This window comes from Sceloporus occidentalis, unplaced genomic scaffold, assembly GCF_023333645.1.
Source record: "Sceloporus occidentalis isolate IW3139 unplaced genomic scaffold, rSceOcc1.0.p SCAF_17, whole genome shotgun sequence".
Lineage (NCBI taxonomy): Eukaryota > Metazoa > Chordata > Lepidosauria > Squamata > Phrynosomatidae > Sceloporus > Sceloporus occidentalis.
In genome coordinates, this window is record NW_028316997.1 from 2851478 (window position 1) to 2995656 (window position 144179).

At 39.6% G+C, this 144179-nt stretch overlaps 1 protein-coding gene and 1 pseudogene across 2 annotated transcripts; both read right to left on the reverse strand.

Moving 5' to 3' along the window:
• Positions 1-7379: 7379 nt before the first annotated feature.
• Positions 7380-8812, reverse strand: LOC149302744 (uncharacterized; annotated as a pseudogene).
• Positions 8813-31895: 23083 nt separating this feature from the next.
• LOC149302745 (ubiquitin carboxyl-terminal hydrolase 15) lies at positions 31896-88689 on the reverse strand. Of its 2 annotated transcripts, XM_089481992.1 has the most exons (22): positions 88601-88689; positions 83453-83580; positions 58420-58550; positions 55941-56067; positions 54875-55020; positions 54508-54566; positions 48443-48526; positions 45593-45737; positions 44737-44910; positions 44375-44533; positions 43137-43361; positions 42575-42658; positions 42393-42487; positions 41906-42097; positions 41635-41750; positions 37873-38148; positions 37123-37193; positions 36351-36466; positions 35292-35441; positions 34859-34962; positions 32676-32764; positions 31896-32075 (listed from the first exon to the last, which is right to left on the reverse strand). In XM_089481992.1, the coding sequence occupies exons 1-22, from the start codon at positions 88687-88689 to the stop codon at positions 31896-31898; spliced, it is 2940 nt and encodes a 979-aa protein (XP_089338118.1). The 2 variants fall into 2 exon arrangements, with proteins under 2 accessions (XP_089338118.1, XP_089338119.1); XM_089481993.1 differs by lacking the exon at positions 48443-48526.
• Between the last annotated feature and the right edge of the window lie 55490 nt (positions 88690-144179).

Consider the following 144179-nt stretch of genomic DNA (forward strand, 5'->3'; position numbering starts at 1 on the left):
GTGCAAAGGAAAACACAAATGAAAAGAAGACACTTCACTGACTTTCTTTTAAGGTGCAGAACTAAAAAGTCAATAGGAAAAAAAACAAAAGGCAGCCTGGTGTCTTGGACTTGTTCCTGGAAATAATGATGTCATATTCAAGTTGCCTTCCTTCTGCTAGCTTTGAAAAAAAAATTAGCAAGTGCCAAGATTTGCTTCAGAAAACATGTCCCTCAAAACTGTTTATATCAAACAAGGACGAGAGTGAAAAAAAATCAGAATTTTCTAATTTTCTGAAAATATTAAACCAAATGTGTCACTAATCTACAGTTTGCTATTTGGTGTGTAGTAAATAAAACCTAAGCAATGGATTTTAGTATATTAGTAATATTTGTTTTAAAACATACCTTATGGGTATACCATGGGTGCAGCCATCGTAACCTTCTCTGCAGCATAGCTAATTATTACTCCCCATTTGTTAAGTTACTTTAGCTCTGGTGCAACATACCTCCCAACATTTAAAGTTGCTAAAGGGGGGGGGCACCTTTGTATTAGGGGGTATGGTTGGGTGTGTGGCTGAGCAAAACCTTTTGATGTGAGGTTGTGACCTATAGGTAGTTATTTATGTAACCAAGTAAGGGGTTTTGGGATGAACACATGTTCTGCTGTTTCTATGCACATTATTGTGACTTTTTGGGCTGTAGAGCACTGTGATACATACATACCCATCAAACATTCTAATATAATATAAAAGAGGTACAGGAGGACTTAGGGCCAAAAGAGGGACTGTCCTTCCTAAAGATGGAGGTGTGGTGGAATACAATTACTTCTCACCACCTTTATGAGGGGATTGATGGGACTCAGGATGGTGTTGCGATATAAGAAGATCAAACAGTTGCTAAGGGCCTTTATTGGCTTAAGGGCCTCTTAGAGGATGGAAGGAAGACACCCGCACCAAGAGGCACAGATTTATGCTAAAGATATATTGCTACAATGTATTTATCACTAACACAAATTTTAGGTTCTGTTTGTTGCATTCATTAATAAAGGGTTTTGGCCCCTTAACTCTAGCATCGTGGAGGGGAAAATTAGTCAGATCAAGCTGTAGGAGTAACGAATTATGAGAACTTGTGTAACTGAATATTATCTGTAAACTCTCTGGCGTTTTTCTGTTTGATACATAGGGTTATATGTTAGCATCGTTCATTTTGTAACAATCAAGTTAGTACTTTACTGTTCGCCTCCCTTGTGTTATTCTTGTATGTATTGAAACACATATAATGTAAGAAAGGAGATACAGCTTGACATTAGTATAGGCACAGTACAAATGCAAAACAGCAATAGTGAATAACGGTCAAATTGACATAATGGGTACAGATTAATTCAATTTAAAATAGCTAATTGTTCAATATAATGGTTTAATACTATGTAATATGCTTGCAAGTATGATAGTATTAATATTAAGGCTTGGTGGCTCAGTACCTGAAAAATATGTATTGTCTTTAGTATTCAAAATAACCCAAGTATTCAGCAAGTGTACCTCCCATGAGTAGAAACATGCTTTAGGATGATTTATTGCACCGCTAAGGTTCATTTTCCAATTCGTCACCGATGTACTTGGTAATTCCATGTAGCATTACAAGATGACATTTTTCTTTCAATACTAGCAAGAATTATTGTTGTCTTGTATTATTTAATTGTTCGTATTGCAGTCATTTAGTTTTCTGTAAGACGTAATGTTTCAAATGTCAAATGACTTCACTGCAAAACAATTTTCCAATCTGAAATATATAGCCTGATACTGTAATTAGTTGAATTCTGTTTGACCACACTGAATTATCTTTAATAAAATTGTACCAGAGCACATGGAATCTCCGACATCTTAACTGAAGTAATTTTAGAATTTTCTAAAATAAAACATTACAGAAGAGTGCGAGTTACGGTATTAAAGACGCAAGACACTACTCTCAAAATCTATTATTGGAAATACATTTATCTGTTATAATTGAATACCAATTTTTGTATAGACTAGAAAACTTGAAATAAACATCAGAGATATATTTTATCTCAATAAATAGAATCTAGTCCTCTAAGTTAAAATTATATTTTATATAACATGAAAAAAAGGGTTTACTACTAACCCTCTAGATCGTAAACTCATTCCTCTAGATTGTAAGGACCCTTCTCACCTGTTGTTTCTGTATGTCATCTTGTTATGTTATATACTAATTATTATGTCCTGTCAACCCTTTGTACAGCACTGTGGAATCTGCTTTTGCTATATAAAAACAATAAATAATAATAACTACTGTGAGTTAGAACTACTAGTGTAATAATGAGAACATTAGAGTGTATATGAATATTTTCAAAATACCTTAATACACAACTATATATATGTATATATATATATATATATATATATATATATATATATATATATATATACATACAGTATCTTACAAAAATGAATACACCCCTCACATTTTTGTAAATATTTTATTATATCTTTTCATGTGACAACACTGAAGAAATGACACTCTGCTACAGTGTAAAGTAGTGAGTGTACAGCCTGTATAACAGTGTACATTTTCTGTCCCCTCAAAATAACTCAACACACAGCCATTAATGTCTAAACCTTAGCAACAAAGGTGAGTACACCCCTAAGTGGAAATGTCCATATTGGGCCCAATTAGCCATTTCCCTCTCTGGTGTCATGTGACTCGATTAGTGTTACAAGGTCTCAGGTGTGAATGGTGAACAGGTGTGTTAAATTTGGTGTTATCGCTCTCACACTCATACTGGTCACTGGAAGTTCAACATGGCACCTCATGGCAATGAACTCTCTGATGATCTGAAAAAAAGATTTGTTGCTCTACATAAAGATGGCCTAGGCTATAAGAAGATTGCCAAGACCCTGAAACTGAGCTGCAGCATGGTAGGCAAGACCATACAGGGGTTTCACAGTACAGGTTCCACTCAGAACAGGCCTGGCCATGGTTGACCAAAGAAGTTGAGTGCACGTGCTCAGCGTCATATCCAAAGGTTGTCTTGTATATATATATATATTTTTATTTTATTTTATATAAACGTAATCAATGTATTTGTCCCTTACAAGAAGGAAATTTAGAGGAACTGTAGTAGCATAGGCGGTATTGCATTTGTTCCAGAGAGAGTAGCATATGTTATACCATAGGTAGAAATGAATCCAGGAAATCCAGTGAACAATACTGTACATACAATGATAAGCAAAAGTCGTTAAAATAAGAACATTACTATTTTATGTATGTAATAATACATAATAATTAGATAAGATTTTTTTGTGTGAAAATATTATTTTAAACACTCCTACAAAGGAGAAACACAACAATACTTTGACTTTAAGGAATTTAAGATATGAAAGGCTTCTGATAACTTTAAATAGAAATGGAATTTACCAAAAATAACTTTTATCCCTGTCGGTTTTTCCAATAATGTACCATCTGGCAAGAGATAAAACATGGCCATCTACTGACAGCTCCCTCAGGTTATCACTTATTTCAACACATCTATTCAGGGAGCTTTCAAGTTACCATTCCATTGCTTCTTGTTAACCCCTTCATGATCAGGGGTTTCTCCACCCTAGGGGCTGAAGCTCTTTTTGCAATTAGTAAAATGTTATATTATATATAATGCATTTCACTAATGGCAAAAAAGCTGCAGGTTATTTATCTACTGACTGATGTTGCTGAACATATGTCACGTGTTTTTTTCAACAGAGATATCTAACATAAGGAAGAAATCCAAAGTAAAATTGCAAAGATTTGGCTTTTAAATATTATTTATATTATAATCATTAAGTATGAATAATATGTAAAAGCCAAATCTTTGCAATTACTTAGGATTTCTTCTTCACGTTAGGTACCCTGACAAAAAAACAAAAAACACTTGACATATGTTCAGCAACATCACCTGGTAGATTAATAACCTGCATGTTTTTTTCCCCTTTATTTTAAAAGGGAATGCAATGCTCCCTTACATACTGCACAATCTATGTTAATTTGAAACTTTTGGGTTGGGGCATTCTAATAGAATGGGTAAAAGTTTGCTGGGGACAACTTTAATTTTTTTTTAACAATCTTCACTTTTATTCAGTTAAGAGTAGGCAGGTAATATAAAAAAGAATTAAAATTGCAGTCAGATATATTTGGAGGAGGAAGAACAGCATAGTTTAAAACTAGGGGTCAGAGGATTAGGTATAATTTATGGAAGTTGTACTTCACATGAGAGTGTGAGAGATAAGTGAACAACCTTCCAGCAGATGTGGCAGAGATTAACACAATGAGATATTTGAAAGATGAATGGGAGAACTATAAGACTACTTGTAAAAGACTGGCTTTGCTCTCCTTATTTAGAGCATAGTATTGGCCTTTGAAACATTATACAACATTATAGATTTGTGTCAAAATGTTATTAAAATGTGTAGATTCAGTTATTTTTTTAAAAAATAGGGGTCTTGGGAGCATAATATTTAACCTCTGCTAGCCCCTTAATTGTGAGGACAACCCGTTTTGGGATGTAAAATACTAAATTATCTTATGTCATTTTTCTGAGATTTGTGTAGGCTGAATTTCTACAAGAAGCAAACTTACTTGCCTAATATATTCTGATGCATGTAGGAGGCAGTTAGAATAATGATTTGGCACTTGTAGATTTCGAATTAGTGTGCAAGCCTTAGTTCTAAAATGTACAAAAAAAATCTTAAAGCCAAAGCTGAAATGCTTATAATTGGCTACATGTGTTTTTAAGGTATGTATCATACTGCTATGTAAAAGAGGTATAAATATATTACCTGTATAAAACTTAGATGGAACCGACACTCATTGAATCTGCATGAGCAGAACAATAAATCAGAATAAACCGAAATTATTGTTTAAAAGAAAAAAAAAGATTATTTAAGGCTTATTTTTTGACTCACATGAGTAACAGCACTACTCTGGCTATAACAGATCGTCATATATTTTAACCATACGTCTTGCATAGTTATTCTTCTAACTACAAATGTTGTCTGAACCTTGTGACAAAGCACTAGAGTTTATATCAGTCTTCTGTCCTCGCTGCCCTTTGTCTCTTAAAGGGGTGCAGAGCCAGGTACTTCATATCATTGACATACTGTAAATGGGCTGGTCAGGGAGATCAGAGATCTCACTTGTAATGGAGAAAAAAAGTAAGAATGACAAGAAGAAAACTTCTCCTATTTTGCACCAATGTAGATGTCACAGATGCTCCCAGCATTTCAACGTTTTCCCCAACTTTGCTTCCCCGAACTTTCAAGCTCATTGCTGTTTAATTATTGTTTCTGTGGATGTTACTACTAAAGCAGATAAAAAGGTTTCTTTTGTGAAAGTATCTTTCAATCATTCACTTAGCTCTAGGTGCTAACTTGTAGCTCTCTAGCTGTTGAATTACATCATGGTAATGCATGCCACACTGGGGATTTGGGATTGTACTCCAAGTATGTGTCACATATGCACATGTACCCAGCACTTAATACAGACTGGGCCAATTACCTGAATTACTCATGTTAGGAGCCAGCTACCACTGAACAGGGACATCAGGAACAGAATTGGCCTTTTATGTTTTTTAAATAAATAATCTTAGTATCTGCTAATATACTCTTACATAAATAAAAATTTCTACTAACCATTTATATACTTGAAATGCATTTATGTCATAATTATGTGCTTGTTTATGGGAAGCGACTTGGTGGAGGCACCGCTTATGACCATTTTATACATGATGAGTCTCAAGTATTTGTGACAAAAATTGTTGTAAAACAGGTTCTTTCATGCACACATACACAAAGAATGCATTTACTGTACAATTCAGAATTGCTGCCTTATTCAGCTACTAAATGGCTTCAATAACCAGTCAGTATGAAAATTATTTTCTGCTCTGCTGTTTACCTGAAGAGGAATGACAAGTATCCAAAGAAGCATGTGATGGAGGGGAAAGGCATGTACAGACAACACATGGCACAGAGGAAGCATAATGAATTGGGGAAAAAAAGAAAAAGGAAAAAATAGTAAAACAAGCTTATTCATTACAAGAAAATGGCATTTCTATATTTGTCAAAAAGACTCTACTAATTGCATTGAATTGTAACAGTTATATATAGATTTTACAACAGATCGTAACAGAGAAGCAAAAATGTTGAAAGAGAATTATGGTCATACCTTATACCATCTGAAAATTCTTAGTACTACTGGTAATACTACTGGTAACTGGTAACTATAACAACAATGATTATATATATATATATATATATATATATATATATATATAACATTTTCTCAATCTGCTTCAGATTAAATATAAAACACTGTAAAATCCATCGCCATGCTAATATGGGTGCACAACACCCAGCATCAGTGTGTGTGTATATTAGTATTTGATGTCAGGTACTAGAATGTCATGGATAAGCATGGTTAATGGTGTAAAGGAGGGAAGGGAGATAGTGTGCATATGTATATAAAAAAAAGAAAGATACTTGGCGCTTAACACCACACCAGCTGCAAGTGAATCAATGTGACTTTCCTTTCACACTAAAGAATTGGACAAAAAAAAGTGATGTGATTCATGTGCTTATAAAACAAAAAATACAAAACAGTTTAATAACCTTTGTGTTGCTCATTAAAAAAAAATGAATTTCTCAATGTATGATTAACATAAAAAGAAAAAAATAATACAATAAAGTGTAATAAAGTATCAATATAGTAGCTAATGTTACTTATAAGTGCACTCACATATAAGTGAAAATATTGTAGCTCCTCAAAAGTGACGATGTACTTGGCATCCAAATAGTTGTAGCATTGCAAATGTATATGTTGTAGCATTGCAAAGTTAAAGGGACTTGTGCGTATTCAGTATTGCACTTAGATATGTGGATAATATCTTATGCCAGACATTATGCCAGTCAGTGGCGTAACTACTATGACCCTTTGTTCCTGTCTCCTTGTACCGGTTTATAATAGCTTAGAAAGGGCCCTTTGATTGGGGTATTGGGGTCATGTTACATCACGTGACCCTGTGGTGAACCCGAGGCTACCCACATATTTGTTCGAGCAGCCTGAGAGAAAGTTGCAGGAACGGTGAGAGGTAAGCGGGGGCGGGAGGCAGAGGGTATGCATGTATATGTGTATGTATGTATATATCTGAGCATGGATGTGTACTTGTGTGTGAGCACACATATGTACCTATGTGTGTGAGCATGCATATGTACTTGTGTAGACTGTACTCTAGATTGTAAGCTCGTTTGAGCAGGGCCCTCCTCACCTGTTGTCTCTGTAAGTCAATTTGTTATGTTACATACTACTTGTTATGTCCTGTCTACCCATTGTACAGCGCTACAGAATTTGATAGCGCTATATAAAACAATAAATAGTAATATCCTCCGGCATATATTTTGACAACAGCCTACCCAAATCAGTACCCAGTAACACATTAGTAGGAATGTTATCTGATACCCCCACATCTCTTATACCCTTCCCTGCTCCCCAATCCAAAAATACTCGTGCCATTGGCACTGCATGACGTACTCCCCCAATTCCCCGCACTGTTAAGTTCTTGCCAAGAATAAAGTCCTCAGAGCTCACTAGCTCTGGACGCACAAGAGTCACTTCTGCCCCCGTGTCTCTAAGCCCCACAGTTACCTTGTTTCCCAAAGTGACAGGTTGCATATTCACATTGGGGGTGTTCTCAGCGCTGGAGACAACACCGAAGATGGTGATTCTGAGGGGTGACCCACTCCTGTGGATGGCGTAGGATTTCTTTTCTCCGGGCAAGTAGAGCTAATGTGCCCCACTTTATTACAAATAAAACACCAGCGGATATCCCCACGCGTAGAAGTGACATTAGCTCCCCCTATCCCTGAGGTAGAAGTCGGCGCAGAAGAGGGTATTGTAGACTGGGTGGTGGGAAGCCGTGGTGTAGTGGTCTTCCAGCTGGTTGCTCCCGTAGTAAAACCTCTGCTCCGGTCCGATTGTGCTCGGTTAGCAGTGTGGAAATCCGCCAGCTCACCCGCTTCCAATGCTGTTTTGGGCTACCGGTCCAGCAGCCATTCTTGTACATTGGCTGGGCACAGCTGCAAAAACTGTTCCTTGATGATCAGATCTTCCAAGCTTTCTAAGGTTGTAATCTCCAGCCCTCTAATCCACTGCCGGAATGCCGTCGTCAGGTGTCCCACAACTGCAGTGTAGCTCTCGGTGGAACGCTTTCGCAAAGTCCGGAATTCTTTTCGGTACACCTCAGGGGTAAGGTTGTACCGTCTCTGCAGTGCAGCCTTAATTGCCTCATAGTCCTGGTCAGATTCTGCTGGTAGCTCTGCAAATGCTTCCAGCGCAGGACCTCGGAGACCAGGGGTGAGGTATTTTGCCCACTGGTTCTTTGGTAATTGGTACTGCCTGCAAACCTTTTCAAAACTGCGCAGAAAAACATCCAGATCCCCATCTTTGTCCAAAGTGGGAAAATTCTTTGCACGTGGTTTGGGTGCAGAAGAGTCTCTTGAAACCACACTGATAGGCGAGGCACTTAACCTCTCCAACTCTGCCAGGTTTAGTTCATGCTCTCTTGCCGCCTGGCACTCTGCAGTCTCTCTCTCAGCCTGGCGCTCTGCAGCTTCCCTCTCTCTCTCAGCCTGGCGCTCTGTAGCCTCCTGATATTTAAGGATAAGCTGCAGTCTGAGGTTTGCATCTGCTGAGTCCACGTATTTGAAAACAGTTTGTAGATAAGAGTCCAAGGGATCTCCAGATATTGGCACGTCACCGACATCAGCTGCAGGTATCTCCCGTGTGACCATGCCTCCCTCAGAAGTGTTTGCAGCATCACTTTGCGCTGCTTGTTGCATATCATAGTCCACAAGCGCTTGAATAAGTTCATCCTTTGATTTTCCCCGGATGGGAATACATTGTTCACGGCAACGTTGCTCCAGAGCACTCTTGGACTGTGTTTGGTATTCCTTTTATCACACCGGCCCAAACAAATGATAGCAAAAGAAAAGAAAACAAAGAGGGGGGGGGACTGTTGAGGTGTAAATATACTAAGTATGCACTGAGTTCAGCCTTTGGAAATTGAGAGACAATTTCTTTTTAGTGTCTGGATTAACTAGCAAATCCAGCAACACTGAAATCTGGTACAAGAAAATAACTATCCCACCGCTATGCCACCAATTTGTCACGAACGCACTCTACTCCAAGCGTGCGCGTGACTTGGTTATGGTGGTAAAAGGGTTACAATTCACTGTCTGTACTACACCGGAAATAGTGATAAAAATACAAGCGAAAAGAAGCGGAGACAGGGGGCAGCCCTGCCTCGTCCCATTGTGGATGGGGAAAGAGGCCGTGAGGGCTCCATTCAAGCGTAGACACGCCGAAGGGGATGAGTACAGCGTTAGTATCCAGTGGAGCCAGACCTGCCCGAATCCCATGGTGCGTAGGGTCTGGAACATAAAGTCCCAAGCGACCCTATCGAACGCCTTCTCCGCGTCAGTAGACAAGAGGAGAATTTTCTGGCCGGTCGAGCGAGCCAGGTGAATCGTGTTAAGAGCTCGATAGGTCCCATCTCATCCCTCCCTCCCCATCATGAATCCCGACTGGTCAGGATGGATCAGAGAGCCCAGCACCCCCTGCAGCCTAGTGGCCAGCACTTTTGCGAAGATTTTCAAATCGAAGTTCAATAGGGAGATGGGCCTATAACTTTGGCAGAGCAGCGGATCTTTACCCTCCTTCGGCAGATCAGTGATTGTGGCCATCAGAGAGTGGGGGTGCAGGAGCTCCCCCAGCCGCAAGGCGTTAAGGAGCTTCGTGAAGGGGGCCCCCAACTGCCCCCAAAACGTGCGATAGTAGCGGAGGGGGAGGCCATCCAGTCCCGGCGCCTTCCCCGCCGCCATCGACTTCACCGCCGCCCACACCTCCTCCTCCCCAATCTCCTCCTCCAAGGCTGCGGACTGGTCTGCCGTCAGTTTACAGCGTACGTGCTCCTCCAGGTAAGCGCGTATGAGAGGCATCCGGTTAGCACCCTCGGCATCGACGGGAAGGTTGTATAGTGAACGATAGTATCGAAATTGAAGACACCGCAATAGAGCATTGCTCAGCAAGGCCCAAGTGATAGTATTCCATAAGGATAAGATCTATCCTAGAATAAGTGCGATGTGGGGCGGAATAGCAGGTGTAGTCCCGCTCCCCCGAGTGGAACGCCCGCCAACAGTCAACCAGGCGATATCTCCCCAAGAGCGAGTTAAACTGTTTGATATGGGCCGGAGGGGCCCCAGTGGCACGTGAAGTAGAGTCAATGCGAGGGTCAGGAGTCACATTAAAGTCCCCCCCACCAACAGGATGCCCTCCTTAAAGTCCATTAGCTTACGGAGTATGCGCGACAGGGTAGAGCATTGCCTCTGGTTGGGTAGGTACACGGAAGCGAAAGTGAATACTTGGTCCAGGATCGCGCCCTTGACAAATGTGTATCTACCATCAGGGTCAATCTGGGAAGCGGACACGAGGAAGGGGGTTCGGCGGGAAAAAAGGACCGCCGTCCCACGTGACTTAGAGCCAGAATAGTTACTGCAGTAAATCTGCGGAGGGAAGGGGCTGCCGCCCCGCGAAGCTGGGTCTCTTGTAGGAGAACCACGGAAGGAGCAGGTTTACGAAGGCTCCGGAAAACCCTAGACCTCTTCTCAGGTGAATTAAGGCCTCTAACGTTGAGACTCAAAATCTCAAGGTTTGACTGACGAAAGGCAGGGGGCAGGGGAGGACATGGCGAGAAGTCAGAGAAGGAAAGGAGAGAGAAGTCAAGGGGGGAGGCAGGGGAAAAAGAGAGGAGGAGGGAAGAAGAGAAAGAAAGAGAGAGAGAGAGAAAAGAAAAAGCAGAAAGAAAAAAAAGGGTGGCGTGGGGGGGAGAAGGGGAGGTAGGAAGGGAGTACAATAGGAGAGAGGAGGGAGCACAACACGAGAGGGGGAACACTGAACACAAAAACGTAAATAAGCGCTAATGGTGCGCAACAGCAGTAATCGGTGAGGGCAAAGGCGTTTTAGCCAATCCCTCAATGAACGGGATACTGATCTGTGTGAGGTAAATGGAAGCTCCACTGCAAGTGGCAGCAAGGCAGAAAACTGAAAAGCGTGAAGTAAAAAACTCCGCAGTACTTCGCAGCCATAGCTCACATAGATAGTGGTATGAACCAGAACCATCCGGAACATAACTAAAGAAGCCCAAAACATATCAGCAAACATGTGGACCAAACTCCCCAGAGGCGAAGCGTGTGTGGGAGCAGTACAGATAACAGGTGTCGAACCGTAAGGGGCAAGACTAGCAGGGACCCCAGGATGGGGACCAGGCGGAGACGGAGTCAGGACCGCTTGGAGGGAGGGAAAAAAAAACGAAAACAAAAAAAACAAAAAAAAACCCCAACCCCGTGACTAGGGAGTGATACCGTACAACATGCTAGGGTGGCCCATAAAACCCCACAACTTAGCAACCAACCTGCAGATGTGTATAAATCATATGAGTTACTGTAACATCAGAGCAAATGAAGAAGACGCACATCCACTGGTTATCAAAAACAACCCCGTGACTAGAGAGCGAAATCGCATAACGAGCTAGGGCGGACACAGAATCCCCAACACAGCAACCAATTTGCAGATATGTCTAAATCATAGGAGTTACAGAAACATCAGTGCAAATGACTAGGGCGAACACCCACAGGTAACCAGACAGAAGTAGGTAGATTCAGTAGCCAAACCGCATCGTCAGTTGGGCGAGAGGGGCCCCAGTAACGCAGCTACGGTAAGCTGGTAGGTCAAACGCTGTGAGGAGGGCGGCGCGCGAAAACAGCAGAAGGCCAAGGTGTATAGCGTATGTGTAGTGTATGGCATAAAGAAGGAGAAAAAAACAAAAAAAAAAACAACCAAAAACCCCCCCAAAAAAACAAAAAAAACCCCAAAACCCGCGTTTAGGGAATGATACCGTATAACGTGCTAGGGCGGCCCAGACAACCCCCAACACAGCAGCCAATCCGCAAATGTGCATAAATCTTATGGGTTACAGTAACATCAGAGCAAATGAATAAGACGCACATCCACAGGTAATCAATCAGCGGAAGGTCAAGGTGTTTATGTGTAGTGCAAGGCGTATACAAACCCCCCCCCCCAAAAAAAAAAAAAAAAAAAAAAAGAAAAACCCCACCGTGACTAGAGAGTGAGAACGTACAACGAGCTAGGGTGGCTCATAGAACCCCCAACATGGCAACCAATTCGCAGACATGTATAAATCATAAGGGTTACAGTAACAGCAGAGCAAATGAATAAGACGCACATCCACAGGTAACCAAATATAGCCAGGCATATTCAGCAGCCGCACAGCATCCTCATGTGGGCGAGAGGGGCCCCAGTAACACCGCTACAGTAAGCCGGTAGGGCAGAGAGGAGTAGAGGAGGGCGGCACACGGGAGCAGCGGAAGGTCAAAATGTATAGCAGATGTGCAGTGCATGGTGTATTAAAAAAATAAATAAAACATTTTCATATACAGCCCAAAGCCCCAGGAGTAAACCAGCAATAACGGCGCAGAGCACCTAACGACCCCCGGTGTACAAAGGCATGACATTTGGTTAGTAACGTGCCGAACAATAACAGTTGAGTAGGAGAACAGCAATCAGAACTGCAGTAAAACAGCACGGCATCAGACAGTTAAGTCCGGCAGTGCAATAGTCAGAGGTACATAGTTCAAGTCCTGGGGGGTGCAGGAGTGAACAATGAGCGACCGGAGAACGCAAAAAAAAAAAACAAAAAAAAACAAAATACACCCCCAAGGGTATTGCATAGATACTAGTATGAACAGGTACGTCACGGTTTACTCCTCACGCGCCGTGGGATAACGTCTTCCATCATCCGTGTCTCCTCCCCGTCTCGGTCTGGATCGCCTCCGCGCCGGAACATCACGGGAAGCAGGAACTGAGGAAAGCCCCGCAAGGTTCCAGTCGTCAACGTGTGGAGTAGGTATTCCTAATGCGAGGGTCACCTCTGCTACATCACGGTGTGTCTTCACGTGGAGAGTGGAGCCTTCATGTAGAATAGAGAGCTGGAAGGGGAATCCCCAGCGGTACCGAATGCCCCTTTCCCGGAGCAAAGACGTAAGCGGCCGCAACAGTCGTCGGTTGCGCAAGGTGATCGCGGAAAGATCCTGGAACAGTGCCAATTGTTGGCCTTCGAATGTAAGTGAGCGCAAATGGCGCGCCATATTCATGACTTCTTCCTTCACATTAAAGTCTTGAAAACAACAAATTACGTCTCTGGGTGGATCTGTGGACCTACCGCGGGGCCGCAACGCGCGATGCACTCTGTCCAGTCGTATGGGGGAGTCCAGGTCGCGGCCCAAGACCGTGTTAAAGAGTCGTTGCAGCAACGCCCGGAGGTCTTCATGGCCGTCAGATTCCCGTAGGCCCCTCACCCGCAGGTTGTTGCGCCTACCTCTGTTTTCGAGGTCTTCTACCGATCACCGCAGTTCTGTCGCCAGGCCGGTCAGATGTGAGGTTGTCCGCTGCAGTTCTAACACCTGTTGCGCGGTACGAGTATGCGAATCTTCGAGGTGAGCAGTTCGCCGCTCCACCCCCGGCCACATCCGCGCGGAGGGCCGCTACCTCTTCATGTAAGGTGCGCTTCACCTCCGCGAGCAGGTTGCTGAAATTGGCCTTAGTAGGGAGGGACCGGAACATCTCCTGCAGGGTCTCAGCCGATGGGGCCGCTCCGGCGGGTGACGGTGAATGCGAGGCCTCCTCAGACATCGTGGTGCTGGCCGGTGAGGACACCATGTTGGGCGACGGGGGTTGCGTGTCTAAGACCGCAGGAGTCTGAAAATAGTTGCGGAGCGAGAGCCCCGACGAGCTCGGTCGCGGCTCAGGTGGTTCCTGGCGCTGGGAGGAACTTTTGGTTTGCCCATGTCGTGCCGTATCGTCGGATGGGTGCAGATTGTAGTGAGCAGGCTGCGGAGCTAAGGGTTCAAGTGGCCATCTTCCAGCTAGGCAAGCCACGCCCCTTATTCCCTATCGAACTTTTACCTGGCACGTTACCCCCTCGAGGGCGTACTTATTCATTGTCCTTACCTGAATCCCAAGTTCTAGAAGATTACATCAAGGATAATTTAAAACTGGGGTTCATTCGCAAATCAACCTCCCCTGCTGGAGCAGGATTTTTTTTTGTCGAAAAGAAGGATGGTGGTTTAGGACCGTGCATTCACTATCGCGGTTTGAACAGTATCACTGTTAAGAACAAGTATCCACTCCCACTCATTCCAGAATTGTTTGATCGCTTAAGGGGTTCTACCGTTTTTACCAAGTTGGATCTCCGTGGAGCCTACAATCTACTTCGTATTCGTAAGGGGGATGAGTGGAAGACGGCTTTCAATACTAGGCTGGGGCATTATGAATATACCGTCATGTCATTTGGGTTATGTAACGCCCCCGCGGTGTTCATTAATGACATTTTCCGTGATATATCCTTTCAATTCGTCATAGTTTATCTGGACGATATCCTGATTAATTCTCCTACTCTCCTGACGCATCGTACACATGTCCGGATTGTTCTGCAATGACTTCGTCAAAATAGATTATATGCCAAACTCGAAAAATGCCTGTTTGAAGTTCCTCGCGTCTCTTTTCTGGGGTTCATAATTTCTGCCTCTGGATTTGAGATGGATCCTATGAAACTTTCTGCCATCTCAGAATGGCCCCAACCTCAAGCATTACGCCCTCTTCAGAGATTTTTGGGTTTTGCTAATTATTATAGAAAATGTATTAAAAAAATTTCTAAAATCGTGTCTCCTCTCACCAATATGACCAAAAAATGGTCTGACTGTAAACACTGGTCTGCGGAAGCCCTTCAGGCCTTCACGTTACTAAAAAATACTTTTGCTACTGCTCCGGTATTACGTCACCCTGACGCTACCAAGCCCTTTATTGTTGAGGTAGATGCTTCTGAGGTTGGGGTAGGAGCTGTTCATTCACAGCGCAGGGATTTCAACACTAAACTCCATCCGTGTGCCTATTTTTCCAAGAAATTCTCTACAGCCGAGATGAATTATGACGTGGGAAACCGGGAACTGTTGGGCATTGTTAAAACTCTTCAAGAGTGGAGACATCTTCTAGAAGGGGCAAGGAATCCTATAACTATTTTAACTGACCATAAGAACCTAGAGTATCTTAGCCATGCTAAAAGACTAAATCCTAGGCAAGCCAGATGGTCTCTGTTTCTTTCTAGACTTATGTTCTTTATCTCATACCGTCCAGGGTCCAAGAATGTCAAAGCTGATGCGTTGTCCAGACAGTTTGTCTCTGATTCTGATACTAAGTCAGTGCCCGAACCCATTATTTCCCCATCCCCGATTATCTCTGCGATTTCCACCCACTTACATTCCCCCCTGGTTTCCCGCATCCTTAAGGCTCAGACAGAGATTTCCGTTCATAGTAAATGGCCTATGGATACTCTATTTGTTCATGTATCAGAAAGGGAAAACGTTTTGTCCTGGGCACATGCATCTCTACCTACTGGCCACCCTTGTGCTCGACGTACCATTAAAATTGTGTGTAGGCAGTTTTGGTGGCCTGGTTGCATGGATTATGTTGTCTCCTGTACTGCTTGCGCGGTCGCCAAAAGTTCCCATACTAAGCCGTCCGGTTTACTTCGACCCTGGACGCACTTGGCTATGGACTTTATCGTCGACCTTCCGCTGTCAGAGGGCAATACGGCCATTTGGGTAGTGGTAGATCGGCTTTCTAAAATGGCGCATTTTGTTCTCCTTCCCAAATTACCTTCAGCTCCTGAGTTAGTTCCTGTTTTTGTTGCCAATGTTATCCGTCTGCATGGCATTCCGCTTCAAGTGGTATCTGATCGTGGGGTACAATTTACGGCTTTATTTTGGAAAACCTTCTGTGCCTCCTTGGACATATCTTTAGCTTTTTCCTCCGCTTATCACCCCCAAACTAACGGTATCGCTAAAGAACTAATCAAGCCTTAGAACAGTTTTTACGTTTATTTATTAATGGTCACCAGAACAATTGGACTCAACTCCTGCCTTGGGCAGAATTTGCCAGAAATAACGCCGTTCATGAGTCATCTACAGTTTCTCCTTTCTTTTGTAATTACGGCTATCATCCTTCCTCTCTGCCCACTTCGTTCGGTGACTCCCAGGTTCCTGCTGTCGACCTATATGTGAAACAATTGCCGTTAGTTTGGAACAAGGTTCACCAATCTTTAGATAAAGCAGCCAGTAATTTCAAACGTCACTCTGACCGTCATTGTCGTTTGGGTCCCTCCTTTATGGCAGGTGATAGGGTCTGGCTATCGACCAAAAATATTAAACTTAAAGTCCCATCCATGAAGTTCCCCACTCGGTATATTGGTCCTTTCCGGATTCTTCATAAAATCAATCCTGTCGCTTATGAATTGTTCCTTCCCCCTTCCCTTAGAATACCCCGTGTTTTTCATGTTTCCCTGCTTAAACCCCTTACCTGTAATCGGTTCTCCAAATTTACCCCTCGTCCTTGTTCTGTGATTGTGGATTCTCATACTGAATATGAAGTACAGTCTATCCTAGATTCCAAGAAAGTTAGGAACTCTATCCTTTACCTAGTACATTGGAAGGGTTATGGTCCGGAGGAAAGGTCATGGGTTCGATCCTCGGATTTACATGCTCCTGCTTTGCTTCGCTCCTTTCACGCTAAAAACCCTGATAAACCTGGGGGTAATGTCATGTCCTTGGACGCGTTGGCCGCGGGCGGGGGTCTGCTTGCGGATCACGGGCACCCGATACTTCTCTCTCCGGTCCCGTGGTCATGGAGCGGACTTCCGCTCGCGGTGCACGGGCACCTGAGAGACCGTCACATTTTCTCCGTGCCGGCGGCGGGCAGACCGACCGCCAACACGGGAAAAGAAAGGTCGGTCCCGGGAACTCCTCTACGGGCAGATCTAAGGCTGCCCATCAATGCAGGAGTTCCCAGAAGGGTTCCCTTACCTGACGTCCTGCCTCCGGTCCGTCAGGGGGGGGCGCAGCGATCCTTCTGGCTGTGCCATGGACGTGATGGACGTCTGGAGGTGTGGTCTTGACTCGGCTTGGAGGCGGGGTTTTCTGTCTGGCGCCAAATTTAAAAATCCCTGCTGAGCTTTCTCAGGCACCCTGTTGTGGTCTGCTACCCGTGTTTCTGAGTTTGCTGCTGATATCTGTTTTGGACCCTTGCCTGCCTGACCTCTCTTTTGCCTAGTGATTCTGTACTTTTGCCTGTGCTTCCTGTGTAGCGACCCGGCTTACCTGACTACCTGCTCCTGTGTACTGACCCGGCTTGTCTGATAACCTGCTCCTGTATACCGACCCGGCTTGTCTGATTACCTGCTCCTTTGTACCGACCTGGCCTGTCTGATAACCTGCTCCTGTGTACCGACCCGGCTTGTCTGACTACCAGCTCCTGTACCTGTTTTTCATACTCAGTACTTACCTGCTACCTGTGTTCATGGAGGGTGTCTCACTGTTGGGATCATCTAAGTCCTGGATAACCGTTGTTGGGGCTTCTCCCTATACAGCAGTTTTCTGGGCAGAATAATACCTCTAGTGATACAGACGCGACATAATGTATACAAATGCATCTCCTGCAAAGCAAAGAGTGGGGCAAGGAAACAGTACAAATGCCTAGATGAGATTCTCAATTCTTCTATGCATTTATGATGACAAAAATGTTAATGTTAAGGAGAAACTGAAGTTTGCTTTAAATGTGAAATGGTGTGTGCTGCATAAACATAATGCTTAATACATACTAGGCTCCATTTTCTTGGTTGCGTAGCAAAGTGGTGCTCCTCACACCAAAGGTCTCTGAGGCAATCATTAGTTCACCCTTGGCTGTCAATGAATCTTTAGTCACGACTCTGACAACAGAGACTATGTTCTAGTGACTCAGATATACTGCATCATCTACACCTCTTACAGCTGACAACACTCAGACTTCTTAGAAAGAACAAGCAAACGGCCTCAGTTTCGGAGAAACACAGAAGATTAGAGTGAAGCTTTTAGCTAACGTTTAAAATGGGAGCTTGGATCCAAAATGTGGAGTCATGTGGAGGGGTTGTACCTAAATGTAGTTACTAATCCTTTGTTGCAGCAGAGACTATATTAGCAATTCTTTCTAATTAAATGAATTACACTTGACGCTTAATGGCTATTTTTTCTTCACACAATATAAATCAAGACATTTATAGTATGTTTCTTATTAGGATTGATTTAGAGAATTCGTCAGACTTTATTTTACATATGGCCATGCAGAGGATATGAGCACAGAGAGTCTTCTTCACACACAAATAACTTTGCTAAATTATATTCCTCCTCCTCCCTTCTGCCTTTCTTTAATGCTTGTTCAGTCAAAGCTGTTTAATTAACTCTTTGGTGCTGCGTACAGACACTTGTGTTGTGTAGTCACAATAAAAGCAAACTGTGTTATACTTGGCGAAATGGGACAGCAGTTAAAATGGCTTGATCATTAGAAGGTGCCAACTGCTGGAGCACTTTGGGTCTCCGAGTAAGTTTCTTCTTTCTCCGGACAGAGAAGTGTTTCTTGCCAACCCCCACTACTTTCTCACTTCCCTCACTCATCCGCCAACTAAAGGCTGTCTTGGTGCTAGCCTCACTCCTTAATGAAATTGTTCCCCTAGAAGAGGGAGACCTCCAGGTAGCCTATCCCGTGAAGCTCCCAGGTATAGTAACTATATAAACACATGCATGGAAAGTTATAACCAAATGAATGATATTAATTTCACCATGTAATAATAGTTACTTGATATACAAATATGTCACTTTGTAAAGAAAAGTTAAAATCTACAAATTCCCTTATTTTATACATTCCCTAAATTTCCATTTTGATTTCTGTGCTCTTAAAACAATTCTCAAAATAAAGAACGAGAAACTGATTGCAGTGTGTGGAGCTACAATACCTCTTTCCTACATTTCTGTAATTATAATGAAAACATGATGTGTGTACCTATTCTTTCAGAATTATTTTTACTCAGAGCTTCTCTTTTCCTCAATGCATTCATTTTCCTTTTATCCCAAGGCTCTGAGTTTGTAGATTTTAAATTTTCCAGATGACTGCTACAATGTCACATGCATTTTAAAGAAAAATAAAACACAAATCAGCTGTTTAGGATGTTAATGGACTAAAATACTATCCCATTGCCTGGTTTTAGGAGCCTGGACAACACATTCAGTATCACCAGAAACCAAAGATCCCACCGCAGCTCCAAGGGATTATGAGAATGAGTGTAACAGATTCATGTGACAAGCTTTCTATCACCTTCTTTGAAGTGTTGATGTTAAATTGGGTACAGTTCAGAGATATGTAGATTTATTACAAAGATTAGTCACGGCTGTGGGAAAGAGAAGTGTGACTGCTTCAAAAGGAGGATGCTGTGTAGCTTAAGTTAGACATTCTAAAATGTTTCCATATTCCATATTTTCTGTGTGCATGGCATCGGGGGTTACCTATAGAAATAATTCAGGCGCAAAATTTTAAAAGTGGTCCTATCATCATCACAGCAATCAATCATTCCATTGGTTACTATGGTGATGGGGAAATTTTTCAAATATTGCACCCCTGTTATGTTTTTGGCTAAACACTTTAATAGTACCGTAGCTTGCTACTGGCAGGAACACTTAAGAATCTGAAATTCCTCTACCAGAGGTTTACTTCGATTGGTAGTCAACTACCAAGCTTGCAATCTGAACTGAAATTTGGAAGTGTGCAAAATGGCCTAATAGCTTCAGTGCACTCAGGAAAAGGAGGAGAAAATCTCTTTTTTTGAAACCCTTACTAAGTGAATATATGCATTGATTACTAGACTTGTGCACAGCAATCAAAATCAATTGGACACATTTTTCATTTTGTTTTTTGGAGCATTCATTTATGGACAACAAATTTAATTCCCTGACCTTTTTGTCTAGAGGAAAGTGTTTTTTTGTTTCAAAATGAAATCTTTCTCTCCAATATACTCATGCACACTAAACAATACAAAGTGACCCTACCTTTCAAAACCTCTCTGAAAACCCACCTGTTCAGGGAAGCGTACAGCATTCCTTCCCAGTACTCCCAACCATCATCATAATCAAGCCATCTGAACAGCTTCAGCACATTGTCGGAACCAGATCAACTCATCTCCATCCAAGCAGTCCTCTCCTATTTTCTCATTTCCCCCTCAACCACCGACTAGATTGTAAGCTTGCAAGAGCAGGGCCCTCTTCTCCTTAGCACCAAGTTGTTATTGTATGTGTTATTGTATGTGTTTCTAAATTGTTCGTACTGTAACAGCACTGCGGAATCTGCCGGCGCTTTATAAATAAATGTAATGTAATGTACCTTGTACACATGCTTACCACCCTACGCACTGTCTCACTACCCTATACACATTCATTCTAAACAGTCTCACTGTGACACTACACATGCTACACAATTACAAATTCACAAAATAATATATACATGCATATTATATGATAAAAAAGTCACACAACCTTATGTACATTCATACATTACACAGTGACACTACCCTATGCACATTCATACTACCCTGTACATAATTGCACTACCATATACATGTATATACTAAACAATACAACACAGTGACCCTTCATTATACACATGATTATTACCCTATGCCCAGTCACACTGCCCTATATACATGAAAACTGTGCAAGTTACTTTACCGGCATTCTTTTAATTCTTTATTTTTCTCACCTCACCATTCCTTTCTTTAACTTGGAACCTGGTACATATTTTATGGGATCTTATCCAACAGTCAGTTACCATAGTTGCATTTTACAACTCCAATAACGAGCATTAATTAACTGTTAGATAAGATCACAGAAAATATGGACCAAGTCCCAAGTGATAAAGTTAGGCGATTCTGTTAAGGAGATGAAGGGTGAGGCAAATGAATGAATAGATAACAAATACTGGTATATTAGGCAAAATTAGGCAAAATCGAAGCTCATATGAATCCTAATGCACAAGTCCATTGATTACATGCCATACAACACACTGGAGTCCATACAAACTGAGGACTGTGGATTTTACTAACTTTTGGCACTAGAATGGTAGTTTGAAGAGACATCTGATTGCCATTTGATATCTGCATGCTAACAGGACATTTCAGATCTGCTCTTTACTATCTTATAAATTGTACTATTAAGAGCACGCTGCACAAACAAAATACGTATACACACTTGAATATTGGCGTTACCATTACTGTTATTAGTTGTACTTAAAGTGTAAATGAACACTCGCTAAACTTTAGCACCATGTGCTCACCTTCCTCTTCCCTTCTGCCTCCCTCTTAACATCTAGAAGTCTATGAAGACATCCTCTGTATGTTTCTATCCGTAAGACTGACCTTCATTTCTTTAGTTTTAATGCGCCTTCTTTTGGAGCAGTTACACTTTATTAAAATCTCCAGAACACCAAAATGGCACTTTTTTCCATTGCCAAAAATGGTGAGCCATCTTATTTGTAGGTCATTTATTTACTGAAAACAGATGTTATTGACCATTTAAGTAATAGTGATCCTGAAACCTGGAATGTAAATCTGACCTTGCTACTTGATCAGTTTGTACGGCAGAGAGAGGTAGGAAACACATAAATACCCCACACAGCAATCCCTGTAATAAAAATACAGACGTGTAAAAGTCTAGAAAATGTTTAAAGTAGTGCAGTACATACGAAGATGCTGTAAAAACATTTGACATTAACACTAATGCTATGTTAATATTTACAATAAATTCTGTAAATACAATCTACATGTGTAAGTGCACTGGCAAGAATAGTGAATATATACAGCAGAATATTTATCAGCAGGGGATCAAATATTCATATATACACACAGCGAAGGGAAAAATATTTGATCCCCTGCTGATTTTGCACGTTTGTCCAAAAGACATGATCATGGTAGACAGAATAACAAATAAAATGTATAATAACGCATTTCAAATAAGTTTATAAATTGATTTGCCTTTTACTCGGTGAAACAAGTATTTAGTCATTCAACAGGATATCTCGCTCCCAGCTGTCTTTTATACAGGTAATGAGCTTCTGTGGATTCCAAACTCTCCACCATGGCCGAGACCAAAGAGTTGTCCAAGGATGTCAGGGACAAGATAGTAGACCTACACAAGCCTGGAATGGGCTACAAGACCATCGCCTGGTAAGCTTGGTAAGAAGGTGACAACAGTTGGTGCGATTATTACAAACACAAAATAACTGTCAATCTCCCTCGGTCTGGGGCTCCATGCAAGATCTCACCTCATGGAGTTTCAATGATCATGAGAACGGTGAGGAATCAGCCCAGAACTACACGAGAGGATCTTGTCAATGATCTCAAGGAAGCTGGGACCAAAGTCACCAAGGAAACAATTAGTAACACACTATGCTGTGAAGGACTAAACTACTGCAGCTTCTGCAAGGTCCCCCTGCTCAAGAAAGCACATGTACAGGCTCATCTGAAGTTTGCCAATGAACATCTGAATGATTCAGATAACTGGGTGAAGGTGTTGTGGTCAGAGAAAACTAAAATCAAGCTATTTGGCATCAACCTTGGAAGAGTAGGAATGCTGCCTATGACCCCATGAACACCATCCCCACCGTCAAACATGGAGGTGGAAACATTATGCTCTGGGGTGTTTTTCTGCTAAGGGGACAAGACAAATTCACCGCATCAAAGGGGCGATGGATGGGGACATGTACCATCAAATCTTGGGTGAGAACCTCCTTCCTTCAGCCAGGGCATTGAAAATTGGTCGTGGATGGGTATTCCAGCATGACAATGACCCAAAACACATGGCCAAGGCAACAAAGGAGTGACTCAAGAAGAAGCACATTAAGGTTATGGAGTGGCCTAGCCAGACTCCAGACCTTCATCCCATAGAAAATCTGTGGAGGGAGCTGACGGTTTGAGTTGGAGAGGATCTGCAAAGAGGAGTGGGACAAAATCCCTCCTGAGATGTGTGCAAACCTGGTGGCCAACTACAAAAAACATCTGACCTCTGTGATTGCCAACAAGGCTTTTGCCACCAAGTACTAAGTCATGTTTTGTAAAGGGGTCAAATACTTGCAAATCAATTTATAATTTATTTAAAATGCGTTATTCTGGATTTTTTTGTTGTTATTCTGTTTCTCACTGTTCAAATAAACCTACCATTAAAATTATAGAGTGATCATGTCAGCAGGGGATCAAATATTTTTTTCCTTCACTGCACACACATATACCATACATATACCATATATATATACATTTAATATGAATATTTACATGCAGCACTAGGTACATATGAAATAGAATTTGTATATGTTACATACATTTGAACAATATAGATCACCACCAACAATTAAGCATGGCTGTGATTTCTCTTGTGTGAAACGATCATCTCTTTTTTTGTATGACCTCTAACATCTATTTGATAAAATGCATTGTCCAAGAAATGTTCACCTTTTCATTTACTGTGAAATCACCACCTCAGGTGGATCTAATTTACTCTGAATGGCAATTTCATACCTATTACCATTTCAAGTAGAAAGAAAAGGTAGTCGTTACCTTTTAAAGGGGCGACTTGGAGAAAAACAACTGTACTGTAGAACACCATAGTACACTCCCAACCACCAAAGATTCAAGTTTGGAGGTAAGAATATTTATAATGTTCCTATCAGATAGTAAGAGCTTTCCCGAGGGGATGCACATACACAAAACAATGAGTCCAGCAGTGTTTTAAACAAAGTAACAAAAAGATACGCTGTTTTCTTCTTTCCTTGAATAGTATTCATCATGTCGCAACAATACATAACCTTTCTAAGAAAACAAAATGTATTCTCATAAAAAAATGCAGATTTAAAAGATGGAATTTACTGGACCTGGAGTTTATAACATACTGTATTGTATTTACTGTACATTTCATGAACTATAAAATAGTGCCACCTAGTGGGGAATTAAGAACTTTGAAAATAGTTTTTCTATGCTTATAGTTAGCAGGAAACTGAACATAGAAGGCTATACCTCTCTGAGCACCACATTTCATTTTTGCAGAGCAATCAGGGCTGATTTATTTTTAAAAAACCTAATTGATCCCACTTAATGGTTTTAGGGCTGTCCCTATTAGTTGCATAAGCTTACATTCCCTGCCTGATCACTGATGTTTCTTGTGCCTGCATACAGAAATCTCTTGCCAGGCAGGGCCGGCCCGACAATGGAGCCGAGTGGGGCAACCGCTCCAGGCGGCACTTTTGAAGGGGCGGCACTTTGCCGCCCCAAGCCCCTTTTTTTTTTAAAAAAAAAAAGCGAAAGAGAGAGAAAGGGGCGCCGAGTGGTTTTCGCTTACCAAGCTGTCAGTACCCGCTCGGCGCCCCTCTCTCTCTCCTCTGCGGCGAGTCTTCCTGTTCCGTCTCGGTGCCGGCTTGTAATGCTGAGTGCCGGAAGAAAGGTAAATACAAGGGGGGGGGGGGTGGCAGGGATGGAGGGAGAGGAAGGGTAGATAATGGGGGGGCGGCAGGGACGGAGGGAGAGGAAGGGTAGATAAGAGGGAGGGGCGGCATTTTAAAATTCGCCCCAGGCGGCATTTTGCCTTGGGCCGGCCCTGTTGATGATTTAGTTTTATTTGAATTACTTTTTACTTTTCAGGTTTATTTGTATTAAGGTTTCCTATTTCGGTAGAAAAGATGTTATTTATAAATATATCTTTACACACCGATAAGCAACAAAATTATGACCACCTGCCTAATGTTGTGTAGCTCCACCTTTTGCCACAAAACAGCCAAGACCTGTCAAGCCATGGACTCCACTAGCCTGCTGAAAGAGTTCTTTGGTAATTGGCACCAATAGCGGCAGATCCTTTAACCCCTTCGTGACAAAGGCTGATTTTACTTTTTGTACCCTTCGTGACAATGGCCGTTTTAACATTTCTGCGCTGCTCGTGTTTAGCTGTAATTTTCTTCTTTCCCGTTTACTGAAGCCACACACATTATATATTGTTTTTTTCAGGACAAGAAGGGCTTTCTTTAGATGACAAATATTTTGATTGTATCATATTATTTACTATTAAAAAAAGTATAAAATATGGTGAAAAATTTAGAAAGAAATGACTGTTTCTAACTTTTAGTTGAAAAATCTTTTACTCATCTATAAAAGGTAATGAAAAAACCTGCTAAATAGATTCTACTATTTGTCCTGAGTTTAGAAATACCCAATGTTTTTATGTTTTTTTGCTTTTTTCTACACATTATGGGGCAATAAGTACAGGTAGCGTCTTGCTATTTCAAAGCCATTTTTTCCAAATCTGGTAATTCTTCCCCCAATGTGCCATTTCGGGTATATTTGAAGCCGGCCAATGCAATTTACCCCATCAAGTCATATATTTTTGAAAACTAGACAGCCCAGGGTATTCCAAATGCTAGTATATTAACCCTTTCCAAGCACTAATTCTACCATCAGCCTTTGTCAAACTTTATGGTAGTAATTTTTTTTGCATTTGTTTTTTCACACACATTTTACTTCAGGTATGAATAAACAGGTTCTGGTATATGTCAGTATCATAAAACACCCCAATATGTGTTTAGCAACATCTCCTAAGTACAGCGATACCTCACATGAATGATTTTGCCTGGCTGTTTGGGGGCAAAAGGGTCACATTTGGGACATGCGCATTTTCAATGTTGAACTTTGGCGTTTGGCGATCAACTGCCCATGCCCTATTTGGTACATCTTTGAGCCGGGCCATTTCAGTATGCCCTATAAAGCCATATATTTTTGAAAACTAGACACCCCAGGGTATTTCAAATGCTAGTATTTTAACTCTTTCCATGCACCATATCTACCACCAGTCTTTGTCAAACTTTGTGGTAGTAATTTTTTTGCATTTGTTTTGTCACACACATTTTACTTCAGGTATGAATTAAAAGGTTCTGGTATATGTCACTATCACAAAACACCCCAATATGTGTTCGGCAACATCTCCTGAGTACAGCGATACCTCACATGAATGATTTTGCCTGGCTGTTTGGGGGCAAAAGGGCCACATTTGGGACATGCGCATTTTTCAATGTTGAACTTTGGCATATGGGGATCCACTGCCCATACCCTATTTGGTACATCTTTGAGCCGGGCCATTTCAGTGTGCCCAACAAAACCATATATTTTTGAAAACTAGACACCCCAGGGTATTTTAAATGCTGGTATTTTAACTCTTTGCATGCACACATTTTACCACCAGCATTTTTTCAAAGTTTGCAGTAGTATTCTTTTGTGTGTATTTTTCCCCCACACACCTATGTAATGTATGAATTTACAGCTCCTGGTATATGCCGCTGTCACACGACACCCCAATATGTGTTCAGCAACATCTCCTGAGTACAGTGATACCCCACATGCATGGGTTTGTCTTTTTGTGGGGGAACTAAAATGCCACATTTGGTACGTGTGCATTTTTCTAATTGGAAATTAGATGTGTGGCCATCCTTCCCCCTGTGTTAATTGGGACATTGTTGAACCCGGCCAATTCAATTTACCCCATCAAATCATACATTTTTTAAAAGTAGACACCCCATGGGCATTTAATATGCCAATATTTTAACTCTTTCCATGCGAGAATTGTTTTAAGCTAATGTGCTAATTTTAGGACTTGCTCACAAAAATATATTTTTTATATATATATTTTATTTTTTTTGCCTTTTTTTTTTAATTTTAAAAAAAAAATTCAACTTGAAGGTTCCCCTGATAGTGACATTAGTGGGAAATTATTTTTACATTTTACTGGTTTTTTTTACTATTTTTTTCTAATTATTATTAATTTTATTTTATTTTTTAATTTATTTTTACTAATCACACTGTGATTAGAAAGCTGGGCTCCATTGACTTGCATGGTTGAATGTAGTACCTGTATTCAACCTGCAAGTGGAGCCAGAGTTCTCTAGAGGGTCTGGAGACCGTCTAGCGAACTTTTTCATCTTTATTTTTTTTTTTCCCGGGCCGCCGCCATCTTGCTGATGGCGAAGATCTCCGGAGTGGTCACAGTCCATCTAGAGGTAAGTGTTTGGTGTCGCTGGATGCCTCCTGATCGAGGCATTCCAGCAACACCATTTAAGTTTAGGAGGTGATCGTTGATCGCCTCCTAAACGCTTTTAAAACGGGCGTCCGCCGCCATACAATGTACGGCGGTTGTTGACGCCCCGGGGAGGGGCCAGAGATGGCCCCTGGTGCCGATCGTGGCATTGCTGCATGCCTCGAGGTCGAGGCATTACAGCAACGCCGTTTGGGTGCAGAAAGCGAACATAGATCGCTTTCTGCACCCGTTTAAAGACGTGCCGGTTCTGGCACGTCATTTGTCGTAAACGACTTGTTTTTCCGTGTCGTGCCAGAACTGGCGATTGTCATTAAGGGGTTAAGTCCTGTTTCGAGATGGGGCCTCCATAGTGTATCCTGGTGCCATGTGTTCTGCAGGTAAGCGATGCATCCGGCCATCCACATAACGTAAAAGAAAACGTGATTCATCAGATCGGGCCACATTTTTCCATTGCTTCATGGTCTAGTTCTTATGCTCACATGCCCCTCGTAGGCACTTTTGGCAGTGGACAAGGATCAGCATGGGCACCCTGACTGGTCTGCAGCTACACAGCCCCACACGCAACAAACTGCAATGCACTGTGTGTTCTGACTCCTTTCTATCAGAACCAGCACTGACGTTTTCAGCCTTTGCCCCCAAATGGGCATCAATAAGCCTTGGCCACCCATGACCCTGTTGCTGGTTTACTGCTTTTCCTTCCTTGGAACACTTTCGATAGGTACTGACCACTGCAGACTGGGATCACCCCACAAGAGCTGCAGTTTTGGAGATGCTCTGACTCAGTCTTCTAGCCATCACAATTTGTCCCTTGTCATAGTTTCTCAGATCCTTACACTTGCCCATTTCTCCTACTTCTAACACATTAACTTTGAGAACAAAATGTTCACTTGCTGCCTTATATATATCCCACCCACTGACAGGTGCCATGATAACAATATAACACAGCTTACAGGAAATATAACTATTTATTTTTGTACTGCTTTATCTGATGGGTTCTTGGTTATATGTTAACATTCCTTTAGCTGGTTAACAACCTTGCTGCTTTGAGAGAACAAAATCTTGCTTTACATGATGATCCCTCCACACTTGTTGATCCCTTTCCGTGCCCTTAAATATATTTCCTGGGGATGCAAGTGACTGGTGCATTTCCAATCCAGTTAGAATTTAGCTTTACAAAATAACATACCAGAAAGGAAAGCCAATTGCTTGCTAATGTACAGTGTTTGTATATACCATGCAACTGTGATGCCCAAGGGCCCCATTTGACCTTGATCTGTGCCTGCAATTACTATATTGCTAAACACATATTGGGGTCTTGTTTAAAAGTGACGAATACCAGGAGCTATAAATCCATACCTGAAGCACAATTTTAGTGATATAAAAAAACCAAACAAAATAAATTACTACCACAAAAGGTTGACAAAAGGGTGGTAGCAGAATTTGTGCGCTGAAAGGGTTAAAACACAGCATTTGAAATACCTTGAGGTGTCTACTTTTCAAAAATATAGGATTTGATGGGGTAAAATGCATTGGCTGGCTTTAAAGATACCCGAAATAGCACATGGGGCAGAATGACCAGATTTGGAAAAAAGTTGGTTTTGAAATAGCAAAACACTACCTGTACTTATTGCCCAATAATTTACAGAAAAAAAAGCAAAAAAAACATTGGGTATTTCTAAACTCAAGTTTTTTCCATTAGCTTTTTTGGATGAGTAAAAGATTTTTCAAATAAGTGTTTTTTTTTCCAATTTTTCATCATGTATTTTTTTTTTTTTAATAGGAAATTAGATAGCATGATTAAAATGAATGTATCTTTAGAAAGCCCTTCTTGTCCTGGAAAAAAAAAATTACTTGTGTGGGTACACTAAATGAGTGAGGAGAAAGTTACATCTAAACACGAGCAGCGCAAAAGTGTTAAAACAGCCTCGGTCCCAAAGGGTACAAAAAGTTAAAAAAACAGCCTGGTCCTTAAGGGGTTATGTTTGCACCAAACGTGCTCTCAGCTGATATAACCCAACCAATTATTTCTTGATTAAAAATGAGGTCACACTAATATGACTTCAATACCAAGAGAGTTTGAACAAATATAGACCAGTAACATAAAAGTACTTGCCCACGTGCCACCTACACCATCCAACTGCTGGGGCACAATCAGCAAGGCTGACACAAACAGAAGCTGGCTGCAGAATATGTCCTGAACTTGACAGAATATATGAGAATGAAAGTAGGAATTATGTGCATTAAGATGGACAAAGAACAAATAAAAATACCTTAACAGCTTTAGAAATGTTCCCCTTAAAAGAATGAGGGTACAAAAAAATGGACATAAAACAATCCTGCACAGAAAAGGAAAGGAATGAAGCCAGACAATGTATTGATATTAGTAAGAACGCTGCAAGCAAAAGGAAAATGCCCCAACATATGCTTATGGTTTATAGAATGGACACCACAGGCATGCCAAATTCACCTACTGATATTAACTCTTTACCTCACCACACAAATTTACTTTCCAACATAGTATTGGTATATTAAACCTGTGCCTTAATACATTTATCAAACATTGTTGATTTATGAACATGTTCTAAATTAAAGCATTCACCCTAGCTTTGACATATATGTCCAGTTTGGCTTGGTCCACAATTCTACCTTCCATCTCAGCCTGGCTGTGCACTTATGTTGCAAGAATTTTGAAAGTTATCCTTTTATGTAACCAACCCTTTGCTGAATCAGTTTCTTTATCATTGCCAACAGATTTGTGTCCTCCAACCAGTCCTCAGTATAAACAGGATAATTATATATTTCACCTACCAAACACATAAATATTGAATGTATTAAAAAATACTATTCCTTTGTAACAGAAAGGAAAGCAGTTAAGTAAAAAAAACACACCAAACTAAATAAGGCCTTCAACAATTTTATTGAAACTTATATAAATATTCATGCACATTATAATGTAAACTCAGGTGATCTTAAAGTGCAGACAAACCAGTTACCTCCATCATGCAGAAGGTCAACAATTCACATTAAAAAACAAAAAAACAAAGCAGCTTTAAAATCCCAGAATATATTACATCAGCTTTTATTTACTGAGCTGGAAAGCAAAATCATTTCTCCTGGGCAAATGCATCTGTATTTTTTATGCTAATGTATAAATAAAATAATTTACCAAAATGTGCACTCACAGAGTGAACTTTTATTTACAATACACAATTTAAAACCTATTGTATTTTATTTCATTAGTTCAAGCGCAGAACAATGTACTTCTTCCTTTAAAGCGTGGGACAGTAAAAATCTTCAGGTAGTAGATATGTAAAGCATGTCCCAACTTTTACAGAGTTTCTGTCGTAGGCAGTATACAAAACAATGATACATTCTTCAAAACAATATCACAGGTAAAGCAGCAAATCAACAAGTCAATTTACAAAATGTTCCATGTTTCGAGTATTTGGCATCCTGGACCCTTGAATGCAGTTAGCCAACATAAATGTCAAGGCTTGTGTGCGATATACACAGTACAGGTTGACAATTGAACATGCAAAATGTCAGTTGTTCTGTTTAACCAATTTATCCTTTGAGATGAGTTGTAAGGCCATGGTGATTTATAAAGGGATCACACAATGAAAATTCCACAGACTTACTCTATAAAAATACAAATTAAATAAAAACAAACTTCTTATTCAAGATTAGTCCACAGTCATTGTCACCGGCACCAAGTGCCATTATATAAACTTTACATTTGCAGTGCCTTTGGAGAGTTCAGAGCTCTCACAACTAAAGAATCTGATTGGGAACTTAACAGACAAAATATAAATGCATGACTTACAGATCAGAAATATGTGATAATTCTAAACAATAGAACAAGAATTCAACAAGGGAAAGTTACATTCATTTGAATCTTTTTTTTTCCTTTTTTTTTTATTTTTTTTTTTTAAACTAAGCTAAAAATTTCAAATCAGCATTAAATAAACCATAATCATAAAACAAACTATATCTGAAAAGGGCTAAAATACCTCTGCTATTTACCCAATATCATTATTCAAGTGTCAAGTACTTAGCAGTGATTCCAATGATGTGTGAATATATAAATAAAGCGTCACTGATCCATCTTTTTTTTTTTTTTGCACAACTGAAAATAAAGAAAAAAAAAAAAAAAACTATAAATAACATCATTAACAAAAAAACAAATGCCCAAGATAATACTGATAAATCAATCTAATTCTATTTGCCTTAAAATGAGAAAAAAAACAAAAAACAGTCTTTGCAAGAACTCTGCATTAGGCTGCAAGGTTATTGGCTTATGTCATTTTTCAGAGCCATGATTCTTGGCAATTGGGCTACAATGTATTCCTGTTGGCCACAATGAGCTGGAAAAAGATTTTGGAGTAACATGTGAGCTTGTAAACAGCAGATGACACATCGTTTAACAGCTGGAACTAACTCAAAATCGCCAAACTTCAACTAATTAAAAGAGCAGTTCAAAAAAAAAAAATAAAAAAAAAAAAGAAGGGGGAGGACAGCATTGTACCTTTCAGCCTGCAAATACAAGACTAAAGTGGGCACAGACTTTTTAGGTCACAGTTTTCATTGCACTGCTCCATCATAAAAAATATCAAAAAAGCAGTATTAATAAAAATGACAATTATATTAACGTTTACATTCTGTAAGCTGAAATTTCTCTTTTTGAACAAAAGAAAAATATATTTTTGGTGGACACGTTAATTTTAATTGTATTATTTTTCCATCCTATTTAATAGCTTCATAGGCCTCACTAGTTTGTATGCATACAGTTTTCATTCTCTATGTCATTTTCATTTGTCTCTTCATCACTCTCCAGTGGGGCACCAGTGGCAGCTGAAGCGCCAAGTTTAGCTTCTCTGTCTAGCGGAAAGAAGCCCGTCCCACTCATTGTGTCTTGTCTCTGATAGAAAAGCACATAAGCCGCTTTGGACTGCAATGAAAAAAAATGCCAGTTTAATCAGTTGCAAGATTGGTGAAGGTCAGCAGCTGAGTCAGTATTAATAATCCTGATCTATGAAATAACAATAAAGAAAAATATGGCAGGCTGCACAGAGATAACCTGCTTGAACGTAGCCTTTTAAAAGTTTCAGTGTTGGACCGCTCACCTTAAAGATAACGAAGGTCTGGATCAATAAATACGTTTTTAATACTAATAAAAAGCCAACGCAACCTTCTATTCACAAGGAAAGAATGCAATTACAGTAACCTTGGCCATTCAGTGAATATTAAAGTGTGCACAAAGACGTGACCAGAGCTAGTTAATCCTGTCTGCAAGAAAATAAAAAATAACCATCAGCAGAACTGATGTAAGTGTTTCAGGTATACACTGCCCAGAGCTGCCAAATGTATTGATCCAACTATAATAAGAAAAAATCTACAATATTGATAATTGATCTTTACTAACAATTGTTTTGCTTTCATCTGTATGAACACAAAAATAGCTTTATTAATTACCCAAAGTGCTAAAACAGGTCTGGTCTAGAAGAACATGTTTATGTGTTTATTCACCATAAACAAAATGAATACTTGCCACTATCTGGTCCTCGGAGGCAACCGACACACTGCTGTCATCAAAATAGTACCATTTGCCATCATCTTTATTCTTTGCAAAAGCTGTATCTAAGGGGGACAACAGAACATTCATTAATGCAGCGCAGATGGAATAATCCTACAATAGAGTCATTACCAACTCTCATGCATGTTTTGCCGGATTGAAACAGAGGTTGAGCAGACTGTTACAGCTGATTCAAATAATAAAAAGTAAATAGGAATCCCAGAATGTAAATACAAATGTGGAATGAGTAAACCGGAGTTCGTAATACCCAACAGATTATATTAAGTGAATCATTAAATAGAAGTAAATATTCAAGAGTAAGTCATCTGGACTGGGCACACCATATAATATTTGTTTGAGGTGTGCGAAAGCAGACTTCGCTTTCTCAATGCACGTTAAACAGTATGTTTAAATGAATTCATACAATGGATCATAGAATATCCCCTGGTTTAATGATGACCTGACCTTCTTTTATACTACCATTTGTGGTACAGACCATAATTCTTCATACTTCAGAGCTTGTCTGAAAAATGTCCCCTAAAAAAAACCTTTGTGAAAACCAAAAAGGTAAAGATTTCCTTTTGGAAATATGCTAGACAAGTCTGATGAGCCCCAGATGAAACACTAAGTTGCTCAGCTCATAAAATACAAGCTTCAGCTCTGTGGGAGCGGCTAGGTAAAGTGTATTTCCACTATGCATCCCCACATTAAGCTTAAAGGGGAAGTCAATGAATAACAGAAACTTACAGAGCCACCAAACAAGCTGTTTCACTTGCAAGTGTTGCTAGTTTATTTTCCCTGTGGCTGATTCCACAAGTATATATGCTTTAGGGTCAGGGATTGATCCATTGTTCAATGACCTCCTAATGCTGCTGGTATGATAACTTGTTAGGTACGCCAACATGCAATTACACTTAAGTGCTACAAAGAAACACGCTGCAAGGCAGGGAAAGCCCTTGGGAGCTTTTCAATGAATTAAACAGTCATGCTGGGGTAGATTTTGACCCCCTGTTCTGTTAACACAGTCTAATGGATAAAGGCAGAGCATCACGTAAATAAGATGTGTCAAATTTGTGATCTACGATGTCAGAAGTCAAAGACCAAATACAAAACAGCCAATGTGTGGCAGCATCGTTGCATTCATAGGTACTGTTTTTTCAAAACCTCGACTGTCAAATAGTAACAGAAAGGAGTACATGTTAACTATGAAGCTATTTTTTTATTGACAAATGGAGGAAAAAAGGATTGTGTACAGAGATCCTCAAGCAGGCTGTGAGGGTGGCCTTTTCAAGTAGAAAATTAAGGCAAAAAAACTTCCATTTTATACAACACTGATTGCAAGCACAAGAAGTCCATAATAAAATAATATTGTCCAATATAATCCAACATAAAATGTTAATACAGTGTTACACAACCAACTGTATCTATATCTAAAAGCACAATATAAATATACAGTGTGGTTGAAGGGTATTTAAATACTGTTGTGCCACATGACATTGCATTTAGTGGGTCATAGTTTGCCAGAAAAACATAAAAACCAACAAAATAAGGTTTGGGGGGGGGGGGAGATACAGTGCCACTGCACATTGACTTGCATACATGCCTAGTGTGGTAAAGCTCTGGTAAGGATCTTATTCTTTGTAAAGATTAATGAAATATTTGCCTCCTGATTATAGACTATGTATACAGTCTAATATCTTAAAATCTACCTTTGATAAATTACCAAAACTAAAATCTAACACTGTCCAACTGAAAGCTAGGAATAAGGTAAATAAATTTACACCAAAACCAACATTAATGGCATAGCCCTTTTTGATTGGGGTATATATGCTCTGTCAAGTGGAACAGAAACAACGTCTATGGTTTCACCAGTGGCCATTTTAAATGCCTTCGGAGAAGTATTTAAAATCCTTAGGGCTCAGAGTGTATTTGATTTTGGTCTGGCTACGTTCCTGTATTTTAGATATGTTGAATGACGTGTCATGAACATAGTGTTTTGTATCATCTTTGGAGAACCACATTTTTTGATGGGAACACTAGAACAGCACTTGAACTTAATAGACCATTGTATTCCCAATTGACACAACTTTCAAAAATTGCTAATTTAGTATATAATACTCCGCTATGACATAACAAAATGAAATAAAATGGTAACTTACAATGTCCGCCTCCCATTCCTCCGTAATGATTAGATACAGCAATTAAATTGTAGCAACATGGTCCAGCATTTGGATTAATAAGGAATTTTGACATGTCTAGGTCACTAAAAAAAAATAAATCAAAAGTTACTGCTAGTAAGTGGACAGCTCATCATCTACATGTATAAACTCCTACACCTATCCTTGAAGGATTTTGCAGATTGTCTTCACTTGCAGTAAATAAGAGACATGACAGAATCAGGCTATTCAAAAAAAACAAAAAAGACAAAAAACCACACAGGTCAAAACACAGTGTTGCTGTTTATAAGGCTATACCCAGATCTCAACAATATTTTTGGGTGGTTGCAATCTTATATTAGTAGTATTTTCCTGCATAAACTTGCAAATTTGCATTACATTATTACGTAACAATAGAATACAGTTTTTCCCTTACCTTACAGGAAAGTCAACAAACGTATCCAACTTATCCCTCATATATCTACTGTAGGAAAAACGTTTTAAATGGACCACTAGGACGGGGGGTAAAGACCAAAGGTCTAATTTTTTGGTTGCTTGCTGATGTTCTTTGCAATTCGGACAGTACCTAGAATATTAAACATATGTATATCATAAAATTAGAGCACAGGTACTAAAACAAAGGACTTTTTTACTTTGAAAACATATATAAACAGTACATCATGTCCTGTACTGTGGGCGTCCCTTGCGTTGATTGTCATGCTTCACCTTACCAAGTCATCTCATGAATGCATGTCTACTTTAAATAAATAGTACGTGGCTTACATTACCAACAATGGGCTTTTCTCCTGTGGATGATACGAGATACACTTTGCAGTGTAATGTAATGTGGTAATTCAAATCCACATTTTTATTTATATGAAGTAATTGACAATGTTTTTTATATTTATTTTCCTTCATGCCACTAAAACCTTTAGTGAATCATTGTATTATAAACAGACAAACATTTGGTTTTATCGCATTGCAGTCCGTAGGAGAAACTGGAACATTTGATGCTTTCTTCTTTTCTAGAGCCTGGGATGGAAGTATTTTGCATATTAATTATCCAGTATAATGCAAATAATTTTCAGAAAATAGGTTAGGATAACAAAAATATTCTACCTGGCAGTGGATTGAACAGCCATAAGAGCTGTATAACTATGAAATATACTACAGAGATGTTGATACAAACATTGTTTATTATTATTTATTGTTTTATATAGCGCCATCAAATTCTGTGAGAAACCAAAGCTATATTTACAGTATCCCCAATATGTTGTGAGAAAGCAGCTTGAACTTTTTAAGTAACAAGCTGCTTTCTCTGCACCCGGGAGAAATTATTCTGTTATTCCAGCTTTTTTTTCTCCAGAAAATTATAGGTGAAAATAAATGTTTAGGACTGTCATATAAGCCAGTTGTTGTTTAAACAAGCTCAGTTATTTCACTCCTTATTTCAATGCTCATTTATTCTTCGGTTTGTAAAATCAATTAGACTTACCATGGATCCTCAGCCCCTAATTTTTCCTTTGTTGTAAAAAGTTCTATGCAGTCTTTTAATTTCATGAAGGATTTTTTCTGTGGTGTGAAATCCATGCTTTCATGTTTTTCAAAATCCTAAAATGTTTATACAAGTAATGTTTAGGTAGACTGAATACAAAAGGGAAATGCATAGGGAAAAAAAAACAGTTATGGTGCTAGTTATGGATATGAAACGGATAATGCTATATAGACAAAATTATATCTAGCCTGCAGTTATTTTGAGTTATGATTGTAAACTACCAAAGATTGTAATTTGTAAGTAGCATTCTAATAAACACAGGTTACCTGTATTTAACATTTCCAGATATTTTCTACTTACAAGTGCTTTAGCCGTCTCGTAATCACTTATAATGTGCAGGCGCTCAATTCAAGTAACGCATGCAGGGGGGGGGGGGGGGACATGTTTTTTCATATCATACCCTATTTTATCCTGCTTAATCTCCAAAAACCCAGTTAACAGAAAGACTGGGTTTAGTATATATTTTGATCATTGCATGTAACATTTCTATAGTAATAAATGTTTAATTTATACAAAAACATCAATTACACTAATTTAGTAATACACTAAATTATTCTTTGCTGGATTTCCAGGTGATCATTCAGTATTTCTAGTTTATTGACCACTACTAATAAGCGTAAAGCTACAGTACGATGGTGTTCTGTGGAAAATAATCTTGCAAAAATCAATGATGTTTCTTGATTAAAATAATCAATGTTTTAATGGTTCTTACCTCTGCTGCATTTTCATCAAAGTATCTTTTCTTTAGCTTTGGATCCCAATCTAAGGCAAGGTAAGATCTTTCTAAGATACAAAGGAGTATGCAATAAGGTATTTTTGGTTTAAATCAGGTAAAAAACAGATTAAGAATTATAAAGAGTTTCCACACAGTAGAAGTTTATCTTTAAAATACTTTCATTTTTGTTAAAGATAAATGTAACTCGCGATAAATGAAATCAGTGCATAATTTGTAGAGGGGATTAACAATTGTGCATTCAGATGATGGCGCTTGCGGTGATGTCCTCTCCTCCAATTGGAGGATCTGGGAGATGAAGTCACTGCAGCTCCTCCATATTGCCCTCAGTGACGTCATCTCCCACGACCTGGGAGGATCTCACCGCAGCGCCGCCATTTTGATGGAAGTTGCTGGGTTACGTCGCTTGAGATGCAGACGAAGAAAGAAGATTAAAGAAAAAAGGAATAGAGAAGACAAGGCAGAATATAGAAAAAGAAGAAGCAGAAGTGGAGGTGGTTGGCAGAAAAGGTAAAGAAACATTTAGAGAGTGTGAGAGAGAGCGAATGACAGTGAATATAGGCACCAGGCAACAAACTCAATTCTCACTGAACCGAATGGGCAGGGAATGAAATTCCTTGTCCCAAAAATGAGTAGGGCAGAAAAGAACCAAAACATTTGTCTGAGTTGTTTTTGCCCACTTGCACGTCTATTAAAAATACAAAGTAAAGTAAATCCATAGCAACTTACCATCTAGTCTTAGTTGCCTATCATCAAATCGAATAAACCTGGTATCATCCTTTATATAGCTGATATCAGCATTGCCCAAAGTAGTAAAATGGAATGTAAATAGACGTTTTTTCTGCCCCGTGAGCGACTGTCCTTTGCAAGTTTCTTCGGTGCACAGTCCATTTTCAGAATCATTATCTCCTCCAACAGAGTCTTCTGACTGGCTGTTTTCATTCTCTGAAGGAAGCTCTTGATCTTGACTAGACTCATCATCAGGTTCATCAGTTTCCATTTCACCTTGGAAAATAGGTACAGGGTCTTTATTACAAACACCTAAATATATACATTTTCAGAGTGAAAGGAGTATCTTCTGGTAAAGTCTTTCAGAAGCTAAAAGACAGAGGAATACATATATCTTAAAATGATTATGCTTCCATGGAAAAATATGTGAATGTCACGTTTGATATTGATGTGTATTTATTAAGGTCTGGTAAACTACCAAGGCAAAAAGCCTGTAATCTAAGAATGAAACAAAGTAAAACAAAGAAAAAAAATGGAGCATGTTATCGAGTTGTCATGAGAGGACTCTAAAGTAGATGAGTAGGGCATTGTGCAGAAAAAGTATGTCCCCTGTCTGGTTTTCTGCATTTTGCATATTTTTCACATTAAAAAGGTTATGCGATCTGCACTATAATATTAGAAAAAGGGAACCTAAGTGAAAAACATAATTTTGAGTCATTTATAAAAATAATTTTAGACAATACCCAATGACATTACATGAAAATGTAATCACATCCTTAGACTCAGAATCAGGATAAGCCACTTTCAGCAGCAATAACCGGAGGCAAGCGCACACACTGGAATTATTGATCAGGCTCTCATGGCTCCATGGTGGATTTTTGGCCTAGTCCTCAAAGCTTTTGAGGGATTTCAAGCAGGAACTTCAGATACAAAGAGAATTTACGGTTCTTTCAATGGACAACAAGCTCCCTTGTCCCGATGCACAAAAAAGCATCAAATCAATGCCGCCACAATGACTCACCTCTTATATGAGGTACCTTATATGGAATGCACTCTATTTGCTTTTCATAAACAAAAAGGTTCCATTTTCAACTAATCTGTTGTAGAATGTTGCCACAGAACTATTGCTGGGCAGTGAGGTGCATTTGGCAAACTCAAGAAAAGTGGTTTGTGGTGTTCTGGAATGTCTTTTGAACACAGCATTATATCACTTCAATATGCTGACAAAGGAAAACATTACCCAGATGTATATTATATAGAATTGGCCCTTTAGGAAGGTTGTCAGATACCTGACCCTAATAATTACTTTCATTGGTTGAGTTGACCTTGTGAGAAGGGGGGACTTTTCCACACCTAAAGGCTTCCTGCTTGATTACTTAGCACATTAAAGAATTAAACCCTTAAGGACCGAGATGTTTTTTTTCTTTTTTATACCCTTCTTAACTGCTTTACATTTCTGTGCTGCTTGTGTTTAGCTGTAATTTTCTTCTCTATCCTTTAGTGTAACCACACAAGTTACATATTGTTGTTTTCAAGACATCATATAATTTTAGTGGGTAAAAAGGGCATTGTCTGACTTTTACTTGAAAAATCTTTTATTCATCTACAAAGGCTAATGAAAACACTTGCTAAACAGATTGTAATATTTGTCCCGGGTTTAGAGATACCCATTGTTGTTTCTGCCAGTTATAGGGCAATAAATACAAGTAGAGTATTGTTATTTCAAAACCACTTTTCTCAAACCTTGTAATCCTGTCCCTATGTCCTATTTGGGACATCTTTGAAGCCAGCCAATTTAATTTACCCACATCAAGCCATACATTTTTCAAATAGTGGCATTTTAACTCTTTCCATGCACATTGTATTTCAGGTATGAATTTACATCTCCTGGTATATGTTACTGTCAAACAACACCCCAATAAGTGTTCAGCAGCATCTTCTAAGTACAGTGATACCACCCATGTGTGGGTTTGTAGGGTTATTTGAGAGGTGTCAAAATTCCAAATTGAAAAATGCACATCTGGCCTCCCTTCCTCCATGTCCTATTTGGGAAATCTTTGAAGGCGCCTAATTCTGTTAACCCCATGAAACAACAGCGATACCACCCATGCATAGGTATGTTGGGTTGTTTAGGGGGCTAAAAGGCCACATCTGGGAGGTGCATTTTTGACATCTGGTCAGTCTGTGCCCATGTCCTATTTGAGACATGTTTGAACCCGGCAAATTCAATTTACCAAATCAAATCATACATTTTTAAAAACTAGACACCCAAAAGGGATTTGGACTGCCAGTATTTTAACTCTTCCCATGCCAGGATTTTTTGGAATTTTAATTTTAGGATCTCCTCCTAAGATCTTTTAAATCAGGCATCCATCGCCATATTGTATATGGTCCATGTTGATGCCCCAGGGAGGGATCACACAGGGTCCCTGTAGCAGATTCCGGTGTTGTTGTAATTCCTCCATGTCAAAGGCATTCAGCAACACAGTTTCAGTAAAAAAAAGTGACACTTGGTCACTTCCTACCCTCATTTAATGCCATGACGTGCCAGGTACATCATCTGTCGTTAACTGACATGTTTTGTGACATGGAACATCATTTGTCATTGAGGGTTAAATAAGTGAAACAAGCAAAATTTGGTGTCATTTATTCTCACAAACACACTATATCTGTTACCACAACCTACAAAATAGTCCGACCAAAAGCAACGTGAAAAATATGCAACAGTGGAGAAAACTGTACAGGAGCAAATTTTCACACTGAGCAAAAACCCACTCTCAAAACTACGTCTTCTTGATTACACTAATGACATGTTCAGCAACGTTTGTATTAAATCCTGAATCGTAAGCCTGTTTGATCAGGACCCTCCTCACCTTGTGTGTTTGAATTAATAATAAAATAAATCCTTGGATCCTTCTGTCGAAGATCAGTTCTGTTTTTTGGGTACAGTGACATCTGGTGGTCACTGCAGACAGGATATCCATTGCTGCAAAATTCTGATGAAAATTGCTTTACCTTCCAATATATATTAAATTAGTTACACCTCCCTACATCAAACATAAGGGTAAGAAATGAAGACTTATGCATCACCAAATAAGAAACTAGGGAATAACTGATGTCACGAGGACTGCAGCATGTGCAATAATTAATTACATACGCAATGAGTTGCCAAATTTATACCTTTACCGTGAATTAAAAAAAAAATACATATACTTTTGATCTTATGTTTTATACTTTGCTAAGAATGGTTTTCATTACCGGATATGTACCGTAGACAGAGAGAGAAATAGCATCCACAAATTTTTTTATAAAGTACTGCATGGATCTTAAAGTTTTTTTTCCCCATTTTATGTTTAGGTGTAAATTCTGAGCGCACGAACTGCTTGAAAATGAAGACTTGTCCAAACTCTCTTTTCTTCCTAAAGTATAGCTGTTGCTGTCCCTTACTTGTAAAGTGCTGCTCTGCATTATGTGTTAAAAATGAGTCCCTCTTTGCTGGTGGAGTGAGATACTGCCTGTTCAATGCTTCTTTTTTAATCTTTTTTTATTTTTTATTATTATTATGCAGTTAACACAGATCACTTACAGAGCAGCAGCTAAACTGCATGTATAATGTCTTTTCTCAATATTTCAAACTACAGGGAAACGTGTATTGTGAGCAGTAACCGAACAGAGCTTACTTATAACCTTGTAATAAATCATAGATCACCTAAGAACAAAAAACTATGCATGCATGTTTTAAAGAATAAAACAAGCTCTTACTTGGAGATCCTTCCTCATGTATTCCATTAGGACCGTTACCATTGATAGTATGTTCTTTATTGCAGTGTAGGGATCCCTCATTTTCATCAGCATCACACCCTGTTTTAATATATCGGCTATAAAGAAAGTAAAAGACAGAATAAGCTACCAAGAGAGATTATGAATTTAAGCAAAACAATTTAAATATTTTTATGTATAATTTTGAGCTCATGTCAATGCTCCAAACAATAAAATTAAAGGAATTTTGGAACCGAGCCCTTGATAGACGTACCACATTCTTACTAAAAGAAGGCTGTACAGCTTGTCTTCTGTTATATTTCTAGGCACAGTCAGAAGAAACGGTTGGCCAAACAATGTAGAACCATGATGATGACTATAACTGGTATGGCGAAACTTCTCACGTAAATAAACAGGAATTATGACTTGTTCTGTTTCTTCTGTTCTGTTGATTGAGGTTTCAAATCTAAGTATAAACAAATGCATTAAGTAGCTAAACAAAGCGATATTATATCAGTTTAATAAAGAAAGAAGGTATTTTAAAACACACCTTTAATTAAGAAAACCACAGGTTTATCCAGAAGCTACCCTTTGAAAAAAAATGCCGGATGTAAAAAATATTTCTAACTAGTTAGATTTAATTTGCTTTTTTCTATGTGTAATGGAATACTGCAATTAAAATGTATTTTGTATGCTTAGGTCTGATAAGCCTGTTACAAAAACAAAATTGCATTATAAAAAAACAAAACCAAACAACTTACACATAAATGTCATCTCGCTCCATAATGCTACTTAAGTTCTCATCCATAGCAAATATTCTGTGAAATCTATGGTTGTATATATCAGTAACTACCATCTAAACATAGGGGGGAAAAAAATAAGTTGGTTAGTTAAAACAAAAAAGTACTGCATTTTCCCCATATTGTATTAGTGAATTAATCACCTTTTCTGGAGGAATATCAGACAGCGAAGACAGAGCTGTACAAAGGTCCATCATATTTCCAATCTTTGGAACAATTACTTTATACTAAAAAAAAAAAAAAAAAAAAAAAGAGAACAAACATGATTAAAAATTATTTTTTCTCTGCTGATAGAAACCAGTTATTTTTCATCTACAGTTAGAATTATTATAAAATAGGGCATATCTACAGAGGTACACCTCTAGCATGTGTCCCAGCTGAGGCTGACAAAGCAATGTTTCCTCCTGTAGTGAGGATTGCTCAATATGGCTGTACACAGCATTTAGTTGAAGGGAAAGTATATTGGATTTTTTTTTTCTTGAGTATAAAATGCAGTGCGTTATACAGGAAGACAGGTTACCGTTTTAAAAAACAAAACTGGTTTTATCTCATTTTGTTCCAATACACTTCCCTTACTTGAGACCTCTTCCTATGTTCTCATTAAATACATGGCTTTGTGTCTACTTATGTTTGTAATAGATATTATGTCTCTGGTTAAATAACCAAACATCATCCATTCCTCAAAATCACAATAATACGTCTTACCTGCATAGGCTTGGAAAGCGGATCCATTCGTACTAGATATACCTCCAAACTACGTTCTTTTTTCATTGGTAGTGGAAGAGTTAAATAACAAAAAGGATCAAACGTCACAGAAATTTTAGCGCACTCAGGACATACTAGCGTGGACTTAAATAACCCATGGAATATATCAACAATGATGGAGTCATTTCTTTTAATATGGTTCTCCCAAGCTTCTTCAGCAACTACCTAAAATGTAAGATAAGGCTTTTCTTAATATTTGTGAACGTAACAAACAGAAAGGGTATTATTTTACATTGGTTGTTTGTCAAATGTTTATAGGTCTCAGATATAACATACAGAAGACATGGGATCTATGCGGTCACTGTAGTGTGTTTTCGGATTGAACACACACATTAAAAACAAAGTGTCCCATATCTCCAGCTCTGCTCCTTCAGCACCTGCTCAGCTGGGCAGCCTGGGAGTGAGATCACACAGCTGAATGCCTATTCCTGGACTAAACCCATCTCATCACCATCCACCTGTCTTCTACACAACAGTCACACATATAGAGGTCAACTGTCTTTATGGCACAACTGCTACCCAGAGAATGCCTGTGGGTCTAGTCTGACGCATGTAGGTTTAATATATCAAGAAAAAAAAAAAAAAAAAGAAAAAAAAAAAGAATACAAGGAAAATAAACTTTCATAGCAAATAATCTTTGTTTAGAGCAATGCTGGTACCCTAAGTTAATTTCTGTAGAAGAAAAAAAAAAACCAGTGGTACATACCATACAAATTTTATTTTCATAAAGCAGACGTGAAACATCTTAAACAATAACAGCTATATACTGATTCCTTATAGTAAGTTGCTAGCTTAAAGAAATATATAAAAATATAGATGTATGCTGTTGCAAAAAAAAGAAAAATGTTCCTATAAGAAGGATTTTGCTGTGATGTACACTCCCTGCTTTTATGATTTCAACAGAAATCAGAAAGCAACATCTGAACAAATTTATATTGAATATAGGAGTCAGAGAGAAACGGTGGCAGATTTTTCTCTAAGCCGGGAAGGTAGATATCCACAGAGGTCAATATAAGACAGTATAAAATCTTGGGAAGCAGCTGTGCCTATCTGACTTCATCAAGTCCTGCAGAAAGCCTTTAAAACATATATTTCATTTTTAAAATGTAAAAAAAAAACCAAAAAAATAAACCCCAAAAAACATATGCTGCAGTTGAAAACTGAAATTAGACTATTACCTTGTCAGGCCTACCATCTGCATCTTTCAACTGGATATAAGGCTTTTTTCGAATTCGATTTAAGTCTTCGTGTAAGCCATCTAATAGAAAGGCAAGCAATTCTTGACAATCTTGTTGCTGATAACCAGAAAACTGAGGTGCAAAACGCCCAACCTGAGTCTATAAAAAAAAAACCACACAAATATGCTTAAATACACAATCAAAAGTAAACAAAGCAGAGGCTTTTCTAACATATTTAATAGACAAAATAATTTACTTAATTATATGTCGGTTACAATTAAGCAATGCTACTTTGCCATTTTATTATTATTACATACTTCAGATATAACATTATACCATTTGTGAAATACACAAATACTGACCTTAAATGCTCTTGGTGTTACATAGCTGTATTTCCCTGACCACATTTGTTTGATGAGGTCTGCATAAGATTTGGCTATTTCTCCCCGCATACCCAAAGGATTATCCAGATTTAACTCTTCCTGATACTTATCATTGAGGAAGTATTCAGTTAGTGGCGGAGTATTGCTCAAGCACTGCAAACAAACAGAACAAAACAAAAAGCTGGTTACTTTAGTATGAACAGAGCACCTCTTTCAGATGGATGGTTAAGGGAAACTGGCAGCATAAAACAAATGTACAGTTGCTATTTGCATTTACAAACACTTAGGATGTTAATCACACAGGAAAGACTGCTTATGTAACATACAAATATTTTAAATAGGCTAGGATTAGAGGCATCCGGTCGCACAAAATATTCATACACACAACTACATATAGACACATACATACACCTGCAAAGCATAGTCCTTTTAACAGATAGTAAATCTGATGTGAATATCAATATTGTTGATGTATGGAATAGCAGTCAAGTGAAGATTATAATACACCAAATTTTAACACTAAATATTTTTGAAATGAGATATATTCCTGACTATAGTCAGGAAAGAACAAGTGAATTGTGTGCATTTTGTTAAGAAATGAGTATTATAAATTGTGTCACTTTATATCATATTTTACAAACTAAATTTGAACTGTTGGTTAATAAAAAACAAAAATGCTCGAACCATACAGTCAGAAGTGTGGAAATATAAGTATATTATATATCAAATAATGAATGCAGTTCGTTCTAACCGCTTTGATATGAAAAGCCATGCACACAGGATTGCCCTATCACTTATTGACGTCTTGCTATAATTCCAGGGCGAGTTTAATTACCTGAATTGCAGAATTCATAAAACACGTGTTCCCCAGATTACTGAGCCCACAAAGGCCTGGCTGCTCATTGTGTCGCCCTGGCTCAGAGTATTCATAGTTCTTGTAAGCAGCATATGAAGGGAGGCAGTAGTTTGAATTTTTCACACTGAAAGTGAAACATAAAACATGAAAATGCCCCTTGAGGATCAACATGCATTTAGAAAAAAATTGGCAAACATTCACAAATTATATTTTTCAAAGCATTACCAGTACCCTGGAATCAGATGGCTAGGCTCGCAGCGCACACGGTTTTCCATCGACGCTTGATACTAAAAAACGCTTAGTCCTAAAGCATTCCCAGCAATGATAAATCATTTCATATAAATGAATGGTTCCGATTTGTGTTTTGCTTTGGGTACTACAGATTGAATTAAAACAATAGTGCAGACTTCTGTACAGTTATTGGTGAGATTTCTAAATTCCCAAGGCCATTACTAAATGGCAGATCCAACGCAATACAAAAAGAAGCCTATTTATAGTTCTTTAACAAGGACAGTGCGATCTAAAGTTCAGTGGCTGAAAACAGAGACGGGTAACAAGGGAAGCATAAATATGTTCCATTTTGAGAAGCTATACATCACTGCTTCAGTGTAGATTCATTTTAGAGAAAATGTTCACGTCTTTGGATTACCTTTTCAAATTAAATAAGCATGAATGTTCAAGGCTGCTTTGTTTTATTTTTTCTAAATGTATAAATCTATTATCAACCAGCAACATATATGCATTATGGCAAATATTATAAACTATTTCAAAATGTGAATTTTTGCAGAACAAAAACGGCAGTATTTAATAAGAGATCATTAAATATGTTAAACCAGACTATACATTAAAAGGGTTTCTTTTAAAGTTAATGCGTTATCAATTTTCAAATCAAGTTATAACGACAACTGAAAAGCTCAAATGTTCCCTGATATTTTTTAAGACATCATTCCTAAATGTAAGCATTCGTTTATGGTATTGCCGTGTCCCAGTTCTACACAGAGAAGATCTACTGCACGTATGTGTGGCTGGAACAAACATTTGACAGTTCTTCATTCATGACTACAGCTTGGTTTGCAGCTGCTGATTAACAAGGGATTATACAAATCTAGATTTTAAAGAGATATTTTTATATGCAGAGGAAATTGCACATGGCCTCAATGCATCTACAGTAACACTCACTTAAAACGTAGGAGCAGCAAGTACGGTGTCTTGAAAAGTATTCACCATCCCCAACCTTGGCATTTTAAATTGGCATTGAACAACTTGGAATTAAAATGGATTAGTTGGAGGTTTGTATCATCAGATTGACACAACATGTCTACCACTTAGAAGATACAAAATATTTTTATTGTGAAACAAACAAGAAATAAGACCCCCCCCCCGAAAACTTTAACGTGGTGCATAAATATTCATCCCCCAAAGTCAATACTTTTTGCAGCAATTACAGCTGCAAGTCTCTATAAGCTTAGCACATCTAGCCACTGTGATTTTTGCCCATTCTTCATGGCAAAAATGCTCCAGCTCCATCAAGTTGGATGGGTTCCGCTGGTGTACAGCAATCTTTAAGTCATACCACAGATTCTCAATTGGCTTGAGGTCTGGGCTTTGACTAGGCCATTCCAAGACATTTAAACGTTTCCCCTTAAACCCCTCGAGTGTTGCTTTAGCAGTATGCCTAGGGTCATCATCTTGAACCTCAGTTCCAATCTCTTAAACAGGTTTTCCTCAATAATCCCTCATTCCTTTAATCCTGACCAGTTTCCCAGTCCCGATGAAAAATATCCCCACAGCATGATGCTGCCACCACGCTTCACCGTGGGGATGCTGTTCTCAGGGTGATGAGAGGTGTTAATTTGAACCAGACATAGCCTTTTCCTTGATGGCAAAAAGCACAATTTTAGTCTCATCTGACCAGAGTACTATCTTCCATATGTTAGCCCGTCTCCCACATGTCTTTTGGCAAAGAACAAAGTTTTCTTCTTTTTAAGCAATGGCTTTTTTCTGGCCACTCTTGCGTAAAGCTCAGTTCTGTGGAGTGTAAGCAGTCCTATGGACAGATACGCCAATCTCCGCTGTGGAGCTTTGCATTTAGTAATAATGATTTTTTTTATTTTTTTTTAAATAACCAAACCCAGATCTGTACTTCTCCTCAACTTTGCCCCTGACCCGTTCCTGAAAGCTCCTTGGTCTTCACGGTGCCACTTACTTGGCGGTACACCTTGCTCAGAGGTGTTGTAGACTCTATGCACTTTCAGTACCTGTGTCTATATATCATGAGATCATGTGACACTTGATTGATTGAACACAGGCCAACTTTAATTATGTGACTTCTGAAGGTAACTGGTTGCAGCAGATCTTATTTAGGGGCTTTATAGCAAAGAGCATACATATAGATACATACGCACGCTCAAATAAGAGCTTATCAAGTACACATGGTTGTACTGAACTATAACCTTAAGAGTCACTTGCGACCATAAACCGGAAAAAAAAAGTCACCTAAATCAACAAACATCTACATGGACAAATGTTAGATTTTCTTTAAACAGGCACCTAAAGTATGGGGAGAAAATATAGATAAAGTTTAATATTTAACAACATATAGAATACAAAAAATAACCACCCTTTCTGCAATTTCTTAGAAAGATAAATAAAGAGTCTGGATAAGTTGTAGCTGAATAATAAATAGTTCAAGATAGTTCAAGGTCTAGTTTATGAATTACTTAAGATGCAGCTCATAAAGAACATAAGGCTCATGGATGTGTTAAGTTCACATTCATACACACCATACATACACACACACACACAGACATTTTAGGACAGAGTGCTTACTTTCTGTTGTTGAAGCTGTTATAATTATTGGACAGAGCTGAAGAAATCTTTGGTAATGTTGAAAAATGTTGTGCCCCTGGTGACCTTCAAAATATGAAAAATGATAAATTAGAAATAACGCTGAGCTTGTAAAATGAAAAAAAGAAACAAAAGACCAACACACAATGAATTTGTGAAACAAAATATGCGATGAAGAAAGATCATGAAAGTGTTAAACACAATATGAAAGGGCCACATGAGACAAAACGGTTTGTATGGACCAGTAGACTAAAACGTAAAATTATTAATAGTAGCCACAGCAGTGCCTCTTTTACTAAAGTTTTGTGAGTACAATAAGTGATTTTTGGTTTCTTTTTTAAATGTACTTATGGAATTCCAAAAATTCTTAACACAAGACAGGTGCAATTTTGTTTTTTGTTAGCAATCATTCCAGGAAGAAATGTAAGCAAATTATGTAGTTTATTAAATACAATAAGTAAAGCAAGAATGTCTTCTTCCAATCAATTGAAAAAATAATTTTTCAAATTGTCAGCATAGTTGACTTACTCCAGTCTCCATTTTTACACTGTCACACCGCAAACACGGAAGTTCCAGCCCACTAAGGGCTATTTGAAATCCCCACTTTACTAACATATAAGTAACAATTATTTTTAGGTAGTATGGCAACATCTCCACCAGTTGGCACATTATGAACTTCTCAATGTTTAAACAACTGAGTTGTTACACAAATAAGACACACACCATCATTCTTAAACAGCCATCTGCTGCATATTGATTTTTGATGCCAATGAAACAGATACAGCACACCAATTTAACACATTACATTATGCGATTTCTCTCTCACCCGTTTAGAATATCCACACAAATTACAAATTGATTCAGGACACTGAATCATTTGAAAGTATATTCATATATAAAACAATGTTTAATAGCAGTAATATAAAAATACATTTAAAAATTTGCTCACAATTTCTACAGGGAAGGTGCCACTCCTAAACAAATACTCAACGTATACAGAAATCTATCAAGATAAAATGTATTGCGACTTCCAAAGGCCGTATGACATTGGATGAAATATGCTAAAAAGCCAAGACAGAGATATCAGGGGAGAAAAGACAGGCACAGACATTTGGGTCCCAATAGGGAGATTTGAATCTAGTAAACCATCTCAGGAGCTACCAGGGCTTCATATCTGTCCCCTAGAAAGAACATGATGCAGCATCACAGGCAATAGTCTGGGATGCCTCGTGCTTTGACAGGCTCTGATCAGTGACTCCAACAGGAGTGGAAGGTGACAGAAGAGAGCAAGTTGAGAAGGACCATTGTTTTGAGCATAGCAAAGAACACCCTTACCACAAACAGGTTAAAGGGACGTTGTCAGTATTTAAAAAAATAAGACCGTTCTAAGAAACAAAAAGACGCATTTAGGTACTTTTCCTTAACATATCTATAACTTGACTAATTGGATTATACTTGGTATGTTAAATAAATGTCACCATACTGCTTTCATGTACTAACTAAAGACAGGTAATAAATGATCTTCAGAGTAAGCCAGTCCTGTTCCTGTGATCATGTATTTGGACTGTATTTAGTGATTTATATTGGTGTTGGTAAAAAATAATAATAAAAAACAAAACTGGATTAGGAATGTTAGTAACACGCTGGGAACTAAACTAAGCAAACATCATACATGACAAAACAATTATATACTATCTATACGTTTAAATAGTATATAGGTAATACATTTACATTTAAATCTTACATTTTACTTTATGCTGAACTATGCTTAGGAAGCCTATCCAACTGTTTGAGCACAATCACCAAAAATGCGTTTAAAGTTATTTTTTTATTGTTTTATATAGTGTCATCATAGATCATATTCCATAGCACTGTACAATGGGTAGACAGGACATAACATAAGTATATTAACATAACAAGTCAGGTCAGGAGGCTCCTGCTCAAACAAGCCAACAATCTAGAAGGAGTTAGGGTATATTAGACAAGAAGAAAAAGTGCCACTGTTAGGGATGGAGCAGCCACACTAGTATAAGTATTGCAGGAGAAGGACTAGGAAAGGTGAGCTAATATGAGAGCAAGGGTGTTGACATTGGATGCGGGGAAATACCGTTTAGGAGTGTATTTGGAGGTTTAAGTAGGGGAACTGCTATGATGGGCTTTGAAAATAAGAGTCAGGATTATGAAATGAATCCTGAAGCGCACAGGCGGCCAGCGAAGAGACTGAAGGAGGGGAGAGGTGTTCGTAAAGTGATTGGTGAGGAAGATAGGTATGCTGAATTGGCAAATGGAATAGATAAATAGGTTTGTGTTATGGATATACGTCCTGCTTTGGCCACATAGGTAAGTGGTGGATCAGGGACGAGGTTTGGGGTGATGGATTCAACCGCCACCTCCTCCTGCTAACTACAATGGATATAAGACAATATTTGTTTTATAATATAAAGAAAGGTAAAATTGTATCCATTTCATGCATGCCACACTCAGCATAACCTATACACAAACATTTGTATACGTTAGAATATGCATGATCATATTCCTATGCAATTACAATCAACATGTCGGAAAGTGTGTTTGTACATTTCACAGACAAGTGAAGCAGTTCTCCTCTAGGGTTGGAAACAATGTTATTCTATAAATTCCCCTTTACTTTAGTCTTTGTTCTGCAATTGGTAGTGGCCCACTGACGTAAAGGTGAGAACACTAACTAATTATTATTTTTTTTTTTTACAGGAACCACACCCTTATATCGAAAATAAAATTAACACGATCGCTTATGCTGTAACAAGATCATTTTTTCCGACAAGTTAAAATGTAGCTCAGTCTCAATAGTTACAAATTGTCTGGTTAACATGGTCCCTTCACATTCTGGGACCAATAAATATAATGTGCTCAGTACCCTAAATAGATTGGGTGCTTGGGAGTACAGTATATATCATATCTATATTTATATATTTTATGTCAACACAGAAATTTCCACCAAATATGTTGACAGCACCGCCAATCTGCATTCACAGCTCCTGCTTCTTTGTTTGTGTTCACAATTTTAGAACATAATGGACATGCATGGATGTTTTGGCCTTTTACTTAGCAAGTCAGACCACACTGGTTTTAAATTAACTGATTTTTCCATTTGCATTTGCCTCCTATCTATTGTCACATGCTTGGCATAGCCTCTGCTGTTTTTCTTCTGCTTAACATTAACACCAATAATTGTGCTAATGTTTGCTGGACACATTGAAATATATCTATGATCAAGCAGCGCCAGTTGAGTCGACTCAATTTTCCAGACTTAGGAACATACCTCAAGAACTGTTTATTACACAGTTGCTGAACGTATTAATTAATTCATATTTTCCAACCTATCCCTAATTGTACCTGTCCATATAAAGACAAATGAAAGTTCTTAAACATAAGATACTGACATTAGTTTATTAGCAAGTCAAAAATAAACAAATGTAATATATACACTGAGAAGCAAAATGTTGATAACGTTGTCTCGGTATGTCTAAATTATAAAGGGACAACAAATTATTGGTAAAGCCACAATTAAGGAGTGCCTATTCCATTGCGTAAAATATGGCTTGATTAAAGGGACACTTCAGCCATCACATGCACATTATAACCAAGAGATCCTTTTAAACTTCTGTGGCGAACCCCCGTGCAAAAATACGGTAGGATTCTGCAGAATCTCCCTTGTACGCATTGGCTCCTTTACTCACATCTATGCAGTTTTCTGTACAGGAGATACAGTGGGGCAAAAAAGTATTTAGTCAGCCACCAATTGTGCAAGTTCTCCCACTTAAAAAGATGAGAGGCCTGTAATTTTCACTATAGGTACACTTCAACTAAGAGAGACAGAATGGGGGGAAAGCATACAGGAAATCACATTGTAGGATTTCTAATGAATTCATTGGTAAATTCCTCGGTAAAATACGTATTTGGTCACCTACAAATCTGTCTCTCACAGACCTGTAACATCTTCTTTAAGAGTCTCCTCTGTCCTCCACTCGTTACCTGTATTAATTGCATCTGTTTGAACTTGGTATCAGTATAAAATACACCTGTCCACAACCTCAAACAGTCACACTCCAAACCCCACTATGGCCAAGACCAAAGAGCTGTTGAAGGACACCAGAAACAAAATTGTAGACCTGCACCAGGTTGGGAAAACTGAATCTGCAATAGGCAAGCAGCTTGGTGTGAAGAAATCAACTGTGGGAGCAATTATTCGAAAAGGGAAGACATACAGGAACCACTGATAATCTCCCTCGATCTGGGGCTCCGCACAAGATCTCACCCCGTTGTGTCAAAATGATCACAAGAACGGTGAGCAAAAATCCCAGAACCACACGGGGGGGACCTAGTGAATGACCTGCAGAGAGCTGGGACCAAAGTAACAAAGGCTACCATCAGTAACACACTACGCCACCAGGGACTAAAATCATGCAGTGCCAGACGTGTCCCACTGCTTAAGCCAGTACATGTCCGGGGCCATCTGAATTTTGCTAGAGAGCATTTGGATGATCCAGAAGAGGATTGGGCGAATGTCATATGGTCAGATGAAACCAAGGTAGAACTTTTTGGTAGAAACTCAACTTGACGTGTTTGGAGGAGAAAGAATGCCGAGTTGCATCCAAAGAACACCATACCTACGGTGAAGCATGGGGGTGGAAACATCATGCTTTGGGGCTGTTTTTCTGCAAAGGGACCAGGACGACTGATCCGTGTAAAGGAAAGAATGAATGGGGCCATGTACCGTGAGATTTTGAGTGAAAAACTCCTTCCATCAGCAAGGGCATTGAAGATGAAGCGTGGCTCGGTCTTTCAGCATGACAATGACCCCAAACACACCGCCCGGGCAACGAAGGAGTGGCTTCATAAGAAGCATTTCAAGGTCCTGGAGTGGCCTAGCCAGTCTCCAGATCTCAACCCCATAGAAAACCTTTGGAGGGAGTTGAAAGTCTGTGTTGCCCAGCGACAGCCCCAAAACATCACTGCTCTAGAGGAGATCTGCATGGAGGAATGGTCCAAAATACCAGCAACAGTGTGTGAAAACCTTGTGAAAACTTACAGAAAACGTTTGACCTCTGTCATTACCAACAAAGGGTATATAACAAAGTATTGATATGAACTCTTGTTATTGACCAAATACTTATTTTCCACCATAATTTGCAAATAAATTCTTTAAAATCAGACAATGTGATTTCCTGTATTCTTTCCCCCCATTCTGTCTTTCATAGTTGAAGTGTACCTATGGTGAAAATTACAGGCCTCTCTCATCTTTTTAAGTGGGGGAACTTGCACAATTGGTGGCTGACTAAATACTTTTTTGCCCCACTGTATGTTTGTCGAATACATCTCCTAGAACATGACATACTTACCACCAGTAAGCTCCAGCTGCAGATGGGAGTTTAATGAGACTTATATGGAAAATGCTCCATGGAGGAAGCAGCCAGCTCAAGAGCTGCAGCTTCTACTTAATGTAAGTGATTTTACTTTTTTTTTCCTTTAAAGAATGCATATTAGTGTACTCAAAGTACTTTAACATACATTTTTCTTTAGTGATAAACAGTCTCTTTAAGAGCTGCATAGTGACCAAAACACCATACATACTTGCATTGCAACAGGGTCTCTTGTGCAGAGCATAGTAAATCTCTGGTGGTTGCACCTGAAACATTAAAAAGCGGTATAGATTTCTGCAGAGCGAGATCAGATCCCATTCAAAATTTGTCACGTACAGCATATTTCTCACACACTTTATCAATATATATTTTGTTCCTGAAACATAGACCATTTGCAGCAAGGCAGTAACACATTTTTGACAAGCGTTTTATCTACAAAGGTTAAAGTTACAGTAACCTTACAGTTACAGTAAACGGTATTACAAAATAAAAGATCATACTGTTCAGCTAAACTTGACATATGCAGTTAAGTTTCCCATAAATCTTAAGGATGTTTATTGGTAACCAAGATAGATATAAAAAATACGTTTTTGCTCTTTAAATGTCCAAGAAAGAAATATAAAAATAGACACATCCACAACTTACTTAGGCATAGTACCTCTCGGCCACTGTCCATCCTGACCTTTCTGTTCTATTACTAGCATCTGTGTAAAACAGAGAAATAAATGAACAATATAATGGCTGATCTCAAGGTCTCTTTTCCACTACATATCAAATATAATATTCTGTATTTAGCGCCAGCCCAATCCCTTATGGTTCCAATAAGCAGATATAGATATATATATATATATATATATATATATATAAACATATCCCGTAAATGTATTTATAAAAAAAACAAAAAACAATTGTGGTACCTCACAAAGGATAAGGAGAAATCAATTTTAAAGAGCTATCTATCAAATTCAATTCAGATGTACATGTTTCTACAAAAAAAGAAAAGGTGCTCTACCTGTCCTTGATACAAGCCAGCATCCTGTATAGTGCTTTCTGTTTTGGTCAGAGGCTCAAATGTATTGCTCATGTATTTGTTCCACAGTCTGGTCTCTTTTTCTTCTGGAATACTGAAGATTTTTCTCATTTCCTTTTCAATCATATCTGGATTTCAAAAAAAATAAAAAAAAAATAGTTGAAATATAAAATATACATTTCATAAATAAAAGCTTTGCCTTGCAGGTAATCAGGTAGACCATTCTATTCAGCAGTATACAATATCATCCTTGATTGAGTTTGATAAAGAAAAATATGACCTTGAACGCAAAGTTCATTTTCAACTATGCATATTCAAGAATAATTCATGTCTGCATTTAATAGATCACAAAACATTGATTGGTTTTCTTTAAATGGGTAAACATGGGGAAAATTAAGCACAAGTTACATATATCCTGTTTTTGAACTTCATTATAAAAAAAAACCCAAAAAAAACCACCATTACCATACTTCCGTAGATTGTACAAGCCTTAAATAAGAATAAAAGCAGAATTTTGATTACTTGTGACAGCTTGACAACCCTGCAGTTGAATTTGCTGCTACAATTTTAGCGTTTATTCATCTAGGGGAGCGTTTGCAACAGAATTGTGTTTCGGGTTATTGACTTAACTACATTATGAAGGTCCAACCACAACGAGCTTCTCCTATAGGAACAGCTTGGATGACCCTGTATAATTATAACCGGTCTCCTCACTCATTGAATTATGCAGGGTCAACTTGGCCTTTCTGGCTGAAGAAACCACAGCTCTCTTGATAACTCCCCCTTTAATGAACAAATACATTTTCTGTAGCTTGCAACTATGAGAAACAAAATTCTTTAGGTATCCCGGTAATAATACAAGATTCATTCTGGTAGTCTTTCATTCTGTTTTTCATAACACTCAAGGAAAAAGATTATGTTTTTGGGACAGAAGAACAAAGCAGTGAACATTTATTTTGGACTACTGTAGTTATTGGATAGTTTCTTGCATTTAAATACCACCAATCAATTTCCTTGCAACTATATTTACTATTCATCATATACATACCTATTGTGTCTGCTTTGCTAAATCTTCTTGTTACAATATTACTCATATTCCCATTCTCACACAGTTTTAATTCTGTTAGGTATACTTCTACTTTGCAGTGCTTTACGAACATACCCTGTTCAACCACCTGCAAACATAATATATTTTAGCATTCTGGATCAATTAATTGTTACTGCATCATGTTGTATCAGAAGTGGAAGTTAAAGGAGCACACATTAAATAAATAAAAAACATTTTAGTAGTAAATGTAGAAGGCCTAAAGAGCCTTTATATGATGTATTCATAGGTTAATGTCAGTAGAAACAAAAACAAGTATTGCGTTCAGTACAGAAGTTATGCTAGGTAAAAATCTTATTTTTAACTTAAATATCTCCAAAACAAATTGAAACTTATCAATGTTTTGATGAGCTTTACGGCTACATTAAACATTGAGCTTAGGCTAACTAGGCCTAGACAGGCAGTTGGTGTGAGGTGACGTGACACGCTGAGAGCAGAGATTCATGCCCCATACAGCACACACACCTCCAAGATGTGTTACTGTGCACTGCTTAACAGTGCATGGACCGGGCGTCAGATCCTGTGGCACTACATAAAACGAGACAGGAAAGCGCAAATAACCACAAAGCGTACACAACACACATATATATATATATATATATATATATATATATATATATATATGTGCCACTTGCTCTAAAACACTACTAGGGACAGCCACCTCCACACAAGCAAACACACGGTAAATTAAAAGACCAGCTTATTATAAAAAAAAGTGTGTTGAGAGCTTAAAAGTTGGAGAGCAAAGGGCTTAGCAGGGAAAATGGCCCGATGGTCTTCTTTCTTCTTCTTCAACATATGCAACTATGTATCTGAAGTGGAAGACGGACACGAAGGAGAATCTGTATAGTCTGCATAGGTGCAGTGATTACAGCCAACTATAAAACATCAAAACCCAAAGAACGTGTAACGCAGCTGAAGAATCTACAAATTAAATAGTAAAAAACATTGTAATATGCGAATGTGTAGTACTCATTCTAACAGACATTAACATCTAAAACTTGTAATTAAAAAATAAATGTTCTGAATGCCACAAGGTGCCATGGTTAATGCTTGACATCTAAAATAAGTAGAAGAAAAAAAAAAACAGGCAAAGAGTTTAAATGAGCAAATTCTAGGTTCATATGGCACAACTATAGAGTTTAAACCTAACATACATGTAATACAGCAATGAAACCCTCAGATACCATAACCTCCTTGGCATAGTTTTGAGGTTTCTATACTAAGTAAAGCCTTTCAGAAGATGTATTAAAATAATGTATAGTTTAAGGACTACAAAGACTACCTGCCAGTTACTCTAGCTGGAGTTGATCTGGCAAAAAGTCTAACTGCAAAGTAAACTAATGAGAAGGGATCTGAAAATAGTAATCTACTTGTTATGCGACACTGATACTACCGGCATGCATCGTGAAAAAGAGTAGATCACTGATCATAACATCTTGGCTCCCTCCACACACATACACTTTTGTCTCCACTGGCTCAGCACAATATTTTAATAGTGTTAAAAGGGGGGGCTAAATATTTGTAAACACTTCCCAATCATGCAAGGTGTGTATTTAATTTAGATTTTAACTCTTTAAGGACAATGGGCGGTCCCTAAACCCACTGAAAACAATGCATTTTGAGCCCGTACATGTACGGGCTTTGTCATTAAGGGGTTAATGATTGCTGGGGTGAAATAGAGATAGAGACAAAGACCTCTCTAAATTACCACTTACATTATTATACCACCTAACAGAAAATGCTTAAAAAGGAGTCTGGGTAAAATCTATTTCCTACTTTTATTAAATAACTAAACCGGGCAATAAAAAAAAATAATTGAACAGAACGTCAAAGATTATGCCTGAGTATCCTAAAACACTGACCATTTCACAGTGAGGCTTTCCGTAAAACGAATTCCATTAGTTAGACCTATTTACGTGCCGCATCGGTTTCATATTCCCCATGTACTATTCAAAATCCTTGGGTAGTCTAAGAATAGAGTGATATACTCAAAATCCTTTTTTTGTTTTTGACCCAGTTTTTTACATGTACCATGAAGTAGACTGGTTACCTGTACAAACCAAGTAGCATGATGCAGCGTTAGGTAGCGTCCAGTGAGCATACTCTCAGGTTATACACAATTCAGCTTTTTACCAAACCCAACTGCTTGCTTGATAAAGAGCAGAATATAACCTGAAGCATCAGATATGCCAATAACGTATGTATTGCATACATCAATAAGTTATGCATCTATTCTCCACACTGTACCACACCTATTGCCGTTGTGTTTATCATAGTGCTGTAAGGAGCTGTTACACTTATAAAAATAAGTGCCAGGTAGCACATGGGTGCACCGCCCAAGGGCAAAACACAGCGACCATTTTTCAAATTTCTGACCAATTCGGTATTGTGTAAGCCATGGCCGTAAAGCAGACAGTACCTTGCGTGCTACTGGCTCCTGGTTTTCCATCAATGTGTACCAGCTAACAAGTTTGTTCCAGCCTTCAGTTGGCAGCAAAATGTAGTCAAGTTCATCAATGAGGTGCTCCTTGAGTGACTGTGTATCAGCATCTATAAAACAACATGACAAAAGATGTCAATGCCCTATCTTTCCATGAAACAGGTGCACTTGAAAGGTTATCAGACATTACCTGAATGAATTGACATAATTTACCAGGCAGAAATGGAACAAATTACAGATTTGAACATTAAAAAATTAAGATTAATCATTTATGTTTCCCTTCTACACACTGTTGCATGTACACTATATGACCAGAGGTACATGAACACTAGACCATCACACAAATATGAGCTTGTTGGACATCCCACTCCAAAACCACAGGTATTAAAATGGGGCTTCCCTCCATTCTATATGTAGTAAATAAAGACAAAATGCTGAGATGATTATTCTTTTTTGGTAGTCACTCAAGTTCTACAAAGAGATTACTAAGAGCTACTGTTTGTAGTGCCTGAGAAGGATTTCTAACCACACAAAATCTGCAGCTTTACAGTCTGAAAACTGTCTTCACCAGATCAAATGCAGCCTCCACCATGCCTGTACTATAAGATACATAAAGGAGGGCTGTTTATCTCTCATACTATCTCACTAAGAACACAATAGGATTATACGAGTTATAGCCCAACTGTAAGAAAATAAAACACTGCACCTTTATTAAATATGTCATAATATGGCTAGCCGGAGTGTGATGACGTGACGAGTGAGAAGGCGTGCCGAGCGTAGGAGGCGGGTGTGAGAGCAGATGGTGCAATGCTGACCCTGCTCTCGATCCTGATCTGCTTCAGCTGGAGCTGCAGCAGCGGCTGCAGCCGCGACAGGTGCGGCAAGATCGTGACGGGTCCCGGTTGCCGTGGGACTCCGGGAAGACTTCGATAGCCCTGACGATGTCCGTGGACTGAAGGTAGTGGCTGCGCGAGGATGAAGTGTTTGGTCCCGTGAGCCGATGGGGCGGACCGTTGAAAGAAATAGAGAGACCAGGTATCGGTGATCGATCAATCGGTGGTCGATTGAAGTCTCCTTGATGCCAGGCTGTTCCCGGATCTACAACCTGCCACTCTCCTCCCTCCTCCTCCCTTACTTCAAATAAACGACACCATCAAACCTATTCTACCACATGGATATGAGAGTGCTGAATATAATTCGTAAGTTAACACTCACAGAAGCATCTACAGAAGACAGAATTCTAGAAAACAATAACAACTCTGTATACCTACCAATCATGAGTAATATGAACTATTTGTGGCACAATGGTTATATATATACTACATATGTAAAGCTCCAATTTTCAATTCCTCGTCAAATAAGGAGAATATAAGGAACGAGATCATCTATATATTACATCTTACTTACACTATATTAAGCATCATGTTAAGTGATAATATAAGATGTAACACATGGAGTACAGAGTAAATGCAAATGGATTAGGGCTGCAACAACGAATCGATAAAATCGATAATAATCGATTATGAAAATCGTTGTCAACGATTTTCATAATCGATTAGTTGAATCGATTTTTATCGATTTATAAAATTATGTTTTTCAGAGCAAACGCTCTGAAAAACTCCCGTCCTTCTATAATCCGATCTCAAATAGAGATCGGATTATAACTGTAGAATCCAGACCCCCCCGCAAAGCTGCAGGAGACCTGGATCCTCTCTGCCACCCGGTGAGGGTCTGTGCAAAACACACAGACATCCTCCGCTTCTCCCCTTCCGCTTCTCCCCTCCACTTCCGCCGGGGCTTCTATTACTGAACCCGGCGTCACGTGACCTTCCGGTGCGGCTTCCATCATGGAAGCCCCAACGGAAGCGGAGGGGAGAAGCGGCTGTCTTCGCGCATCACACAGACCCCTACCGGCTGCCGGAGAGGATCCAGGTCCCGCTGCAGCGCCTGCTGGGGATTTGGATTTTAGTGCGCGATGTGCGCAACCTCGCTACTTCATCTCACTGCCACTTCCACCTGCCCCACCAGGGGTTAATATATCAACAGAAGAAAAACAGGACAAGTAAGCAGCACTGGGTAAGTATTATCTTTATTTTTATGCTCATTTGCCCTGTGTTTCTTCTGTTGATATATTAACCCCTGGTGGGGCAGGTAGAATTTTTGCGGGATCTATTAATTATGTGCATTTGTGGTTTTTTTTTATGTCTATAATATTTGATTTATTGTCCATATATTTATATATATTTATATTGTATTGTGTATTTTTTTTTGGTCTATATTTAATAAATATAAATATAAAAAAACAATTTTAGTGATGTCAGTTTTTCTTATATCGGGGGGGCATAAGACATATCAGGGGGCACAGTGGCATAAAGGGGCTATAAGGCATATCAGGGGGGACAGTGGCATAAAGGGGCTATAAGGTGTATCAGGGGGGACAGTGGCATAAAGGGGCTATAAGGTGTATCAGGGGGGACAGTGGCATAAAGGCGCTATAAGGCATATCAGGGGGCACAGTGGCATCTCAGTGGCATATAGGGGTAAAAGGCATATCGGGGCATGGTGGCATATAGGGGGCTATAAGGCATATCAGGAGGGCACAGTGGCATATCGGGGCACTGTGGCATATATGGGGCTATAAGGCATATCAGGGGGCACAGTGGCATATTAGGGGACAAAGTGGCATATAGGGGGCTATAAGGCATATCAGGAGGGGTATAATGCATATCAGGGGACAGAGTGGCATATAGGAGGTATCCCCTTATACCTCCTATATGCCACTCTGTCCCCTGATATGCCTTATACCCCTCCTGATATGCATTTCTGGGACAGAGAGGCAAGCTGGGGGTGAGATGTGCATAACTGGGCAAAAATAGTTTACATGAATATTTACTAGTAAAGCTTTTTTTGGTATTTTTTGAGTTCTTGTTAAAATATAGCTTTAATTATTATGTCAGTAAAATAAGAAGGCGAATCGTGAAATGCCATTGTAAATTATACGTTTTTATTTAAAATAAACGAAAAATTTGCATATTGTTTTTTTTTTACCCGATTAATCGATTAATCGAAAAAATAATCGGCCAACTAATCGATTATGAAAATAATCGTTAGTTGCAGCCCTAAAATGGATATATGGAGGATAAATGGAGGAGAGGAGAGTTAGGTAGTGGATAATATAGCCTGCACCTATTAACACAGAATAAAACTATTGGAATACTATTGGAATAAAATCAAAGAGATAGCTTGAAAATAATGAAGGATAATTGAGACGATAATATTAGAAATGAAAATATATTATATATGAATCGTAATGAGATAATCAATAGAGAGATACAATTCAACTTTATCACAAGTATGTATACCAAGTCTCCCTTGATGATTTTATCGTGGAATGCTCTAAAAATAACAGTGAAAATCATTATAAGACTAGTAATTAGATTCCTTTTGTGTAACAGATACAGCAGACAAAAGTTCAAATTAGATTGAATCCCATTGAAACCATCTGCTGAAACAAGTGGAACCTAATTGCTAGTGGGAATTCCTTCAAAATTAATTTAATTTAAACGAGAAGGAGTAAGAAAGAAAATTATGGGTCCTAAAAAAAGGAAAGGAGAAAGAAAAATCAAATCAGGAAAAAAAACAAGAAAAAACTAAAATAATAAATGATTTTTATTCTCCCAAAACACATACTCAAGATAGTACTCCAATCAACAGAAGATTAACACTTGAAGGTCGCAGAGATTCAACTCATCTGGTGAGAGACCCACCCCAAGATAACGAGGAGGAGACACTTCCCGAATTAATAAATAATCTCTATAAGAAAATTAAATTAGATATTGAAGAAAACAGTCTTCAGATAAAAGAAGATGTTGCTAAAATATTTGTATTGCTAAAGACTCAAGAAGATACAATTCTAAAAATGAAAGAAGATCAAAAGTCTATACAAGCAGAAAATATACAATTAAATATGAAGATTAAATCTCTGGAAACTAAAATAAGTGATCAAGAAGACAAATACCGTAGAAACAACATAAGAATAAGAGGAATACCGGAAACAATCTCTCAAGATGAATTAGAATCTTATTTAATGGAATTAATACAAGAAGTAACATTGAATCAAATATTCAAGTACCGTATTTTTCGCTCCATAAGACGCAGTTTTTTTCCTCCCAAAGTAGGATGAAAAATCAGCCGCGTCTTATGGAGCGAAGATGCAGGCAGGGAGGGGGGGGGGGCAACGATATACCGTATTGGCTCGAATATAGGCCGCACTTTTTTCCCCCACTTTAAGACTTTAAAGTGGGGGTGCGGCCTATATTCGGGGTCTAGCGCCCGACGCCCGGGACATGCAGTCCCGGGCGCCGGGCAGGCAGCGGGGTTAGGATACAGATCCCCCGCAGCGGTGCAGGGGACCTGCATCCTACTCCCCGATACGCTCAGACAGCCTCCCCTGCCAGCACTTCCCACGGGGGGGGGTGCCGGCACGGGAGGTTGTCTAAGCGCATCGTGCGGATGCGTTTTACCTCTGCACCCCCCGCGGACTTACCGGAGCAGACTCCCGGGTGTCTTGCGGGGTCGGCGGGGGACGTCTACGCAATACAACTTCCGGTGCCGGATGTGCCGCACCGGAAGTTGTATTGCGTAGATGTCCCCCGCCGGCCCCGCAAGACACCCGGGAGTCTGCTCCGGTAAGTTGGGGAGGGGGGGGCAGAGGGGGACAGTGGCAGCGTATCTCGGGGAGGGAGGACAGTGGTAGCATATCTCGGGGAGGGAGGACAGTGGCAGCGTATCTCAGGGAGGGAGGACAGTGGCAGCGTATCTCGGGGAGGGAGGACAGTGGCAGCGTATCTCGGGGAGGGAGGACAGTGGTAGCATATCTCGGGGGGCGGGGGGGGCAGAGTGGCAGTATGTTTTTTGGTGCTTTTTTAAAGAAAAAAACTTTTTCTTTAAAAAAGCACCAAACTTTTAGGGTGCGGCCTATATACGGGGGCGGCCTATATCCGAGCCAATACGGTACTCACCAAAAGTGTCCCGGACAGTCTCTGTCTCGCTTCGCCGTCCAGGGGAGGTCTTCATCTGGAGACCGCCGCCTCTCCTCTTCTCTGGTCCGTTGCGACGGCTAAGGGCGGACTGGATGGAGAGGACGGGGGGATTTGACGCAAGCGCCGTGTCACGTATGGCGCCGGCGCATGCGCAGTACGGCGCTTGTAGTCCAACTACACTTCCCATCATGTCTGACCAGCTTTTTTCTGTGCAGGCATGACGGGAGGATGATGTCCTTTTTTTATAGCCCATTTTTTAGCTCAAAATATTTTTTCCTTTTTTTTCTCCTCTAAAATCTAGGTGCGTCTTATCAGCAGGTGCGTCTTATAGAGCGAAAAATACGGTATATACCTCTGGAACTATATTACAGAACTAATAAACCAACCCAAATAAAACAAGACCTACCAAGAGATGTATCGGTGAGGTTTACTAGTCTACACACAAAAGAAAAATTCAATAGAGGACTACGGAATAATCCAATGCTATCTAATAAATTAAAAAATTTAAAGTTCTATCCTGACATATCGTCAACAATTCGTAAGGAAAGGAAACAATTTGAAGAATTGACTACTATCTTAAGACAGAAAAATATAGAAGGGGTTTTCCTACTAGTATTAAAATATGTGAAGGTACATCAGTGAATATTAAGAATATAGAAAGTGCAAGAGAAAAATTTAAACAATGGGGTATTTTGTAAAAGAAAAACTATATATAAAGCTTATGCTATTGAATATATATGTAATATTTAGTCTATATATAGTGTTTAAATACCCTTTGATTGAAAATGTATATATACATTTTTACTTTTATTTATTATTTTTTTTTATTTTTTTTCTCCTCACTTTAATATTAATATCTATAAAAGATGATAACACTTCACTACTAAATTTTTATTTTCATTTTTTTTTTTACTCACTTTTTATGACTTTATTCACTTAGATATTAATATCTTATTAAAGTCTTGTAGAAGACATATAACACTACACAATATAATATAACTTTTTCTCCTTTGATAAACACGACTCCACAAATTTGTACTATTCACGTTGATATTTATAATATATTAAGGTCTTGGAGAAGACATATCGCTACACAATATAATATAACTCTAACTCTTTTCTTATTTATTTATTTATTTATCTTCTTTCTTTCTCTATTACTCACTAGATATTCAATTCACGATATAATATAATTCTATAATTCCCTCTTATTTATTTATTTTTCTCTTTTTTCACTTTAACATTAATATCGATAAAAGATAACACTTCACTACTTTTTTTTATTATTACATAATAAAACACTGAGGAGAAAAAAAATTAATTTAAAAATCGTAGAAGATACATATTACACAATACAATATTTATTTTTCTTTTTTATATTTGGCAAACATGATTTCATTAGGGCTGAAACAACTAATCGATAAAATCGCTAATCGATAATGAAAATCGTTCTCAACGATTTTCATTATCAATTAAATGAATCGATTTTTATCGATTATAAAAATTATAATCCAACCTCAAACAGAGATTGGATTATAACACTAGAATCCAGATCCCCGCAACGCTGCAGTGGACCTGGATTCCCCTCACTGTCGGCCGGTCTCTCACTTCCGTCTCTCTCCCCCTCCCATACACCCCTCTGACTCCTCCCCCCTCCCATACATCACTCTGCCTCTCTACCCGGCTCCGTTACTGACTTCATAGAAGCCTCAGCGTAAGTGAAGGGCAGTAACGGAGGCTGTCTGTGTGCATCGTACAGACCCCCACCGGCTGACAGAGGATCATCTTCTCTGTCAGCCGGTGGGGGGTCTGCATCGCACAGACAGCCTCCGTTACTCACCTTCACTTACGCTGAGGCTTCTATGAAGCTGCAGTGAAAGTTCCTGTCAGTAACGGAGCCGGGTAGAGAGGCAGAGCGGTGTATGGGAGGGGGGGAGGAGTCAGAGGGGTGTATGGGAGCCACCCTCCCATACACCACTCTGGCTCCTCCCCCTACCATTCAGCACTCTGCCTCTCTACCCGGCTCCCTGGTGTCTTGTGAACCTCCGTGGCTGACAGGAGGCAGAGTGGAGTATGGGAGGGGGGAGGAGGCAGAGTGGAGTATGGGAGGGGGGAGGAGGCAGAGTGGAGTATGGGAGGGGGGAGGAGCCAGAGTGGTGTATGGGAGGGGGAGGAGCCAGAGTGGTGTATGGGTGAGTTATAGTGGTGTATGGGGGGTATTATGAATTTCAGGGCATATAGGGGGTATGAGGCATATCGATGATACACAAAAATGGGTACTTTCTTAAGATTAGTTACTATGAATGTGCAAGGCCTAAATTCACCCTTAAAAAGAAACTATCTGAAAGATATGCTCTGTCAAAAAAAAAAAAAGGGGACGTTGCTTTAATCCAGGAAACTCACTGGATAACAGACCCACATAGAATATGGAGATACAAAAATTTCCCAGAAATATTTTATTCAAATTTATAAGGGACCGTCAAAAAAAGGGGGGTAGCAATTATAATCTGTAACAAAGTAAAATTCAAACTTATTCTACATGAAGATGATCCACAAGGTAGATTTCAAATTTTGATATGTAAAATTAACGATATAACATATACAATAGTAAATATTTACGCACCAAATATTAACCCCTCTAGTTATACGAAAAAACTTTACAATAGAGTTCAACAGCTGAAAAAAGGTATACTATATATGGGAGGAGATTTCAACTGTATTGTTGACCCAGAAAAAGATAAGAAAATACCCTTTAAATCAATAATAGATTCAAACATAAAAATGGAAGCAAGAAACATTTTCTAGAAAATAACTCACTTTTTGACATATGGAGAGTTCTCTGTCCTAGAGAACAAGATTTCTCTTTTTTTTCTCAACCACATACTTCTTATTCAAGATTAGATTATATACTAACAGAACCAGACAATTTAGGTTCTATAATAAAATCTAGCATAGGACAAATTTACATGGTCTGATCATGCTCCAGTATTTATTGAATTTAGGAATAATCAGGATTATAGAATCAATAGAAAATGGAGATTAGATGAATTTATACTAATTAGGGAAGAGATCGTGAAAGATTTACATAAACAAGCTAACATATTTATGGAGAAGAATAATAATGGAGAAGTCTCAAATTTAACAGGACCTCCTAAATCAAATGAAAAAATTAAAAACTACCTTCGATCTCTCAAGTTACCAAAAATAGATAAAGAAAAATTAGAAATTTTGAATGCCCCAATAAGTAAAGAAGAAATAAAAAAAGTAATTGAGAATTTAGAAAAGAAGAAAGCTCCTGGACCAGATGGATATACGGCAATGTTCTATGTAATATTTAAAGAAATTATTGTACCAATTCTATTTAATTCCTTTAATGAAGTGATGAAAGGATCAAGTTTTCCACCAGAGATGTTACTAGCATCAATATGTCCTATTTTAAAACCTAATAAAGACCCGAGTAAAGTATCTAGTTATAGACCCATCTCTTTATTAAATATTGATATTAAAATCTATTCAAAGATCTTAGCCGAAAGGCTCAAGGTATATCTTCCAGATATAATTCATATGGATCAGGCGAGTTTTCTCATAGGAAGACAACTAACGGACAATACCCGTAAAATACTGAATCTTATAGATATGGTCAATAAAAGTTCAACATACACTGCATTTCTAGCGCTTGACGCTGAGAAAGCTTTTGACCCGGTCGACTGGAAATTTTTATCAGAAGTAATGGAAGCTTTTGGCATCTCGGGTGAATTTAAGAAAAATGTATTAGTTTTATATAAAACTCCTTCAGCTCAAATTACAGGCCCTATGTTTATATCAAACAGATTCGAAATAAGTAATGGTACAAGACAAGGTTGTCCCTTAGCCCCTCTCCTCTACGCCTTATCGATTGAGCCCTTAGCTCAATCGATAAGGAATTCAACAGAGATAATGGGAATTAAAATAAAAAATAATGAATATAAAATAACTCTCTTCACAGATGACATTATTTTAACACTCCCACATCCTTATAGATCAATAAAATACGTACTTGATATTAACGAATATGGTAATTTTTCAAATTATAAATTTAACATCAATAAAACTCAGATCATTTCACTCTATCAAACAGAGGCACAAGCCAAACTAATGAAGTTATATATAAACGTAGATTGGGGAAATAAAACTCTGGATTATCTAGGTATTAAAATAAAATACAATTTAAAAGAAATTAGAGAAAGCTATACCCTCTTCATAAACAAAATGAAAAAAAAAAACTCTCCGAATGGAAAGGTCTTGAAATCTCTTGGTTAGGGAGAATCAATGTATTAAATGCATACTATATTCCCAAGATATTATATGTTTTGAGAGCAATACCTTTAAGGGTTCCTTACTCCATTCTTTCTCAAATCCAAAGTTTGATTTCATTATATGCCTGGCAAAATAAGACTCCAAGAATCTCTTATAAAAATTTAACTAGAAGCAATCAAACAGGAGGTCTCGCGCTACCAAATATAAAAGAGATCCATGAAACCTGCATGTTAGCTCACACCTTTGCATGGGATAAATCACAGAACGATAATACTGCATGGTTTGAAATAGAAAAGGAGGCAATAAATCCTATTCAACCTTATAATATTATTTGGCTAAATTATGAAAGATCCAAACATGTAAATTGTGATAATGCTGTGATTAAGGATTCAATAATAACTTTACAAAAGTGGAAAAAGTACATGAAAATTGATAAAGGCCTCCTCTATTCAACTCCAATTGAGGTATTGACAAATTATATAAGCGATTTAGATCTACGCAATTGGAGAGGATCTAATATAAAATTTATATCTGACATGTACGACGCAGAAACTTTTTTAACTTGGCCTCTTTTCAAAGAGAAATGGAATCTATCGGCTTCAGACATCTTTAATTATATACGAATAAAATATTTTTTGCAATCAGTAGGAGTTACGAGATCCCAGAGAGTGGAGGAATTTCTAAATAAACATCATAAATCAAGAATAATTTACAAAAAAAAGTATTAAAAAATAGTCCTATATTAGAAGAATCTTTATCAAATAAAGAAAAATGGGAGAAAGATACAGGAGAAAGTTACCAAATGGAGGACTGGTTAAAAGCATATAATCAAATTAGGAAATATACACACTGTTTAGGTATGCTTGAATTACATTATAAAATTATACACAGATGGTACAGGACACCGGTACAAATAATAAAATATAATAAAAACATATCTAATCGTTGCTGGAGATGTGAAAAGGAAGAGGGAAATATTTACCATATGTGGTGGGAGTGTGAAGAGATAGGGAAAATAATAGTTACTCTCTCACGAGTTATTAAGGATATATTGAGATGTAAAATTGACATAACGCCTCAAATATTCATCTTTCATATGGGACTCTCTAATTTTAACAATGTACAAAAAAAATTGATTATACAACTATTATTAGCCTGTAAGTTAATCATTGCAAGGAATTGGAAAAAAACCCGGAATGATATCATGCGAAGAGTTATTAGGTCAGATTCAATTTCTTTTTTCAAATCTCCGTTTATTGGTTATGCACATTGTCAAAACAGAGAGAAAACAAATAAAACAAGTACAATATGCATGATAGAGTACAGAACAGGAGGACAACGGGTAGTTATGATCCACAAGTCGTAACAACAACAGAGCTAAAGACTACGTGGTATACGGACCAGGCATAGACGGCGAGCCAGGGTCAGAGTAACCCGAGGCAAGTGTGGCACTACCAGCAATCCAATGTAACGACGACGGAGCGAAAACTGGAGAGTCACAACGTAAACAACAAGGCGAAGTAAAAATAAACAGTAACAAAACAAAAAGAAAAAAAGCACATGCTGCGGCGGAATGGTACTGAAAAAGAAACGGCCATCACGAGACGCGACAAACAACACGAACCAGCCCAACCCTAGGCAAGGAGGGGACGGGGCCTGAAGACAGTAGTCCGTCCAGCAGAGATTCAGGAGGAGGAAAACCGTACCTCCAAAGAACCCGAGGTGGCAAGAGGGAGGGGATCAGTAGCATATGTCAAGGAGGCGGGCGGATGAGATAAAGGTCGTCCAGGGGAGCCAGGTGAGATCATTCCCATATTCCCTTCCCCTGGAAGACGACACCAAGTCCTCCATTTGGTAGATAAAATTGACCCTGGATAACCAAGCATCAATGGGGGGAGGTCTCGGGGACTTCCAATAACGGGGAATGACAGCTCAAGCCGCCTGGATCAGGTGGACAAGTAAGGACCGCCTATAGACACCGAGAGAAGATTGCGTATGATGGAGCAGGAGAGCCGCAGGGGAGGCTACGAAATTGGGGTCGGCCACTTCCCTGATCACCTTCACCACGGCGGACCAGAAAGGGCGTATCTCCCTACAGTCCCACCACAAATGTAGGTACGAGCCGTCAGAGACGCCGCATCTCCAGCACAGGGGGGAGACAAGGGGGAGGTAGTGGTGCAACTCCACGGGGACCTTATACCATCGGGACAAAAATTTATAGGAGCATTCCTGAATCCTACTTGAAATGCTGCCTTTGTGGGTAAGTAGTATCATTTTGTCCCAGTCAGCCTCAGAAAATGGGATCCCAAGATCCCTCTCCCACAGACTCAGGAAGAATGGTTTCGTTTTGCACTGTTCGTCCGACAATAACGCATAAAGGTGAGATAGCAAGTGGGCTGGTTCCTCAGATAAAACACACAATTTCTCAAGAGCACGCAACTCCCTCGTAATCAGGGGAGCCGGCAGCATGGTGGCGGCGTAGTGCTTGACTTGGTGGTATACGAAAAGAAGCTGAAAGGTGGGGGGTGACCGGCATAGGAGATCAGTTATCGGGCGAAAGGAAGCGCCCCTCAGGATCTGATGGATCCTGACAGGGACGGAATGTGGGGGGGGGAACAAACTCCGCAATCCCCTGCGTGTGGTGAGGTCAAGGTCAGGGTTGTGCGTGAGGGGGAGCATAGGGCTCGGAGCGGACGTCAGGAGACACCGAGAAGCCACCCGCTTCAGGACACGCAAAGTGGCCGGAATTGTGGGGTGGGAGGTGACTGTCAACGTCCAGTAACAGGACGGTAACCACGGGGCGGCTGTAATATGGTGAACAAAGAAAGAGTCCTCCAGGGAAACCCATAGCTTAGGTACCTCCAGAGACCATTCTACAAGTCGACGCAAGTGAGACGCCATCCAATACCATTCGAGATTGGGCACCCCCAGTCCCCCCCTATTCTTAGGTCTGGTTAAATGGGAGAGGGAGAGCCGAGGACTCCGCCCCGCCCAAATGTAGTTCCGAAAAACCTTATGACATTTCTGAAAGTACGATTTAGGAAGGGAAATGGGCAGGCACTGTAATAAATATAAGAACCTGGGGAGGATGTTCATTTTGAGAACCCCAATGCGGCCGAACCATGAGATGTGCGGGACTGCCCATTTGCGGAGATCCGCATGTACTGAGGAAAGCAGCTTATCAAAGTTAAGAAGCTGGAGCCGGGACAGGTCCGAAGGGATCCACACTCCCAAATATTTGATCGCAGAGGCAGCCCACCGAAAGGGAAAGGAATGAACTATATGCGTTTTAACCGAGTCAGGAATGTTAATCCCCAAGATCTCGGATTTGTGTAAATTAATTTTATAATTGGAGAGGGTCGCAAAAAAGTCCAGTTCGTGTATAATGTGTGTGAGGGAGACCTGCGGTCGAGTGACCATGCAAAGCATGTCATCCGCATAAATAGCGAGTTTGTGTGTGTGACCATTGACCGAAATGCCACAGATATTACTATTCATCCTAATGGCCTGTGCCAGGGGCTCTATCACCAAGATGAAGAGAAGGGGGGAAAGGGGACAGCCCTGACGGGTGCCATTCCGAATAGCAAAACTGTCAGATAGGATGCCATTCACCTTAACCCGTGCAGAGGGGTTAGCGTACAGAGCCCTAATTTGGTTAAGAAAAAGGCTCGGCAGGCCAATAGAGTCCAGGACCTGAAAGAGAAACGGCCAAGAAACTCTATCAAACGCCTTTTCAGCGTCCATAGAGATCAGCGCATAAGGCACGTCGAGCCGCCTGGCATGGGTCAGTAGATTGAGGACTCTGATGGTGTTGTCCCTAGCCTCTCTTCCGGGTACGAAGCCCACCTGGTCCCTATGTATTAAAGAGGGGATATAGGATTGGAGGCGAAGGGCCAAAACCTTCGCCAAAAGCTTGAGGTCCGTATTGATAAGGGAGATGGGGCGATAATTAGAGCAACAGTCAGCATCCCTACCCGGCTTGGGAAAGACGGTTATGTGAGCTAAATTGGTTTGGGGGTCCGGGGTAAGGCCTTCAGCCAAGGAGTTGAAAAGGGTCGTTAAGTGTGTACCTAAGACCGGGAAGAAACGGTCATAGTAGACACTGGTGAGGCCGTCCGGACCTGGGCTTTTACCCTTGGGGGCCAACTTAAGGGCAGCCTTCACCTCGTCGCATGACACAGGAGCATCCAGAGCCTCCCGTGCGGCCAAATCCAGGCGCCTGGGCAAATGTTTCTCTATATATGCCTTTAGGGAATCCGAGGATCGAGAGCACCCCGAAGACCCAGAGGGCAGATTGTAAAGGGAGTGATAGTATGAACGAAAACATCCAGCAATCTCAGATGACTCATGAGCCAGCGAACCCGAAGGGTGTCTAATTTTCGAAATGAACGAGGCGGCCCGTCTGGACCTCAGAGCCCTGGCCAGAAGCTTGCCTGGCCTATCGCCAAGCTCATAAAAGGACTTCCTCGCCAACAAAAAAGAAAGCCGTATCCTACCATCCAGAAGGGAGGCCAGTTGTGTCCGTAGAGCATGCAGTCGGGGGAGAATCGTCGAGTCTAACGAGGCTTTATGCGACTGTTCCAGGAGATGAATCTGCCCAATAAGCGATGACAGATTGGCCAATTTAGATTTTTTCTGCATGGAGCCCAACCTAATGAGATGACCTCTGATTACGGCCTTATGGGCCTCCCATATCGTGGGGAAGGGAAGCTCGTCAGTAACGTTGTCAGAAAAGTATTCCGTAAGGCGGTCAGAAAGGTCAGATAACGAGATGGGGTTGTCAAGCAGATTTTCATTGAGCCTCCAATTCCATACTCTACCTCTGGAAGGGGACATATGCAAAGAGAAGTGGACTGGAGCATGGTCACTAAATGAGCGTATGCCTATCTCAGAGGAATGCAATTGAAGCAAATGGGGATGAGACATAAACAACATGTCAATCCTGGTATAACGGTTGTGGAGGGAGGAGAAAAAGGTATAATCCCTGCCGTCGGGATGCTGCGACCTCCAGACATCCACCAACTGGCCAAGGTGAAGGGCCCTCCGAACTCTTTTAATATGGCGAAAAGGGATGTGAGAGGATTGGGAAGAAGAATCTTTAGAGGGATCCAACGTCATATTCAAGTCACCCCCGAAGATAGCCAGACCCTCTCGGAAGTCTCCAAAGCGGGACAGAATACGGGAAAGGAACAAGGACTGGCCGCGATTGGGAGCATACACATTACCAAAAGATACCTTTTGATTACCTAGGTAACCTTTTAGAAAGATGGCTCTGCCCTCCGAGTCCCTCCAAACGTCCAGTAGACGGAAGGGGAGCGACTTGTGTAGCAGAATCGCAACACCCTTGGTCTTAGAATCAGGTGAGCTAGAGAAATAATTATGAGAGTAGTGATGGTTGAGTAGCTTAAATTCTCTCGAGGACTTATAATGCGTCTCCTGGAGGAACGCCACATGCGTCTTAAATGAGTGCAAAACATAAAGCAGCTTAGAACGCTGTTGGGGCATATTTAAACCTCTGACGTTTAAAGAGGTAAATTTGATGTGCTCAGGTGTCATTGAAAAGGTATCTGGGGGGACAAGGCGGAGCGAGCGTCACAGCAGTAGTGCAAAAATAAACAGGAAAAAGAGAAACACCATGAAACCAAAAACAACAGAAACGAAAACAAGAGTCAAAAGTGTGCACAGCGAGCACAGCAGGAGACCCTGGATGCCGAAGCATCAAATATTGAGCCACGAGACCTGGCGGTAGGTCATGAACCAACGCCACGACCCTATGATGGGTCGAGGCAGGCCGGCCCTTGGGGAGTGTACGTGAAAGAACCAATGTGTAAAATTAAGGAGGACACAAAAACCATAGATCGCGGCTGGTCCGCGAAACAACCGAAATCCAAATCCGTTGAAACATAACAGTGAAACGGGCTAAGAGGCAAAGTGAGTAAGTGTGTGAGGTGCGTATAGAAGAAAAAAAAAAAATATATACATATCAATAAAAGGCTGTTAGGGAGAAAACAACGGGGGCCTGTAGCTCTAGAGAGCTGCAGCTGCAGTGGAAATGTATAAGCCCCACACAGGGTGGGTGATGTGAGCAGCGGGCAGCAGACCCCGGAAGTGGAGAGCGCATCCGCTGATGCAGGCGGACCCCTCACATAAACCACAAAACCAATAACACACACAGTACGAAAGATGAAAAATAAAAATAGGAAAGAAAGAACCCCCCACCCTAAAAAATCAAACAAACCCACAACCGTGCCCCCCAAAAAAAGAAAAAATACCGTAACCCATGCGACGCGACCGCAGCGGTAGGGAAAATAAGTCAAACGTGGTAGAGTCCCGGATCTGTGGCAGTCCCGCAAGGAGAATGCCCAAAATTTCAAAAGGGCGACGCTGCGGAGTCCCCTACGGGTCAAGAGAGAAGCGGCCGGGTAGCCGGTAGCACAGCCATCGCGGACGGGAAAGCAAAACAGCAGGCAGACTCAACCCGGTACGGAGGATCTGGTAAATGACGCTGGTCACGGGAAACTCACGGACGGGGGCCCTCTAGTCGCCTCGGGCGTTTGTTGCGTTGCGGTCTGGGTGACCAGGCTTTGGTGGGATCCGACAGACCGGCAGGCGCTTGAAAAGAGTATTCCCAATCCGGGACATCACAGGAAGGGAGGCCAAGGGCGTCGATGAAGCCGGGGACATCTCCATGTTGCCGGATAATGTGGGTAGTATTGCCCCGACGCACAATTAGGGCGAAGGGGAAGCCCCATTGGTAGGGGACGTTCGCCTCCCGCAAAGCTCTCGTGATGGGCTGAAGTAGTCGGCGAGTTTGAAGCGTAGCAGGTGATAAGTCTTGGTAGACCGTGATATGGTGGGAATTCCAGGCGAAGGTAGGCTGATTACGAAATGCCCGGAGTATAAGCTCTTTCACAGGATAGTCCTGCAGGCAGCAGACCACATCTCTGGGGGGCATGGAGCCCGAGGGTTTTTGACGCAAGGCTCTGTGGGCCCTATCAAAGCGAATATCTGTGTCCTCAGGTCTGCGTAAGATCAGGTTAAAAATAGTTTGAAGGGTGGAGGGTAGCTCGGGGTGGTCGATCGATTCCGGCAAACCTCTCACCCTAATGTTGTTCCGTCTGCCTCTGTTGTCCAGGTCCTCTAACTTCCTTGACAGCTGCTGGATCACCAACGCTTGTTGCCGCAGGTGAGAAGATAAGGAATCCACAGTGTGGAAAATGCGCGGCTGATCTTCCTCCAAGGCCCCCAATATGGCGGATGTCTGTCTGGATATCGGTAAGGCTAGAGCGTATGCCCTGCGTTGCTTTATCAATAATGACAGCGATGTCATCTTTCGAGGGTAACAAATCAAGCTTCTCTCTACAGGATCGTGCCACTGGAATAGGGGAGATGCGGTCCTCGTCCGGGGTACCGTCTTCAGGTGCATCACTGGCCTGGCTGGCTGCCGAAGATGGCGGCCTATGGCAGGAGTCCCGGGAATCTTGATCAGAAGCCGCCGGAAAGAAGGATCGGACCGAGGTAAGAGATCCCTTGTGTTTCGACCCCGATGGCTTCGGGGTGGAATGGGGCTTGTTAGTTTTGCCCATTTCGAACGATAGATGCTTTACTGAAGCGAATTTTGGACCAGGTACCGCGGAGCACACGATCTAAGCGTCCATCTTAGAAGCAGGCAGGTCACGCCCCCCCGTCAGATTCAATTTCAATGCAAAATGGAAGAAGGCTATTATATAAGTATATCTAAATATAAGAAATATCTAGAAATGTGGTCCCCATGGATGGCCTATGCACATTCTAGGAAAAATATAAAATTATAAAAATAAGTAGCCCAAAAATTATAAACGATACCAATATTTATTTGAGATGAATGTCAGTAAATGTTATGTTAAAAATACTAATAGATGTTAACTTAGTAAATCTAATTTGTTGAAAATACAATATGTTTCTAGTCAGTAATATTATATAACTGAAATAAGGAATCATTATTAACAATGTATTAAGTTATGTGTGGGCGTGGCTTGCCTGGCTCGAAGATGGCTGCTTGAGTCTTTAGCTCCGCGGCCGACTCACTACAATCTGCTTCCATCCGACCCTACAAACCACGATGGGCAAGCAGAAACGCTCATCCCAGCGTCATGACACCCCGGACACTCAGTCCAGGCCGGCTGGGTCCTCGCTGCGGGCTTATTTCCAGACCCCTGCGGTCCTGGACACGCAGCCTCCATCGCCCAGCATGGCGCCCTCTCCAGCGAGCACGACGACTTCGGATGAGGCCCCACACTCACCTCCACCGGCTGCTGCCGCACACTCATCTGCGGACCTGCAGGAGTTGTTCCGCTCTCTTCCCACGAAGGCGGACTTCAGTAACCTCATCGTGGAGGTCAAACGCGCCCTGCACGAGGAGGTGGCGGCTCTCCGTGCGGATATCTCGGGAGTGGAGCAGCGCACTTCCCGTCTGGAGGATACGCATGCCCAGGCTGCTCGGCAGCTGCAGGACCTGCAATGCTCCACGCACCGTCTGACGGGTTTTGCGGCTGAGCTCCGCCGCTCCGTGGAAGACCTCGAGAACAGAGGTAGGAGGAACAATGTGAGGGTGAGGGGGCTGCAGGAATCAGAGGGCCCTGAAGATCTGCGGGCCTTGCTGCAACGGCTCTTTAATAATTTGCTGGGCCGCGCCCCTGACGCTCCGGTGCGCCTGGATCGAGCACACCGCGCGCTGAGACCTCGCGGGAGGCCTGCGGACCCGCCTAGGGACATAATATGCTGCTTTCAAGATTTTCTTTTGAAGGAGGAAGTTATGTCTGCGGCGAGCAATATGCGCACTATTACGTTTGAAGGCCACTCTCTGGCGCTCTACCAGGATCTCTCCCCCATTACGCTGCGTAGCCGGCGGGCGTTGAGACCGCTTACCTCCTTGCTCCAGGAGCGAAACATCAGATACCGTTGGGGTTTTCCCTTTCAATTGACAATCACGCATGCTGGCTCCGCTTTTTCTGTGCGTAAGCACAGCGATGTTGCAGGGGTGGCTTCAGCCCTCGGGTTGCCTGTGCCGCCGGTGCCGGACTGGTCCCTTATGGAGGATGATTCGCAGTTCCTGCCCCGGGCGGTTCCTGCCCCGGGCGGTTCCTGCCCCGGCTCCTCGCGACGCTCCGCTGCCGCGGCGTTCCCTCCTACGACGTGGAAGATCCACGGATGACGGGAGGGCCACCGCGCAAATACGTGAGGAGTAGAGGACTACGCCTCCTGGCCGTTGCTTGGACGCTGTACCGTCATACTACGACCCGTGAGGAGAGTTCTTCTGTTGGTTTTTTTTTTTTTTTTTTTCTCTCGGCTGCCTACAGGTGGGACGACACTATACTACAATACAAAACGAAACCTCATTACGTTTCTTAGCCCTGTGAGGGCATGCTGGTTGGCCTGAAGAGTTCCTTTTCTCCAAGAACTCATTGCTCTGTACATCGGATTACCGCTATGTGGACATTTATGAGCTTCTGCAAGTGGGTTTGGCACGCTGCTGCACTTGCTGTTTTTCGCGAATGTGCCTAACTTTTCCTGAACACTCGGCGTGATCGGACTCGTTGCAGGGCGGTTTTCCTTTAGTTGGCTAACGTGTTAATTTTTTTTTTTTTTTTTATTATTATATTCTTATTATTCTTATTATTCTTATATTCTTATTATTCTTATTATACATTATTATTATTATTACCGCGATGTTGCACTTATTGATTTTCATGCTTGTGCCTTACTCTTCCTGTACCTTCTACGTGATTGGCGGCTTACCACGGCAACTTTCGTCTAGTAGGCTACCATTTATTATTCACGCTGCGGCATTGCATTAACCCCCCCCCTTTTTTATTTATTTATTTTTTTTTTTTTAAATTTAATTTTATTTATTTATTTATTTTCTAATTTTTCTTTGTTTACGATGCCTAAAGGGGGTACGTTTATGCGTTTATGAGCCCAGGGGGGGCATCCTGGTTGCCCTGGCTGATTGCTTTATAAGGGATCTGTATACTCTGTCTATCGGATTGCCGTTGTGTACAACCTTATGTGCTCATGCAAGTGGGTATAGCTAGCTGTTGCACTTATTGCTTTTCACGGATGTGCCTTAATTTTTCTGTACACTCTGCACGATTGCAAACGCTACGGGGCAGCTTTCATTTCTAATAATTATTATTTTCGCTGCGGCGCTTTTTTTTTTTTTATTTTTTTTTTTGTTGTTTCGGCTGCCTACAGGGGGTTACCTTGCTACGTTTCTTAGCCCGGGGAGGGCATGCTGGTTGGCCTGGGAGACTATTTTACAATCGAACTAATTCTTCTGTACATTAGGTTATCACTGTGTGTAAAACTTATGTGCTTATACAAGTGGCTGTAGCATGCTGCTGAACTTATTGATCTTCACTGATGTACCTTACTCCTCCTGCACACTCTGAGTGTCTGGACACATTGCCAGGCAGTTTTCGTTCTGTAGGCTGCCGTTTTTTTTTATTTTTTTTTATTTATTTTTTTTATTTTTTTTCCTCTTTCTCTTCTCTTTTCTTTATGATCGAGTGGCGGGTCGAGTGGCGGGAGGTGCTTGTGGTGTTCTTCACTAACATTGCTTATACTGTGGTTTGTGTTGTGTTCTGTTTCCGGTTGGTTCAGCTCATTGATTCTGACTATGTGAGTTGCGGCTGCGGGGTAATGTGGAGTTCTTGTTACCTCTAGTTTTTGGTTTCTTCCGACTCGTTTTGGTTCTCTCCACCTTGCTGCCGCTTTGGGCGGGGCTTCTACTACCCCCCTAGCAGGTCGGACTCCGTCTTGCTGGACGCCTGGCTTTGTTGCCGCCGTCCTTTCCGACAACTGCTGCTACGCGCTTCTTGCGCGGGTTACCGTTAGTGTCTTGTGTGTTTCTCCTCCCTGTGTTGTGTGTTCCTCCCTGGCCTCTCTCTTTTGTTACCTGTTGCCCACCCCTTTTCTTTTTCGTGTCTTACTCCCCCCCTTCCCTCTTTATCTCCCTTTCTCCCACCTCCTTGTTGTTTTATTTTTGTCTTTTTCTTTATTTGCTTGTGATTTTTTTTTTATATTTTTTTTTCTTTCCTTTTCCTCTCTTTCTCCTCTTCTCTTCCTCTCTCTCTCTCTCTCTCTCTTCCTTTCGCGTTTTTCCACGCTCACGTTCTCTTTGCTAGCTTCTCATCATGCCCCGTCTCGCCTCCGCCTTTCGGGCAGTGGACTTGGTTGCTCTTAGCCTCAATGTTAGGGGCCTTAACTCACCGGAGAAGCGGTCAAGGGTTTTCCGGACCCTATGCAAAGCTAACCCTTCGGTGGTGTTCCTCCAGGAAACTCATTTTCGCGGTGGACATGCCCCAGTGTTTCGTCACCCGGCCTTCCCGCAGATATACACGAGTAATTTTGTGGATTCTAAGTCCCGCGGCACGGCTATCCTGCTCTCCCGTCGTGTTCCCTTTCTTATGACTGCACAACAGGAGGACCCTGGAGGCAGGTTCACGTTTGTCAAGGGCACTGTTCATGATCAGGTGTTCACCTTCGCATCGATATATCTCCCCAACAGGGGACAGTGCTCCGCCCTGTCTCGTATCCTTCGCGCTCTTATGGGCTTCAAGGAGGGCGTATTAATTGCGGGAGGGGACTTTAATGTAACGCCCGACCACAGATTGGATTCGACAGCGCGCTCGCCCCTTACTCCACCATCCCATGTCAAGCAGTTTAACTCTATTTTGCGCCGATACAGGCTTGTTGATTGTTGGCGAGCGTTTCATCCGGGTGAGCGTGATTTCACTTGTTATTCTGCTCCGCACCGGTCATATTCTCGGATTGATCTGTTCCTGATGGAATACTATCACTTGGGTCAGGCTGAAGGGTGTTCTATCGGTGTTGCTGAGATATCAGATCATTCCCCAGTGACCCTGCGACTTCGGGCTCCCCTTTATAAGCCTTCCACTACTTCATGGCGCCTTAATGACTCTCTCCTGACTAATGACGATGTGGTTCAGGCTGCTTCGGAGCTGCTGTCCCATTTTTTCCTAGATCATGCCGATTCGGAGGTGAGCTGCCCCGCAGTTTGGGAGGCTCACAAGTGCACGGTTCGGGGGCTCTTTATCAGTAAGGCATCTTACTTTAAGAAACTCCGCTCCCGGGAGATATCCGATCTTTCTCAGCGAATCGCGGACGTGGACGCTCTCCACAAACGCACCTGCGACGATTGCACATATCTCGAGCTACTCACCTTGCGGCAACGCTTGAATACTCTTCTCAACCACGATATTCAGAGATCGTTCCTCCGCACACGTTCCCTTTTTTATGAACATGGCAACAAGAGTGGCCGTCTCCTAGCTAAGGCGCTGCGCTCCAAACAGCAATCTCTATATGTTAGTAAGATCAAAACTCCTGGGGGCCTGGTTTCCTGCTCTCCCACTGACATAGCGGACGCCTTTTGCCATTATTATCGCTCTTTATATAATCTCCCTGTTGGCTCCTCGGGTTCTGGGCGGGACTCTCTCATACGTGAATACTTAGGCAAACATATCTGTCGTAAACTGACTGCGGAACAGTCGGCGGCCCTGGAGGGGGAGATTGGTGAGGAGGAGGCGTGGGCGGCGGTGAAGTCGATGTCGGCGGGAAAGGCTCCGGGGCCGGACGGCCTCCCCTTGCGGTATTATCGCATTTTCTGGGAGCAGTTGAAGGTCCCCTTTGTGACTCTTCTTAATGCTGTGCGGCAGGGAGACCTCTTGCACCCCCATTCGTTGATGGCGACGATTGCTGTGTTGCCTAAGGAGGGGAAAGACCCTTTACTGTGTCAAAGCTATCGGCCTATATCTCTCCTGAACGCAGATTTAAAAATCTTCGCTAAGGTCCTGGCTTCTAGACTGCAGGGTGTGTTGGGCTCCTTGATTCATCCTGATCAGTCGGGTTTTATCGTTGGCAGGGAGGGGCGTGACGGGACCTATAGGGCATTGAATTCGATTCACCTTGCCCAAGCGACGGGACAAAAAATACTTCTCTTGTCAACGGACGCCGAAAAGGCGTTCGACAGGGTGGCTTGGGACTTTCTGTTCCAGACCCTCCGGACCATGGGTTTCGGACGGTTTTGGCTTCATTGGGTCATGTCGTTGTACTCTGCCCCTTCTGCACGAATTCGCCTGAATGGGGCCCTCACAGATTCCTTTCCGATCCGCAACGGCACCAGGCAGGGATGTCCTCTGTCGCCCCTCCTTTTTGCCATCGCTCTGGAGCCTTTCCTACAGGCGGTTCGGGATGACCCTGGCATCCACGGCCTGACTTGTTCTGGCCGCGAACTGAAGGTGTCGGCGTACGCTGATGATTTGCTTTTTGCGATCTCGCAACCGGTAGTCTCCCTCCCGCACTTGCATGGCGCGCTCAGGCTGTTTGGCTCCCTCTCCAACTTTAAAATCAACACAGACAAATCTGAGGTAATGGATATTTCTTTGTCCGCAGCTGACTCCCGTGCTGTTGGTGCTTCCTATCCGTATCGGTGGTGTCGTGGTTGTCTTAAATATTTGGGGGTCTGGATTCCTACGGACCTCTCCTCTATCTACAGGGTCAATTTCCCCAGTCTCCTACTGCGCCTACGTCGCGACCTCCGGCGCTGGGATCTCTCTCACGTGTCCTGGCATGGGCGTGTTAATGTCATCAAAATGAATGTCCTGCCAAGGATATTGTATCTTTTTCAGACGCTGCCGGTGACCATTCCGAGTTCCTTTTTTTCTGAGTTACGCACGCTCGTTACGAGCTATGTTTGGCGGGGGTCTCGCCCTCGGCTACGCTATGCGGTGCTTACGCGCTTGAAAGACAGCGGGGGACTTTCCCTGCCTGACTTTTTCAAGTATTACTGTGCTACCCACTTATTGCGACTGTTGGAGTGGAAGTTTCAGCCGTCTTCTAAACTCTGGATAGCTATGGAGCAGGCTGATACGCCTTTCTCCCTGCCTGGTAGCGTGGGGCTCCGACCTGGGGCCCTCCGTCTTTCCTCTTGCCCGAATCCTTTTGTGCGGGCTACTCTGGGGACTTGGCGTCGACGTCACGTCGGTGGGGCGCTTTCTTCCTTCCCGTCCCCGCTGACCCCTGTTGCTGGGAACCCGGATTTCCCTCCGGGGCTGGAGAGGGGATACCTCGACTCTCTTATGCTGTCTCCGGACACTACTCTGTCCGCCGTGTGGGATGGTGCTGCTGCCCTGCCTTTCGAGCGGGCTGCTCCTGCCGCTGAGGGCACTTTGATGCAGCGCTTCCGCTATGCGCAGATCTCTCGCTATGTTCGTTCGGTTCCGGGCAAGCATCATCTTTCCAGACCTCTTACCCCTTTTGAGCAACTTGTCCGGCAATCTTGTGTCCCCAGAGGGGGGATCTCCGTCCTCTATCGCATGCTGTTGGTGAAAGACTCTCTGGTCCCTCCGGTGTTCATGGGACGCTGGGAGGCTGACCTGGGGGAACCGCTCTCGGAACCCCAGTGGTTGAAGGTTTGCGTCTTGGCCCACAAATGCTCTGTTGCTACTCGCTATCAGGAGACGGCTTACAAGCTCTTATCTCGGTGGTATAGGACTCCAGTGGCGGTTAGTCGGGTTGTACCGGGGAGTGATCCCGCCTGTTGGAGATGCGGGGAGGATAGTGGCACTTACCTGCACATGTGGTGGAGTTGTAGCGCACTTCAGCCCTTCTGGTCTGGAGTTTTCCGGTGTTTGGAGGAGGTTACGGGTGAGGAGATTCGGCCTTCCCCAGGCTTTGGGCTCCTCCTCCATTCTGAGAGGTCGTTGAGTAGTATGAAACGCTCCGTTCTCCGTCATCTTATTAATGCGGCCCGTAGCCTCATACCACTGTATTGGAAGCGCCCTATGGCCCCACCCCTGCGCTTGTGGATTTCGCGGGTGGAGGAGATCCGGACTTTGGAGGAGCTGATTCACCTGGCTTCTGACAGGATGGAGGCGTACACGATGACGTGGGCATGCTGGCTCTCCTTTCTCTCCTCTCCTGTGCTTGTGTCGTTTCTTCAGTGATGGCGCTTGGCTTCCTGATATCTGTTTCTGCATTACTGGCTCTTTGCTTTTTCTTCTCTTTCTCTTTTTTCCCTTCCCGTCATAATAATGTTTTTTTTTTGTTGTTTTTTTTCTCCTCGCCATTTTCCTGTTTCCCCTTTCTTCTCTCCTCTGTCTCCCTCCTTTTCGTGTGTGTTTAGGTGTTTCCCTCTCCATCACATGGTCTCGCGACAATTTGGCTCACGGGCTTTGATTTTTGGCCTTCATTGCCTCTTACTCCACATTGCCTCGCGTTGCTTGTCATCTTTTGTGCTCCTCCTGGAGGAGGTTGTACTTGGAACGTATCTCTTACTGCCAATTTGTGCCTTATTATGTGCCTGACTCCTGGCCATATCACTGACGCTGCATTTTTCATGTGATGTTCCCTTCTGTTATTGTGTTGTCTGTGTCCTTTAATCAATAAAATGTTATTTACCTACCTAAGTTATGTGTTTTATATATTGTATGGATTATTTATATGTATTTATGTAATTTTGTATGTATTTTTAAAATTAAATGCCACCCATAATAAAATTTATAAAAGTGGGTGGCATAAATAAATTCATGCTCAACTCCAATCTCATTTGCGGTATTATATACACCATAAACATTTTACTTTAACTAGTTAGGTGTAAGATATTACGAAATTACCTTTGAGAAGGCCAGAGTTATCAACGGGACCAGGGTACACATTCTGATCTCCCATCTGGTATTTGTCCCAACTGTCAAAGCCAACATATTTTTTCCACTGCTTGAACCAGCGACTATCAATTAAGTACCTGAAAACAAAGAACACTTTCAATTATAAAGCAGAAAACTATGTGAATACCTAGAGAATAAAAAAATAAAAAAAAGATTTCTGTACTACCTTGATAACAAGAACATAGGCTGCTCAGTACGACCTGTGGACTTGATTTCCTAGAACCCATATTTCACCTAAATCTGAAACAGAATCACTTTTCAGTATCTCACTGTCGCCATTTAGTTTAATAAACCTAAGACACAAAATAGCATTACAGGCAAATTTTACTAGATGCGACTAAAAATCTAAAGATGGTGGTAAATAAATCCAACAGCCTCCCACCAGAAGTAGATGCTTATACAGTAAGGGGATTTAAACATGCATGGCATGGGCATAAGGACATCCTAAATTTAACACAAGACCAAGATCGGAGTAAGGTCTCAGTCTTTACATCATGAAAAATGGGCAGCAGACTCTTTGGGCTGAATGGTTCTTATTTAATGTTGTTTAACAAATTCTTATTAAAATGAAATTATCCTCAAGACCAATTAGAAAAGGTTTAGCAAAGCCCAAAATTAAAATCCCCATGGTTTATAATAAGCTGGGCTTAAAGCTTTCTAAACTAGAGAAAACCATTTAATAATCATATAATAATAAAAAGGTCTTATTAGTGCAGGTGTGTTCATGCAGTTAAACCACTTTGAGAATGATACATACATCATTATAAAACATCATCATGTAACACTTCACTGTATCAAAGGAACTGCCTAACTCTATAACAGCAAGAGTACACTGGCTAAAGAGGTCATAATGTTAAACAAAATAATTAGATCATACACTTAACAGTGTATTGACATTTCCTCTACTTCAAAGTTCCATGTAAATTTTCCATGACTCAACAAAACATTCATAAAGCGTATTGCTCAAGTAGCTGGGATTTTGTATGAGCTAAGCATATAATTAAGGGAGAATGCAAGTTACACCTCACACAAGCTATGTTCAGAGAGCTTCCCACATTGCAAAGCCCCTCAGGTATGTTCACTAAACTGGGAGTTTGGCTCTCTTTATAATATAGTAAGGTAAAACACAGCAGCAGCAAGCTCCTCATGCAAGAAGAGCTGCACTCTTTAACTGTGTATTCTACAATGCCAACCTTATTTCAAGGAAAACTGGCAGGGACGCATCTCCGTTGAATAGTGAATAGACTTGCACATTCGGATTTGCACAAACTTTAATTTTAAGAAAGTCTGAAAGTGACTCTCTCAAAGTATTGCTACCTTCCACTGGTTTTGAAATTATTCTTCCCTTAAGGTTTAAAACATTAAAAACAACACAAATGTTTCCACTCTCTATGGCAATAGTCTATGGGTATTTGCTTTTGTGTCACATGACTCCTGTTCTATGCTATGGACGAGGCAAGCTTTTACATTAAGGGAAAGGTTTTGGCCTAGAACAGTAATAGAGGTTGCTTCAAACCAAAAGCAAAGCATACATGTTTAAACAGTCTTGTTATTATCATATAAACTCAGACACGTGAAGCAGATCTTAGAAGTAAACTAGCTTTATATTAGGATGTCAATTGGTATGGATTGATATTCAAAAAGCTCTCAATGAGAGAGATAGGGGAAACAGAGGAGTAGGTCCTCACTGGATACAAATGTATCACCCTAAATAATGAATATAAAGAAAAGCAGAAAACTCAGCCAAGGTAATAGTCAAAAACAGTTCTCTTTATTTCTAGAAACATCGACCGGTTTCGGCGTGAACAAACGCCCTTATCTACTTACAGAGTGGAGTTCACATTCACAAGCAGCTCCGGTGACCCTTCGCTAAATTGGTATGAATTGGACAGGGCTTATATCACGTCAGAAGAGTAGTATGTAAACCGTTTCCATGTATAAATTATTCAGATAGATCTTGCCGTGCAATCATCAAATAAAATGCATTTACAAAATCACAAGGGGTATGCCAAAGTTTATATTTCTATTCTTATGAATATTTTCATAAACAGAGTTGTTTCACACTTCATGTAATCCAGAGGACCACTTATAATTTCTAATATATTTAAAAAAACACTTACAGAATTTACAGAAGTACCACAAGCACTATATGTATGTCAAACCAGGAATGTTCTGAACAGTCCAGGCTTTGCTTCTTTTGAATTACCAGCTTGTTAAATGCAGGAGAACAGAGGAGCCAAACAACTCTGAAGCAGAGAAAGGAGACTTCTACGGACAGTGGAGAACAATCTTTACTACAGAAGGTTTATTGCTAGATTTGAATATATAAAAATGATTGGTCTATGTCTCCCATAGCACTGCGCTCATCTTTACTCCCTTGTTATCGACCTTTTCTATGCAGCTCATTGCAAGCTGAGTAATGTTATTTCCCTAAAGTCATGACACTGATTGGAAACTAGGTACTCGGAGCCCTCCAGTTTCATTCTCTCTCAGTAATGCAGAGAGTTCACATCTTCAATTTCACAATCTGAAGGGATTTTCTCCCCACGCAGCAACCAAACCTGCAATCGCTGCAAAAACAAGAACATTTTGTTTTTCACAACTCTAGATATTTCCCTTTACAGCGGTGGGACAGGTTGTTGTAGTATTTTTTGTCACCTCTTATGCAGTCTGTGCCTCTATTTCGCTTAACCGCGAACAGTTATTTCATGTTATGGGACTAAATATGCATGAAGCTGGGTCAAACTAGCTTTTTCGAGGCGAAATGTATTTTGTAATCGAGAAAATAACATTGTTTTTAAGAGTAGTGTATGACACATTTGTAAATATACTTTTTCATTAACATTGACACATCATTAACTAATGCAATAATTGTGAAATAACATAAAACCCAGGTCATGTATTACAATACGCAGGTCTAGCAAGCTTTGTGGGTTTACGGCTTCATTACCACATGGAAGATCATGTCTCATCATTCACAAGGTTTTAAGATAAAACCTCTACATGGAGTAATATACAATTTCTTAAAAGCATGAACCATCGCTGCTTTTATTCTTCAGTATTTGACAACTAAGCAGACTGTCCAATAAAATAAAAAATAGCCGATTTTAATCTGGAACAAAGAAAATGCATTATTTCTTGTCTGAACAACAACAAATTTTTACATTTAATCCTATAAAACGGGGCTCAACAAATCCCAAGAGCCAGGTAGCCGTGGCTGTCATTGTGCCATTTTATATCGATCTCTATGGGTGTAGATCTTCCTGGCTCCTAATTACTAAGATGGCTCCTAATTATTAAGCTGGCTTCTAATTTGCTCTCTAATTTGCCCAGCCCTGCTATAAGAATTTAAAGAAATATGTTATTAGCGTGTACAGGAAGATACCTTTTAATGGCATGACCACTAAACTAATGTAAGCTTGGAACAGGTGTTAACGCATAAGTTCAGAAGAGTTTCACGATAAGTTTGCTGATCATTATGAAAATCTTTACAATGGTTTGGGAGAACTGGATTCTATATGTGCCAACTCACATGAGAACAGCACGCAATCATGCACGCACATCTATATATTTAGCCACTAATTCTCACATTTAAAGCTTGCGTTTAGATGACCATTTAAATATTCAAAAGTGTGGGTCAACGTGTATCCGGTGATTTCACAGCAAAATATGAAAAAGTGGTTCTATCACAATAGCAACACATGTTGTGCTTCTTCGCCTATGCTTAATACATTCCCTCACTGTCACACTCTCAGTGGGGAAACACTTTTTACATTCTACTAATAAACCCCGCTACATAAAATAATTTAAACGTTTCCACGGCGTTTCCAAAATACATAAGATACTTTTTTTTTTTTTCTTACAAACTTCCAATCGCAAAGGGATGTGAATGTATTTAGAACACGTTACAAAACGGACATCTGCGGCATAGCTCTCTGGTATTAACATCAAGTTGCTGGAACTAAAGGCAGACTATATATGGTAGCGCCAATCCAGAAATACTGATAACAACATATCTTTACCGACACACAAGCTATCGTGTTAGCTCTGCTAACTACGCAATGCGCTAACGCAAATCAATAAATAAATGAAATTGGTAAATTGAAGTACAAATAAAGTAAAGCAAAATAAGCTGCAATAAGTTGTATTCCGTTTGGACGCACTTATAAGGCTGCAATTGATTTATTAAAATGTATATTCATACTTTATTAGATCTGCTAGGATGTAAAAGTGCTGAGTAAATCTGATGTTATATTGTGGTGTGGCTCAACACAGGTAAGCATTGCCATGGTTTTTGGTCTATACTGCTGCTGAGTACTTATATATATATATACATACATACATACACGCAAAACGAACGGTGGACATTGGATCTATACGAAACCTGTGAGATCTGAAGCAAAGCATTCTACTGGTTTCTATGGCGATTGTTCCAGTTTGCCATTCATAAAGTTTGTCTCTTTCAATAACCAATACGAAGCTAAATGTATAGGCAGAAATAATATTGTGCTAATAATATTATTATGTAGAATTTTCAAGTCATAACTGCTGCGCAAACAATAGGCGACTTTTAATAGAACCCTTCATAAAAATATTTCCAGATTTGTCATATTTTTATGGGAGGCATTCATTAATGATGCATAGTACCATGATATATGATAAGCCAAGTTCAATATAATATAATAGAAACTCTGTATGCCTTATGTATATATGTTTGCATATATACATAAGGCATACAATGTATAACATGGCACAGGAACCCAGACACATTACCCATAGATAGAAGTCCGCTGGAAGAGTACTATGCTATTAAATATTAATATACAGCTGTGCCAAATCGGTGCTGATCAGCCGGAGAGCGCTGTGTGGGTGAAGTGACACTAAAGGCCCTGGACAAGCAAACTATTTGGGACTCACCCCACACACCTGATGATACAAATGCCCTTAGGGGCAGTAGCGCTGCAGCAATTGCTGTGCATGATACAGATGTTTTCCCCAGTCCGGGTCCTACCGTTACTCTGACACCCAGCCTCCCCGACACTTGCCCTGCCTTCATATAACCCAGGCGGTGTTACCGGCCCGTGTGCCCCCGCTCACCATGTGTCTCCTCTCCGAAGCTGGGTTTTCAGCAGAACCGACACTTCAGTTCTCTGAGTCTCCAGATCAACCACTCCACCCTCCGCCATCTTCCACCGCTGACAGCAGCGCGCTGCATCATGGGAGCGACGTCACGGCTGGGAAGTAGAGAAAACCGCGCGACCGGCCGTGGAGTGTGACTGTGAGAAGGTCGCGAGCGCAATAGCGCTCCTTCGCAGTCAGGCTCATGCTGTGGACGGGCACGTTTACGTTAGATGGTGTCAGCTGAATGCGCTTGCGCACTCCACGGTCCTTAAAAAGTTCAGCAGGGTGTAACATGTAGAAACCCTTTCGAGCGCCTCTCTGTAAGACGACTAGCTGAAGCTTCGGGAAGGCACTCTGAGGGGTTTTGTTTGGGGGGTACTCAGGGTGTGGACATGGGCGTGCTTTTGCTGCGATTGCTGAAATAATTGCTTTAGTAGAGGGAGGGGAGGACGAAAGACAAGGAAAAAAAATGAGGGATGAAATGAGAGAAGTAAAAGGGAAAAAAGGAAAAGGTGGGCAAGAAAGGAGACAAGAGAAGAACAAGTGTGTGTGTGTGTTTTCGTGCTAACAGTATCACTCACCGTTACATTTATTGTGCATTTTACTTCTATTATTATTAAATTTAAAATATAATGACATGCATTTGCAACTTCCCTGCTTGTCTTTCCATCCATTAAGACAAGCAGCACTCTGCCCCCCAGATATGCTACTCCGCCCCCCCAGAAATGCTTAATGCCCCCAAGATATGACACTCTGCTCCCCTGATATGCTTTATGCTCCCCTAGATTTGCCACTCTGCCCCGATATGCTTTATGCCCTCCTAGATATGCCACTCTGTCCTCCCTGATATGCCACTCTGCCTCCTGATATGCTTTATGTCCCCTAGATATGCCACTCTGCCCCTGATATGCTTTATGCCTCCTAGATATGCTGCTCTGCCTCCTGATATGCCACTCTGCCCCCCTGACATGCAACTCTGCCCCCCCCTTAGATATGCCACTCTGCCTCCTGATATGATTTATGCCCTCCTAGATATGCCACTCTGACCCCCCCCCGACTTACCAATGCACCCCCAGACTCCCTGGTGCCTAGTGGGGGCAGCCAATGTACATCTGCATGATGCACGTAGACAACCTCTGCTGCTGCTCGTCACATCTGCTGGGGCTTCTATGCCGGCGATCCGTCATAGTAGCCCCGGTGGAAGTGCCGGCAGCAGTGGAAGTTGTCTGCATGCATTGCGCAGACCTTTCCCGGCTGACAGAGAGGAGGGTACAGGTCCTCTGCAAGGGGATCCTCGCCTGATCTACAGGAAATCTCCTGCACATGCACACCTTTAGACCAGGGCCGGACTGGGACTGAAAAGCAGCCCTGGAAAAATTTGGAGACCAGCCCCATATAGTTTATCTCACGGTGAAGCTCTTATACCCACACGCACCCCTTATACACACCCGAGTCACACTATGTGCAATTCTTTTTATCTCATTATTTGTATTAAAATGCCAGAAAGCAAAAGTGTTAAAAGGCCCTAATAAATTAAATACATTACACATAATAGGATCAAAACATTTACTACTGCGAACATTGTTAGATGAAAGAGTTCCATTTTATTTAGTGGAACAAAACACTGATCACATTATTCTCCACGATATTCTGGTAAGAAACTTTTATTTCTTTATTAATTCATGTAGACTATTTTTTTCCATATTTAATAAAAGCTATGATTGAGACATATTTGGTTTTTATTTCCTTTCATTTGACAACCTACCCCCGAGTTATGCACCTCTGACCCCAGGCTTGCCACTCTGCCCCCCTGATATGCCTTCTAACCCCCTATATGCCACTCTGCCTCCAGAAATGCCTTATACCCCCTATATGTCACTCTGTCCCATGATATGCCTTCTAACCCCCTATATGCCACTCTGCCATATAGGGGGTTAAAAGGCATATCATGGGGCACTCTGCCTCCAGAAAAGCCTTATGCCCCACTATATGCCACTCTGCCTCCCTGATATGCTTTATACCCTCTCTTTATACCCTCACTCTGCATCCAGAAATGCCTTATACCCCTATATGCCACTCTGTCCCATGATATGCCTTCTAACCCCCTATATGCCACTCTGCCATCTAGGGGGTTAAAAGGCATATCATGGGACAGAGTGGCATATAGGGGGGTATAAGGCATTTCTGGAGGCAGAGTGGCATAAAGGGGGTTAAAAGGCATATCATGGGGCACTCTGCCTACAGAAAAGCCTTATGCCCCCTATATGCCACTCTGCCTCCCCAATATGCTTTATACCCTCCTATATGCCCCTCTGCCCCATGACATCCCTTTTAACTTCCTTTATGCCACTCTGCCTCCAGATATGCCGTTGACCCCCTATATGTCACTCTGCATCCAAAAATGCCTTATACCCCTATATGCCACTCTGGCATATAGGGGGTTAAAAGGCATATCATGGGACAGAGTGGCATATAGGGGGGTATAAGGCATTTCTGGAGGCAGAGTTGCATAAAGGGGGTTAAAAGGCATATCATGGGGCACTCTGCCTCCAGAAAAGCCTTATACCCCCCTATATGCCACTCTGCCTCCCTGATATGCCTTCTAACCCCCTATATGCCACTCTGCCATATAGGAGGTTAAAAGGCATATCATGGGACATTTTTGTTTACTTTATATGGCAAGCCGATCCAGCTTGCCATATTAAATAAAAAATAATATATGCCACTCTGTCCCATGATATGCCTTCTAACCCCCTATATGCCACTCTGCCATATAGGGGGTTAAAAGGCATATCATGGGTCAGAGTGGCATATAGGGGGTATAAGGCATTTCTGGAGGCAGAGTGGCATGAAGGGGGTTAAAAGGCATATCATGGGGCACTCTGCCTCCAGAAAAGCCTTATGCCCCCTATATGCCACTCTGCCTCCCCGATATGCTTTATACCCTCCTATATGCTCCTCTGCCCCATGATATACCTTTTAACCCCCTTTATCCCACTCTGCCTCCAGATATGCCTTTTGACCCCCTATATGTCACTCTGCATCCAGAAATGCCTTATACCCCTATATGCAACTCTGGCATATAGGGGGTTAAAAGGCATATCATGGGACAGAGTGGCATATAGAGGGGTATAAGGCATTTCTGGAGGCAGAGTGGCATATAGGGGGACACACTTACATACACACACATGCCGATTTTTTTTGTTTTTAACAAATACAAAAAACATACAGTACAAAAAATAAATTATTTTACTCACCTTCTACTTCTCTTGACTTCCTGGTAGCTGCACACTGTTCTCCTCTATGCTGACAGGATGCCACTGACCTGATATCCGGTGCTGCAGCAGTCTGAGTGCGAGGGGGCGGAGCTTCCACCTCACGCTGCTCCCATCACTATGCAGCCATCAGACTGCTGGGAATGTAATCTAAACGGCCGGTGCGTGCTATGCCGCCGGCCGGAGCTACTTTAACACTTTTTTTTTATTTATATGGTAAGCTGGATCGGCTTGCCATATAAAGTAAAAAAAAAGTATTAAAGCAGAGGCGGCCGGCGGCATAGCACGCACCGGCCGTTTAGATTACATTCCCATCAATCTGATGGCCGCATAGCGATGGGAGCAGCGTGAGGGGTGAAAGGTCAGTGCGAGGGGGCGGAGCTTTCACCCCTCACACTGCTCCCATCACTAGACGGCCATCGCACACGGCTGCTGGGTGCTGATGCCGGCCGGCCGCATCAGCACCCAGCGGCCGCTTTGATTAGATTTCGGGAAGCCTGGGGGGCAATTGCCCCCCTGCCCAGCCCGCCCCTGGCACCGAGGGAGGCGTTCATTGCCATTTGCAGCCGCTCAGCGGCTGTCTTCATGGTAAGTCTGCCGGCCGCCCAGCCCACGGACCTTCCGGCCCACCGGGAAATTTCCCGGTATCCCGGTGGGCCAGTCCGGCCCTGCTTCCCAGAACCCTGCTAGGGCAGCAATCAGTTGCTTTAACATGTCTAAAAGCTGCATAGTCCACCTCATTGCAGAATGTAGACTAACATAGCTCCTGCACAGCATTTTCCTGGATATAAAGATTGCAGAACTATACAGGTGAACCCCAGACAGGTGGCAATCCTAGGGACAATACCACTTTCTGACCCAAATCTAGTTCTTCCTTACTCTCCTAATGTTGCCCTTTCCTATTAGCTCACAATCTTTGCTGGGCAGGAGTGTATCTGTGTTCTACAGCCCTAACTATTACGGTAATGTGTATGGAAAATGCATAACATGTTTATAAATTAAAGTGTGTCGATCAAATACAGTGTTTGTCTAAATGCCTTACTCAATAAATAGCAAATGTTGATATGTTACAAAGCCAATCAGTGGCAAGAATCCTAAGACCATAGAGGAGGAGGGCGGTTACAGGGCTCCATATACGTTCATTTACTGATGTTCCCTCTAATTTTTCTTGGGTGATGTGCGCAGAAAATTTCTGTTGTGCAAAATTTTTCCCAGAGCCAAAATTTTGTGTGCACAATATGCTTCTACAGTCCATATAAAGTTGGTGGAGCTGAAAAAAAAAAATCACATTGCAAGGGGGTGGAGCTATATATTTCCAACCCTTTTGACTCCATGGTCTATTCTAAAGGTGAAATTCTCACCGCAAAAATTAAATTATGAGCAAATCATGAGTGGGGGCTCCGGGCTGCATAAAGGATCAATATATATATATATTAATTTTTTTTTATTGGGAAAAACTGCATACCATTGACAGGGGTACAGCATAACACTATATACTGAGGCACACATTGACTGGGGTACAGCATAACACCTATTACTATATACTGAGGCAGACATTGACGGTGGTACAGCATAACACCTATCACTATATACCGAGGCACACATTGACTGGGGTACAGCATAACACCTATCACTATATACTGAGGCAGACATTGACGGTGGTACAGCATAACACCTATCACTATATACTGAGGCACACATTGACTGGGGTACAGCATATCACTATATACTGAGGCACACATTGACTGGGGTACAGCATAACACCTATTACTATATACTGAGGCAGACATTGACGGTGGTACAGCATAACACCTATCACTATATACCGAGGCACACATTGACTGGGGTACAGCATAACACCTATCACTATATACTGAGGCAGACATTGACGGTGGTACAGCATAACACCTATCACTATATACTGAGGCACAGCACAACACCTATGACTATACATTGAGCCAGACATTGCCAATAATGTAGCATAACCCCTATCACTATATACTAAGCCAAACATTGATGTGGTGTAGGCCTACTGCTTCAGTGTCTGGCTTAGTGTATAGGGATGCACCAAAATGAAAATTCTGGACCGAAAATTCAGCAATCACTTTATTAAAAATAACACACCAAAATTGGACAAAAACCCCCAACAACAATATTATATATATATATATATATATATATATATACATACACATATATATATATATATATATAGACACACATATATATATATATATATATATATATATATATATATATACACACACATATATATACATATATATATATATATATATATATATATATATATATATATATATATATATATATATATATATTGTGACAGTGAACCGGGCATGGTGGTGGATAATATATATATATTTCTCAGAAAATACTGCAGTGCAATGTATTTGATAACCCCAGGGAGAATGGTTTGTTACCAACAAAATAATGGTAATGTTGTATTTATGTTTGGGTCCCTGGGGTGGAGCATTTGGAGAGAAGGGAGGGCCAGTGCTCCACTCCACAGTTTACTTGCAGCAGGTGATGAAGCCAGTCCAGGAGTTCTGGTTCTCTCAGATTGTTACTCACCTGTTACCAATGAGCAACAAGGGGCTGCTACAAAAAGGAGCCCTGTGAGTTATTCAGGTGAGAAACATACAAGCGGTGAGTGAGACTGCATTTTCTCCTAACAAATCTGCTGAACAGTTCCTAAAGCAAAAAGGTCTGTACTATTTAGAAATTGTAGTCCTTTTATTAAAAGGTCTTTAACCCCTTCGTGACAAAGGCTGATTTTACTTTTTGTACCCTTCGTGACAATGGCCTTTTTAACATTTCTGCGCTGCTTGTGTTTAGCTGTAATTTTCTTCTTTCCCGTTTACTGAACCCGCACACATTAGATATTGTTTTTTTCAGGACAAGAAGGGCTTTCTTTAGATGACATTGTTTTGATTGTATCATATTATTTACTACTAAAAAAAGTATAAAATATGGTGAAAAATTTAGAAAAAAATGACTGTTTCTAACTTTTAGTTGAAAAATCTTTTACTCATCTATAAAAGGTAATGAAAAAACCTGCTAAATGGATTCTACTATTTGTCCTGAGTTTAGAAATACCCAATATTTTTATGTTTTTTTGCTTTTTTCTACCCATTATGGGGCAATAAGTACAGGTAGCGTTTTGCTATTTCAAAGCCATTTTTTCCAAATCTGGTAATTCTTCCCCCCATGTGCCATTTCGGGTATCTTTGAACCCGGCCAATGCAATTTACCCCATCAAATCATATATTTTTTGAAAACTAGACAGCCCAGGGTATTCCAAATGCTAGTATTTTAACTCTTTCCATGCACCATATCTACCACCAGTTTTTGTCAAACTTTGTGGTAGTCATTTTTTGCATTTGTTTTGTCACACACATTTTACTTCAGGTATGAATTAAAAGGTTCTTGTTTATGTCACTATCACAAAACACCCCAATATGTGTTCATCAACATCTCCTGAGTACAGCGATACCTCACATGAATGATTTTGCCTGGCTGTTTGGGGGCAAAAGGGCCACATTTGGGGCATGCGCATTTTTCAATGTTGAACTTTGGCATTTGGGGATCCACTGCCTATGCCCTATTTGGTACATCTTTGAGTCGGGCCATTTCAGTGTGCCCAATAAACCCATATATTTTTGAAAACTAGACACCCCAGGGTATTTCAAATGCTAGTATTTTAACTCTTTCCATGCACCATATCTACCACCAGTCTTTGTCAAACTTTGTGGTAGTCATTTTTTTGCATTTGGTTTTCCACACACATTTTACTTCAGGTATGAATTAAAAAGTTCTCGGATATGTCACTATCACAAAACACCCCAATATGTGTTCAGCAACATCTCCTGAGTACAGCGATACCTCACATGAATGATTTCGCCTGGCTGTTTGGGGGCAAAAGGGCCGCATTTGGGGCATGCGCATTTTTCAATGTTGAACTTTGGCATTTGGGGATCCACTGCCCATGCCCTATTTGGTACATCTTTGAGCCGGGCCATTTCAGTGTGCCCAACAAAACCATATATTTTTCAAAACTAGACACCACAGGGTATTTTAAATGCTGGTATTTTAACTCTTTGCATGCACACATTTTACCACCAGCATGTTTTCAAAGTTTGCAGTAGTATTTTTGTGTGTGTATTTTTCCCACACACACCTACTTTATGTATGAATTTACAGCTCCTGGTATATGCCGCTGTCACACGACACCCCATAATGTGTTCAGCAACATCTCCTGAGTACAGTGGTACCCCACATGCATGGGTTTGTCATTTTTGTGGGAACTAAAAGGCCACATTTGGTACGTGTGCATTTTTCTAATTGGAAATTAGGTGTGTGGCCATCCTTCCCCCGGTGTTAATTGGGACGTTGTTGAACCTGGCCAATTCAATTTACCCCATCAAATCATACCTTTTTTAAAAGTAGACACCCCACGGGCATTTAATATGCCAGTATTTTAACTCTTTCCATGCGAGAATTGTTTTAAGCTAATATGCTAATTTTAGGACTTGCTCACAAAAATATATTTTTTATATATATATATATTTTTTTTAATTTTTTTAACATTTTTTTTCAACTTGAAGGTTCCCCTGATAGTGACATCAGTGGGAAATTATTTTTACATTTTACTGGTTTTTTACTATTTTTTTTCTAATTATTATTAATTTTATTTTATTTTTAATTTATTTTTTCTAATCACACTGTGATTAGAAAGCTGAGCTCCATTGACTTGCATGGTGAATGCAGTACCTGTATTCAACCTGCAAGTGGAGCCAAAGTTCTCTAGATGGTCTGGACCATCTAGCGAACTTTTAAAATTTGTTGGTTCCTGTTACAGGGCAGCGGCCATCTTGCTTGATGGCGAAGATCATCGGCAGCTGCGGCTGTGACCGCTCTCCGGAGCGGTCACAGCCCATCGAAAGGTAAGTGTTTGGTGTCGCTGGATGCCTCCTGATCGAGGCATTCCAGCGACACCATTTAAGTTTAGGAGGCGATCATCGATCGCCTCCTAAACGCTTTTAAAACGGGCGTCCGCCGCCATACAAAGTATGGCGGATGTTGACGCCCCGTGGAGGGGCCAGAGATGGCCCCTTCGTTCCGATCGCGGCGTTGCTGAATGCCTCGAGGTCGAGTTTTCGCTTTCTGCACCCGTTTAAAGACGTGCCGGTCCTGGCACGTCAATTGTCGTAAAGCACATGCTTTTCCGTGTCGTGCCAGGACCGGCAATTGTCGTTATGGGGTTAAACAAACATAAATAAAACAAACAAAAAGGTTCCTACCTCTTGACTCTTCTTCTTCTTCTGTGTCCTGTCCTTCCGGTGCAGTAAAGAAGGTGGGCGTGGCTTCAGTGCTGTGTGCCGGGATCTGACATCAAATCCCGACGCACAGCATCAGTTGCCGCGCGCATAGAAAGGGAGCAGGATCGGAGGTCCGTATTAACAGACCTCCCGCTCCCTTGATTGATTTTAAGCCGGTTGGGGTGAGATTTTTGATCTCTCCAACCGAGCTTGCTCCTCCAGCAAGAGAAGATGAGGACTCGGAGGAAGCAGCTGCACTTGCACTGCATGGGACGGTGGATCGAAGACATCGCCTGCGGCAGATCGGAAGCGCGGGCCACACTGAACCAGCAAGAGGTCTACTCCACCAGCTCAGTCCTAACACTAACACGCACTCATGCTTACACCATATAACAACATACACACACACCTTAACACCATATGCTGACACATATCCTCATGCTAACACCATACATTGCACACTCTAATACCATACAGTAACACAAAGTACTCACACATGCAAACACTATGCACATTCACATTCTGCTGCCACACAGTAACACATACTCTAACAACATACACTTACACATACACAGTAACTCTTCAACACACACTCACTGTAACACTATTCACTTAACATACATACATACATACATACACACACTCTCTTCCTCATTCTTTTCCATTATGACTGCAGCTCACACAGCTCCCCGCTCTTTCTTTTACTTTGCGTGTAGCCCTTTCATCACCCAGTGGGGTTACGTAATGGATTCTATGTGACCCAGTTGGGCACCTCGGTTACCGGGCGACTGGGTGCAATGTACCCAGGGTACCCACCTAAGTGAGACCCTGGTTATGACCAATAAGAAGTCCAATATCTTGTGAAAGATAGCCAAATTTTGACCATTATGATATATAATTATCAACTGTAAATTAAGTTTGGACTATTTGCATTTAAATATGGAGGTGTAAGGGTTGACCTTGAATCTCAGGGTTTTTACCTCAGCCTCAGGTTGAATTCTATGAGTCTCCATATTTTACTCTCAGTTTAGGACACCCGAGCATTCAAACTGTGCTTTTATCACTGCTGCATCACAACTCAATGGATGGATTGGTAATATTTAAAGATTTTCAGGGTCAAAGAATGTAGAAAGTGTGTGTGTTGGTATAGATTGTAAATCTGGATGTGTGAAACATATTTGTCTATTCTTTGAAGTAAAGTAAATCAGGCACAAAACAAGGGTTATATGTGTTTATTTTATTTTCCATCAGCAATATCTAAAGTTTTATTAAAGAAAATCATAGAATAGTAAAAATAGATTGATTTGGAGGGAAGCAAAGAAAAAACACAGTGAATTCCCAGCTAATTATGTTTCTCAATGCAAAAAAATTATTCCTGACCCCAAATACGGCAAATTCTTTATCACTAGATCATCTCCTTGACATATTTAAGAGACTTTCAGAGTTGTACAAACATAATTTTTAACTCATTTTATCTAATTTGTGCATTCATACCAATCTCCGAAAACAAGGCCCACAACGTCCCACAACAAAACAAATGAAAACAAACACGAAACTTCAGAATATTTCTTAGAAATTTGTCCATTTTGGCACCATTCAACCTGTTTTGGTGCTCTTTCAGATGGAAAAACAGGAGCGGACTCTGTTGAGGAGCTACAAAATAAGGGATAAATAGAAGTAGCCAATACAATCTTGGCATGAAGTGGAGGGACAGTCTCATTGATTATGGCAGCATAGTCATATAAGCTTGCTAACACCCTTTTAACTTGTCAGTAGCATCCAGAAACATTTACATCACCACAATATCAATCAATGACAGTGCTAGACAAGATAGTGTTATACTATATTAGACTCATCTCCAGTACTAGTGTAAGAGTATTACTAGTGCAGGAAATTGACTGGGGTGGGGTGCATTGGAGAAGCTGTAAAACTACTTATAGTCCTACAGTGACTGCGGCAGAACACTTTTACACATTTTTCTTGAATTAATAATTGATTATTTTGATCTTAAAAGTAGAAGCCGTTTCTTCAAATATTGGGTTATTTTTCAGTAATACACTTACACTACCAGGAAAAGTCTCATATTTTTTAGAGCACAAAATAAATTTATACTGAAAGTAAATATTAATAGTTAGGCAGGCCAAAGCAGGAGTTGTACACGTGCTGTATGTCCAAGTGGTAATTCAACTTGGTCTGTCCACCATACCTAGCTCTCTATGGCCACCAATGAAGTCAGTTTTCTATTGTTCCTAAGTTGTGTTCCCAAGTAAAGTTATATATTTTTGGATCCTGACGCAGCAGCCGGTCCCATATCCTCTGAGCAGTACATTCGGGCAGAGGGGAATGGGCATCAATGGGGCAGTTGGTGGCAGTCCTGAGGCTGGATGCTTCTGTCTGCTAGTTACTTACTCCTGTTACAGCACTAACACTTTCTGCAATCTGAGGGATCAATTCATGAGATTTTTTGGGGAAATTCAGACCTATGCCATGTAAGTGGATATGTCTATGTCTGTTGCTGACCTGCCCCAAGAAGCTTTTGGATTGTTCAGATCAAGAGGCTTATTGCTGTACTCAAGCTAAGGGATCTCACACCTGTGGGGGAGCATAGTATCAGCTTCAACTGCTCATCATTGAAGGCCTTTAAATAGGCTTTTCTGGTCCTGCCTGTATCCAGTGACCCTAAGCTCGTCTGACTAACCACTTAGTATACCTGACCCATGGCTCGTCTGACTACCTGCATCGTGTACCTGAGCCCTGGCTTGTCTGACTACCTGCATCGTGTACCTGCATTGTGTAAGGACTCGGCTATCCTGTTCTACTTACCTGCTGCGCCTCACTGCTTCAGTTCAGTACCTACCTTTTTCTACCAGCATGGCGGCCTCCTCACTGTTGGGATTGTTACACTATAAGCAGTTGTGTGAATAAATATGTATATGGACACGTGTATGCGTGAATGATAAATATTTGGGAAACCTTTTGTCTTAGTTTAGATAACACTGATATGCGTGATGAAGGGTGTGTGGAAGAAAGACAGGTTTTCTCATGAAATAGATTGAATCAGGTCAGGTGATCTTTGGGTTTTACTGCCCCATGATTGTAAAGACCCCAGGGTGTGATGTTGGCCAAAGGGAATAACTTCAAAGGGTAACTACAGCAACCACAGGGTCCAATCGGGGATCTCCCCAGTAGACTCAGTTGGGACCCTCTAGTATATCAAGGGACAGGTAGTGAAAGTAGAGAAGAGGAGAGGAGGAGAGAAAGTAAAGAGACAAAGGAACATCACTAACCTGGAGCTCTCAGGGAAGGTAACTATGAACATGCATGTTTGAATATTGTAAATAGGAATTTATATATATGTATTTGTTGTAAGTGTGTCAATTAATGTGGGGATTATTGTTATTGTTGTCACGCGCGCCGCCGCAGCACGTACCTCGGGTGCTCGCGGCGGCTCATTCCTCCATGCCGATGACGCCGTGCGGTCACGTCGGGGTCGCAGCTCCGCCCCCGCCGCGACCCGACGTCGGATAGGCGCGCCCGTCACCGCCACCGGCGCGGTAAGGTCACGTCGGTGTCGCGGCTCCACCTCCGCCGCGACCCGACGTCAGCAGGGTAGTCCTGCCTCCACAACCTCGCTCGGGGAAGTGCCGGCACGCCGAGGACGTGCAGGCACATCACCTCCTTTGCCCGCCGGGAACGCGGATCGGATGTCTGCCGCGGCCGCTATGACGTCACGCGGCGCACGCCACGCACGCCACGCCGCGGCCTAACTGTGAGTGCCTTCTCTATTTAAACGCCATTTGTTTTCATTTACGTTACCCGTTCAAAGTGTTTTGCTTTTTGGGTGTGCTGTTCCTTGAGATATCTCTATTGCCTTGTGTACCGACCTTTGCCTGTTTTTTGACTACGACTCTGCGCTGCCTGCCTCTGACCCAGACCTGTTTATACCGTTTATGCTTCTGATCTGCCTACCTCGACCTCGTATACGTTTTTGACCTCGCTGTTTTGCCGTTGCCCTTTAACCGGACTGTGTACTGGACTGCGCTACGTCCACATATCTGCATAGTTGGATCCTCCTTCGCTACCTGACCCCGTGACAATTGTACTGTTATTTGTATTGTTTTATATTTGGAACGTTCTAGTAAAAGTTTGTATTGTTGTATCATAGCCGCATTGTGGATTCTTGGATATCCTGTTGTTGTTTCCAAAATATTCTGTTGCATTGTGGAAGAAGCGGAAGTTTTCAGTTCAAACCTTAAAAGTTAGAAGAGATAGAACAGGGATTGTTTAACTTAATAAGCCAGTGGGTGGGTTTATCGGTGCATATTTCATAAGTGTATCCATATACCCATTCACCTGGATAAGTGTAGTTATTGTAGCTAGAAAACACATTAGCCTTCAGGAGATATATCCGAATACATATTGTGATTTCATTGATATGTGTTTGGATGTATCTGTTGTTGGATCAGTTGTAATCTTAAGCACATAACACATTCATAAGTCTTTTAGATGGTATGCTGTAGATAAAGCATTAATCCATCTGATTGATATTTTAATAACACAATTCCCTAGTTCCCTCAAAAGAAAACTTAACAGGATCGTCTAAGTCCTGAGTTACCTGGTGCTTCTCTGTGCAGAAGAACTCCTGCGGTGAGTGCCCTTGGTGCTAGCGAACGTGACAGGGATGGTGTTCTTGGGGTCATAGGCAGCATTCCTCCTCCTCCAAACACGGCAATGCCAAATATCTCGATTTTGGACTCATCTGACCACAACACTTTCACACAGTTCTCCTCTGAATCATTCAGGTGTTCATTGGCAAACTTCAGATGAGCCTGTACATGTGCTTTCTTGAGCAGGGGGACCTTGCGGGTGCTGCAGGATTTCAGTCCTTCACGGCGTAGTGTGTTACCAGTTGCTTTCTTGTGACTATGGTCCCAGCTGCCTTGAGATCATTGACAGGATCCTCCCGTGTAGTTCTGGGCTGATTCCTCACCGTTCCCATGATCATCGAAACTCCACGAGGTGAGATCTTGCATGGAGACCCAGACCGAGGGAGATTGGCAATTTTTTTGTGCTTCTTCCATTTGCGAACAATGGCACCAACTGTTGTCACCTCCTCACCAAGCTGCTTGGTCTTGTAGCCCATTGCAGCCTTGTGTAGGTCTACAATCTTGTCCCCGACATCCTTGGACAGCTCTTTGGTCTTGGCCATGGTGGAGAGTTTGGAATCTGGTTGATTGATTGATTGCTTCAGTGATTCTCAGCTCCCATGATACCCTTTTGTATGTGTATTAATCCCAAACCCTGTGACACACTTTTGTATCAGTGATTCCTAACTCTTTCCACAACCTTGTGATATGTACAATAGACCAGTGATTCCCAAAACCTTTGATACATTTGTATACATGTTAAATAGGACAGTCTTTTCCAACCCCTGTGATCACTTCTGTAAGTGTACCATAGAACAACATTGGAATTTTTATTCCACTATTTTAGAAACGAATAAACAAGATGGTGTAGGGACTACTTAAACAAAAACAAATAAATGTGTCCAATAAACAAACACATTTAATGCCAGGTAGAATGTTTTAAATTATAAACTAAGTCAAAAGTCATCATCCAATAGTGAAATCTCGTATGTAGAATTATATATTGGCCTCTAGAGGGAGACAGAGTACACGGTTTAGGACAGTACAATCCCTTTAATACTTTTGCAAAATAACTGGTCTATACTATTTAGGCACCATATTCAGCATCCATTGATAAGGGAACATAATCTGTAAATTGGTACCAAAGATTCATTTTCTACATCAGGGCTTAACAAGAATCTGTATGTGACTAAATATGACATTCATCAAAAGAAAAGTGATAAATGCACAGGTTGCAGAATTTATTATTTATTGGTGCAGTGGCAGACGTATCAGGCTGATTTGTTTAAAATCTGTGAATCTGTAAAATCCTCTTATCAAATCCCTAAAAGTGCATTTTGGGACTGCTCCTCACCCCCTCCCATCTCTTTATATATGCTGGACCTGTCCGCAGTACTGAACATGCATAGATACGCAGTCCCACCCACAGTTGTTCCTGAGGGTTACAGTTCTTCGGAGTCTCTCTGAAATTCTAGCAGTAAGAGAAAAGCTGAGAGCCCATGAGGAGAACAGGAGGAGAACATTGCATCTACCAAGATAGGATCCCTCTATCAGTGAGGGTGCAGGTGGCGGTTCTTAAAATTCAGCATGTTTATGTGGATTTCAGTTCCATAGATTACTTTTTTTTTAGATTATACTCCCTGGGATGCCCACACCTACCTTTTATTGAGACAGCTAGACAAGGAGATCGTCCATCTGTCTAAACTCTCAGAGCTGGGATTACAACATGATTTGCTGCAGGTGGAGGCTCCATTTCCTTTAATTATCTTTCCCCAGAGAAAGAAAGTATAAACAACGCCTAAATGATTGAACAGAACCCATCAATTGTCGGCTGAAATAATGAAAAGGAGATTGCAAGGGTAGGACTTGATCTGGATATTTTCTTGAATTGCACGTGTGCGAGTGCAGTGGGATCTGTCCAAGTGCAACCCAACAGGGCTAATATTTTAGCTGCAGAGCTCTGATGTGTTAAAAAGAATAACAATAAAAAGTAAAATCATAGATTTCAGTCACTTCTCCCTAAAATTAATTTTTTTTTAATCTAAAATCTCAGAAGATTGTACAGCCTGTGTATGGATCGTAAGACATATAGAGGTTTCACTATGCTACATTGATGAGAATCCCTTTCAGCACCCTGGACCTAAACAGCCACTGAAGCTGACAATCTGGAGGCAGGTAGGTCAGTTTTATCCTGAATCTAATCCTGTATTTAAATACAAGGCAAATTGGCTGCTCTTTGTCAAACTATTATTTATTTCCTTTATGAGAGAATTCAAATCATTTGCTCTGTGGAGCTGGATGCAAAAAAAGTATGATGATCACAGGCTAAAAGTTAAAGCAGATCGCTGTGACTTGTCTAAGTGATCCAATCCTATGCAGGTCCATCATATAGGATTTGTTTATTTTACTTTATATGGTAGATATTATATTTATAATGTCTGATTAAGATCTCCTGATTCCAGGTGTTCTGTATACAGAACACATTTGAGTATTCAGGAACACGTCAGTAAGAGCAATTAGTGCTGGAACAGGGCTGACCTCCTGCAGGATGCGAGAATGGAGCAGATGGAGTTCAGGGGACAGAAATTAATTAAGAGACCTAGTGGCTGTTTTTAATGGATAAGGTCCTAAACTAAAGGAGCCTGGATCTGCTGCATTTTGATGGGAATAGGTGAAGACTGCACCTGCATACTCAAGCCTTCTTGGTGGATCACAGACTAGTCCTGACTTGGGTATCTTCAGAGCTTTCATTTCATATTGATCTGGGAGACCATTTTGTAATGGGGGGTTTAATTAAGATACATAGAGATCAAATGAATTATTTAGAATTACATTGAAAGCTTTTGTATTATGTGTACACGTGGCAGGTCCCATAATGTTTTATTTGTGTTAATTTACGATTGTGTATATTGTGAGATTATTGAGCAGATATGATGTATATTGTATATGTGTCTTGTGGCATTTCAGATTGAGTAATTTGCCTTATACTGTAGTGTGAGATGGGTGCTTTGCTATGGGGAGCAGGGCAAACTTTACCCACCCTTGTTTTTAGCCTGTAAATGAATTTTAAGCATCCTTTATTAATAGTAAAACATCATAGAGGATCTATTGGGGTCACTCAGTTTTACCAAGTATATTAAAACTGTGTTATTTTCCTCCTATGGAATTATTAGCAATGGGTTGTTTGAAAATAAAAACCAGCAATGAAGTACAGGGATGTAAAAGTGTGGGTGGCTCCAGTAAGCCTCCTGTTTTAGTAGTAATAAGAGAGAAATAACTTTTTTTTTAGTAATAAGGAATGTAAAGCATTATTGATTAACAAATAATTGTCCCAATAGGATGGGTTTTTGGCAATTTTAGTTTCAACATTAACATTTATAGCAACCACAGTTAATCCTAGTCCAAATATTTTGCCAATGGCTCTTTTGCATATGTTTGAACTGGTTATTGTTCAGAGATAGCCATAGCTCACCTAACACTATACTAAAGTGCATCTCTATGCTATTAGAATTGTGATAAATAATGGAACAATGGTTCAACAATGCCATTTCCAAGGATCATATAATGACCATCAGTACAGAGCAGTGTTTAGCATAGGTTTCTGGTTTTTTTTTTGTTTGTTTTTTTTTAATAATAAAAAATGTATGTGTGTACAAGAGACTGGTACAGAAATGTTTTAAATCATATAGTTACATCTTGTTACTGAATTCTGAATTCAGAGGTGCTGGATGAAAGGGGTCCATTTGGCCTTTTTAGGACCCAAAAAGTGCAAATGAATATATATGAATTTGTAATGCATTAGTAGTAAGCTGGTTAAAATAGAAGTGTGTTAATGCTAGTTCCATACTGTTTGTGAATTAGTTATCTGCTACATTGAAGAGCTGCATAATACTGATACAGGTGCTACCATGGCTATGACACCAAATGACAAAACACAACTTAACCAATAAATATAATAGTACCACAGTTAGTTGTAGCTGATATATCGGCTAGCCATCCCAGGCACATCAAGGGTTAACACCATTTGCAGGGGCAATTTAATGCTATGGGCCACTTTCCTTTTAAACATACCTCCAGCAGTGTGTAGCATAGCAAAATGCAGTGTCTGTAGCATATAAGAGGTTAACCGTGGATTCTTAATACATTTTTAACATCACCACAATGTTTTAATATTAACCCATTGAATACCACTCATACCACTTGCACAGAAAGAATAGTAGAATTTCAATAAATATTTCAATGCGTACAGTGATTGAAAGATGATGGCGGAGAAAAGTTGTAGATAATTGCATTCATCTCTCACACTGCTTACATCAGCTTTCTCTTGTCACTTTTTTTACTTGTAACCTAATTAAAAATTGAATTGTGCATAGATTATTGTGATAGCAACTGCAAGGTTTATTTCAGTTGTTTTTCCACCATATATAATTGCACCACCTATTACAGTAATGATTCTGTTTTCAATTTCGAGCAATTTTCTATGCTTATTTTAATCCCTCCAGTGCAGAAGAGCCTGTAGTGTATTCTGCTCAGTACAGCAGTTATCTCTCTGACTTTAAAAGATCTTCCACACAAAAAAGGATCTATTCATAAATCTAGAATGCAAGACACTGCATACTGTTCAAATGCTGTACATTAGAAGCATAATCCACAGTACTACTCAAAGTCCAAACACTTAACATAAATATTTATTTCATACTGTCAGATTTTTCCTCATTCATAATTCTTATGAGGATGCTTAATTATCACATGACACAATAACAGACACTGATAGGTATAAATTGAAATAAAGCTTGTTAAAAGAGTTATTTGAACAACACAGTAAAGAGCTCAGCTACTGTTTTGTTTAAATGGAACGGCACCAAGTTGCATTCTGTTTATGCTCAGCCAGCCCCATAGCTAGCCATTATATGCATGTATGTATGGATATATATACCTCAATCCATACGTATTTGTAACGAGAAAATATGGATGCAAGAGAAAACACTTTATTGGGACTGGACATAGAGGAGAAAATGTTAAACACAGGAAACAGGACATGGTTAACTTAATTAACAGATATCACAATGCTATGGGATTATGCAGACAACATCCGCACCAGACTAATCTCTTTACATAATCAACAATGGCAAATACACAACATAGGTGAAGGGATTAGGGAAGTAACTCTTAAATGTAGACTAGCTATTTTACAGTATTAATGAGTTTGCTAGGCAATGCACAACAAACAAATTAAAGATGTCTGGTCATATCTACTAAACACATTTTATGTTATGTTTTCCTTGTAACATGTTAAAAGTGAATAGATGATCGTACATATGAAATATATCATAGTAAAGCAGGTACAATGGCAGAATGGTGGATTGAAGACAAATGGCAGCTAGCTTTCTACTGTACAAGCCTACAATCTTATATTGAACAACACCACTGATAGAAGCCTGTCATTCTGTCTTTGTTACAGCATTGCTTAATTAGAAATGGCTCATTGAGTCACATTATTATGCAGCTGTTTGTTCATTAAAATACACAAGGAAGAAAGAGCTTATTGAGCTTTACAGCTTTGTAGTTATTGTTAAATACTGAGCGCTGAAGAGAGAGATATATTTTGATTTTATCACTCTCTACACAGCATGTCGGTTCATTGGTGCACTAAAACCAACTTACTTGAAGGCAAATCACTGATATATGAATTACAATCATGTTTTAAAATTCACTTAGACAATGGTGTTTTGATAATACTGTATGTAACATATTTCTCCAGTCCAACTGTTTGTGGACTTAGCTGCTCCCCTTTCTGTATGCGTTTGTAGAATCCACTGTTAATATAAGATTATGGCCATTTACAGTATATGGCCTCCTAGTTTAAATGCTTTTTGGAAAATCAGGGGTTTCATTTGCTCAGGTGTGTAATACAAAACTTATTTGTACTCACAACCGAGCCAGGTTATTGCAATACCTTTATGTCTTAAAGATAAATGGGGCCCCCCCCCCAAAAAAAATACCTGTGCACATGGACCAAAAATGATACGGACAAATTTTTTGTTCCGCTTCTGGTTCATTTATTGTGTAGCAATGAATTTAGTTTTACCCCCTTTTGGTTAGGATGAAGTGCGGAGGGCATTTTTTTGAGGAATGGAATTCATTGTCACTCTCTTACACTGTCTCACTCTCTCTCTACCTTCTCCCACAAACCGCTTCCGTGTCTCTACTTCTCCATCTCCTTCTCTGAAGCTCCTCTTTTCGTTCTTCCCCACTTCTCCTTCTTCTCCTCGATCACCACGTGTCCCAGCTCTCCCCTGCACAGGGCTGATCCTCCACGCACACCCTCTCTCTCAGTTGGAGGAAGAGGAGACAGGTTGTCCCCATGGCGTGGATGGGTGTTCTGCCCAGTTTCACGGAAGTAGTCCAAGAGCAAAAAATACTGTAGATCTGCAGGTGAAGAGGAGCTATTCTTGATTGTTATTTGTTGCCATCTCCCAAAGTTCAGATTGGTAGGGGGTACAGAATACCTGAAAAACATACAGCACATGCCCAAGACTACATTTCCCTTACCAAGGAAAAAAAATGGACCTTTGCATTGTGTGCCCACAGGCTGATCTATATAAAGAGAAGTGCACTGAATGTACCCCTGTCAAGAGGAAGAAGATAAGTATGGGCAGATAGGGCTTCATTTGATACTCACCTATCTAAAATATAAGCTCATTTGATAATAGGCTCATGAAACGTCTAACAGGATTGTGCATATGCATAAAATATATATCTTAAATGCAAAGTATTGTTAACTTCAAAATCTTTAATGAGTATTATTTCGGAACACATGCAGTGAAATCAGAATAAGTGGAAGTGATTTATATAATTGCTTACCACAGAAAGAATAGCATTGTAAAAACGGGGGTAGGATATTTTTCTCAGACTCATTCAATTCATTTTTTTAAAAGGTATACAGTGAAATGACTTTGAGGGGTATGAGTACAACAATATTAAGGAAACTGCAGGAAAAGAGCAACACCAAAGGCAATTTTAAAGGCCAAAGTCAGCATGTAATTGAGTCTGTTAAATACATTTATTAAAAATAATAGTAATAATAACATCATTGTATGATGTCATACTTGCCACTCAGTTGGACCAAATTCAGCCCCCTGTAGCACATGGATAGCATGTATTTGTACAATACCTAATGAGCTGGAATTCTTTGCCTAATGCCTGGCTGCGCAACTCCAGTCTTCAAGGCCCACAAACGTGCCAGGGTTTCCTTGTTTGAAAACAAGTATTAATACTTGACATGCATGTAAACAGCAATATCCAAATATTGTGGCCTGTCTTCATACAAATTTAATTTTCCGCCCTTTTGGTTTGGAAGAAATTTGGAAGCCTTTTTCGATTCGGGAACAGGATTCATTGTCACTCACGCTCTCTCCCTCACTTTCTCTCTCGCTTAATGTCTTCCTACCTTCTCCAACAACGCTTCTGTGTCTCCACTTCTCCATCTGCTTCTCTGCAGCTCTTCTTCTTGTTCTTCTCTGCTTCTTGTTCTTCTCTTTCTTCTTTCTCTCGACTCTCCCCTACATTATCCTGGCCTCTAATAACACCATTGTATGACTCCGTTGGACCAAATTCAGCCCCATATATCACACGGATGGCAGCTACATCTAATTGTACGATAAGTTTAATACACGGCTACACAACTTCACGGTCTTCAAGGCCCACAAACATGCCAGGCTTTCAATGTATCCTTGTCTGAAAAAAATATTAATGAATGTTCAATTGACATGCGTGCATGCTAGCAGTGCTATCCAAATATTGTGGCCTGTGTACAGCCTGTTTAGTGCAATTATTAAATTCTTGCAGGAAAAACTCATTCATGTTTTTGCCTACTTTGGTGCTCATTAATGTTTTTATGGCAGGTACTGCTCAAGCGGGTGAAAAAGCCTGCTTTTGCGATAACCATGTTAAACGTTTCTGCACCTCTCTTTCTCTGAGAATCTGTGTGCATTATTCTGAGTGTGAGAATCCCGTGAGACTTTCTGTAAAGTAATTCATTCTTATTGAAAAACAAGTTGCCTGTGCGCTGCCCGCTACGCACAAATTATCATTTTTACAGTCTATAAAATTGCAAAATCTGTGCTCATTTTTAAATTGGAAATACCAATAATACTTAAGTTTTACAACAATTGTCAGTGGACCAAGGAAATTTACAGCAGTGTGTGGCAGAGAAGTAACATATTACAGCCATTGTTTCTTTCTTTGTAACACTGTGTTACTCCCCTGCCATTTTTTAACATGATTTAGTTTTTTCCCCCACATGTCTTAGTTTGAATAGTGAAGAATATGCTGTGGAATTGGTGAAGGGCTACGGCATCTTTTCACTAAAAAGGACGTTTGCAGGACAGTTAAATACTTAATCTCTATAGTTGTCTACAGTTAAATAATTACTATGTAATATCAAGGGAACACTTCAGTGTGTTTTTCTTTTCTTGGAATTAGGTTAGATATGGCCCTGCATAATGCATAAATAATGTTGGGTGCTTTCTTAATACTCGCATCACTTCATTATATATTATAAGACCACCTCAGTCCTACTTGTAGGAGAAGCTTCATAATGTATGGTGATATCAGTGAACTGAAATGTTCAGCTATAGTGCAAACTTCATCTTACTTGGATAGATCCCATGTCTGGGGGTGGGTAAGAGGCACATAGGTAAAGTTTGAAAGGACTGAGGAGCGGTACCATATTATTGAGATCTCAAAAAGTAAAACCTGTGAAATGACTAGTGGGTTTCATGAATGCAGCTTGAAAATTATGAAAGGGGGTAGAAAAGCAGAAAAAGCTTGTGTTTAAATGGGGTACATTGATGGCTATTATTGGATGGGGAATAGTTTAATATGCTCGGAACTACTCGACCATCAATGTTAAGTACACATTTTAGCTTACTTCACTCGCATCCATGCACATTTGCTTTCTTTAGTGACTTAAACCATATTTGCTTCACCATTTCTCTGACAATAACATCAGTGTTTTAATAGGCTGCATCATTATTTTACAGTTGCCTCCTGAGCTTGCTAGTTTAGTGAATGAACCTGGTCAGTGAACCTGGACACTGGAAAAGCACATATACAACCATGCAGATGCTTGTGCAACTACTGGGAACCCATTAGCTAGTGTGCCGACATCAACATCTTTAGACAGTTTTGTTTTCTCTTAGAAAATCCTGCACACATATTGAATACGTTTAATGCCGTGCATTATAACAAAATAATGTCTAAAAATGTTTGGGTATAATTATTTCTAATGCTAACTCACTCTTAGCAAAAACTAGCCTTTGGTCCACTTGCATATTTATAGTGGACCAAACTGTCCCAGTAAGATAAGAACAGAACGTTTTGGGTTATATTGCAGATCCTAACTGTATATCAAACACAAATGACACAATCCTAATTGCATTGTTTCAATCAGAAAGTGTTCATACATACCTTCTCCCCACTTTATCTTTAAACGCGTAGCTACTAAAGCCGCCATTCATTTCACGTATATATAAGGTTTTTTTGATAGTCTGACAGTGCCTCAAGCACTATCCTTCAATAAAATGAAAATTTCACAATGCTTGCTATTTCAAACCCAGAACTTCTGTCAAATCTTTCAATGGACACCACCAAGGCATTATTAGAAAATAATCTGACAGACAGTGAATGCTCCAAAATCATATCTTTAAAAATAATAATCAACATACGCGTGCTTTACTGTGTCCGAATGCATTTCATGGAACTGGTCCTAAATACCTACCTACATTCCTTGCACGGCTCCTGGACCCTGTCACTTATTTTCTGAAGCAGTGTGTGTGTCTACTCCTTTACCAGACATTTATCCCCAGCTGTTTCCTGCATTTCCCTGCATTGTAGAGCAGGGGCCTTGTCTACTGAACACCCAACTGTGTTCATAGAACGAATATTGGCAACCCTTTTTTTATTGCAGAAAATTGCCCATAAAAACATTGCGTCATGCGAAACAATGTTTCTTTGTTGTTTGCAATTTCACTACATTGCTATGGCTAAGAAACACAGAAATATGTTACATTGTTATGAAAAGTAAGGCAAAATAGTGTTACATTGTGCTCACTCTCCCTTAGACATATAGAAATTAATTCAACCTGATACAACAATTATTTGATACATAATGGAGTATATTCAGTCAAAGAAGAGTTTGCAGATGACGTCAACCCCCTCAATGTATTATTATATGGCAAGACCTGCTGAGCTGACCCTGCCTAATATATAATTCAATTGTAATCAGATTCTGGAAAAATCTGGCGTATGTAACTATACATTATACACGGCCAGTTCTACCTGCTGCAGATGTGAAGTTGGGCGTAGTGTAGTCAAGATGCCCGAACACACAACTCTTCTGCAAACTCTCACTTTAGTGAATAAATGCCATTTACAAGCTAGTGTCCCATTGGTGATTGCAGATGGTCAACTACTGAGTGGGATCCCTATGTGGATCCCTATGGATTGTATGCCATTGGTTCAGTAAACTGGACTTTGACAAAATCAGATGTAGGTCAAGGTATGTGTGCCTATATCTTGGTGTAAGTATTTAATACAGATAATAGTTCCACTTGATCCATCAATTCTGCATATACATTAGAACGAATATGCGTAGACTAATAAAAAAAAAATGATTTCCAGAGATATTCACCAATTCATGGCTCTGAAAAGAATATGAATGTGTGAAATGTGTGCATGTTATATGTGTAGGTGTGCTTTCGTAATAAGCATACACAAAAATACGTAATTCTAAAAATATTTTTACACATTTTCAATCACACATAAATGTTATTGTACAAAAATATTTGTTACTGTCTAGGAAGACTGCATGTTAATGTCTAATGGCATGGATGTGGCATAGTTTTGTGCATTATTAAACCGAGATGCAAGGGAAAACATGCCCTGTTTCCCTGGTAAGCTGCTACCCAGAACTGTTTTCCAATTGACATCAAGTAAAAGGTACCAGAACAGTGTTTTTTTTTTAACCATTTTACTTATTTTTTTGCTGAAAATTGCTGAAAAGACATGTTTTTCCATTCACTTTTTACTAAGACTTTAAAAAGTAAAAAGTTCAGAGCCGGACTTAGGCGTTGTGGTGCCCTGTGCGGACTACTCCTCTGGCGCCCCCCCTCTCTGCCCCTTCAAACTACCCCCCCCTCTCTGCCCATTCAAACTACCCCTCCCCTCTACCCCTTCAAACTACCTCTGCCCCTTCAAACTACACCCCCCCTCTGCCCCTTCAAACTACACCCCCCCTCTGTCCCTTCAAACTACACCCCCCCTCTGCCCCTTCAAACTACACCCCCCTCTGCCCCTTCAAACTACACCCCCCTCCCTCTGCCCCTTCAAACTACACCCCCCTCCCTCTGCCCCTTCAAACTACACCCCCCCGCCCCTTCAAACTACACCCCCCCTGCCCCTTCAAACTACACCCCCCCTGCCCCTTCAAACTACACCCCCCCTCTGACCCTTCAAACTACTCCCCCCTCTGCCCCTTCAAACTACACCCCCCCTCTGCCCCTTCAAACTACACCCCCCCTCTGACCCTTCAAACTACTCCCCCCTCTGCCCCTTCAAACTACACCCCCCCCCTCTGCCCCTTCAAACTACACCCCCCCTCTGCCCCTTCAAACTACACCCCCCCCCACTTACCTTGTTGCCGGAGTCCTGCGGTGAGAGCGGGAGGCATCCGTCTTCTCGCTCTGCCGGCATTTCATGTTGAGCGCCGGAATAGTCCGGCGCTCAACATGAGATGCCGGCACAGCAACGGAGAGTAAGGGGTAACTTCACGAGCAACCGCTCGGCGCCCCTGACCAGGACTTAGATTAAAGCATCGGTTTTTTTTTTTTAAACTTTATTTAACATGAATGCTTTAATCTAAGTCTCGATCGCACACCCCTAAGGCAGGCCCTGTATGCATTACAGGTGTTAGTTAAAGCCCTTTAACAAACTATTCCAATAACATCCAGCTACACAATGCAATTCAGAAGACACAGTTGTTCCCTTTCTCTCGCTAACATTCGCATAATCACATTCTTGTAAGCAAGAAATAAGATGCATGGTCTTTGGCTGCTTCGCTTTCTGTGGAATAATACATGCCATTGTAAAACAAATACAGCTGTTCCTATTGCCAAATCTTTTTTCAAAGCCAAATCTGAATCAATACAATATCCTGTAATTATCATCACTCAGATTGTCAAGGACTGATTTTGTTTACTTTCATTTAAGACCATAACTCAGTTGGGGAATACCTGGTCATTTGCCATAATTTATTATAGCTCCATCCCTCCAGCAGGTTATTTGCATTCCAAACCCTTGAATGTCCTCTTTTCCTGTAGGGTGTACCTGCCATGCTTCAGCTGTTATATGGAGCAGTTACATTTTGGTGCCTTTTGTTTCAACATCAAGGCACATGTTGCAGCTGTGCTGTGATTATATGTTTGTATTTTTACATCTTCTGCCAAAACATACTGAATAGTACATTGTAACACAGAGGGGTAGTTGATACCTTCTTCAAAAGTGTCAACAATATAACTGACTACAAAGACATTGCTATAAGGTCCCATGCTGTAGGTCATACCGAGATTATTCAAATCACAAACTAAGAAAAAAAACTATATGCAGCTGCTTCTACCAGGGAAACCTTTTTATTTATTGCTTATTGTAATTCTGTGTTGGAAAATAATTTGCATTAAAACAATTCGATGATTAATGGGTGTTTATATTTGCATCTAATTGTTTTGCCTGGAAATATGTTCAAAGGATAAAATGTGGTAATTATGATGCATTGAGAACTCATACAGCATTTGTTTAGTAATATTTGTGTGGATAAGGTTTGCATAGCTTTAAGATGTTTGCATGTTTTTAAAATTTGGCTTTATTTCACAAATCATTATGTATGGCATTTTTATGTTAGTGGGAAACTGATGAGGGAGTCCTCTCTGTGCATCTCTGATTTCATCTTGGGCCAAGTTTTGTTTTTTGTTTTGCACATTTTTTACTTGCAATTCCACTTATAGCCACCAGGTTGTAATGCCAAATACTTTAGGGAACATTTATACCCTGATAGCATATCTGCTGTGCTTGACAGGCCTGGATACTGTGTAATGGATGTAATTTTTTGGGGATTGCTGTAATCATGGTTTATATGTTTGAGCTGCCCACTTGGATCTGCCAGTTATCACCCCTATTGTTTTCCCCTTCATTTGTATGCTATTAATATTATTATTTTAGGCATACATACTTTGCAGCACTGTTACAATTTACAACATAGGCACCACTTAACTTCATAGGACTGTAACAACACAATAAACTAGGTTTAAACTCTCTCATAAATTTGGTACAGCTATCAATATAGTGACTATATGATAAGGTTAAGATACATAATACATTTTAAATGATTTTAATAGATTAGATTAATAATTTTTGTCCTGGCTGGAGAGATCCTTTGTCTGTGATATAAATTACTGCAACGGTTGACAAAGGATGCAGGAAAGGACGCAATCCAACCAAAACAAAGTTTATGCTATTTTATGGAAATGTGATATATATTTTTTCTGATTGTGTTCCTGTTACTTGGGGTCAAAGCCCAGGGCTGGGTTGTGAGGTGCCCATCATTGGTTCGCACAAGAGCCTTAACTTTACTGAGCACCATATAACAGCATTTAACACTGTAATTTCTGTTACAGATTAGTATTAAACTAATTAAAGGATGAGATTAATCCTTCTCATTGTATGTGAATACTGCCACTGTATTAGAGGCTACTTGGTTGGACTTGCCCCATGGGCCAAAACTGCCCTCCCCTATAAGTAGTATTATGACACTGGATCACAGGAGAAAAAAGTTCAAGGACTACTAATCTATGCAACTGTTCAGAAAGCTGCTAACTGTTATTAGATCATCTGTTTTACATTTCTTGAAACCCATTTTTACTACATTCAAGATAACATACATAAAAAGGCTTTAATATTATATTTCATGTCTTATGCACTGCTGTCCAATCCATTAGTTAACACACTCATGCATACATGATATGACTCACTGTAAATTATTGATGAGTAATCAAAGTATGATTTCTTGGTTAGGAAAAAAATAATTCACATATTTATTTTGGAAAGAAACTGAAAATGAAAAATACAGTTTGAGCAATGAATGATGTGCAGAGTGGGAGTAAAAACAGAGTGAAAAATAATTTCGAATCTCACCAGGATGTTGATCATTACAATATAGTCATAACAGACCTTTTTTATTTAGCTAGCCACATTTTAACAAAAAATATACATTGCTCAGAATATAACATTTTAGTATGTAATTGGGAAAGTTTAGGATTTTTTTTTGTGACGATTGAGTGGGAGTACTCAAACATTTCATGTTGGCTTTTTTATGTACCCGAATTTTGAAATGACACAATTTCTTCCACATTGTATTGAGTGTTTTGAATAATTAACTAAAATGTCACTTTGTGGACACCAATTGTTGAAAATTGTCATTCTTAGAATAAAACGATTCTCAAGAGTCAAGACTAATTTGTATCTTAAACTGTGTCCAATATATTTCTCAATACATCCTACATAAGCAGTTTCCACTTACATGATTATGAGCTATATTTATACTTTGTCCGTTGAAACTCTGGCTTATAACATTTGTTAAAAAAAAAAAATCTTGACTTGATTGCATTGAGAAACACTATTCATAGAAAGGAGGTGGTAGATTAAAGCTAGGTATTTAAGGAGCCTTGTTTACTTCCTCCAGTGAATGCTGTGCATACTTTCACATTACCAGGCCTCCCAATATATTACCTTCAGCATGGCTGCTTAACATTATTTATCAACTGCCGGGATATTTTGATGACCAGAAAGGCCCAGTTTTGTAGTCTGTACCAATGCAGATAACATTAGGTCTGTTAAGTCAAAATGGACCAATTCTGGTGCAGCATACCAATTATGGAGTACTCCACAGAAACATTTAGATGGTTTCTATCAGGGGTGGTCTGCAGATGAGTAAGTGACCCTGGTACTTTTAGGCCAGTGGCTGCCAAATAAATTATGTGTGACTGTTAACTGGATAGTCATGGTTGTTTATTATATTTTTATACTTTTGGAGAGTGAGGCTGAAGGGATTCAGTGGGCCGCCACACACTGGTGGACCAGATCTGGTGGCAGTAATGTCTCCTTGAAGGTCCATGCTATTAGAGACCTGGCATTTGAGTTTGATATCGTATTCTGGTAAACTTTGCAACCACACAAAGGTCCAGGTAAGACAAAGAGATCCATGCCATCTCTTGCTGTAGAACACTAGCAACTGGCACCCAGACACCCCAAGCTGAATAAGTATTTCAATGGTGGGGGAGATATTTTCTGCAGTGGTGGAATTATGGGAGCTACAGAGAGATATGACAATAGCAATGCCCATAAAGGACTTTCTCTGATCTTGGGGACATCCCTGTCTCTGCTTATTTTTACAATGGTTCTTATTTCATATTTATACCAATATACACGTGTCATATGTGTATTTTTTTATGTTAAATATGCACGTGAGCACACATAATTATTTTGAGCCTGGTGATACATGTATAATGTATTTCATTCATACTGTATGTAGTTAAAATTATTTAATATCTGGTTTTAAATATGAGATACGATACCACACACAGTGGTAGAGTTCTTGTAGTTTTATAGTCTTTAATGAAAAGAAACACAGGGTGCTGCACCATTGTGTATATTCACCGACTGTTATTTTTTGAAGATAGATGCGTGGTGTTACGCATGGCTGTAAAATATCTCTTGAAAATCAGGAATCCGCAGTTTGCTGTGATTTCGGGCTCTGTGTGCACAGACACGGTAAAATGGGCTGACGGCACATTAGCAAAAGCTTACAATTGTCATTTTGAATTATGTGATACTTAACATCTCTGTGTTCAAGCATATATATTTTTTACTTATAACATACAGTATCTGCAGCCAGGTTTCTGCATCTTTTCCTTAGACTTTTCTACGGTGTTCTCAGGGAGAAATTGCAATCTATATCTCTGTATTTGTTACTGCTAAGCAAATAATTCATGTAATAGATATAATTTAATTAGGCAACACAATTGAAAGTATTATGCCTAGTAAAGACATTTTTTCACAGAAGAGAATTTTCAATTATATAAAATGAATTATCATGTAATTGTTTCTAAAGTATATGATTTAATTTGCTCTTACTGTGTTTTTATGATTCTTGTGAATTCTCTTCTTCTGTATTGTACACATATTTTGGGGCTTTGTAAATGTTAATTCTTTATATTTAAATATCGGTCCTTATTGATATTTAGCAAAGTATTGTTTAAAGTTCAAGAATAGGGCGGACGGATGAATATTATAAGCTGAAGAGGCATTTGGGAAAGACATGACCTTTCTGCCTTTCTCCTGGAGTGGCTGTCCACAGGAAGACTAGAAACATCCTGAAGAAAATAGCTGTAGAGGCATTTCATAGACACTCTTGTACGAGCTCTCTTTCTAACTTCAATTTTTTTCTATACATTGTTATGTGATATGCCGTTTTATGACTTTTATTGTATTGTAAATCTAAGTACTGGTCCGTATTGCACTCCGTGCGCTTAGTCGTGTGGTCAGTTTCCTGTTAAAGCAGCACTTATGATGCCACTGAACGTAAAAATATTTTTTTCACTGTAGTTTTATGCCTGTCCCATGCATGTTTAAATTCCCTCATTGTATTAGGCTCTACAGACTTCTGATGGGAGGCTGTTCCACTTATCTACCTCCTTGCCAGTAAAATAAAACAGGTTTAGCCTGTGGCCTCTTGTCCTAACATTTCGCCTTTGAAAATTAATTTCAAAACAATAACAAGTTAAATGGATAGTAACAAACTCCAAATGAGCATATTTCATATGTACAGTATATAGATATACTTGTAGAGGTTTAACTAGAGCCTCTATTACATCTGGTGGGAGGCTGTTCCATTCATCTACCACCCTCTTAGTAAAGTAAAACGTCCTTACATTGCATCTAAACCTCTGACCCTCTAGTTCTAGACTATGAGCATTTGTTCTAACATTTTACCACTGAAATAATCTTATTAGCCTGAAATTAGGCTTTCCTGATATTTTGTTATCTTGCAAACCATCCCCCATTTGGTAGAACTGTCTCAAAAAGGTAAATATAATTTATTTGGCATGATAGCAGTGGAAGGATAATTATCTTATGGTTCTGGAAACCCCTTACTTTAATATAAAAGGTTAAACATATTGTGGCTGACAGGCTCAAACGGTCCTGTCACTGAAAACGTGAAATATGTTATATTTAAATGTTACTCAGCAGCATACGCAGCAATGACTTTTATGAAGTATGTAATGGGGGTATTTATTGCACTGTAAGTAGGTTTGTCAGATCTTCACATGTGCATGCATACTGAGGTGGGTTTTTACCCTGCATTTGCATAGATAAGTTTGGCTATGCATATTTTATTTGCTCATTAATGCTGTTATGAATATACAATGAGCTTTTCTGGCAAGGTTACAGTCACAAGGTGAAGGGAGCGGTATATGGCGGGTGTGTTGGGTGCAATGCTGTAATTAAAGTCAAGGAGTGACATCATGCTTTTTCAGCTGTGGTGCGTTGTTTCACTGCTATGATGTGTATGGCCAACATTTAAATGTTTTTTAATCTAATACCCCAATGCTTGGCAAGGGTAAGCCTCTCTCTTGACATGGATAGAAAATGCTTTGTGTACTGTTGATATCTCATCAGAGCCCAAATAATATATATATATATATATATATATATATATATATATATATTATCATATTTTAAAATGGGAAGAATGGCACACTATGAGCCAGTCAAATGCACAAGATTAAAGGTACTTATGTAATAAATCACAAAAGTGTGGAAAAAAATGATACCTTTAGTGGCTAACTGAGAGTAAACGCAAGCTTTGTTTTTAGGACACGGAGTTCCTGAAAACATAACAATCCACAACGTTTTAACAGTCAGTATACCCAACAGATGGCTGAAGTGGCGCTTAATGATTGAAGACACAATAATTATTAATTACACATCCAAATTTTGTAGTTACCATAGTATGAAGGAGTAGTATGATCTGGTTGGATGGGATAAGGTTAGAGTAGGTACTAACTAGTTATATTTACCAGTTTTGCCCCTGTTTGTCAGTATCTAACACCTTCTTTTGATCCAAATCTCTCCAAAGACTGACTTTGATTGAAAAACAAAAATGTATTAGTGCCATGTAACTTTAATAAATTGAAGTTATTGATGCCAAAACAGTAGTTGATACTGCTACATAAACCATTGATCATGCAACATGCAAGCATTCTGAAACAGCAGTGCCAAACAAACCTTTTTAAAGGGGTATGAGGCAAGATAGGAAACTATGAATAACCGTAAAACAAAATTTGTCATGTATACAATATAAGCAGAATAGATGCATCAATAAACTCTATTATATATAGAAAACATAACATATTTACTGGACCTGGTAGTACCGGAGGTGAAGAAGTGAACAGTAGGAATTAGCACTAATCGATTAGGGTCTGAGTTAATTAATCTACACATCACCCCCTCCCTCAATTCTTGAAAAGCCAGATCGAGGTAGACAGGCACTGGGTTTGAATAATGTTCTGCCTGCATATAGTGAATAAACCTGAAAATAGCCATCCTGTGTCTCCTCGTATAACATTTCTAAATAAACAAGACTGGGAAAAAAAGAAACAGTGTAGCCGTGGTACGTGTACTCTAGAACTGTCTTGGCATTCAAAGCTCTTTTGAGACATTTCTTCCATTTGCACAGATTGATAGAAAAGCAGATTTACACAATGTGTCAGGCAGCCAACTGTCATCATCTTGCATATCCTTATAGTTACACTGTGTCAGATTATACAGGTTTATCCCAAGAATCACATATCTCGGGTGGAAAAAAGCAGAAGAATTACCTTTTTTTTTTTTCCAAAGTCGCTGGTCTATATTGTGTTTTCAAATATTCTCAATAGAATTAAAATATAAAAAAATACACTGCAATTATATATATATATATATATATATATATATATATATATATATATATATATATTGATTATCATTTGACTTAGCTCCATCATACATTAAAGAGATGTACAATGAGATACATTGGAGTGTTTAAAAGCTGGTTAGTTTTCCGGCTGCCTCCCCTGTCCAAGGTCACATTTAGACCCAGTCTAGGATTTATCTTTAGTTCATATGTCATTATGGCTAAATTGGCATGAATGAGAGACACTATTTTCATTTCATTAGTTATGCTTTACCAGAGAAGAAAAGAAGCAGACTGACATCCAGAAGAGATTATTATTGGAAGATGGAGTGTTTTTTTGATAACAGATTCTCGCTGTCCTTTGGTACTTGGCATTGCCCTTCACAAATACAGATCTCTACCTCAGTGCATTTTATGCCAGAGTAGGGAATATTCAGCAAAATTGTTGACGTGTGTGAAATTGGCTCCCTTTTCCCATCAGTTTAAATTATAAAATCTTAAATTATTTTTTCAAGTCAAACTGCTGTCTAGTTCTGCACCATTTCCGCTTGCAATATGTAATGTGTTGAACAAAAAAAGACTTCAGTCTTTTGAAACATCCTCCTCCTACTGATTTTCTAGCCTGTGGGTTACTGTCTAAAATCATGCTTTGCACAAATCAAAATAATTTAACTATTTCCCCTAACAAAATGTCATTTTGAGGTTATTTTCTTTTTTGTTTTATGGTTCAGTTAATAGATTTCTCTTTAATGGTTTACAATATTCTTCTCAAGCAGTTTATGTGACACAGTAATAAGCTGCAAATAGACCTCTGATATAATATACAGTAATATTTACTCTTTACAGGCACATATTGCTATTGCCTCCAATATCTTATATAGTTGGGCATGTCAATGTGGGCTTGAGCCAGATGCCTGTCGCTGCTTGGCAGCATGGGTAGGGATTTAAGCCAGATCCAAGCCAGAAAAAGCTATATCCTCTCCAGTGGCTACCTAGAGGATGAGCTCACATCCTAGATAGCCTTCTCACTGGCTTCACATGCTAGAGCCAGTGTAAATACTGTACATTGGGTTTGCTCAGTAAAGGATGAGTTGGCGGTAGAGTGGTTTCAAATCCCTCACTATAAATGACTAGCTCTGGCAAGTCTCACTAACAAGAGAGGCTGAGCTGGTGCTGTATGATCCATAAATTTAGTCGGTTAGTAGACTTTGAAAAAATCAGGGTCAGCCTCTTTGCAGTAGGTCGTGATTAAAACATACTACCAAAGTCATTACAGTATAAGTGGGCTTGTAAGAGGAGAAATTTTTGATTTTCCTCAGCTACCCATCAAGAGCTGTAGTATACAAGGGAGGCTAATTGCGAAATACAATGGCCCCACAGACTGATTCCCTAGGCCAAGGCGTACTTGGTATAGGTGACAATATGGCAGTGATTTGAGGTGTGCCCATTTAAATTCAACAGATACACCTTGCCTTTTCTCGTTCAAATATGATTCATAATTTTCTACATATTTATTAAAATAGTTATTCATTATTAAAACAAAAACACTAACCTAAAATAATTTTACACTTACACAACTAAAAATAAAATGTTATTAGAACTTTATTATAATCCATATTACGACTTACACTAATTGTAATATACAGGCATTGACCATATATGTTATGGTAGAAAGCATGACAATTTTAGAAGGAAATATCAATATAGAATAATACACCAGGACTGTAAGATATATAGTTTTACATTTAGAAAATATGATGTAAGGTTACATGTGGTCCCCTGTCATTATTTGTGTCTGTCTTACTCTGCTGTGTTATAGTCTGTCAAGGACTATTCTACACAAAACACCTTCATCTTGGAAGAGGAGTTTATTGCTCTTTGCTTGTACTTTTCATTTTGACAGGGAACACAATACATGCAGTAAAGTGTTTTACTTCTGTGAAAAAAGTAATTTTTATTTATGTTGATGGATGTCATGGCTAATTTTAGTTCTATTTTTTCTTTCTTCAATGCTAATGTTAAGTATTTCCTTCAATCTAATTAACAAAAATATTTTACCCTACTGAGAGGGTGTTAGGTAGATGGAAAAGTACAGTGAGGGAATCTAAGCAGGCAAAACCAAGGACTGATTAAGACCTGGGTCTTTAAATCAGAAAAAATGGGCCGACTGGATGGGCCAAATTATTTTTATCGGCTAATGAAATTATATGTTCCTATATAACTGGATGTATACCCTGTGGTACACAAACGATGAAGAAATCAATGTAATTCACTACTTCTATAATACAATTCAGATGTCTTAAAATGTAAGGCACTTATACTACATTTTTACAAGGAGTAGATTTTAAAGTGTTTGTAAAGTCAAATATATTGCAACTGATTGTAATTCTAAAGATCTTTGCATCATTTTGCATTAAAAAAATTAAAATAGGTAAAGTACAACATTAATAGGTATAATCGGTAACCCGTAGCTTGAACATATGGGTTCAATAGTCAGATAAGGAATTGACAAGGTTATCTTTAGCAGAAATGAGTAGCAAATTCAGAGTTTGTCTACCTTAGCAGATCTGCAAGCAGAAGTGAAGCTATATTGGGCATGTCGGAGAAACAGCTCAGACAAGATCTCTGTAAGAATGATGTGACACAGAATGCAAAAATAAATACAGAACTAAACAAGGTCTTATGTGTTAACAAATGGGCCCAGTTTTTGTTTTGTTGTTATTAATCTTTTTCATGAGATAATATATTTAGAGCCCTAAAGACTGGAGCATGTTTGCCATATGCTTATTGGGCCATAATTTTCCCTTTTAATGTATCAATATACTGTATATTGTTTGTTCCAGTAAAAGAAAGGCATTCTTTTGAAACCATAAATATAATACAATACTTATTAACCCTAAAATAAAATTGGATAAAAAAAGCAAGTTATGTGCAACCGTGAATAGGACTTTTTTCCATGCAACAGATTTCCCTGCTGAGAAAAAAAGATTCATATTCAGCAGCATCCCCTGAGTACAGTTATACCTTACTTGCATTGGATTTTCAAGGTACAGACACCATAAGATCACTTACAAACTAAACCATTTATTGTATTTCTAAGAGGAGGATTACTAGGTATTTTTTTAGTTTTATTAGTTTTATTAAGATTTTTAAGTTTTTACATTGCTGTCAATAGAGCAGTGCTAGATGACTAGATATTCTTTTGAGGTCTTTGGAACTTTCCTGTAAATAGATGGTACTCTTGAGGATATCATTATAGGGGTCTCTTTAAATATCTATTTTACATTTATTGTCATTTTCACTCTGATTATCCCATGCAGCCCTGATTTCTTGATCATGCCATGTTTGAGCAGCGTCAGGCATCATCAGAGACCTCCGCAGGATCTATACAGGAGTACATGTACTCGTAACAGCAACCCAGTCTTATCAAACAGAATTAATTTATGGGGAAAAAAGAATTAGCTGAAAGCATAACAGAGATACTCTTAGGGGTACGTCTACCAAAGGTTCAGAAACATTAGATTATATACTCTTAGATACTGTTCTGATAAAGTGGCATACATATTTACTCTGTAAATTACAAAATAATGTATTGCTTTCAATGCTGGAGATAAATCTACCACAGGTAATTAGTAGCAATCCTTATGTAGATTTCAATGGAAAAACAGATAAAATGTATCACCCTTTCCCCTTTAATCTAATTTTTTCTATTACAATCTATATACGGATTGCTATTCAGCAACTTTTGACAGATTTATTTCTAGCACCAATCTAGCAATGATTTTATAAAATAAATTTGGACTTTAAAAATATATATATATGGTACAATATAGAATGTTTTTTCTATATTAATATATTTGATATTCCATGGTCTTAACATTAGTATGGCTTTGAAGGCCAACCTAGAAAAAAAATACATTCATCAAGACTTTGTTGAAATTATGTTTTGCTTACCATTCAAACAAGGCATCCTCGAGGACATATGATTTCATTATATATATATGATATGTTCACCAAGCTAATGCACAAAACCAATTGTGTATCCCTAAAGAGCATGCAAGTTCAATTGTAATAAAAAAGTAAGTCATACATTTCCTAAAGAATTCCACGCAGTGTATGATAGCTATAGGACGTTTGCTTTTAAAGTAAGGAACTGGGTGCAGGCGATAAATCTTGTCTTATGAATAGAAAAGGAGCACAGAGTTGTTATATTGGGTATCAAATGGGTCAATGACCTCTGCTTTTTAACTTATATTATTAATGTATTGTATCACATAATGCTATGTTGTAAACTTGGTTCAATGTGTTTATTTGTGGCAAAGTAATTTGATTAAACCGGTCAGAAAACTACATGCAAACGCAGCATGGCCAGTTTAACCTTGAAATACTCATTTGTGTTGTAGGTTTAAAAAAACCAAAAATATTTTAAGCCTTAATTTGTGCTTAAAGACAGAGCCATGAAGGTAAAAAGATGTAGTGATATTTGGAAACTGTGGTAATTAATTTTAAAGTAAATATAATAAGATATATGAAACAACCTATAAAATTTGATTTGACTCATTGCTTACTAGATTTGTGCATTCAAATTTATATGAATTTCAATTTTAACTAAATTTGCCTATTTCCTCAATTCATACAAATCTCTGAAAACCAGAAAAGAGAATTTTCACTTCAATGTCTTTGTTTTCTCATTCTCTCACACTTTCACTCTTCCTCACTAACACTTTCTCGTGCTCTCTCTCAGTCTCTCCTTACCTTGTCTACCGACCGCTACTGTGTTCCTGTCTCCTTTCCCAGAGGTCCCCCTTTTCTCCTACATCTTATTCTTCTTTTTTCTGTTTTCGTCCACTCCTCCTTGTGTCTTTTTTCTTTTTCTGCTTCTCTATGTACCTGGCCTTCGGGTGAACTTCCACAAAAAGGAGGAGCCTCTGGCCACACCCTGTCCCCTGACTTGTGGAATGATGGAGAGGCTATCCTTGTGGCTCCACCCTTACAGAGAGAATAATACAGATAGATTCAGGGAGAAAGAGAGGTGCAGGAATGCTTCTCTTTTTAAGCAAATCTGTCTTCATTATTCTGGCCTCACAATGAACCTCTGCAAAATGGTGGAGCCTTTGGGCATACATTCTCCCTAAATTGGAGGAACAAGGGGAAAGGCTGTACCCAGGATCCCAGCTCTTTTGCAGAAGTTCACTGGTTGTCCAGTTTCACAGAGAAGTGGATGAAGAGAAAAGACATGAGGAGAAGAGGATGAAGGAAAAAAGACAGAAGACAGAAGAACAAGAAGATGCAAGAGAAGGGGAGCTGCAGGGCAATTAAACAGGAACACAGAAGTGATTGGCAGAGAAGGTAGAGAGACATTCAGAGAAAGCGTGAGAAAGTGAATGAGAGTGTGAGAGAACATGAATAGGAATGTGAAACTGAAAGGGTAGGAAACTAAATTTGTTGTCTAAAAACTAAATGGACTAAAGCAAACAAAAAGTTAGTCTGACTTGGTTTCGGCCCATTTGTATACGTCTACTGCTTACCACTTACCAGGGACCCGGCCTACTAGTGTTTGTAAAACCTAACTCAGGCATAACTTAAGTAAAGCACTCGCTTTCAAAACATGCGATCCCCACTCACAAGCTTCCCCGTGTCCTATGTCTTTGTCCCTAAAGTCTACTGCCCAATCCACATTGATGTGGACCATGGGCCCTGTGAATGTGGCCCTTTAATCAGTGCTAAATCATGGACTCCTATTCACATTCTATGACTCAAGCATCCCGTGACTTAATGATGTCTTGTGTAATCAAGCAGACCTCTTAATGCTAACTACTGTGCTATTCTATAGACTAGGCAGCCAAGCCTTTACTTATCTGACACCTTATCTGGAAATGTATCAAGATAAAATGGGACATACCCTTTTTAAAGCTACTTCCTGATCAGTTCTTAGCACATCAGCCCAACATACCTAACCCGAACCCAGAGCCGGCCTTAGGCGTTGTGGCGCCCTGTGCGGACTACTCCTGTGGTGCCCCCCCTCACTACCCCCCTTCAAACTACCCCCCCCGCCCCTTCAAACAGAGTCACGGAGAGTAAGGGGCGCCGAGCGGTTGCTGAGAACTTCACGAGCAACCGCTCGGCGCCCCTGCCCGGGACTTAGATTAAAGCATCGTGTTTTTTTGTTTTTTTTTTAAACTTTATTTAACATAAATGATGTTAAATAAAGTTTAAAAAAAACCAACAAAAAAAACCAACGATGTTTTAAGTTAAGTCCCGGGCAGGCGCCCCTGCTACCATGGCGCCCTGTGCGGTCGCACACCCCTAAGGCCGGCCCTGCCCGAACCATACCCTCTGTATATCCTACTGTACACTGAATTTTATGAACGCCTACTTAGCAGGCTATTCTATGACTATTCTATGCAAGGTCATGCAGCCATTGTATTAGTGCTCAATTCTTACTGAAGTTTGAGCAACATATTGTTTTACATGTATGTTAGTGTAAGTTTGTGTGTATATTAAACATGTGCAAAATTAATTTTTTGGGCAATATATTTAATCTCATGCTCATTTGGTTCAGCCAAAATTTGTTGCTGGTGCCCAAGCTTTACTTGCCCATTGGGCAAAAGATGGCAGTCCACCCCTGTTCAGTGACCTTCTCACTAGGAGTCTTTTATCCCATTTCAAAAATGTATAAATCAAACATATAGATTTATATTCCTAATACACCCAAGGCCCTGAGAGAACTAGTGCAAATTACATGTCTAATATAGATTAATGCTTTCTTCACCTAAAATGAACACCACATTAAATAATATTTTAAAGCACAACTTGAGATAGTGTTTTGTCTACTGGCCAAAGTGATATTATTGGTTCAAAAAGTCTGTACCAATATAATAAATTAAATTTTTTACATATATTTTAAAATACTAGAAACCATTACTAGTTTTTGGCATGGTTGTTGCTTCATATTTATATAGGGAAATAATATTTATAATACTGTACCAAAATCTGTTTAGAGTCAAAAAAAATTTCATTGTCCAACATGGCAAGAATTTTGGATTTTTAAGAATGGATGTGTGTATCTATTTCTGTATATTTTTACACTATATATAAAATGTGTCAAAACTCAAAAACTATAGTCTATACCTCTCAAGGATCCTTATTTGAGACCCAAACCCCTCTGTCCTATTTTCCTGTCACATCGTTACCTGTTAGGACCCCTGATACACAAACATGTCCTTTCTGGTGCTCAGGAGACACTGCTTTGGTATATTTTATTTACAAATCATATCATGAGCTACTTTAGTTTACTCTGTGTTTCTTGTCATTAGATGTCTGCATACCAGAGCCCAGCTGAGAAGGTCCACTTTCCCAAGAGCAAGGCTAATGAATGCTCAAGGGTAGTATGATGTACAAAAAACAAAATTGTCTTACGTATGACAGGGTGCCTAGTGTAGGCTGTAGCTAGTTTTGAGGTGAGCCTTGCAAGGAGGCTGAACTTTCATCAAGTGAGCTGTTTCTACACAAGAGCTCATGTTAGCTCAGTCAACAGATTTATAAGCCTCACTTTGGCTTATTCCCATTTGAACAAAAAATTAAATGTGAAAAACAACTTTACATTGCTTTTTGGAATAGCAGCACCATATTTGAGATAATAAAAAAAAAATCATGCTAGGCTACGCAGAAGGTTGAATAATGTTGCTTTTGTAATATTTTAGCAACTTTTGGGTATACATCCCCTTCTAACATATTATGGATTAAGTTATAGATTACAATTATATATAGTCTACATTATACCATAAATAACAATGACCTTAAGGAAAAATTTGATAAGCAGACAAGAAGAGCTCTGGAAAGTTAAAAAGAAAAAATGTATATATCCTATTTTACCTTGAGATCTTACAGATACAATAATAAAAAATAATTTCCAGCATTTACTGTCAGTATTTGTTGAATATACTACAGTAAATTATGTTCCACGTCTTTAAGTGAGAAAACATCTTGTTCAAATTGGTTTGTCTTACGGTCTGTGATACATTTTTCCATTGCTCGGTTTTCAAATGTTAATATTTTAATTACTAAGAGTATATTTTATATGTTTTTGATTTATTTAATGAATTTGATCCAATCTATTATTTTTTAATAGTAGCCAATTACTGCAAATGTTTATTGCCCCATTTTTTCTAATTTTAAATAATAGTGCCTTTAATTTTGCCCCTAATTTTTCTCTTAATTATATTGGATTTTTAATGTACATCAAAATGTTTTCTACCTTCAGTCGTGATTGATGATTAGATGTTTGAAAAAGTCCACATCAAATTATCTACAACAAGAAATCGCTTACATGCTTATAGCCAATTAGGTTAATATTATTTGAGTATCTATTTTTGTCAACACTGCCAACACTTAATTTTTTTTAAAAAGTTAAAAGTTATTAAGAAAAAAAAAGAATGTTATTATTTTAAAGTCAAGGACTGAAGAGGTATCATTATATATTAAACTCGGTGTCGCAGACATTTTTATTTTCACTCTTACATGGCTGTGCACTGCCTTTTTAAAAATATTTTGTGGTTCCAAGCTTATGATGGTTTGCTAAAAAGTTACAGATCTTGATAGAAAACAAAAAATGTATATACAAATCATTTTTTCTTATAGTTTAATTCCACGCCTCTGCTTATGCATAGACTCCTGGGATACAAGTAGCATATGTATGAGCACCATTTGCGATCAGGTGACACAACTACAATCCTCATGTGACATTTGCTTATAGCCACATCCATATCATTTCCATATATTTTTCACTGTGAATTTATAGCATTCTTGTAGAATGTATAAATAGCAAGATATTACCAGGCAGAGGAGCTGATGGGCATGTAGTAGAAATTGTGTAGTAATTCAATATGTATTAGTGAATAAATAATGTAAGCATTAATGTATGTGTTAGGCATGGAGCAATAAGTATGATAAATCCATGTGAATAATAGAATAAAACAAAAATGTAGCTTATTTTTAGATCTATGTCTGCGTATCCTGGACATGCATTTGCCTGTGTGTCTTAGACACCTGTGTCAATGTTGCAATCAATGTTAATGCATAGCTTCTCAAGTATTATTATATATTAGTATAAATATTATATACAAAATGCCTTTTATTTATATTCAACTTAAAGGGTATTTTTAAAAAATTCTGCTGGGAACAGGATATGGGGTTAATCGAGAGGCTTGATGACTGTGTCTCGCGTAATGTGTTTGTTTTTACTTAAAATTTAGATGGAGATCATACCCCCATTGGTTAATGGAGGTTTCTAATGCAATTCACTTAGGTATAAACATCTAACATTCATTAAAGGGGTATGTTAAAAATCCATAATTAATTCATTATCCTGTATTTGAATAAATAGAAAACAAAGCCATTGGCTGAAATAAAAAAGGCAGTTTAACTTAATAGAACTGAAAATGGCTTCCTTACATAAGAGATTATTGTGATAGCATATTCTTGAATGAATCCTGTTTTACTTCTCAGTCCTCTTCTGTTGGCAAGATTTAAGAGTTGGAAGCATGAAAAGACTGTCAGTTTGTTAATTAGCTTCATGACACTCACTTAGTGAAACAATTCTATTAGTGATTTGTAAGTAAGATGTAGATATGCTTTGCACGGAAGCATTTGGATTGTGTTAATAAAACAAAATCCTGAACAAAGACTGAAAATTATATTAACTTTTTAACAACGAGCATTGCTTATACTAGTGTACTGTAGATATTTGTTTAGCAATTAATAAATTAAAGTTGGGACTGGCATCCAGCAATGTAAATGAGGATGCCCAAGGAATGTCAATCATCACTTTAAGATGCCAATGACAACCTTATTTGATAAACTTAAAAAAGACTGGCTTTAACATGGCATCTTATAGCAGTTCCCCAAACTGTCTTGTAGCTGTGGCATCACACTCATAAGTATGGCACTTTGTTAACATGGGCCATCACCTGCACAAGGGGCAACCAAATGACTGATCTTTTGAATGTGAGACTTTTTTAAGAATTGGAAGCCGAGTTTGGGTTCCCTCCAAGAATGTTTTCAATAAAAAGATTCACTAAAATAGAAAGGTTAATAGTATACTGTATCTTAGAGTCTTGGTGAACTTGAACAATCTAAACCAATTTACTTTTATATATTAAAATGTATGATGAAATTTTACAAAATACGACAAGCAGAAAATCATGGGTGAAAGGAACAGATATTTTTCTATGATTGCTTTTCATTTTTATATATTTCTTAATGATAAAATAGTTTTTTGTGATGTGTGGTGCTTACACATGTTGGTTTGAGATGACCATTAGATTCAATGTTAATTAAGAGGTTAGTCTTGTTTATTTAACTAGATGAATGTCAGTTATTTAACCCCTTAAGGACAATGGGCGGTCCCTAAACTCATTGAAAACAATGCATTTTTTCATTAAGGAGTTAAGTTAAGCAACATACTGGCATACTATACAACATGGCAGGGGTGAGCCTAGGGTTACCGGCCCCTGGGTGCAGGATTTCTTTGGTGCCTTCTTCCACTCCGACAAGTAGCAAACACACTTACCCACAAACTAAAATATACTAACATGCAAACTAACTCTAACACCCACACACTAGGTTGACCACATCGACCATGTTTTTCAGGACACGTATATGTTTTTTATATTACTGACGAGCACAGGTAAAGTGCTGCCCTGCAGTAGGTGGGATGTATAGACTCAGTAAAGGGAACCAATTCATCAGTTATACATCCACCATACTGCAGGTCAGCACTGTACCTACACTCATCAGGTGGGCTGGTCAGCATTAAATAAAAATTATGTGTGTCCTGGAAAACATGCCCGATGAGGTCATCCTACCACACACACACTAGCACCATACATTAACATGCAAACTCACAATAACATCATCTACTTACAACATTACACACACTTAACACCACACACTCACTGTTACTTTGCACACAGCTTATCACTCTCTGTGCAAGCTGCCGCACCACTAATGCAGGGTCACATAGCATTGTGTTACGCGACCCAGCTAAGCACCTCTGTTATAGGGGTGCCTGGGTATGGTGTGTCTGCTGTAGTAGACACGCACAAGCATGTACCATGTTATGACAGTGAGCTATTTTATAAATGTAGGAAATCTATACAAGTTGTTGCCAAGAATCCTAAATCCATGTAACAACCAATAGTTAATAAAAAAAAAAGTCAAAACTTTAAGGTAGGAAAAGATACATATGTGTTACCTTATGACAGGCCATCTGGCACACCAAGTAAATGTCAGATAGGGCGGCTGGCAACACAGTAACCCAATCTACTTCTCCACAGATACATTGGTGTACCTGCTCTACACCAATGGGTTTTGACCCATTAGTTTTTGGGCAACAAATTTTGTTCCCTGCATATTTGGTTTGGGCGAAAATTGGGGGGCATTTTTTATTTGGGAACACAATTCGTTGCCCAGTGCCCACATTCACATTCTATCTCTCGCTTTCATTCTTGTTCACTTTCTCACACTCTCTAAATGTTTCCCTACTTTCTCTGCGAACCATTTCCGCTTCCGCATCTTCTTCTTCATCATCTATTTTGTATCTATTCATTTCTATCTTCAACTTGCTATAACCCAAAAAAGGCGGCTCTTGCAGTGACGTCCTCTCCTCCAATTGGAGTTGAGGACGTCACAAAGGTGCCACCATATTGCACTGATGATGGCTGGAGTGTCTCTTTAAAGCATTTTACGTTTACAATGTTACATTGTATCTGTCAGTGGGGAGTCAACTATGCTGCCCCCTGCTGGCAGAACGCCGACTAGGTTGTCAGCAGACACATTTCTCCCAGCATTCTCTTTAAATTTAACATTTGGTAAGCGATTTGTTACATTGTATGTGTCAATGAGAATCCAATAATGCTGGCTACTGGATGGATATCACTGGCAGCATGATCATGGGAATGAATACATAAAAATGGAACACAGTGGACCAGATCCCCACTTTGCTTAACAAGTAATTTGTAAAAGATTGTTTGCAAAATATTTAGTAGCTGAAAATTAAACTTTCTTGAAAATTGGACATTCAATATGAGGCAAACTGGTTCTTTGAGGAAGTGTAGATTGTCTAAAAGTTCTCAGCTGTACATCTGCTGAACAAAGTGTTAATTTGCTTATAAACAGGTTCTTCTCCCAGTAATTCATATTAAGACAGCTTTGTGGGAGGATGTTCACAAGTAATGAACAAATTGAAGATGAAATTTATTACTTATACAATGGCTTTCAGAGAGCTCTTCTTTTAAAAGCCATTTTGCAGTTTTAAATAGATTTATGGCTTTCTGAAAACCATCAATAGAGAGGTTTGGTCAGCTATGACAGGAAAACAGGAACTTGAGAAGGAGCAGGTCAAGAAGTACCAGGGCGGACCTCCTACTATTAAGCCTTTATGTTAAAGCTTTTGAAATCTCCTTCACATCAGAGATGATGGAGTTGGAACAGCGCAGCACCAGTGTGTATATATTAAACCTGCATGAAAAGCTTTAACAAAAAAAAGGCAAGCAGAGGCATTTAATGTTCTAATTTCTAGTGGTCCATTTGTAGTACTGTGAAGCGAGGTGTTGTACTTATTCTGTTATTCTTATTATGTTTTATTCATGGTAGCTTAATACATATTACAAAATTTAGTTATAAATGTATTGATTCATTTTTATAGTGTGCATGCAATCAATAGGAAAAAAAGCATCCTAAAGCGTTAGGTAAGGGGTCATTTGTGGCTTTCTATACAACTGGAAATAAGTATGTGGGCTAAATTTGACTTTTTTTGAGTAGCAACAATAAGTTGGTGTTTGAGAGTACTATAGTGCAAAGGCCAAATAGACTGCGTCCTTGCATTTAGGCTATGGCATTGAACTGGTAGGGAGCACTGACACATAGTTCTTTCCTGTGTTAGCTGGCAGAAAAATAAAGGGTGTAGATAGATTGTGGTAAGAGTACCGGTGTCAAAATGAAAACCAAAATAGTGAAACAAAGGTGTCAATAATAATAGAATGGGTACTCCCCCTGCTTATGTGTCTTCACAGCTGCAGCCCTAAAACAACACTCTCCAAATGCTGATATCCAAAATTATGGTCACCTAGGGCGCTCGTGTTACACACACGATAATACACATATATTCTACCCTTTTTTAGAGCCTTACATAAGATATGTTTCTGTGTATTTCTTTACACGAGCGCCCCTAGGTGAACATAATAGCTAAAAAATAGAAAAAGTGATAGAGACATACTGCTTTGTATCTTGTACCCAAAGAAGAATGATTGATAATGAATAACATGTCTTGTTTTTTTAAGTTTAGGAAGCTTAATAGAAGCAACACTGTCTCTCTCCCACTATTCAGTTATACTTACAGACAGCCAAGACAGTTTTGGTAACTAAATTCTACTCTTTTTCAGAGAATGTGAATGGGATTAAAAAAAATTTTTATATGACATTTATGTTATATGACAGAATATATGTTTATGTAAAGAAAAATGGTAAAACGCATTATTATTTAGCTTACATAGACTGACAGGACCACCATCTATAACTTTCAGACCAGGCTGACACAAATGTTAATCCCTCAGTGTGCTACCCAATAAAAATAAATAAATAAAACACTTCCAGGGCCTCCATTTTGAAGACGTAACCTTTTTGAAAAGAATGCATTGGTATTCAAGGTTGGGATGTGCAGGGAGCTCCACATCGTTGATGTGGATACCCAACCAGAGGCTGTTCCCACAATCTGAACATAAGATTTCTAGCTTTCTCTAGAAACAAATGTCAACTATGTCTCCAGTTCCTTTCTCCCGCCTGAACATGCTTGCTGATATAGGAAAGAACCCCATCACTGGCCCTCGTATAAGCTCAGTGCCCTGTGCAGCCACTCTATGACTAGTGGATCTGTACTGGCAATAACACCCCTAATGACATGCTAATGGTTGTCTTTAAAAAAAATGTATTACTGGAATAAAGTCACGACGTTGTACTTTTTTAACAAAACAACACAGTACATCTATATTTTTGTGAAACAAATAAACATTTTTATATGAAAAATAAACAAATATGTAATTTATGTGTTAAAATTTTATTTATGTTATGACATTTGAAAATCTCATTATCACTCTGGGCAGGAGTTTGATTTTGTTGCTTGGTATATACTGGAGAATATTCAATCATTTTTTCCAAGAAGCCGTTTGTGAAAACTGTTATGCAAGTGATTTCTACTGCGACTGTAAATCAGTAACAAAGGAGTTTATTAAATTGGCACACTAGTTACAGCTATAATTTAAATCCAACCACCAGGGGTAATAGCTCAAAAGGATAAAAAATGAGTGTTCTTAAACATATGGAATTATAGTATTCCTGCCAATTTTGATTGCCTTCTCTGATGTGAAAGAAAATAGGGGTAAAATATTTTACTAATTGGTAGAAAATCACAAGGGGGATTATTTTTATTCAAATAAAACTAATTTATTATTTAATGTATTACTTCTGTATGAAAAGCCCCTTTTTGTACAATTTGAATTTGTATTTCTCTCTATTCTCTAGTGAATGGGCAGTAGGAAAGGACATTAAATCAAATGAATAATAGCTGAAAGGGATGCAAAACCCTACATACATAACCCACATATGGAATGATGGTTTTACTGGTACCAACTGTAAAAGAAAGGGACCTGGGAGTTGTTATAATTTTCATATTGTTCTGGACAAAAAAGATTCCTTTAAGTGAAAAAAAAATGGTTTCGATATGTATATTTGAAGAAAATTTATTTTTTAATTGTAAGAACGGTTTCTTCTCTTTCTCCCTTTAAGTGATGGACTTGAGTTACTAACCTCCTTAATGCAACACTTCGACAAAATGCCAATAAAGGTGAAAATTCCATTTTAGCAACCCTGAAAAATAAATAAGGAAACAAATACATAGTTCCTCTTCCAAATCACCAAAAAAAAATAACCAAAAACACTCCTCCCAACATAAGTAGGCATTTGCATTGACCTATTTTCCTTCCTCATTTTCTGGTGTGTGGGCCATGCCATGTTTATCAGTTAGTGTACTGTTCCAATTATTAACTTGCCGGTAGCTCAAGTGGCTGCAGACTTTAAGGTATCATGGCAGAAATTCTGGGTTCAGTGCTAGATTTTTCAACTCGGCTTGCCTCAACTTGCCAGATTCATGGTGGAACACCCAAAAGGCCAACCTAAGTTAATTTTAACTACTATGAAATAACCATAAAGAAGAATCATCATGTTAATCTAAAATACTGTAACTTTATGCTATTTTTTAGCAGCCGTGTTTGAATGTTTAGTAAATCCTGTTATTAAGATAAGTATATAATCTGACACTTAGCCTGTGACACCAAGTCACAACTATGACAGTTATACATAAGCCACAGCCGACTCGCTTGTCATTCAAAGCATACAATAACTATTTATGTTTGCTACAAGCTTATGTGCTCATTTATATTCCTGTCGTTATGAGAATCTGTACACTGCTCTAATTCTGTTATGCTGATAAGAAACTAATATGCTGTAGAAGTGTTGGCTATATTTTAATAAAGCATAGCAAAAAATGAAAATCTAGCACACTGGTTGACAAAACGATCTACTCATGTCGGATATACTCATTGCTCTGTAGTGCCTGCAGCACTAGAACTGGCTAAAGTCATCCAAGCCGATCAAGGAGCTTGATCAACAAAGGTTGACTCCATCAGCAAACATTTAGTGTGAACAGTGTATATATAACTAGGCTTGAGGCATCACTACAGCACTCTAGCAGTATACTTGAGTACAAAGAGCACAGAGTAACCTAATAAATATATTTATATATATATTCATAGCCATAATTGAAGATAAATTGCTGAGAAAATGTTATTGAAATAATAACTTATGAAACAGATACATCATTAACTGAAATGACTGCCATTGCAATTAAATAGATTGACCTGACATTTTTAAGATTGCTGTTTAGTAAATAAAACCTTGGTTATCTGTAAACCATTTTACTTTCCCAGCAGCTTATTATTTGACTATTGTCTAAAACACAATAGTATAAGCAAGCCTCCTATAAAATAAAAATAATTGGAATGTACTGTATTACATTTTAATCTTTTTCAAGCTTAAATTCTGTGAACTATGTAGGTTAAGGACAAAAACTCAGAATAAATCTGTGGATGGAGTTCAAACCTCCAGGTTAATACTGTCCTAAACACCTTAAGATTGTCACCTTGACATTTAGAATCCTAAAGCAAGGAAAGTAATTTTATTAATATAGGTCTCTTTCTAGTTTCACCATTGGGGATTACTCTTCCTAGTATTTGCTGTTGCCTTAAGCAAGATCTGCACATACAGTGGGACCTTATGATTACAAATCCAGCTCCTTTGCCACAGGGTCATTCTTAAAGCACTGACAGGTTTCCCAGCAAATAAAAAGTGTATAAAAGCCTCAGTCCATGTTAGATGTTTCTAGATTTTCCACTTCGACTAATGGCTGTCTGCTATGCCTCCATATAATGAAAATATTTAAATACCTAATATTAGTTTGAATATCTGATGGGTGATATATACAGTATTTTTTACTCAATTGTCTTTGAATCTAATTATGCTTGCTGAAAAATATAAATCTCTAACTAATTCAGCTGGGAGTAAATGAAGATACCACAAGGGCCTTTTAAGAGAAGAGTTCTCCCCAAAGCGAACATGGTGTGCCCTCATAAAAAATTAAATATGCCTAGTTCAATTACTGCGGTAGTCTATTGGCTTTGCACTAGAATTTACCAATTTAGATACTTTGGAATGAACATACATGCTACAATTAGCCATATAACCACTGATCTTCTAGTGTGTGACCAGGACCTGCTTTTCCATTGAAGAGTAAAAAAGATAGATTTGTGTTACAAAATATCTTTGTCATAACAACCTAAGAGAGCGCTGAGTATATAGTAATACTTTGCAAATGTATTGGGCCTCCTTTTGCCTAAAAAGCAAGCATTTTTCTATCACGATGAAAAAGCGATATCCGTGGTCCTCGAACACTGTTTTCTTCTTCATTTCCATTAGTATTTTCATAAACCTCAGCTAGTGGACTGATCTCTCCCCACCTCTTTCTTCATCATTCCATCCTTAAGATGGATAAGTGACAACATAGTGGTAAATGTCATTGCTTGAACATCCGTTGTTTTAGCTTATCTGTATTTGAAGTCATAAGTATTTCCGCTAATAAGATGAAGATGTGCTTGGTTAAGTATTCCATTGAAATGGTACAAGATTTAATGTCATATCATAATTTAAAACATATGCAACCAGCTGTGCTTTTGTTTCCAAATAAATGCATGTTACACCTTCTGTATTCTGGAAATACAACACCAAAAGGTAAAAGAAATAAACACCAGATAGTGAATTAAAGGTTGAAGCGAAAAAAATGTAAAGGTACTTCCTCACAGTACTGCAGCGGCCCAGAACAACACTCCTCTCAGTGTTCAATAGAATAGTGTTGTATTCTGGAAATATAAAGGTGGCTTAAAAAAAAAAACCGGTATAATAATCAAACTTATAATTTATTATACCGGTACTTGCAGTGTTTTGTCAAAGCAGATGGGGTAGTTTGAGCAAAGGTATACAATTTGGCTGAATAGTGTACAAATAGCTTCTTTTCTCCGTAATCTATTTAGTTCATACTTTTGAGTTCCCAAATCCTATTGCTTTGGCAGACTTACAGTGATTTTTACCATATGTTATTATCAGAATGCATCAAGCCCCTACTTGTTGTTTGTTCCTTTATACAAAGTATTTTCCTCCTTTCATGTTTAGACATTTTGTTTTTCTCATCAAATGTCATTATTCATTCTTTGCGTTTACTAAATATCCAGTTATAGATTGTATTCTCCTTCAGTCTTTTAGAATTGCTAATGTTGAATTGCTTCTGGATTGTTTTATTGGCATTTAGTTACACATGATTGTAATTATGTTTGCATTGTTTATTAGATGTAACTGCTGTTTTTCTTCATATATGGTTTTCTACCTGTTTATTTTAACAACCTAAGTATTGAAGGGGTTTGTTGCATTGAAAGTGCTAATTTATATGTTAGAGGTCGGATGTTCTGTACCATGAATGCTGATGCAGAGTGGGGTTATTGACACTTACAGCTCCATAGGCACATATTTTAATCCCTGTTGACATTTTGAAGCTGTGTAATGTGGGAGGCGTAGTGGATTCTACTGGAAGCTTTTGAGTGGTCTGAAGTTTGACTGTATTGCTTTCAAAAAAAGAACAAGCTGATTTTGAACAACAACCTTCTTGATGTCTGCCCTGCACTATTTTCATTTACCTTTTGATCGCATATTGCCAGATCATTAAATGTTATTTAAACAGCGGTCTATATTTTTATAGATATTGTTGGTCAGCCATTTAAAGACTGTCTTTGAAATTCAATCAAATGGAATGCAGTTTTACCTAAAATAATTTTAATATTTAATTTGTGATGAGACCAATATGGTGATTTTTTAACAATGCCTGTCATGTGATGTCTATTTATATTGCAATCTGTACATTTGCTAAAAAATGAATGAGATGCCTTAAATAGGGAAACAGCTCTTTAAATTGCACATTAATAACCGTCATTAATGACATGATTTTCCTACTTTGTTTTTTGTGGATTACCATATGTTAATTAATAATAGACGTGTCCACAAGTATTGGAGAATATGAATTATTTACCTTCAAATTTACATTTTAGCTATATCTCCTATGTTTTTATTTTAGCCAAGTGAATTTTCATTGTACATTTCATGTTCATGTTCTGTCACAGAGATACTTCCAACATCCAGATCTAAACATTCATATATAATACATTTTTCAGTGGATTCCTTTTTCCCATTCTATGGATATATAAACTTAAAAACCCAAAACACTATACAGTAACAAGCAGAAACCTGCTAATAGCATGCACTCATACATGCTAATGCCATACCATAGCACACACATCCTAACACCATACACTAACACATGTACTCTGCCACCATTCAGTCACACACTAACCCTGACACCATATACATACACACTCACTCTAACACCAAATACTTACAAATGCACTTACTGATTCTAACACCATACACTTACAAATATATACACACTCCCTCTCCCATCATCCATGCAACTCTCAGAGTTCTCCTTCCTTATCAACGGCTGATTTTATTTTTTGTACCCTTCGTGACAATGGTGCTTTAACATTTCTGCGCTGCTCGTGTTCAGCTGTAATTTTCTTCTTTCCCGTTTACTGAACCCACACAAGTTATATATTGTTTTTTTCAAGAGAAGGGCTTTCTTTAGATGTCATTATTTTGATTGTATTATATCATTTACTATAAAAAAGTATTAAATATGGTGAAAAATTTTGAAAAATAAAGACTTTTTTCTGACTTTTACTTGAATAAACTTTTACTCATCCATAAAAGCTAATGAAATAACCTTCTACAATTTGTCCTGAGTTTAGAAATACCCAGTGTTTTTATAGTTGTTTTTTTTTGCTTTTTCTGCATGTTATGGGGCAATAAATACAAGTAGCATTTTTTCCAAATCTGGTAATTCTTCCCTATGTGCTACTTCGGGTATATCTTTGAAGCTAGCCAATGCAATTTACCCCATCAAACCATATATTTATGAAGACTAGACACCCCAGGGTATTTCAAATGCTAGTAATTTAACTCTTTCCATGCACTTATTCTACCACCAGTCTTTGTAAAACTTTGTGGTAGTAATTTTTTGTGCCCCCCCCCACACATTTTACTTCAGGTATGAATTAACTGGTCCTGGTATGTGTCACTGTAACACAACATCCCAATATGTGATTAGTAACATCTCCTGAGTATAGTGATACCACTCATGCACAGGTTTGCCTGGCTGTTTGGAGGCAACAGGGCCACATTTGGGGCATGCACATTTTTCAGCGTATAACTTTGATATTTGGTGATCCAGTCCCAATGCCCTATTTGGTAAATGGTTGTGCCATGATATATATATATATATGTAGGCCTTTAAAAAAAATGGAACTGGAAGGTTCCCCTGATGGTGACATTAGTGGGAAATTATTTTTAAATTTTTTTAAACTTTTTTTTTCTTCTTCTTTTTTTACATTTATTTTACTAATCACATTGTGATTAGAAAGCAGTACCTGTATTCAACCTGCAAGGGGATAGTCCAGTCCAGGTCAGAAAAGCCCTTTCTAAACTATTTTGAACCGGCATGGGGAGACAGGAACATATCAGGATTGTGTTATGTCACATAACCTTGCCGTGAAACTGAGGCTGCTCTCTCATTGTGTAAGCAACCAGGGAGAAAGATGCAGGAGCAGTAAGAAGTAAGAGGGGCGGGAGGGAGGTGGGATGTATCTACATGAGTTTGTATTTATGTATGTATGTATGTGAGCATGGATGTGTAATTGTATGTTTGAGCATGAATGTGTAATTGTATATGTGAGCATGGATGTGTGTGTTAGCATGGATGTGTACTTTTGTGTGAACATGTATGTGTAAGTGGGGTGAGATGGAGCGTGTGTTAGAATGAATGTGTACATGTGTGCTAGCGAGCATGAGTGTGTGTCATTTGTGTGTGTTTACGTATATGTGCCAGAGTGTATGTTGCAAGGGGGGGTAAGGAAGGTACAGACAAGTTGTATGGGGACAATAATGGCACAGATCAGTTGAAGTTGGTTGGCCCCCGGAGCAATTGTTGCACTAGGGCCCTGTGGTTTGTAGTTTTGTTTCTTTTAATGGCATCCATGCAGCACACTGCAGAACCAACAATTTTAGATTTTGTCTAACTATATAATTTAAAAGCAAACAAAAAATGCAAAATTGATAAATGATATGGCATTAACAGAGGCTGTTTGATATATTGCATACTCTGCTTGCCATCATTTTACTAGGTTTACAGAGGGCAGATGCATTGCTTGTTAGATAATTTATGATTGCTCTGTCCTTTGATAAATGCACTGGCTTTGGTTTCAAATTACTATGTTGCAAATCCACTTCTGCCTACAACATAGAGGGGGGCTTACAATGCTTTGGATTTTGAGCAAGTCCTTGCTACTCTAATGAACAAATACATGTTAATATTTACCACTAAATTATTATTTATTTACAGAAGGTGTAATATTTCTTGGATTTCTATGATCTTTGCACAGTAATGTTGGTCTCATGACTTGAAAAACAGAAGTATGAACATGGAAATAAAATACATCTGAGAAAACAGTAAATATGGATATACAGCAGATACTGTACAGTATTGGGATGCCTGGATTTATTCCAACAGGGATTTTTATGTAATCACATTCTAAATACATAGACATTAATATGTAGCTGGTCCCCTATTTGCAACTCTAACATTCTTCTGGGAAGGCTTTCCACAAGATTTCTGTTTCTGTGGGAATGTTTGCCCATTAATCCAATAGAGCATTTGTGAGGTCAGGCACTGATGTTTGACAAGAAGGCCTGGCTCCCAATCTCCATCCCAGTTTAACCCAAAGGTGTTTGATGGGGTTGAGGTCAGGACTCTGTGTGGACCAGTCAAGTTCTTCCATACCAAACTCATCCAACCATGTCTTTATGGACCATGCTATGTGCACTGGGGCACAGTCATGCTGGAATAGAAAAGGGCCTTCCCCAAACCTTTCCTACAAAGTTGGAAGGATAGCATTGTCCAAAATGTCTTGGTATGCTGAAGGGGACATACCAAGAAATTTTGGACATTTTTGGACAATGAAATGCTTCCAACAGTTTGGGGAAGTCCCCTTTGTCTATACAGTGCACCTTTACAATAACAGAAACATTGTCCAATGGGCTTAAATCAGTGGAAGTACTAAATGTTTTAATACTATAGTCAACATTCTTTGTGCATCTATAGATGCAAGGCCTTTAGTTTCTACCCTTTCTTCCAATACTCCAAGTATGTTAAGAACATATTATATACTTTTGTTCCCTATTAATATTACTTATTGAATTATATAGTGGCATCATATTCCCCAATAATGTACAATTAGTAAATAGTATATTAGAAGTAGTGCATTACATGACAATGTAGACACACAGAAACAAAAGGCAAGGAGGGCCCTGCTGGAATGTCCTTAAAATCTAGACATGTTAAATCAATATGTATTACACTAATCAAAGATACATTGAAATTCCTAGTGACAGAACAGTTTTGCTTTATGTTAAGCAGGAACTAGTTTCTAGGAATCTATAAAAATGAATTTAATGATGTATTATTCTACTTTGCATTGTTTGTGCCAGGAAACATGCACATCTTGGCTGTGTCCTCCGTGGTAACTCATGCTTAACAGATGGGTAATGGTTTATTAGCGCAGATGGTACACTGGGAACACCAAATCCATTGGCATTTCCACTGTATATATAGAACAATATTAAAACAGCAAAAACAAAAACAAGAGGTAATTCTGTAGAAGTGCATGTTATAACTCTTATCTAAAAACCTTTACCTTCCAAAAACAATTCAAGAAACTTGTTTAAAATTACATAAATTATAAAATATTGTTCTTAGAAATAGCTGCAGGATTTATTCATACAACAATCTAGAATGTGTTTAAATTGTGCCGATATGAAACTCTTAATAGAAGAGACACATGTATTATGCAATTGAAATGCAAATTATGGAAAAGAAAACATCAGTTCATGTACTAAGTAATAATCACAGAAACTGGGAGCATAAAATAAACGGTGTAGAGAAAAGTATTGTGACTGTTCTGCCAGAGCTTTATTAGTATAAAAGCCTTTAATATCAGTGAAATTTGCATTGTTTCATACTAATAAAGCATTTAGCGAGTCATATTTTGTGTCTAGAAATCTTGAATGTATTGTTGTTTTTCAAACTTTTACATTTGTGATTGCAGAAAATATGATCTTTTTGTGTTGCTCACTGTGTAATGTATCAGATGTTATTTATGAAATGGCCTTGCATCATAGGATGTAGTACTGATTTAATTTCATACAGCTCTACTGCTAACCCCTATTTTAGAAAATATACCACAGAAACTGATTGGTCACTCAACATTCCATCCTCAACATTCATGTTTCTGGAAGGAACTGTAGATATTCTGTTATCATTTACTGCACACATACCTGGAAGCTTGAAAGATAAGGGAATGGGTTGAATCAAGTTAGTGATGTGCATTACAATGTAAAAAAACATAA

Bases quoted from the DNA above. Each gene is read 5' to 3' on its own strand.
- LOC149302745 (XM_089481992.1), bottom strand. From the start codon at position 88,689: ATGGCGGAGGGTGGAGTGGTTGATCTGGAGACTCAGAGAACTGAAGTG. The intron at 54,567-54,874 runs GTAGAGCACCTT...TGTTTTACACAG, and splicing joins CTGGCTTGTATCAAGGACAG to ATGCTAGTAATAGAACAGAA. The intron at 42,659-43,136 runs GTAAGACGTATT...TTTTTTTTTTAG, and splicing joins CGCTTTCCAAGCCTATGCAG to TATAAAGTAATTGTTCCAAA.